The following is a 141643-nucleotide window of genomic DNA, read 5'->3' as shown; positions in this document are numbered from 1 at the left end:
TTTAGAGATAGTACGATATCATTGCTTAATTTTACTTAAAAGCTGTCTGCCCTCCCCACCCCCACTTTTCTGGACAGGAGGTGACATCTCTGGATTAGTTGGAAGCTCTGCAGGCTGCATTTATTTTGGGGAGCATACAGAATCCAAGCTGAAACTGGGTTTCTGCCTGAAGCAGTGTCCAAGTCTTATCCTCCTCCCCAGTTAAATCATCCCTGACCTTGTAAACTTGCCAAAACATTTAAGTGGCAGAATACTCTGGTTCCTGGCTCCTGACAGGGTGTTGATACCAACTGTCTGCCCAGTAGGACTGTCTAAGCATGGAAAGGAGTTAAAATTTAGTAACTGTAAGAATACATTTGTACTTGACTACTTCTTCAAGACAGTAGCAAATATAGTGTATGCTGTTTAGAGTTGTACAAGACTTTCACTTTATCAGCAAGCTAGAAAACAAAACCAGTCTAATCAGACTGGAATCAAAAAATGGATTATCCTAGTGTGTATCTGAAACTTTGAAAGGAGTTTACTAATTCTCCTGCTTATTCCATTGTCAATGTGCTGGATGTTCTGCACATTCCATTTCGGCCTTCTGTCAGTTTAGCTACAATTCCTATGGTGATCCATCATCCACTCCCCTAATTTAAAGGACTGCTGGATCACCGTGGATCATCATCAGCTGCGCCAGTCTGAATTCGCTGGTTAGTCAAGTATTTTGTAAACAGTAAGATTTATTATACAAAACACAATTTTAGGTTAACACAGTCTCAGCATTTTAAATATTTACAACTGCCACCAGTTTTCTGGAGTAACTTTCACATAGCAGCATATCACTGTAAGCAGGTCATTGATAAAAATATCTGTTAAAGAATCAGTACTAACCATGCAAGAAGCTGTGGCACTGGTACTTGTCAGAGCCAGTCTCTACTTCACAGAGGTTGGAGTCTAGTTTGATAACATATCATTAAGGCAACAGCCAGTCTGTGCATCCTTCAGAAGTGTATTTACCACATCGTAGAACTTGTTATCGTAAGCCAACCTGTAGTATGTGTAGATATCTTCACAGTAAGCAAGCAATTTCTTCAGATTTTTAAGAGCAGCATCAGTAGGTGGGTGTTGTTTAACTCTGAAAATAATTGTACATATAATTGAAATAGAAAGGCTTCACAGACTATGATTATAAGATTATCTTGCTATAGACCCATAAGAACTACATTTCTTAAAAAAAGATTGTGCTCAACATGTACATTTGATTATCTTGGTTGTTTATTTTCCTCTGATTAATTTTAAAAAAGATTCGATCTGACCAGCCCTAAGGCACCCTATTTATCCAGCTCAATAAAAATGGTAGATCCAGTGCTATTTCCACAATAAGCTTAAGAAACTGAACATAGATCTTGAGTCCCTTTATACTACACTTTATCACAGAAAAGGTTTTAACAGTACTAAGACTTGCATGCTATTAAATATGCAGTTGCTCCTATAAAGTAGCCTGTAGAAAAGTTCCATTTTGATCGTAGAACTACTTACTTTTTAGCAATCTCCTCAAATATGCTAGGCTTCAGTGGTCTTTGTTGTTTAAATTCTTCTAAGTAAGTGAAGTCTCCCTTGGTGATCACTTGTTGATACAGAACTTCAGCCCAATCTGGAACAAACTCGTAAGCCTCAGCCACAATAGCCGCCTGCAGAGAGAACACATGCTGGAATTACTGAGCAGGGAAGAGTTTATTCTTGCACAGAAACATTCCTACACTTAGAATACTTATTCTAGGTCTTCTGTTTGGCCCATCTCTTGATGCTGTTCTTGAGAGCAGCTGTATTACAGAGAAATAAAAGGCTAACAAAGCACTGCAAATAATCTTCCTTAACCCCTAAACAAGATGTCAGGGGTGGGTGGGTGCGGTTTGTTCTCTTTAAAAAGCCCTCTTCTTACTTAGTTCCAAATTTACAAAATGATGGATGCCAATGTAGACTAGATTTCAGGGCTCCAGTGTAGATCCACAGCAGCATGAGAGCCACTGGATAGCCAAGGTCCTGGCTGTACGATGGCAGCAAGCCAGCAACGACTGCTAAAAGCATTGGCCCACACCAGGACTGCGCTTACATTTCCAAGCTTGGTAGCGTCTGCAGCAATATGATGGGTTAATAGTCACAGGACTTGGTGGCCACGAGGAAGAGCTGAGCATTATGCTCACCAGAGCAGAGTGCTTAGGTACCTGCTGTTTAAAACAATCATTTTCAGAAAAAATAACAGATGAGGAAGCCAAGCCTACCTGATAGAATCTAGGCAAGGACATGATGGTGTCCATCAGGTTCTGTCTGTTCAGGTTGATCAGCATAGTGCTCTGACCAGTGTTGAGAAAATGCAGCTGGAGGGTTATCAGCTTTGTTAGCCGACTGCAGCGCAACGACTGGCGGACACAGGAGTCCTATTTAATAAAGCAAAGACAAATGCAAGCTTCTGAAGCATGTTTCCAGAGGAAAGTAATAAATATTCCTGAGAGCAACAGTGAGTTCAGAGTTGTCTACTATTTCATCTTTCAGATCACTGCAGTTGATCATTGATCATATTCCATTAGTTTTAAATGAAGCTGCACTCACCACAAATACTTCTATCATAATCAAACCAGTTTTTAAACACTCTTTATATTGTTCTATTCTTGCTAGTTAAGCTCATGGTCACTCCGCTAAAACTGGGGAACCTAATTGTAACCCTAGCTGTTAAAGCCTGAACAGTGTACTGCTCTCGGATACAGCAGTGTTACTGAGACTGCTGCGATACTGCTGAGCTGACAGAGCAGGAGATTCCTTTGCTCCTTGTCCACTGGGAGAGGATTCTGCACACCCTCCCTAGAGCAGCTTGCTTTTTTCTCCCAGTTCAGCTCACTCCTTATGTGCTCCCAATGCTGTACAGAAGTCATACAATTCCACCTCATTTTACCTTAGAATAACTTTCTGCTGCATCAATGAAGAGAGTCAGAGCTTTCATCAGCAGTTTCTTTAAATTTGCAACATCCTGAAGAGACTCCTCTGAAATGGGGGGGGGGAAGAGTAACCAATTATTTATAAAGGTGACAAAGTAAGTTCCAAAAATACCTCCTGGTACCAAGTCTGTCCCTAGTGTTGTTTCAGAAAGCAACAAAAGACTAAAAAAAAATAAAATTGTATTACAAAAATGCGAAGAAACAGTGATGCCTATTCAGTTAATGAGCCAAAGCTATTGCTGGAACCTAGACTGAAGAACTGAAAAGAAATCCAAGTCATACATTTGTGGTAGATCTGAGCACTGACTATTACCAGATAAACCATTTGGCATAGCTTCTGTTCTAGTTGCCGTTACAGTACTGGCTAACTGCTCCACAGTGAGATCTCTGTGTGCTCCCCAGCATTCTCCCAGCTGTATAGAACTGGCCAAGTTTAGATGTTAGAAGTTACCTTGCACAAACATAAAGACCCCAACACTTTATATATATACTTTATATAAAAACCACTGTATCACATCCAATTAAAGTGAAGAAAACATGCATGTGTCTTTACCTCCTCCCACACATGGTACCACAGGAACACTACATTATGGTAAGAGCCAAAAATCTCAATTCTTTGAAAAATACCAGAGCAGCCAGATAAACTGTTAAGTACAAGAATACCCCAAGCCTGGCAAATAGGACCCTCCTTCCAGAGAGTGGAACTTTGATGGATGTTACCAGGACAACACAGGCAATCAAAGCTACAGTTACCCATAATGTCTTCCTTCTTAAACAAACTTGCTTGTATTTCTTGGTTTTGCTGTTTCCACTCACCCCATGGCTGTGATTCAATGAGTTTAAGCTGTATGCAAGCAGCAGCCTCATGATTCTCTCCAATTTCTCGACACATACTAAAGCAAAGGGCTATCATGTTGTGCTTTTCACTGTCCCCTGGACGGCAACGCTTGATGTAATCCAGCAGAGCTGTCTTCAATGTCCCGCTCTGGTCAGATGAAGGAGTATCAGATTAAAATTTGATGAGCTTTTTTTTCATTCACATTTTGGTACCCAAAAGCAAATCTGTTCTGCTACAATTTTCCAAAAAGTGATCATTCAACTTTTCGAGGTTTCTCCATACTATTATTTTAAAAAATAATGGCAATATTATACTTGGGCTTAACTACATTATGTCACATAAGAAAATCCAGCATCTATGCATTTATTTACATACAAATGTCCAAACTGACATATGTTTATGACTTTACGTTACAAGAAAGCTATAAATATTTATGTTTTTTAAAAACCCATGAAACATTAACTGGAAGTAAAACCAAAGCAGACATGAAAACTTTAAGTGATATTCCCAAGCTTGAACTTTCAGTGCTGCTCTCATTGCAGCACTGAACTAATTAGAACAAACTTGTTAAACTAAAAAACATAATAAAACCCAGAATTAATTTATTACTATGAAAGTTGACTAACACTTCCTATACTGCAGTAATTACAATCCCCAGATAATTCCACATTGTTGTGTAAATATCAGTTTCTGATGTACCCACACAATTCTCTGAAAGTTTTCTCCCCTTTATCCCCCTCCACCTACTGGGTCTAATTTCTTTCTCATGAGCACTTCAAAGTAGTGTTTCTCATGCAGCAGTTCAAATATGTAGGTCATTTCATTGTATCTGCCAATTCCAGTGAGAAGACGAACCTGTAGAAATAACAGTGTTAAGTATGAAGCTCAAAGTAAGCAGAAAAATCCTCTCTCTCAAAGCAGTCAGTGCTGTGGTAGGGAGAAGGCTGCGTGAGGCCAGAGTGTTTTGCTAGCTGATACAGCTACACGGCACAGTGAGTCGCATTAGGCAGGCTGATGTTCCCTTAGAGCCACGGAGGTTTTATTTTTAAACCAAGCTACTGCATCTTTTTTACTGTGAGGTGAAAGGACATAATTTTATCAAACAAAATTTGCAGTGAACCTTTTAGCAATGACACCATTATACTGGGCATGTCTCAGACTCCAGGAGTCCTTTCAAGGCAGGACTTAAAGATGCATGACAGCCCAGTAATACAAATCATCCCACTTCACCAGTAGTTGAATTACTTTGACATTCCCATTCTGATTTACTACACTGTTGCAACCTCACCATTCCACTATCTCTACCTCTGTTTTTCCAGAGAAGTCTTCTAAGAGCTTCTGTGACATAAAAATCATCACCTGCACATATCAGACCAAACCCCCACTTTTAGCTTGTAGGTACAGGCAGGACAAGACCAGTCAGCCAGAGGTGGAAGACTGGACTCCATTCCATCACCCACCTACACCCCCTGCACTGCTCATGAGCAAAGTTATTTCCTAAAGTGTACATGGAACCCTTCATACAGCATATGGATAAACAAACACATATGGCATCAAAGACACATACCACAAGTCCGTACTCTTCATTAGGTGCCAAATGTTCATCTGTGAGAAGTCGTGCTGCTTGGAGGACTCTAGTGATTCCTTCCATGTGGCAAGTCAAACTAAAGCAATTATGGGCCAAAATCAGCAGTTCTATAACTGAAGAATAGAACAACTCAGGTATTTCAGTTAACAAGCTGAGGAAGTTAATTATTATGCATCTCTCCAGAAGTGATGCCATCTCTGCAGAAGATACACAACCCTTTCAGTTAAATTTGTAGCAGAATTGGATTAGAAAGTTGAGCTATTATGGTTCTGTCCTATGCAATTTTAAGAAGTAACAGTTTCTGTAACAGTATGCATTCAGTCTGGCTTCTCAATCTGTGGGAAAGTCTGGGTTTTTTGGATCATTTTCTGAAATGTTATTTTATTCTGCACACAAAACTTCCAACCTCCTCCACCAAAAGCTGATTGACAAACATATAATAATACATCAGCACTCCACTATGACCAGTCAGCTCCGCATTTGAAAAAGGAAGGCCACAAGTTTTGCATCTTGGTTTGAAAAATCATTCGTAAATTCTATACACTAAATAAATGAGTTAAAACAGCACATCTTAGCATATTCCATTTTCTGTGGAAGGCCCGATCTAATACAGTAAAGCAATCATGACACAGTGGAGTCCCAGACCTTACTCTCAGCACCATGCAATTCACTTCAGAAAAGTAGTAGTATTATACAAACTGGTACACAACATATTTAAAAATGCAGATTTTTAAAAGAACACAGTTAATGTCATAAACCTATAAAACATATTTTGAAACAAACCAATTACACCTCTACCTGTAAAAAGGTACTCTAGCAGAGACTCCATTCAAAGAGAGGTAGAGTCCTCCAGCACAATTTGGTAATTCCCAACATTGTTTCCTCGGAGTCTTTTCCTTACTTTAGTCAGCCATACACGAAAATACTAATATTCACCCTTACATTAATTAACCAGACAAAATAAGGGGTGAGTTAAGATCTGACAACAGGACAAATGTGTTAGGGACATAAAAATTACACAGAACATGATAGTTTACTTATTTTCTCACAAAGGTTTTCCAGATTTACAGTGTTATAGCTGGATTCCAATGGAACAGTTTCAACATTAACTTCAGCCATCCTTTTGCTTCTACAGAACATGTTCTAGAAGATGCTCTTTCCTCACCACTCTGAACAAAATAGCACTGGAAGTTCTGCCCACATTAATATGAGACAACTCACACTAAAATCTTACCCTCATTCATTTTCCTCAGAGATGAGCTACCCATAATAAATCTTTTTATAAAAACAGTCTAAACTAGCAGTTTGGCACTACTGGTTAGCAGTGGCAAAATGGTAGCAAAGTACCGTGGCTATGTTCTGTAAACTTAGTGACAACATCTCCATGGTATGTAAAGCTGCAAAGTGTAAAATGGACTTTGTTAACAAAAGATCCAGAAACTTAGTTTAACAATGGGTAAAGAAAGCAATTTCTAATTGTGATTAATATGAAGATAGTCACAATACCCTCCATTCTGTAACATATAACTACAAAAGTTCAGGTAACTCACTGACTGCATTTCCCAGCTGTTGGCACAAAAAAAAAAATAAAAAAATCTGTACTTTGTTCATAAAGTAAACTGCTGCCACACTTAAGCAACAAGTTTATTTACTGTGCATTTACTTGGATCTATTAATTTAATATCAAATTTGAGATCAGTAATAGATGCTTCCATCAGCATTGCTTTTATTCTTTGTGATGTTATTTTAAACCAAGTAATGCCATGTTAGTAATGCACTAGTTACATCAAGTATTGTTTGCCATTTACTTACTGCAAGACAGTTCCCCACGTGGTACAGAGGAAATTTTATCCAGTAACTTCATGCCAACCAATGTATGATCCTGGCACAGCTTAGCAAGCTGTAGGAATGCCTGACTCTCAGCTGCAGGGTTCAAAACCTGTTTCTGTCCTGTGTCCACAGAGAGAGAGAGTTATGTCACAAGTGCTAATTGTTCAGGAGAGATTAGCTACCTTAACAGAAAAAAAAAACCCAAAGAAACCAATATAACTTCATCCAGACTGACTTAGGACTTGGAACTACAATTCTAAAGACAATTTTGATCTTACTGCTTAAATTTAAGAATCAGATATTACTTCTTTGCCAGTTCAATCCAATGAAATCCTACTGAACAACTGTATTGCTACTGTAATTACACCTGTAACTTCACAAATCCAGTAGGTTGCTGCTGCTGAGAAAAAGAACATTTTCCTCTTCCTTACACAACACCATTCTAATCCATCCCTTGCAGAGCACACCTGGACTCATAAATCTCCATCTGATGGCTCATTGTTTCTCACGGAACTTTGTTGTTAAAGTTGTAGCAAAGTAGAAGTGACTCAAATAGAAAAGTCCCCCAGAAAGTTGTTTTGAGGAACATCCCTCATTTCACAAAGTAAAAAAAAAAAAAAAGGGGGGGGGGGGATATTTTGGCCATGCTTTACACAAAGAAATGAACACGAGTCTTTCCAAGTCAGATGATGTGGGGCTGCAAAGGTCATGATTAACAAACCCAAACAACCCTCTTTTTTAAAACCATTAATTTTACGTACATAAAAAATAAAACCTTAACTACTGCAACACCACACTGGACACAAAAATAACTAAAAATAAACATTTGTATAAAACCTTATATAAAGTATACAAGGTTTACAAAACTCATACAAGAACTGCCCAAACATTACTGACTATAATTAGCACTCAAGTATCCCTAGAGCAAGGACTGTTTTTCAGATACACAAATACCACACCTAGAAACCAAAACCGCTAAAATACAAGATCAAGCTTCTTTACTACCTTTCCCTTCTGAAGATGCCTGTAATTCCTGCATGATTTCTTCAGCCACTAGTTCTGCCACAGTTTCAGGCTGGAGACCCTGTGTGGTAATGAATGCCTGAGCTTTCCTGCATCTGTCTGGCTGATGGGACGACAGAATTGCTCGAAGCACTTTTTCAGGGTCGTGGGCTGACATTTCACTGTAGGAGCAGTTCAATTCCTAAGAAATACACATACACTTAAAGGATTCTACACAGCAAAAATTCCAGTCCAGAACATATACTGACCTGCAGTACATCTTAATGATGAGCTGATGCAAGAGGGGAGTGCTGGAGAAGCAGACAAAACTGTTTCAAAAAATGCAAACATAATCTGTCTTTCTATCAGTTAACAGTAGCTTCATCTGTATATCTTCAGTATTAATGTTCTCCAGATCAGGATGGCATGTAAATACTTTGTATTTGAAGTTTAATACTCACAGACAGAGTATTGCCACGGACAGAGATACTTTCCTGAACCAAATATAAACCTTAACACTTAAAATACCTAGAAGAAAGACAGGAATATTTCCTCCCAAACAAAGAATTGTGTTTTACTGCATTGAGTTTTACTTATGAGGTTCCTTTTCCTCTTCTCTACATACCACAAACTCTCAGCAAAAAAGATATACTAGTTTTTACATTTGCTACATTTGGAAGAGGAGTTGGTGAGGCTCTGTACATACTCTGCTGTAACACATTACAACTTTACACATTCACAAATTAATAAAAAAAGTACGTCATAAACTCAATGATCAATTCTTAATTAAAAAATATGGACATCCAGCTTCAGGCAAGAAGTATATGGACAGTATAAAAGGGAACAAGCCAATCATATGAATACTTTTTAGTAGCTCAAATCTCAAGTACTCACTCCGAATATTCGAGGCATGAAAAATTCTGTAGGAAAATCTAAGAACCTCTGTAATAAAGAAGAGTCTAATATTTTCAGCACATGCACTGCTTGTTTTTATTCAGAAAAAAACTAATGCTACCTTCCAAAAATATGACATGGAAAGGGGTTCTGTACCCTGAACGAAGTGTTCAGCAGCACCCTCTGGAGAAGAAGCAGAGGTGGGCTGCTGGCAATCATGAAGGTCAAAGAGCAGAGAGGCAGCAAAGGACAATCTGCTACTTCTCCTATTGCTGTCTGGGTCAAACCACTTGGAACTTATTAGCCATTCCTCTGAGCAGCCTCTGGGTAAAGAGCTGACACTGTGTGGAGCCTGCAGAGCCCTTCTGTGCTAAAACTTCTAAGGCAGCTGCTATCTCTTTGTCTGCTTCTGGGTCGGTGTTGATTATGAAGGCATCCCACAACAAAGGCCTAAAGCAAAGTGCTAGATGAACAACATATGCTTTAAAGATTATAAAAAATGCACATCAAAGAGACACAGGCTGAAATCTGGCTTAGTGGAGTCAGAGGTAGGGGCCTGGGGAGTCTGGAAGTTGAGTCATTTCAACACTTCATGCCTAGGAAGCATCTGGCCATTTTTCCACACAAAAGCTTGGTAATTTCACCCTCTGAAGCTTGTTTCAGGCACTTGATGAGTACTTTCACCACTCTTTATTCCTTTCTCCACAAACTTCCACAGCACAGCTTGATACAAACCACTTGTTTCTTCAATCATGTTATTAGACACATACCTTAGAAAGTTCATATAAACAGAGAACCTGTCTGCAGTAGTTTCTCCCATGGACACATTCATCTATGAGAGCCTTCAGACTGATAACAACTTGGTCATCTAGAGGTGGAGCCACAATGTGTGTCCAGTCTTCTAAGCTTGATGCTGGAAACAAAAATTTATATATAAATTCCTTTCTCATAAAGACAGGTAACATCAACAAGCCTTATACTTGGAGCAAGACTCCAGATAACTGTAGCAAATACATAATAGTTTCTCAGTCTTTGAAAACTGAACTCTTGATACCTGTGATTTTTTTTTTTTTTTAATAAGTTTTAGGGTACAAACAATATGACAGAACACAAATGAGCCAAAATATCCACAATAATATCTCAGATGTAAAAATCCTAAGCATGAGAGAGTGTAAGGGTTCGGCAGTCTTTCTGATGGCTTAGGCTTCATTTATTCTCTTCTATTTCTATTAAGTGTTATACAAGTTAGTATTAGAAAGTATTGTTCCAGCTGACAGCTTTCTCATTCAGACTTCATAAACATGCACAGAGTACTTTATATATAAACATTATCAGCCTTAGCCTTGCTATTAAGAACCACTAAACCCTTTATAATAACAAAGAATTCAGAAAAATATGTTAGTTAAAGCATTTCCTTGTTTCAGCTCCAGAAACACACTCAATATTTACTAGAGTGTGTATTCAAAAAGCAGGAACATAGATGAAGTTCAGTGCTACTTTACCAGAACAGAATTGTGAACTATAAAAAATGAATGGTTAAGAGACTATAGAAACTGTATACAGAAACGCCCTCCCTGAAGCACATACAGACAACGTATATTACAAGGCTTCAAATTCCTTTCACCAGAGGATTTACAAATCAAGGAGATAACCCACTGTCCCGAAGACCTTATTTTCTGCAGGAATTTTGGGGGAAATTAACACTGTAACAAAAGAGGAAGAATCCAGTGGAACCGCAACTATGGTATCACTTGTCAAGTGGCTGAATTGGTTAGTGTTACTTACCGCTTGGGACTCTGCTTTGCTGAGACGCACTGCTTTCAGATGTCTTCTCCCTTGTTATGAGGAGAGTCTGAATATCTGTGTGTAATTTGTCTAGCTCAGTCTCCCCTGAGGCCAGAGCTCTGCAATGCAATACCAGTGAAACATCTCTGTTGTAGAAATGGAAATACTGACAAACACGGCTGGCTTCATGGACACTTCCTTCATCAAGAAGGCATCCGATCAGAAACTTGAGTGATTCCTCCTCCTCGTTAGTCAAGGTCCGTTGAGAATCTCTGAACAAAAGACCCTCCAGTTTTAAGTACTTTGATGTGTTCAGAGCAGGTAGCTTTGAAAAAGAAAACTCCTTAGCTAAGTTATCAAAGGTAAGATCCCTGTTCGCTGCAACACGGGAGGAAAATCTCAACTTGCCTGACCCCTCATCCGTGGATAAAGTTTGTTGTGCGATGCGACAAATCCAGATCTGCTTCTCTATTTCTTCTATTTTGTGCAGTGGTACCGAGTCGTCCTTGGCTAGCCAATGACCAGCTAGGGTAAGCAACAAATGTCTCTCCATAAAGCTGTTTATCTTCTCATGAGCTAAAGATTCAAATACTGTGTTTGCCTGATCAAAAAAAAAATCAGATGCAGCTTTGCTGGAGATTGAATTTTTCATGAAGTTCTCATTACATTTTTTCCAGAATTCAATTCTTGTCTGGTTTTGATGCCACTGTCCAATGTCTCTTAAATGATGTAGATCTCTTAGAACCTGCAAAATTCAGAGAGGTTTTTAACAAATTTCTTTCCAAAAAAGAAAAATCACACTGGATGGCCAGCATACTGAAAAACTGAATTTAGATTAAGTGTCTCAATATGCAACAAATCCATCTATTTTTCTCACCAAATAAAACTGATTGCATAGCCAGTAAAAAGAGTAAAAGAATAAGGAAAGCTATACTGTCCTTTTCAGCTCAGCACTTGTTTGGTGTACACGCATTGAAAATAAAAATGACTTGAATAAAAGTTTGTGTTTCAGGAAGGCTGAGAAGCAGCAGTCTCAACACTGTCGGTAATAGGAGTATTAAGAGGTGAATATCATTATCTAACTATACTAGTTACCTCTTGCATAACTACGGTGTCCACAGGCAATTCAGCTAGTGCTGCTACCTCCCGAGCCAGTGAGAACATTCCTTTCTCTTGTAGCTGCTCCAGAATTGATCTGCACTCACTCTGAAATGTCTCCATATTGTGACTGGTTAGGATGGAGCGATTAATTGATATGAAGGAATCTTTCAGGGTCTCACTGAGCGCACAGAGTTTCTTCATGTAAGGACCTGTTTTAAAAGAGTATAAACAACTAAAGGCAGCTGTTTTTTAAATCTGAAGAAATTCTGCTACTTATTTCAGGATGCAACCCTGCCAGAGGAAGGCAGATTTTACACTTTAAAGCTTTCATGGGACTGAAAATAAGGTCTAAATCCATAACTAAAATACTTCTGCAGATAATCTGTGCACTCGTCATTAACACTTGCACATAATCATTCTCCCAGACAGAGTTACACACAGTTACATTTTCACCAACTGCAATTCACCATAAGGACCAAGTCTGGCTATATATATTCTTATACAAAAATAAAACAGTATGAATACACTTAAAAGTAAACATTTTCAGTCACTCCAAAAACATTGCATGTGGCATTTAGATTAAAGCAGTAATATCATCTAACAGAGGAAGCTGTATTTACCATTGAGTAGATTATCTGCTGCAGCAAACAGCTGTAAGAGCTTTCCTAATTCATATTCCGTTCTACATTGCTGCATCATCAATTCAAGAAGAAACAATGCTTGTGATTCCAACCATTGCACAGGTAATTCTGAAGCTGCTGCTTCATCTTCAGTTTTAAGCTGTGTAGATAAAGATTTTTAAATGTTGGGGGTTCTTTTGCAAATATATTCTGCATTTTGGTGGGAATCACACTGGAAATGGAAGGTGTACCAGAACTACCTCCTTCTTTAAGAAACGAACTGTCATTTGCAAGGGGGCACTGATCCATTACTGATGTATGTTTGACTTTGATCTGGAAGTAGTAAATTTTACGGCAGGGTGACCACCAATTACTCCTGATAATCATGGAAGAGGTAAAAGATGCAAGAAGGATCAGAAATGGATAGATAAAATAAATTGCTAGATTAATGGCTCTTGTCATACTGCTGTATACTTTAGAAGCATATCCACTATCTGAGTGGCACACAGGGAAAGGAAACTTATCTAGTTATTCCATGACATGGAATGTTAATTCCCAAGATATTCAGGGAACTAGAAAATTGTGGTGGAAATGAAAGAACTGAAATAATTTGTGAAAATGTCTGTATGTGACAAACAAGGAATGCGAGATGAAAACACTTTGGTCCTCTTAAAACCAACTGCTAAATCAGTGTTTTAATCAAACTGTAATTCGGTTGACTAAGTCATTGTCAAAGAAAAGTCTACGCAACTACCAGAACTAAAGCAATATCACAGACTTTCTCAGAAACTCTGAAACATATTCAAAAAAATTGTCTTTCTTAAATAGATATTCCCTGTAAGTCACTGGTTTATCAGGTCACTATTGACTTGCCCTGGTCAATATAGAATAGAGAATACCCCACACTTACTCACCACAAATAATTCAGTTTACCAACAGTGGTCCTACCTGAGTCAATGCCAACCTTCAAACTGTAAACTGCTCACACAAGGAGGATGACATTGTATTTCAAACTGTAAACTGCTCACACGAGGAGGATGACATTGTATTTCAATCTGCCCATATCAACTTAAAACAAAATGATTTAGAAAAATGCACTGCGGGTTTTGAATTGTCAAAAATATTTTTCCATCAAGTGCCAGCAATAAAAAGAATCTGCTGAAACCTACTGCTTCATAAATCAGCTGCTAGATCATTCTAAGCATGCCCTTTTTCATTATTTTCATATATGACATGTGATGCCTATCACATTCTAATAAGGGAAGACCTAGGCAATGACATTTAGAGAAAATGAATTTGCTTACTTTTGTGAGACTTTCCTGAAACTTGTCCAGTTTTGTTTTAGCTTCATTGTATTTTTTACAGTTCATACATAGTTCATACATCTCCAGTATATACAGTAAAGGGGAATCCTTTAAGACACAAAAATAGGTTATAATTCTTTCCTAAAAGTACCTAATAAATGTAGAATTTTCCTTCCTCAGTACCAGAACAATAAAGTTCTATTTTATTAAAATTGCATGCAAGGTTGATATATAATCTGCGAATTTGTAATAATTGGAAGAATTTCCATTAAAAAATTTTCTTACTTGACTGGGATTTTCAGTGGATTACACCCAGGTTATCTAGGCCACAAAGAGCAAGACAGAGGGGGAACCTATAGGACATCTCCTCTCCAAGATGACTTGAGATACACTCAAGTATACCACTAAAAAGACCTTTAAATTTATTACCTTACCTTTAAAAAGAGCTGGAAGCCATTCAGAAGTGTTTTACTTTTTTGCTTTCTTAAAAAGACTTTCCAAATAACTGATAGGTCATGAAGATCCCATTCATGATTTTCTGCTGAACTTTGAATATGGCTTGTTGCTTCAGCTCTGGTAGTATCATCCACAGCAGTAATTATCCAAACACAGAGACAATGAATAATGTTCGCATCCTGTAAAATGACAAAAATGATTGTTTTATAACCACCAGAGACAAAGATCACCTTATTATACATCACTTGGGGAAATGTGTCATACTATTCACAATTACTACAAACACTGAGAAAAAAACTCTATGAATGCAACCTACATATCTACCATTAACATAATTATGCACAACCATCACTTTTTTATTATTTATTCCTCAAAAAGATAAATAACTTCATCAATACTCACTTGGAAACATGCTGCTAAAACACTCAGAATGGGAGCATGCTCTCTCAATCCTTCAGTCAAAAGGTAACATGAAGGGTTCGAGTTTCCCTGACATTGAAAAAGGATTTGAAAGAGACTATCTGCATATTTGCTCTTGAACACACTGGCAGCACTCTTTTCAGGACTCTCTGCATCAGGACACAAAAATGGTAACTTCTCCAATGCCAGCATCAAGTGATCTTGCAAAATGGGAGTGAAATCTTGAAGGATAGAAATGACCTAGGAAAAGAGAACCCAAAGCATCTATACAGAGTGAGATCCAAAGAGAACAAAGGGGAAGAAGGACTGAACCATTAAATACACAGAAAAGACAAATAAAACATTCTTTAAATTTTATTTTTTAGACCATTTTTTGGCAACCTAGGGAGGAAAAAGTGTTCTGTAGGTGTGAATTATTCTAATAAAATATTGAAGCTCATCCTTTCATGTGAAGCTGAAACGCTTCTTGGAGACACTCATTTTTGGCACATCTCTCATATTACTAACAGCATATCATGAAAAGTATCTAGTTAGTTGCTCTTGTGTAATTACAGATTTTTCTTTTCAAGACAGCAACAAAGGAATCCAAGCTAAAATCCTAGGCTTTCTAAGTATCATCTTACCTGGAATTCTCCATTTAGCTTCCTCACATTACTTTTCCCAAATTGCATTTAATTTTTCCATATTGGTAATATTTTCTTAATTTTTAAATTACATTTAAAACAAAAAATGGAAGATTTAGATTCTCAAAAGCTTAAATATCTTTACACAAAAATCAATGTAAGTTTTGAAAGGAAAGATGAGTGACTTTATTAAACTTACATTGAACATATGGCAACTCTCCAATAAAAAAACCCGTAACTAAATGATTTTAAAAACCAAATTAAACTTACAAACAGTATGTCACAATTTTAACTAAATTTAAAATTAAAATTAAGTTTCTTCTTAGCAATTACTTTTGTATCCAATTCAGTTCAAAGAGACACTCAAATCACTGCTCTCTGAAAATTGTTTTCTCCACTACTGATTAATAACATCACATAAGATTTTTCAAACACGGAATTTTTTTCCTAATCTTCTCCTTTAATAGTTAGCTCTAGTGCTTTTAGAGGCATAATATATCTGCTGAACAGTCAACTCCCTCTGGAGTCAATTTCCTTTGTCATGTGTTAGCTTTTCACATGCCAAGAGGCAGAGAAAAGTAGAAAAGTTGGGAAATCTGGCTGTAAGAGCAGGTCTATCATAACCAGAGGATATTGAGCATCCTGAAACTTCTAACTTCCTGGAAAGTGATGAAGCTTCAATTTTATGTTGTCTCCACAATGTGACAGTCTCTTGTTAAAAATCTATTTTTTCCTTCCCTTTTTTTTTTTTTTTTGAACATCACAGACAAAGAACATTTGTGATAAACTCTATCTTCTTTAAAATCATACACAGATAGCTTACCTCATCTGGCTGGTAGCTATACAGCTGGGTTTGGATGATGAACTGCAGCCAGTCGTTGGATTTGGCACATTCCTTTAGGTAAGATGTACTCAGTCTGATATTATGGAGTTTACAGAACTGCATTACCAAAGACCACTGCCTTCTAGAGTCACTAGATGTCCTGCAAGGAATTTAAAGAGCTTCAGCTGTAATAAACTGGTATTTACACCAGATGTTAACAATGCATAAACTCATTACGTGGCCTGCGATCCATTGCCTGCAAATGGCAACACCAGCACTTCCACTGACTTCACTACAGGTAAGGTCACATTCCACTGGGGAAGCTTCCATACTACACCCTGTGGATGTTCCCACCCACCAAGGCAGGTACATTGTCCTATCTTGACAATGCAGGCTTTGAAAAGAAGTCAACAATCTTCACTTCAAGTGTGCTGCAAGAACTCTGTGCAACAGTGAGTCTCACATGCTGACTGCATTTCCTTATTCTTGGCAATATACATCTATTACCTCTATTATTTGAAATACCAAGACTATATTCTAAATTCAATTATATTCAGTTTACTGCAATAAAACACACATGGATCTCTTTAATATTATCTGAATATATAAATTGTAAAATTCAGTGCTCAATCTCAATTTGCCAGCATAATCCTTTAAATCATGTTTTACTCACTTCTTTATTCCTTGATGCTCAACTGCATCCCAAAAGGCTTCTTCTAAGGAGATAAGAACTTCTTCTACTGCTGCTTTTTCACCATCAGCCAATTTTGTTACCTTTTCAACTGTTTAAAAGAACGTATTACTATTTCTGAGATGGTATTTGGGATTAGAGTAAGGGTAATATTTTCAGAAGTACCAGAATCAACAAGCAGAACAAATCATATTAATGTAAATGTTCCAATAACTATGCCAAGTCTGGCAAAAATTAGTAAGAAGCAGGAATAAAGGAAGAGCAAAATTCTTAGCTCTTCAACGGACAGGGTGCTTTTACTGCATTCCTGAGAAGTTAGGCACCATCTTTCAATCCATCCCTGCTTCCCTTCCAAATAAATACATAGTACCCTATTTTAAAACAAGCAAAAGACACCCTTACCCAAAGATTCTCTTATTTGATTGTGCTGAGAATCTTCATTTCTGGTTCTGTAACTGAAAATTATGTTTGCAACTTTAATATCGACCCTGAGTTTGAGGCTGTCGAGACCGAGTAATTCTAGAAAACACACACAGGCTGCTCCTACTGAAGGTACACTGAAGAAAGAAAGAGCTAAAATATAGGCTTCATTTCCTGCTTGCTGAATCCTGAAACAAAAAGAACACCAGTTAACACATACGATTTTTAACCAATTTTCAAACATGAATATTCCCCATGTTTAGAAGTACCTACAAGGTTTACTAAACTCACAGACTTTATTAGCATCAAAGATATGTAGAACCCAAAGTTTCCTATTTATAAAAAAGTGTAGGTACAAGAATAAAGCCTCACACATGATAAGCACAGAGTTTACAATTTAATAAACTTTAACAAAAAATAAAGCCAATGCATTTGATATTATAATTAATAAAAAACACCTGTCAGCAGTTTTAGTGCAAAAAGTCCCATTGCAGAAATTACAATCCAAGCACTGCAGCATCAAGAACCTGAAACTGATTTGCAGATTGTGTTAAGGGAAAACGTACCCTAAAGGGTTCTACAGTGGCTGGTTCATTGGCTATCTGAAATTTTTCCACAGTAGTAACTGAAAAAACGATGCATGCTTTACCACCTTTTAAACTATTAAGTGCTTCAGTTTACGTTAACATATGTTTCCTTTTTGCCCAAATCTTAGCTGCTTACACAAGAGAAACTGTTTTGTATAGAAATGATGAAAAGAAACAAATAGTGACTAATACACAAGATATTCTAGAAAAAAAGTGATTTGTTCTGATGTAACTCCTACTAATTTTGAGTATACTTAGTAGTAAATTTACTATATTCAAGCAAGATGTGTAATTTGACAGTATCCTTTTGAACACATGATTTTGAAGCTTCAGCCAGAAAATCTAATTCCTTCAATCTCCAGTACATTATTTGTCTTATTAATTTAACTAAAGAAGTGTCATCCTTAGGAAATGTCAAAGAAAAGGGGCATCTTTTTTCTGCGCAGTGATCTAGAGGCTCAGGTCCCTAGAAGAAAAGCCTACCCGTGTTTGATACGACTGGAACATTTTTCATTCCTTGCTTTCATTGTGCAGATTTTATTTAGGTAATTCAAAATAAAGCTCACCTTCTTTTAGGTGATGCTTGATTTCTATCCTACTTGATGCTAGACTGAACAGACCCCTAGGACACCTAGTATTTCAAGTGATGCAATAGTCACCACTTGTTGGCTGTTGGGGAGGATTAATGTTACTCCATGTGCTAGATTATAACTTCAAAAGAACTATCCGACCGTCATTTTTGAGACTTACAACTGTTTGGGGGATTTGCTCTTTACTAACTGCTGGACCAAAAATGTACCAAAAGCAAATGATGGACGTCCATGGTGCAAATAGTACAAAAAATCCAGTCGTTCCATTATAGCATACTTGTTCACCAGTTCAGGGGATGAAAAATGAGGAAAGTCACTTGATGCATCTAGAAAGAATATCATCATTATGAGCTGATGAACAGTTGAATTAAACACAGAAATGGCTTTCAGCTACAAAACATGAGATGACAATCAAATACCTCTCCTCTTGTTCTAATTCAAATCTCAGCATGCCCAAACCCCACTGAAATTTCAATTCTCATTGTAAAATCAGAACTCTAGATCACTTCTTAGGCCCTCAACTTGCTTTTAAAAGAAAATACTGCTTTTCTATCTCATAATACATTTAGGAAAAAATCTGCCTGTGAAAAGCTTAATGGAAAAAGGCAACCTATCTAGGATTTAATTTCAAAACAAAATTTTACTAAACTACACTATTTTTTGGTAAAAGAAATAGCCTTTTGAATAAGTTTATCTGCCAAATCATTCCACTGGTAGGTATTTTATCCTAGGTGCTCAGGCTAGAAAATCATATAAAACTTGAAAAGAAACATACCTGATACAGCAAGAGTATTTGTTGACTGCCAGCCAAATAATTTAGTGGGATCAAAGGGCACCAATGACTGAAAGATTAGAAACAAAATATATTGAGACAGCTTAAGATTTTCACATCAGAACAGACTATAGAACATTTTAGGGAGCTATAGTAGCAGACAATCAGGAATGGCCTGTGCTGCTATCAAGCAGTGATGTATCTTGTGCAGTTCTCTCTCAAAAGTACATATTTTTCTACTCTGTAGGATCAGAACGCAAACAAATGCAAGGAAAGGCTTAGACTTTGGTCTAAGGAAATAGGGAAAGAACATGCTTAAGTATTTTGCTAAACTGTGATCTTAGCAAAGTTAATACTTTCCTAATAATAATTTGTAGCATTTCTTCCAACTTTCAGTTTATCTCATACCACAGATCTGAAGTAAAAGGTATTTGCCCAGAAATGTGTCATGACATTCCATGAGACACCATTGTTTAATTCTAAATTTCAATTTCCCTTAGACAATTAAAAACATTTGAGTTTTCGTAATAGTAAACAACCTGCCCACTGAACACTACAAGAATATCACTTCTCTGACATTCCAGGACTGCTGAAGTTAAACACTGCAGATGTCTTTACATGTGTGGGGGAGCAGGGGGAAGCCAGACTCACAGTATTTAGATACCATTTTAAAAAACTGTTCATAATGAAGCTATAAACTTTAGCTCCAAATTAGGGATTCCAAGGAAACAACATATGGTGCCCACCCTCCAGGCTTTAGCTGAAAACAAACTTCTCTCAGTTTACTTTTGTTCTGCCAAAAAGCACTACTGAGAAGCATTCTGTGTACCTGAACAAGATGGTAGAGAGAGATGTCAGGTGGCAAAATTCCATGAGAAGTACATGGGGGAAAGAGAGCAGCTTTGAGTTTGGGGTAAGGAGTCAATGCCATTTTTAAGAGCTGTGGATCAACTTTCTTTAGAGGTTTTTCCATATCTTCATTCTGAAGAACCTACATTGCAAGGAAGCAAAATTCTTTCATTAGGAAGAAGAAACTGCATTAAGACATTAATAAAACAATCTTTGAATGCACCAAACAAACTACCCTCATGGGAATCTGACATATGGTGACAACACCAAAAGTATAATTTTTTCCTGCAAAATCCTTTTAAGTTATATTAGACATATCTTCAACTGCACCTGATGTTTTAGTTTACTGTGGTATTTATCAAAAAGCTATCAGTACTAATAAATTCTGTTCCAACATGTGGTTCACCAAGCACTTTTCTTCTCAAAGTATAATTGTTTATAATGTGCTTTTTGATCTCTATAGCACAATACAACTGATTAACACAATGTAACCCATAAGCTGAAGGTTTTGACATGTGTCCAGATTTTCAGCCTTTAAAAATAAAAATATGGAAGCTAAATAACACCTGTACAGATCCAAGCAGAAGAGCAGTCCACTCACCCATTGCTTCATTTACTTAAAAACTACAAATGACTATAAAAGGGGATGATTGTCTAACAAATACAGGCACACCATTTAAAAAGTTTACTGAAAATATTTTTCCAAACTAAAACTATTTGAGGAACACAAGTGCCTATAAACACTCTCAGCTGTCACTGTTATGAAGGAGTTAAATACTCCAACTCACAGCCACTGTGCCTTGCTATTTCTAAATCATGTAACCTCAAACTGCTCTACTCGCTTCATTTGGTCAACTAACACTGAAACATGGAACAATGAAAACAGATTTTCACATGAGAAGAAATTATATGATGGCATTAGCATATTTATTTTTATTAGCGTATTCCTTTGAGTTTTCAACACCATGTGAGAACTTCTCCAAAAGCCTATCAATAATTTGCTGCACACAGTACCTGATCAATACCTCCAGGTGCATACATTGTAGTAGCAAGCGCTAATAGTGTACGTCCTTCCAGTAGCATGCTACTCACGCTGGCTTGATTACTAGGAATCAAGATCTGAGCATTTGCTAGACTAGCTTGAAAAATCATCTTTGGATCTTAAAAGAAAAAAAAGTAAGATTTAATTTCATGCAAAAGCAATATTAAATTAAATCATGCACTAAAATTGTTCTATGACTACGAAAAATGCTGAATTTTCTATTTTTTGTTGTTAATAATGATTTTTCTAAATTTACTTATAAATACAGATAACCTGTTCTAAGTTTCACTAAGTTTTCCCTGATTTCAAACCAGTTTTACCTACACAGATTGATTTGGATTGAGTCCCACAGTTCAGCATTGTATTGGTTCAATTCTTTATCCTATACTGATCACACTTTCTGAAAAAGCTTCACTTGGGCTTATTTTTATCATTTGTTAACATGTGACTCTACAAAAGATGAAATCTTTTTTAAAAATTGAAATGAATTAAGGGCACAAAGTCGCTGATTTTCAATGACAATAACAAAAAAAAAGCAAACACATAATCCAAGGGGCAGAGAAGTCAAAATGCACCACAAGAACTAGAGGAAGCTTTAATTTTAATAGTATATGCATTTTCTTATGAATTCTCGTTCTGTTCAGCCTGTTGGTAATATAACAAAATTGGAGGTAATGATGATCATACACAAAAAAATTCTCACATATGTACAGCCTCCAAATCTTTATGTACAGTTTAAGTAGGAATTATAATCCACATTTTAGAGATGAGGAACTGATACACATGTAAATGATCTGCCACGGTGAAAAAAGTTTGCAGCAGAGCAGAGAATTAAACCTAGCTGTGCCAAATACTCGCCTAGCAGCATAAATATCGGACCACCTTTTGAGCAAGGCCAGACTCCTACCTCGTGGATTACTGGCAACCCCTCGACACTGCACAAGGAATTCAAACCAGGGATGCGCTTCATGCAATTCCTTGTTATCCAAAATAGAGCAATTTGAAGGAGTTAAACTGGAAATAAGATGAGTAGCAGCACCGTGAAAATACAGTATTTGTAGCCATCCTCTGTCCCAATATAACACTGCATTAAAAATTAAGAGCATCTGACTTGGTGTTACAGTGACTTATTTCATCCATTCTCATGAAAGAGTCAAATCACATCACCCTTCTCCACAAGATGTACAGGTTTAGCTGATATGGCATCTCTGACAGTTCCCTCCTTTAAGCACAGCTTGCTTGCTTCCATAAATCAAATAGTTTCCAGACCTGACAACCACAAACACTTCCCAAAGAAGGGACATGACTCACAGGTACCACTCTGCATAGTCTACATATTTTATGCAAACTATTACACTGTTAGATTGGAGTTACAGCTAAGAAATTTTAATTGCAAAGTATTCATTAAGTGGGAGGTATTCATGCAGTTCCAATACCTAATATTGCTTCCTCCTTCAAACCCCAACTAATCCTAATTTAGATGGAAATCAGCAATTTCCTTATTTGTGAACATATTGAGAATGAACTCATACTTGTGCTCAAGTGAGAGCGTTTCTGAGAAACAAGTTGTCCTGGCTCATTTAAGATTGTATTTCTTACAACATTATACTAATTACAACTATAATTGTTTCCTTTGATCACTGACACACAAATTAATATTGACAAGATAACCTGAATAAAGGTTCAAAATACAGCATGAAACCTAAAACACTGCCCCACAGTTTTTCATTGTATGACACTGTTGTGACCCAAGTAGTGTTTCTCGCCAAACAGGAAGGGTCGAGGAAAACTGTTACTGCCAACTATTAAAATTGTATTTCATTATTTAAATCTGCATGACATTTGAGGGACAAAAAGCATTCATACCTGTAATAATCTAAGTAAGTGTATAACAGATACTGCAAATTATGTTCTAAACAGTGAAGGACAAAACGAGCATGGAAGTCCAAACCACTTGCAGCATTGTATTTTGGAACAGGGTGAGGATTTTGCAGTACTCCCCCAAGGTAAGACAGTCTCTGGAGCAGAAGTTCAAAATCTTCCAACTCAGAACAGACAAAAATTCCATTTCTATCAGAAAAGAGAAAAAGCATACACACAGATTAGACAGTTATCTCTTTAACAAGTTCTGAAGGGTGTTTTCAGTTCACAATTGTAAAGCAGACCTTTCCTTCTAGGGGATGACTTCACTACTGAGGCAAACATGCCAAAATAAGTTTGATAGTGTTCAGACAATATTGTAGTTACCACAGTTCACTGCAGAGAACGAGGCATGAGGAGTGAAATGTTATGTGTTTAGAATTTTCTTCCTTGTATTAAAATGGGCATCAGGAATATAATCCCTATGAAAGATCAAAGGGCTGATAAGAGGATTTCTATTGCTCTCATGTTTCTTACTGTTTTCAGATAATGGAAAGTGCAAGTACAAGACTAAAATTAAATTTATTAATGGATTTGTGCTGTTTCAAAAAAGGGCACTAAATACAATATAAAAATTAATACATATCAAAGATTTTATTAACATGTACTTCTATAACTATCTAATTTTGGCTTCACATAAGATAGAAAGTTAGTATAATGCATTAAGGGCACATACCTAGCCAGCTTGTTTAATATATCATTTCTCATATAGCTACTACATAACATGTTCCGGTCAATAATGTCTGGAGTAAGAGAGGGCCAGTTAGCTTGTCCACACAAAGTCTGGTTGGGCCCAGATTCTTCAATCCATGAACAAATATTAAGCCAATCATGCTGGGCTGTCAAGTGCATCCAAAGAACCTCAGGATTACATGTCTTGAGTTCTGTATTTCAAAAAGGCAAACTGATGAAACCAGCACAAACAAACACTACTTAGGAAGATACTGACATTTCTTTACACATGTACATATTCTTAATGAACAGTTGCAAATACGATGCTGAGATTGAGTATACTGTTACAGCTTGTTAGAGCTTTATGTTGGAAAAGCTAAATGTAATACTACAGTATCATAAGCTTTACAGAACGTAGCAGTGTGACATTTACAACAAGTGGCCATGCATTAGACAAGTCACTTTCAGCTAGTTCCAAATTTCTCTCTACAGGAAAAACACAGATCCCTGCCAGAATGGAACAGGATGAAATCACATTGTTTACCGATTTTCACTGAAAAAAATAAGTGACCTACTGGGGTACCACAACTTCAGTTACATCAGTGCCACTCCTACACAATTGCAATATACTACGTCAAAGACAGACTTTTAATTCACAATTTCTTTTAAGTCCTTAGTACCAGAATACTTGCCTTGGCGTGGTTTTCTGGGGAGAAGAATCATTTCCTGAATAAGCTCATCCCACCACTGAGCCCAGTTAAACATCACTCTGACTCTCCTATTGTGAACCCGATGTCTATCACAATTCAATAACGAGTCTAGAACAGCTGTGTGTCTAGAAAAGTCTTGTTCCTTTCTCCAGTTCTTGAAACTGCAATGAAGTATTGCATTAGGACGTTTTCTAGTACTCTCTTAAAAAACAATCTGACAAATAGAAGATGATGAAAGGGTCAACACATTTTGCTAGTCCATTTTGAAGACAGTTCTGGAAGTGGTAGAGGGACTTACTTCAGCTAAAAGTTTGAGAATGCATATGAGAGCAATGGGCAAAGAATTACCTCATTTTTCCCAAACTGACATAGCAAATGATATGTATTGTAACATTTTTACAATTATTTAACTGTAAAATGATTTTTCTAGGTTACTTTAATTTGCTATATTATGGATATCATATATCAAAAATAGATTAAACATTGCATCTGAACATGTTTCATTGGATTAGTAATTCTAATAATATAATTTGTTATTAAAAATACTTCATTTATGGTGATGATGACATGAACAGAAGACCTCTGTTATACTGACAATAGTATGTCATGACTTAGTCTAGAAAGAACATGACAGCAATTGTTACATTAATGAAAAACGTAATCAGTTCCCACACTGACCTTTATTTTTGCAAATGAAGACCAGTGTGAAATTAATGAAATTACAGAAGACTGTATTTGTTAGTGCAGTAAATAATACAGAATGTAGAAGCCAGCATATTTTAAATCCTATTAACATTATTAATTAATAATTAAAACAGATAACCCACATTACCTGGAAAGAGATTGAATCTCTTTATTTTCTTGGAAGGATTCCGAGTAAAAGCTTTCAACCTGTTGCACAAAGTCTATCATTTTCTTCTCTTTTTCAGAAAAATAATTTTCTTCTTGTAAAACTTTCACCTTTAATTCAAATTAGAGTATTACCTCCAATTACAATTGTTATCTACTTTTAATATATTGAAGTTGTAAATGATCCTGCAAGTGTAAAGAGTTAACCAACTGTAGGAAAAAATGCTGGAAGCATTTAGGTCAATACACTTCAATTACAAGAGGTCCAGGACTTCATACTATGTGAAAGCAGATGAGGACTAGATCGGAGCCAGAACAAAGAAATGACTTTTTAACAAATTTTTACTTTAACTGCAAATACAAAAGAACATAGGCATGTCAATGACTTGTCTCAGCAACTACATTGCAAGGATGCAGGGACAAAACCTGTTTGTTCCCACTCTGAAAGTGTGTCCAATACAATGCTTTCTCTCAGCATAAATGCACATCAGACTTCAGACCTGAGAATATCAACTAGACAAAAAAAACCTTTTCTACACTTACCAACAGATCTCGTACATGTTTATCAACTGTGTAGAAACATATCTTATGCAATTCCTCCTTCACATCAAAGCCCTAACAAAAAAGAAGATACTCATTGTATGCAAAATGTACAAATGCAGCAGTACGTTGACAGAATAAATATACCTGCTTTCTTTCCAAAGCACACAACCTTTTACAAACGTGCTTGTGATATTCACTTCAACAGTTACTAAAGATGTCATAATAACCCAGTGATCTGTGTGATATCTTCAGCATGTCTGGATACAAAATGTGTACCCTTTAATACCCGACTTACCAGAATCACCTTTACACTTTGCTGATCATGACATCAGTCAATACACATTTATAAACAGACTCCCTCAGCATTCTGAAGGCATTAGTGATCACAGCAGTTTTTTAAAACAAGTTAATTTTCACTGTAACACATGTACGTGGCAGAATCAATACATCCATAGGACACCTAAATGCTCCCCATACTCTTAGCATTCATTTATTTTGTTAGTCATAAAGAAGTGTTAAGAACATGCTTACTGAACACCTCTCACCATATTTCTTAAAAGTTCTGAGGCCTCTCTGGTATTGTCCTTCAGAAGGCGGTCATAGACCAGATTCAAACCTGTCTGAATAAATTCTTGAAGACTTTGAGCAGGATGCTGATGCATTCGGAAGAAGGTCTGGGCTTCTGGCATTTTGTTGCTTAAGATGGCCTCAGCAATGACTTCCTAAAAGGGAAAAAAAAAAGGAACAAACTTATTAATCTTCAGTGTTACTATATTTATAATCTCTATACTGATTTTTTCCCCCAATAGTTTAAAGACATTTCCATGTTAATAATTTCCTTAAATATATCTAGTAAGAATAGTAAAAAAAGGATTACTCATTTTTACCTCTGGTGTCAGTTTTTCCCACATGTGGCTTTCTTCTAATACAGGTAGGTCTTCATCAAGATCACTTCCTGTGTGTACCATATTTATCTGTGGTCGAGGATATTTTCTCAGAAATTTTCTAAGTTTAATAATGTAATCAGTTAAAATATCCGCACCCTTCTGCAGGTATTCATCAGGTTCTGTAAAGAGCATCCAAGATATCAGTTAAACAGAAATGAACAATACAGCACTTTTAATGCTTATCAATGTTGAATGCATTCTCCTGACTAATAAACAGAACACACCTCAGAGGAAAGAGCACATCAGCTCTGTATTGCAATTTGACCTGTACAAGTACCAATACTGTCCACCACCATCAGCATACTGTCAGGATACAGCCACAATCCTACCAGTGCTCCAGAGAGGTCCCCCTGTCCTCATTGATGTGTTTTCCCCTTCAGGGACAAGTAAATGAGAACTGAGATTTTTTATTAATCCAACCAATTAGCCAGATAAGTCCCACTTAAAATGCAGGGACTTTTAAACATAACATTCATGTAGTAAGAAACAAAAACTACTAAAAATCATGTAGCAAAAAAAATATTAAGAATAACAGTTAATGGTCTGCACCTTTTACTATCAAAGAAAATCAGTTCTGCTTTAACATGTATAGCCTGTTGGTCCACAGACTAAAAAGCATCACTGAGACAGCAATTCAGACCCAAGCAGCAGGACAGCACACTGTACGTTGGGACATGTCACACCACTCTCCATAGTTTTCTCTAGCAAAGCAAAATTGTCCTCTGGAATTCTGTCATTTTAGTACTTCAGTAGTATACCAGCTGTTACTCTATTCTTGTACCTTTGGGGTTGTAGTTCAAAGAGCAACATTTCAGCAACTGTGCCAGTGTAAGGAGACATGCACTCCCACATCCAGTCTACAACCCCATCAGACACTGCGTCTTGCTTCTGTGCCACCCCTTGGGTTATAATGGGATGCGTGACTGTGTTGCCACACAGTAAATCAGACTGGGAAGTGCTCCAGATAAAAAATAACCTGGTAGGCTATTTTTTCAGCTGTATCAGTTTCTTAAACTAGTTTATTCCATTCCGCAGCCACATAAATATTTGTGCCAGAATATTTCAAGTGGTAGCATTGAGAAAAGAACAAGCAGCTGAGGGCTAAACTCAAGCCATTTAACTGCACTACCATCAAATATCCAGCAATAGCCTGAAAGTCCCATTCTGCCATTCTTACACATCCCAAAATGAACCTGTTGACAGGATCCTGTCTGATCATATAGTTGTTTGAGCTAACACAGATATTGTATTCAGATTAATTTCTCGTCTCCCCTTAAATAAAATCTTTCATTCACTTAACTAGCATTTTTTATTGTTGTTAATTCTAGGCAAATTTAGGCTTTTAATTAAAAAAATTAGGTTTTCTTCCTTACCTAAGCAACAACACATTACATTACTACATATGATTCAAAATGAGTAATCTTACCCTCTGTGTGCACAAAAATTTCTTCAAGTTGCTTGCTAAGGAAAGTTAACGTAAGGTTTAGCAGCTGCTCAGAAAAGTGTTTACTGTGAGGCTCCATATCGTTTTCTTTGACAGCTGAGCAAAGCAAGTTTAAAGCTGGCCTCAGCTCTTCCAAATCTGCAATATTTACATAAAAAGTTAAAACATCTGCATTCTACCATATGACTGATCACATAAATTTAAAATCTAAGTTAAAAGTCAGAGGCACGCTACAAAAATCTTCTAAAATGTGTCAAACGATATATGGAACATGCCATCAAAGTGCTTATAATACGTATGGCAGTATCAGAACACAACAAAAAACCCAACACATTATGCACCATTTCTCTCCTATTTTCCAGAAGCAGAGGAGTTGCAATACAGCATCATCCAAACATACATGAACACAGGCAATTCAATCTGTTTTTACAAACGCACAGCCATAAATACAAAGGCAATTAAATTTAAACCTCCGCATAGCTGAAAGTATTTTACTTACTTTTCAGGTAAGACTGGGATGCGCTATCAGTAGACTGTTCAGGTCCAGAGCAGGATGCAGACAGATTGAAAAGACTTTCTTTGCTTTTTAAAAATAAGTCTACTGTGTCTAGTTGACGATTTTCCAAACCTGCCTAGACAAACATGCAGCAGAACAAATATGCATGTATTCTAAAAATATATATTGTGCACTTAATGCTAGTATTTTTACTTCATACTCAGTGACAAAGTATACATGCAGAAAAAAAGAAGACATTTAAACTATGCATGCAACACCTGTAGCCTGAATTAACAAGGTGACCTGTTCAGTACCTGCCATGCTCCTTTAATAGGCTTTGCAGAAACCTTGCCCTGTATATTCAGAGGCAAAATGTTAATGCAGCAATTTATTATAGAGTTTGATTTGGGATATAAAATAAGTACTGTGAGAATCAGGACTTGGAATAAGCTTACAGCAACCAAAAATTGCTGTGACACTCCCCCCCATCAATTCACTTTCCATCACACCCTCCAAATAAAAACAAAAGAACCCTACCAAATGTCTTCATCTAAGCTCCCTCCCTCCAAACACAACTGAAAACATAGACTGACAGTATACTGAATGATGGTGTGGACAGACTGTTGCAGAATCTCAGACTTATGGAACAGTATATTTTTTAAACAAGGATCTCTGTCATCTAAAAGTAGAACTAGATCACTGGAAAACTGCAGACACACAAGGAGATTTGTTCTGTGGTCTGGTACATTAAAAATATTTTATCAGCTACTGTTAAGGGATACCAAGCAACATTTAGTAGCTTTAAGTTCTCCTCTTGGCTTCACAAGAGTGGTATGATAAAAACAAAAATCTAGTTCCAAGGATTTATTTTAATATTTGACATTTTGCAAGAGGACAAAATCTGCTGCTGAAATTGGCAAAAATGCTTTGGGTCCAATTAAGAGGGATTTTTGAGCACTGCTTAGTTTTTTTTTTTAATGTGCGTTAAATTTGTTGCTGTGTTTCTTCTTTTGGGTTACTCACCTGGGTTACTTGGGGTTTTTATTTAGTAACTAAACCACTACTTTTTGCCCCTAGGTTACTGAGGCATACTTTGTGTCCAAAATCACCATTAACATCGTTAAACTGCAATCATTACTTTAAAGAAGTGTTTTTGTTATCTGTAAGACATGAAACAGATTTCTTTACCTCTAGCGCATGTATCGGAATTGAACATCGTTCCCATCCATTGAGATGACAAACAGAATCTACGACTCCAGCGCTGCCATAGATCATCAATCTATTCAAAAACTCTTCTTGAGTTAAACCAAACAGAACTAAGGAGAGACCACGCTCTAAATAAAAGAATCAAACCATAATTAGAAATATATAAGCAAGTTGCGACACAGCAACATTTGTATGTACTGCCTCTCTTCCAAAATAATGACACAAAGCTGCAGTGGCTCCATTTGGATTTCCTCTCAGCAAGAACGCATTAGAAATTAGCCAACAGCAGCCAGGCAGACAAGGAAGAACACTACCAAATAAATAAATAAATAAAGCTTTTATCAGAAGCCTACATCTGAACAATTATACAAAAAAAACCCTCACCTGTCAGAAGTAGACATAATGGCATGTCTTCACTGCAATCCACATAAACACTATTTTTGTCAAAGTGGTAATACGTCACATCTTGCGACTCAAAATCCCAGAGAGCAAGAGTCAAACCTTTGTGATTTGTTAATACTACAAACAGGGCTTTAACTCCAGTTACCAATTTACACTCCAGTTTCACCACTTCTTGTGGTGCTTCTATGGGAATTTGTTTCCATTGCTGTCCTGCATCGCTGAGGTTTGTACCACCGCTTTGTAATGGTTTGGAAGGGGCCCACGTAACAGCCCGTGGAATAAAAGCCACCATCTTCTCAGAATTTTCATAGATTTCAGGATCATGATTTTCAAGATGGGTAAAAAACTGATACCAAGGTAAATTCAAGTCATTCACCAAATCTGGAGAACCTGGTCGTCTTCTCCTTACTCTGTCAGATAGGGAGGATAAGTGTGCCTTCCAGGACCTGAGGGAAGAAAGAAGTTACCTATAATACCAGGTATTACTCCAAGAACAATGCAGATAAATAAATTTCCAAAGTTTCCTCAGTTAAATAATATGCATTTTAAGCTTATAGATTCTATCCAGCATGTTGCGTTTTAACCTGAACAGGTCCTGTTTATTTCTATTTAAATACTGTTTGCAGCCAATTTGAATGATCACACCTGCATTAGCTGACAACACCCATGAAGCTGAGCATTTAATTCCAGGACTGAGTATTTATTATTTACACCAAGTTATAATTAACATATTTTATTAGTATTAATACCGCTATTACTAATTGTCACAACATGGTTAAAATGTTTTACATGAACACAAAATATATTGAAGTCCACATGCACTCGTCTGCACTAAACACACAACAAATTGTAAAGTACTTGGAATACAAAAATCTCTCAATACTGGTTCAAACTAAAGGTAACACCCTAAACAGTAATTACTATTCGGAAGCTGTTCAATGACATACGTAAAGTTGTCTCAGCCCATTTCCTAACATCGTCCTAACATTCAAAACATTTAAAGCAAAATGAGCTGATTTTACTCGCCGCAACTACAATTAAAAAAAATGCATCAGTTTATTTAATCAATGATCTAAAGGAGGTAGAACCCAGCCTGTTTTAGAAAGTATTTTCATTATGTACCTGTCTGTGCGGAAAGGCAATGACAAAAGCTCCATGCTATAGTCAGAACTAGCAAGGTCATCCTCATCAAGTCCTTCAGGAGGCTTCACTGGAAGATTTTCAGCATCTCTCTTACAGAGCAAATGCCCCGGGAACTGTCTGTAAAGAAATAAATACTAAATTTCACCTCCTTCAGATGATTTAAGATTTTTTTTTTCCTTCATGTTTAACTCCTCCAGGAGCTATCAGCGAAGCGGTTTTCTCTCAGATTAACAGCATTCACAAAAACGTATCCAGGTAAGCCATCAAAACATGATGCTATTTCCTTTGAGGTAGACAACACCTCTAAATTACAACCTAGTCCTAATTTATCAAGCAAAATCAGTAAAACTGTATCAGAATAGTTTAACAATCCCATACCCTACAGTATTTCTAAAATGTGCTACCAACCACCACTGGCACTAATTGACAGCACGTATCCTAATCTTCCTAGAAAAAATACAAACTTCAGTACAAAGTTTTTCTATTTCTTAAAGTCACAAAGCATAAATTGGAGCAAATAATATGGACAATCTTTAAACATATATGAAACTTCCACCCTATCACAGAGCCAGAACTCAAAACAAAGCAACAAGCATCTCTTCTATTATAGGACCAAGATTAGGCACTTTTTAAAGTTAGTTGTACTCAAACCTTTCATTTAGGAATTCTGCTGCAAACGTACCTGAAGTACATGTTTAGATCCACTGAGACGGCATAGTTGGAAGAACTGATGATCACAGCAACACTGAGATCATGTGACACTTTCACCGCAGTGAGTGGCGATGTGATGGTTGGACTCCTGTCCTTATCCTGCACGTCTCCCTGGCAGAGTGCTATGTTGATGTTTGCTAGTTTTGCACCATCAAGAGAGTCAAATATGTCTTTAAACAGCATCAAAGAAAACACCAGGCCTCAGATTGTCCAACAAACAAAAATTACATAGAAGGGGAATTTCTCTTAACCTTGCGGTCCAAGCCAATCTTGGCCCAACAAAACATTTAGAACTGTTCGTTTTACAAGAGCATTCTAAGCTCAGCTAGGATCAGAAATGAATTGTGCTAGATGCTGTACAAATACACAACTTGTGCCATCTCAAAAGAGTTAACTTACACTTAGAAGTGAACTGAGACGAATATATATTGGCAGTTATATAATTAGGAGGAAAAAGTAACCTGACTTTATTGCACTTTTTTACATATGTGTCAGAAAAAATTGACAAAGAATAGGTTAAAGTTGAACACCTTGTGGAACAGTCTGGCAGGTTTGAGCTCCTGTTCTTTAGAATACAAAATACAGCTATCTGGTTTCCAAGCTGTGATTCCCCACATATCTGTAGATAATTTCTAAGGGATCTAATTAAGAAAAGAAAGGCTAGTGACAGTAGACTTAAGCCTGTTATACACAGAACCCTATATCAAAAACACTGAAAGCCATTATTCTAGTGTGAAACAGATTTCCAGTGGCATGTTGAGAAACTTCATTTGATACATAACTATGGCATTTTTTACTACATTAATAGCACTTTGCTACACAACCCCTTTATTGAAAGCATCTTCAAAACAGACACGAATTTCTTTCAAGAAATTTCTGCTTAACCCTGACAGAAAAGAAAAATGACTTTGTTCTTCCAGATCGTTTACACTGAGAGCTATTCTCTACTGCAAAGGATACAAATCCGGCCAGAACTATCTAACAGAAACAAGATCCCCCTGCAGAAGTGTGTATCTGTTATTCTTTCCAAAACTTGCGGAGGCAAATCAAGGGTAAAGCAGTCACATGTCTCTATGGGTGAGTCTTTTCCAGGAAAGGTAAGATGCACAACAATAAAATTATTGAGCAGAAGTATGCATTTGTTGTTTTCAAAAGACAGTATCCTCAAAGATAAAACTGCAGACAGACCTGTAAATTTAAAGATATTTTAGGATTATAAAAATCTGGTACTTTTGATTTGTGAAGATATCTCAAGAAAATTACAGCTCAAATTCATTGCCTCTGCTGCCATCTTAACAAAAGTTGGGATGGGGAGGGGGGCTTGTTTTGTTTTAAATCTCACTTTCTATGTCAGAAGCACTATTTTTAGAACAGTTTCCTAAAACAGTGCAGGCTCTTTAAGTGGCAAATAGTACGAAAAATACAAAAAATAATTACAAAAATAATATTTCGGTCAGCACTGAAAATAAACACTACAAACTTTGGAAATAAAAATACTTTAGCAAGGGAGACTGTTTAAGAACATGTAAAACATCAAAGCTCTAGGTCCCTCAGACTGTGCATTCTAACTGTACACTACGTTTGCTAAGCACAGAACATAAGGTTAAAGGCATAACTAGTCCTTGCAGAATTAGTAAGGAGCCCCATCTGTTTTCTTCCCAACAGTTCCAATATTAAAGGGAAAATTGCAGATAGCAGGGTTGTATGAGTATGTTTTATTGAAGTTTATTTTTAACTTTGTATCACCCAAATACCTTACCCTACAACACTTTAACTCCCTCTATCAAAGTCATCTCTGAATACAGGAATGTCTCTATTATTTTTAAGTTCATTAATACTGCTACTGATCACTTTAAATCAGTGTGAAAGGATTTGACACTTCCCTAGTGTTCAGCCCTACTGCCTCAATTTGTTTCACCAGCTGAACCAGAATTAGACCTATAATAACTTCAAATACGGAATACACATTGAAATTTACTCACTAATGTTTTTAACTTCAAGGAGCTTTTTAAGTGTATCTTCCTTACAACTGTGCAGGGAAATCGGGTTGTATTTTCCATCTTCTGTAGTGAATTCATAAACAAACAGTTCATGACTTTTACTAAGAGCCAGTATTTTTGTCTTGCCTGCTTGCAGATCATCGTCTTCTGTATTCTCCCACATGAAGCTGAAGATACAACATTCAGTATGTTTACTGACCTTATTCTCTTTCCACATTTCATATGCTGAACAGCTCTGGAAGCGTACTAATGATGGGGAGTATAACTTTAACCTCTGGCAATAAAGATTCTGCCACTGCCCCGTCCCTCCCCAATAGAACATATTTCATCCCTAGCAGAGACTGCAACACAAGACAGTGCTTGAGGAATCCCTGCTTCTCTTCCTCTCAAGAACATAGGGATTTTCTATCCTTGTGTGTTTCTTTCCTTTAGTCATCCATGACATACGCCACATGAGTGATGCTCTGCTTCAGGACTTCTAGGAGGAGTAACACCAGCACTGCCAGCTAGGGAGAAGCAGAGCATATTGCCCATTTCCACACATTTTGCCTCCCCATTGCTCGGGCTGAGAAACTCTTCAGGTGTCTGTCTCCACACCTGCTCTCCTATGGAGAGGGGAGCCGGCAGAGACAAAACAGCTAGGAGGCCACTTAGGATGGTGCAGAGTGAAACACAAGACCAGAGCACCATAACTATGTTGGTATTGCTTGACACTGCAGATGTTTAGAACTGCAATGTGACTGTGGTTTTGACTCAGCTTTAAAAGCTACTACAGCAGATTAAAAACATCTTGTGATCGCTGAATGACACGCATAAGAGCTTGCCTCTGACCAGCAGACAAGAAGTCAAGCAGTCAGGGCACTATGAAATTTTAAGCCAGCAACTCGACAAAAACAGATTAATTTTCTTCTTGTTTTTGATCTACTGTAATGAATACATCCACAACTAAACAAATAAGCAGGTATAAACCAACGTCCCCTCCAGCAATTGTATTTTAAGTGGAGAGCATCCCATTTCAAGGCAAGGTTTGAAAGTCCCCCTCAGTCTCCTGCAGCTTTCAGGGCCCGCCCTTGCCTGGGCAGGACTGCTCCCTTTCGGGGAGCACCCTCAGCCCCTGGGGTCCACCCGGCGCCTCTCCCCAAAGCAGAGCGACGCCGGGGGACCCCTCCCGGCCTCCCCTTCCCCTGCTCGGCCCCTGCCACTTACTCAGCCCAGGCTCCCGGGAGGACGCTGCCCCGGGCCCGGCCGCCTCCGCTTGGCACCAGAGACTCCAGATAGATCCCACCAGGGACCAGGAGGCTGCCCAGAGCGTCCTGGCCCCTGCTCAGCCGGACCCAGGCTGCGTCCCGCAGGGAGCCCTGCGCCTCCCCCGAGAGGGACGCCAGCAGTACGCGCAGGTCCCGCTTCGCCCCCTCCATCCTCCTCAGGGAAGGCCGCCACCCCCGGCCTAACGACCACCCTCAACCCGACCTGCCGCCATCTTGGACGGGGCAGTCCTTCCTTCCGGTCAGCTGACAGGGCCGACCAGTGCTGTGGCGAGACTACAACTCCCAGGAGGCACCGCGGCCCAGGGCCGGGAGGCTCTGAGGGCAATGCACGCAGGGAGCTGTAGTCTCCGTGAGCGGCAGCGGGCGGTGACCGGGCTGCCGCCACCTTCGCTCCCTGCGGGCGGTGAGACCGAGGTAGGCAACTGCCTCCGGGGGTCTTTATGTTCATCATGGCACCCGAGGACACGGTTCTGCCCCCAGCTGTGCCGTCTGAAGAAGCTCGAGACCTGCAGCAAATCTACCCCTAATTACCATCATCGAACCCGCGCCTCATCCTGTTAAATCTTGCCGCTCTAGCTTGGAAAGTAAATCATTACGGCTCCCTCCCCCGTGCTCCTTTAGAAGCTTTGTTGCTAACTGTTATTTGGAAAGTGAGAGGGTTTTTTTTTTGGGGGGGGGGCAAAGCCCGGCAGACGGGGGGGTGTTTGTGCGTGTATGGACGGGCTGGCAGCGCCATGGCGGCTCCACAGAGCCCAGCTACAGCCGACAGCGCTGCTCGGGGCCCCTGAGCCTCCTCCGGCTACCAGAGGCAGCCGGAGGGGGCTCAGCGACCCTGCGCAGCGCAATGAGGCGACCCGCGCAGCAGCAAAACCCCGCCAACGCGGAGGTTGCGCCTAACCACGCCCACCCCCCGCCCCCTGGGCGGTGCCAGCCTCTAGAGACCCCGCCCTCAGGCCGGGCCTCCTGGCCCCGCCCCACGAGCAACTTCCCGCTGGCGGCGGCGACGGATGGTGGCCGCGAAGGTCCGGTTCGCGCTCTCCCATGGCGGAGCGGGAGGATGTCGCTGGTGTTGGGGTTGCTGTCGCACACGTTGAACAGGGTGCTGCGGTACTCCGGGCTGCGTAGGGGTTGCCATGCCCCCCGGAATCAAGCCATGGAGCAGGACAAGGCGCTCGAGGTTTACGGTGACTGTCGCGGGGCTGTTTGGGGGGGGTCCCTCGGAGAGGCCTGGGCTGAGGGGTCTGTGAGGGGCCGTGGGTGGTGAGCGGCCCTGGGGGCTGTTGGTGCCGTGCCCTTTTGGGGGGGGCTGGGGGGGTGAGGTGGGGGAAGCCAGGCCCTGCCCAGCCCTTTGCGGGGGGCCGAGAGCTGTGTCCCGGGGTTTTGTGTGGGAGCGCTCCTGAGGGGCTGGGGGAAGGTGGCCGCTCTCGCTGCGGGGCAGGAAGGAGGTACGTTTGGCTTGCTTGCGAACTGGAATCACTGCCAGGGATGTGGGGCGGGGAGGGGTTACCCTTGGGGTGCTGAAGAGTCAGGGAAGTGTTAAGGGAAGGGTGAGGGCCTGTCTCGGGTGCCTGCTAGCTTTCCCCAGCCACACGGCCAGCCCCAGGCTGTGTCTGGAGATGGGGTGGATGCTGTGACCTTGGCATGGTCACTGTTAGTTAGGATCCTGAGCAAGGAGCGTGCTGAGAGAGCTGCCTGAATGCACTGCTTGACTGGTGGGTGATCTGCTGCTTCCCAGCTCCCGAGCTGTGGGAGAGGGGCTGGAGTGCTGCCGGGCTTGCTCAGTCCCTGTGTTGGGGGGAGTTACCTTAGTGTTTCATCACCTTAGACAGAAGAGGAGCTGGACACACCTGGAAAGGCAAGTAATTCCAGAAAGGTCAGCCAGTTAGTCCAGCAAAATGGCGATTTCTGTTACTGAACGACTGAGGTTTTTGTAAAATATGGAAAGGTTTCACTTCTGGAAATGTTGCATGTAGGATCTTAGAGGATTCGAAAAACATTGTCAAGCTTCAAGGCGCTGTTATTTTGTAGGCAGTTAGGAGCAGTGTGAGGATTTTATGCAGCACTGTACATGTTTTTGTCTAAAAAGAATAAAAAAGGAAACAATGTCAAACTAACTCATTTTTAAAACTTGAGTGATGTTTAAATATAGGCATTTTGAAACATCAGTAGTTCTAGGTAATAACTTTGGTTATGAACCTTAACCATGTAAGTAGTCCTGTTGATTTCAGTTCATCCATAGGGTTATGCTTGTGCATGATCTTCGCAGAACTAAAGCATCTGTGTAAAATTTAGATTTAAAAGACCAGAGGCATCCATGAAGTACTGCTGAACTATATCGACTTCAGTGTTCCTCTCACTGTTTGGTGATGCAGTTGATTTCCTCTTGGGCCTTTTCACATAGAAAGAGGATAAAATTTAAAAATAGAGGAAGAAATGTATCGAAAACTACAAGGAAATGTGTATGTGAAGATACTTACGTTGTATGTATATGTGAAGTAATTTCTTATTTGGCTAAGACTTTAAGCAAAAAGTGATATTAGAGCCAGAACAATGGAAAAAAGGTGAAAATACTTTTTATTGGTCTGACAAATAAGGCTATTTGTCTGTTTGCTGGTAAACATTCTAACAAAGCCAAACGGTTTGTTTGCTTGTTACCATCATGATCCTTCATGTAATTGAGGGGACAGTTACCAGTTCTTTGGGAGCACAGAACAAATAGCCTTGTGACATCTACTGTGTCTTCTAGGTTTGTAATTCAGCAGCATAACATCCTTATGATGTAGACAGAGAAACAGAGGTTGGGGGCTTCAGAAAAATTCAAGCCATTGTCTGCTTCCCTGGAAGTCAGGGAATGGGGCTCAGTTCTCTCATTCATCCCAAGTTTTGTTTTATGGTATGAGTGATGACAGCTTACTTGGGAAAGCAAGTGTTTCCCAGCCCGGCTGAAAGGATTACCTGGGTCTTGAGAGTACTTTGAGTGCCCTTGCAGGAGGATGAGAGGTTCTGAGAAGGTGAGCTGAGTACCAGGAGTGAAAGCTTGTACAACTGTACAAATGTAAGTCTTTTCCTTGCTCACGGGTCAGAGACTTTAGGGCATATCTCTGACTTCAGGCATACCCTTCTCAGACGGACGGAGTCCAGACAGACATGAACTGCGGTTCCTGCCCACTGGCTGCCTGCTTCCTTCCTGCCTGGAAGTAATATAGCAATATTAGTGCCATGTTGTACTATGCCTGTGATCCCTGCTGAGAGGCTGGGCCTATCAGCTTAATGGCAGGAATGCACTGAATGCAGCTTTGCAGCTCTCAAGAGCTGGGTGGGTCTGTCTGTACCTGAAGATAGACTGAAGTAATTTGCCATAGTGGAGCCTGGTATCACATTTGCTTTAGCAATACAGTTAGCTATTGTAGTAGAGCTATTGGTAGGGCTACACTACAACTAAAATCACTATAGCTAGCTAAAAATACCTACCCATTCTTTTTTTTTAACCTGGTTTGTTTTTTTTAAACTGATCTTAACCTGTATCCCTTTAGTTACCTTATTTATACCAGAAATGCTTGTACTTGCACTTCTGAGGGACAAACAACTGCATACAAGGCAGAAGTGAGTGAGAGGTGATAGCTGGGAACTTCCTAGGTTTGGCCTTCACTGTCAAAATTGGTTTTTCTTCAAGTTATGCTGGGTACATGGCACAGATGTGAATAGGCTAGAGATCTCATTGCCTATCTTTCTGTTCTGCATTACTCAGCAAACACATTGAAATGCAGAGACTTATTTTTTCAGGTATTCATGTACTCTCTTGTGCATTATTTTTCAGTGTCCTATAATCAAATATTGTAGCTTTGGAATATTACTTTAAAACCTTTTGCTCTATGGAAAAGCAACAATAAATGTAATTCTGTTTCATTGTATGATGAAACCTCCTTAGGCTAATCCACATCACATTGCTTCTATAAAAGGCAATGCTGCTTATCATTTTCTATACAGGTATATTAAACCTAGTTGATCCCCACATTTTACAACCTAAGGAAGGGACCATTGATACAGATAAATATGGATTAGTGCATTATTTTTGTATTGGCTTTCCCTAAGATGGCTTCAAAATCTTATCTGTGAGGCCCAGGCTGGGAATTGGAGAGAAGATGATGAGAAGGAAATCTGGCTTTTCTTGTTAATAAGTTAGGTTTTGAAAAACCTGAAAGGCAAGCAAACCTATCTGAAATACTACATCCATGTGTATCTAGACTAATATTATATGACCTGTAGTTCCGAAGGTAATACATATCCTTTAATAGGCATGTTTTGATTTCTGTTTATTATAACAGGATTGTAAAAATAATAGCAAGTTTAGAGCTGGAACATGAAAAATACATGCACAGTGAACAACAAATGCCTCAATTTGCCCAGTTCCGAAGCAACTTGTGAGACAATGTATCACTGGTATTTACAGCTCTGTCTTTTCTGAAGTGGAACAAAATAAACAATGCTGGGAAGATGGTTTCTAATAAAAGTACCTTTTATTACATTCAGGAAAGCTACTTTATTGTTGGTCACTTGTCTTCTGCTTTAGATATAATTCGTACTATCCGGGACCCAGAGAAACCTAATACTTTAGAAGAACTGGAAGTGGTAACGGAAAGCTGTGTTGAAGTGCAAGAGATAGGTGAAGATGAGTATCTTGTTATCATCAGGTTTACACCAACAGTACCTCATTGCTCGTTGGCTACTCTCATTGGTAAGTTTTCTATTTCATTATAGCTGTAACAAGGAGCATAAAGTTAATTTTAGATTGTCTGAATAACATCAGTCTTAGTTAAAATTCAGTATGACTTTGCCAGCAGTTTGACCAGGAATTTAATCCTGAGAACCCTACTAGGAATGCAAACAAACAAAAACCAGAAGAAATGTTGGGACATCCATCTGTTTTTATCAAGTTGGGGAAACTTCAGCTTCAAAGCAAAGCTCTCAAACATCTACTGGGAAGTGGTACAGAATTCCTTCTTTATATTCTCCGAATTATTTTAGTAATGTTAAATTGAAAATTTATCAGGTCTTAAATTTAAAAAAAATGTTAAAACTTTATGATTGTCTCCCTTATCTTTCCCTTACCTTATGGGCTGTTCTCCATTCCCACACATTTATAAAAACCCCACATGCAATCCAAGAATACCAAAAAAAGTTCTGAACTGTTAGGAGTTTGAAAGCAGTTAAGTTGAATGAGAATCTACCCTGGCTTATTTTGTCTTTTTTTTTTTCTTTCCCTTATTATTTGTGGTGAGATTACGTCTGAAAAATCACATCTGAGTTCTCTGAAATGATTTGTTTAAATGTGCCAAGGTTAGCAACTCTTACCATTATATATCAATACTAAGATTTCTTAGTCTGTTTTAAAGATTTTAGGGAAAATAAGTCTTTAATTTAATGAAGAAGTACATGTATTTATGCCCAAATAAACCTTTGCAGCTTTATGTAGAAAGTGGACTATAGATAGCAAAGCATTGTCATGTCAAAGAGTAATAATTTATTTATAGTTTGACCCTGTTAGGAGCATCAGTGGGTTACGGCTCAGACCTGAGGATCAATGGTGTACATGTCAAATTTTAAACTTCATGCTAATCATGTTCTCAGCACTTAAATGTCAGCCAGGTCTTTGATGTCTGTTTGTGCAGTCGTTATCAGTATTGTGGACCTCTGAAGCGTAGTTCCTCATGCTGTTACAGGAAAGGGTTATGGTTACTGTTTTAAATAGCTGGGTAGTATATGTAAGAATGTAGTCAGTAAACAGGTGGGTTTTTTTCCAAACTTCCTTATCGGTACAGAGTACTCTTAAGCTGGTAGTTCTTCTGGGGAGTATTTTCTATGGCTGTTACCACTAGCTCAGCCTGAGGACAAACTGGGGCTACGGTATGGCTTTGTCTGTGTGTAGCTCATTGTAAAGCCAGGCCTTGTGGTGAAACTGCAATGGGCTAGTGGTAGGGGTGTCCCCAAACTTGGATCTTGCTCCCAAAGATGAACCACAACGCTCCTCTTTTCAGTCTGTACGTTAGACATCAAGTAGTGAAGTTATGAGCTTGATTTGCCCCCAAGTCATTGCAGGCTTGTGTTCTTCAAGCAATTTATGTTGGATTTTTTTAACAAATGTTAGAAAACAAAAAAAGCATTCTTCTCAGTATAGATGCAGCCACAGTGACAGCCCGGAAGCTCTATCAAAAATATAGAAGGTGGCTGGAAATGGAGGAATTTGTCTGTATTTAGTGTTTCCAGGAGGTGTTTAGAGACCAGAGACCTCCTAAGCTTGTAAGACATGTATGAGCTTAACTGAGAAACTACATCCAAAGGGTCAAACCACAAATTATTTAGTCTCCTCTGTGGCTTGTGCTGCTCAGAATACAAAAGGAGAAGGTTGTCAGTTATACTGGTGTTTTTTGATTGTTAAATATGGATTCTCTGAAAATGCACCTCAAACCTTGAATTTTACAAGAAAATCTCTTATCTGTTTTGCTTAACAGGCCTTTGTTTAAGAATAAAACTTCAGAGATGTTTGCCTTTTAGACATAAGGTAAAGTATCTGTTCTGGATCTTTAAATTACATGAATGTATGCCAAGTTCTCTGTAAAAGAATGTGTGCTGCAAGATCAAGTAATATGCAAGCTGTGATTAAGGATGGGGTCTTTTTAAAGTCATTTGCCTATGGAGGGAGAGAATGTTGTAGTACAGTGTAGCACCTGAAGGGATCTGTGAATAACTGTGGTTCTTCCTTTCCTTTACGAAAGACCATTTATTGCTGCACTTCTGAAATACACTGTGTTTCAAGAGATTTCCTCACCGGCTGTCATTTGAGTTCTTGCTTGGTGGAAGAGAAGCTGTTTTCAAATCCAGTGTTACAAAGAATTGAAGTAATATTCTTGCCTTGGGGAAAATTAATTTGGCCTTCTGCAATATTTCAATATATCTAAGCATCATAAATGTAAAATGTTAATAGTTACTGACTCTGCTGTACCATTTGGAATATCTGAGAGTTGTCTCCAGTGGACCAACTCTCTGTGAGCGAGCAGCCCTGAAAGCAAGAGAACTACCCTGTTGTCAGTTAGAAACTGATTAAGTGGAGTTCCACTACTTTATGTAGGCATCATCTATGAAGTAAAAACTTCAGAACAGATTCATTAGAGTTTAGAAGAACTGCAGAATTCAAAACTGGAACTGCGTTGAGGGAATCTCTTTATGATCTGTGTCTTAGGAACTGTTGTATAGATGGCATACGGGCCTGACCCTGGTCAGTATATTGTTCCTAACAGGGGCCAGCCCTGGCTATGCTGCTGGAGTGTAAGAAGCTATATAGGAAACAGGGGGTTAATACATCCTTAAAGAAAGCTGTTTGGGTCTTAGCAGGAACTAAGAGTAGACTTTTAATGACAAGCATAGTCTTTTGTAGGCCTTTAGAAACTTGCCCGAAATAATTTAAAGTATAAATTAATTAGCTGAGGATTTCTGCTGTTGATTTTGTTGTTGTTGTTTTGTTTTTATAGTTGATAGCTTCATCTTTCTAGTTGAACAGTGTAAAGTGAGACTTGCATTTCTAGAAAATTAGGTAGGTAGTGATTTGTTATGCTGGACACGTGGTAACAAATAGGTTTAGCTTCAGTGAGGTATGATAAAAGGCATAGGATTTGTTTACTTGGTTTTCCTTTGATACATCAGTTTTATGAGATCTCCTTGCAGTTCAGCATGTGTGAGGGTTTGGTTGTTGTTTTTCCCAGGCCTGTTAAATGCATGAAGGTGATTTACGTCTGTTTAGATTCTAGTCTTATAATCTGTTCCCATGCAGGAAATACATACTGCATTACACTACCATTTTCAAATAGAATACCTGTGATTCTCATTATTAAGCAAAACTTGTTAGGAATATCTAGGAATCTCTCCCTAAGGATGGCTTTTCAAGAGTGCTTAGCTTGTGAAAGTGACACTTGCAATTCTGGTGGCTTTTAAACAAACTGTTCCTGAAATGTGGCCCACAGAGAACATGTTGAGAAAGTAGTGCCAATTCTCCACTCGGTTTCCAAATAGCCTAACTGCTATTACTTTTTCACAAGAGCAGTTGATATTAGTGAGGAATGAATTCCTCCACAATTTTGAAGAAAGATTATTGGGGCCTCTCTGAAATGGGGGAGGAGATTGTCCTGTGACTGCATTGCAGTGAAGTCTAAGATCAGCTCTTGACATTGATCCCCTTTTGTTGTCTGTGAACATTTTTAGAAGTATGAATTACATGCATTCTATGTGTACTGTACAATTTTTTTCTTCCAGTAATGAATATATTCAACTGTTGGTATGTGCATCTAACATTATTGTTCTCTCCTCTAGCTGGAAATCTACATATCTGAAGGTACACATTCCACTGAAGAAGACAGTAAGTAAAGCTTATGAATGAGTGCTGCTTTAGACTGTATGTTTGTGTTCTTTTGAGAAGTGCTTTTCTTCCCCTACCTTACTATCCTTTTCAGAAAGGAATACACTGTTAAAGCTTTAAAATGAAACATGTAGTTGAGGCTGTTTCAAAAGCTGCATTGGTAGTGTGAACATATGCTGCTTGTTGTTGTTGGTTTGGTTTTTTTTTAAGCAACCAGAAAAACCCCCTGCAGTTCTTGCAGGTGTTGAGTGTTGAGAAGTTGCTACTGTGCTGCTGAATAATTAACATGAAGAACTACCTGACTGGTTGATCTCTCTGTCTTAACATCATCATAACAAAAACATAAGTTTCTCAGTCAATATTTGAAATAAAACTTACAGGACATCGAAGTTCTTTCAAAGCTATAGCCAATCACTGTCTTAAACAGCTGTTGAAGCCTTTGTCCAAGCAATGTCCCAGGCTTTTTTGTTCTTAAGCATTTAGGTATCTTTGTATGGCAAAAATTGGTTCTTTTGATTAAGTGACTAGAAATTGAACCTGGAGAACTAGGACTACTAATTTATCACGAATTTCACACTTGATTTTAAGACATGTCATTAGAGCATCTTACATTCTTTTCCTGAACTAGAAAAGTAACAAAAATATTTGGTTTCTGATAGTTGTTTTTATGTGACTGAGCTTTCATTTGCTTTGTTCCCAATTTCCTGTTAATCCTCTGTCCTTTGACTACTGGCTCTTGAGCACCCTCATATTCTTCTTGTCTTGCCATCCTTCCATTGTGTGTGCAACAACCTTCTTATTCTAGGCCATCCAACTTAAATGTCTGCCTGTACAGTGCTTTATTGGCTATTGTACGAATTTCAGTTTTGGATATTATGCAAATAATATCTTCCACCTAAAGAGAAAATTGAAAAGAAAGTTGATACAATGTACTGTTACTGTACATTTTCTCAGTCTTTGAGCTGGCCATTCACTAGGTTTGGAAAATCTTCACCGCACTATGGTACCTTGCGTTTGTCACGTTACTGATGCAGTATGTGTGAAGTACCACTGAAAACTGCTTCTGACTTTACTTCTTGTGATGTTTTGCAGTCAACAAGCAAATCAATGACAAAGAGAGAGTAGCAGCTGCGATGGAAAATCCAAACTTGCGTGAAATTGTGGAGCAGTGTGTTACAGAGCCTGACTAATAGCTACAATACCCACAGAGTTATCATTTTGATACATTTCTTAAAATATCTTTGTTTAAAAAAAAAGAAAATAATAATAATAATCAAGGCCTTGAGTTTAATACTTGAGTTCTTTTTATCTTCCACATGTTTTTTAAAAGAAATTGTTTATAAGATAGATTTAAATTATGATGAATTAGTCTCTAAAATAAAGTGAAGCGTATAGTGTTAAGAGTTTGTAATTTCTGGTGTCCAGAGAAATATTTTATGATTAAAAACAAACCAACACATATGTATTGCCTTCTGATTGTGATATAAATTCAGTTTTGCAAGTTAAATTTCTACATTGTTTCAATCACTGCACTGTAAAAATAAAACAGATTCTTGTACTGAAATGCTGCTTTATGAGTTCAGAAAGTTTCTTTTTTTTTTTTTTCTTTAAGCTTAGGTTTAGATTTCTGTTAGAGAAGGAAACATTTCATTCAAGTTCTTTGTTGTTGATAAACACATTAAAGCTGAAATCAACTCAGAAAAATAATTTGGAACCAAGGGACTGAACTAGAATAAGGTAGATTTTTACTGGGACGCTATTCCTGCTAAATATTTGCACCTTTTTTCCCTGTTAAGTACATGTTTCTGATTCTGGAGGCTTTGCTTTATTATTATATATTTATAATTATCCTGAGGGTAAAGTTTTCCTACGGACAAGATCTTGCCAGTTTGATCCTGCTTTTTCTTATGACTTGCCTGCAATCTGGACAGTGAGAGAATCCCACATCCCTTCGTTCCTCTGGTTCCTGCTGTCCTGTTTCTTTTTGCTGCTCCCTCACTAATCTTATCCGGGGTGCCTGTAATGTTGCCAGCTGTCAGATGTTTTCCCTCTGGAGAAGTTCCCTAGGGTTTAGTTTCTGCTGCAGCTGTGGATTTGACCATGGATTTACCTTTTCCTGAAGAATTAGGCAGATGTTCCTAGCTCAGCTGTCCTCCCAGTTGAAGTGATGTTCAGGATCTGCCATACAGCCACAGGAGGGCCTCAGTGGTAAACGTATGTGCAGGGGGAGAGAGGCTGCTGCCGCCCATCTCATGCCCCACGGCACTGACAAACTATTTGGGTATCCCAGGGGTGTGTTACCTGGTCTATACATAGTAGTTATCCTCTGCAGTGGTTCGTGAGAGATTCAGGGAGCCGTTCCTCCGTGAAAGAGTGATTACTCTAGTGGGCTTAAATGGTGAGAAATCCTTGGAGTTCAGTGCAAACATCTGTTGAGATTTCAGGGGTTTGTAACCATTTTAATAATCGGCCACATAAAGCTTTCCTGAAGGCTTGAAATGATTGAATGGACTCCAGCTAGGCTATGCTTTATAAACAGTGGGGGAAATTTTTCCCTTTGTAAAACAGTATACTGACACATGTCACAGCTGCGCCAACAAGAGCTTGTAATCTCCCTACTTTCAGTGCCAAAGTTATCTTATTAAAAAAAAAGGGGTGGGGGGAACAGTCCCCTTTTTCCATAAGTTACTGCACATCTGCAGAACTGTCAGTTCTAGTGTATGTGTGGAAAATTACTTTTCTTAACTTCAATTACTCAGGCAATTAAATTTACTTACATTTCAAAAGCCTTTGTACCTTCATTGCGCACCCCGAATTTAGCTTGAAGGAAGTATGTATGTCCTTAAGTAGCACTTTCTACAGATGCTTCTGTAAAGTGTAATTAGATATAAGCTTAAATGTAGGACACTGCTATATCCACTACCTCAGGTGTTCAGCAGAATGCGAAGGGAATTAGCTACTTGATGTTTGCATGAGAAATAAAAAACTTGGTACTGTTTCCAAAATAAATAAAAAACCCATGGACCAATTTTTTTTTTTTAAAACCCTGCTTTGGGCAAAACCTGAAATCTGTGTATATAGACTCCTGCTGGAATGGTCCATCGTGAAGTATCCTAAAAGATGCATTTTGCAAGGTTTCCTGTCGGGTTTTTGTGTTTCTGTGGTTGAGGCTTTTTTTTTCAGCTGGGAAGGCTTATTAAATGGTAACTACTTCTGTAAAATAATTTCTTTTCTATGCAAAGCAGGTGGAGGTGTTTTCCTATGATAAGGTTCCCAGTTTTGCTGTGCCATGCCATTAAAAAAAAAAAAGTATAGAACAAGAGTGATGTTTTTCTTCCCCACTGTTTACACTTCAATAAACTAGTTAGATGGTAACCCTTGCAAATTGTAGTTTCAGTAAATGCAACTAGCAGTTCAGTTCAATATAAAGGATTTATTCTGTGTAGTTACTTGTCATAATCAGCCCAGCACTTCTAACACAACTCTTCCAAAAATTTTTGAATTGCTAAACCATGATGTACTGTGACACTTGCACTATTCCTTGCCACTTCTGTTTTTGCTTATTGCTCCGTAAGACTTGCTGTCGTGTGTCATATCCCAAATGGCTTCAAGGCAGTGTCTGCAAGTCTGGGCAAAGGCAGTTTAAAAGAGAATAATACTTCATATAAAAGAGTCTCTATTTTAATTTTAAAATTAAATCTAAACTGACTTTGTTTCTATTAAGTAGAAGCAATCTCTCTCTTTTTTTTTTTTTTTCCTTTTCAAAAGGAAAAAAAAAGCAAAGGATTTTTTAACTATTAATGATTTCTGGATAGAAGGAAATGAGCAGAGCTGGAAGTGTTTTGAAAGTGTTTTCCCACGAGGGGGAGCACTGAGAAAAGAACATAGAATCACAGAATGGTTTGGGTTGAAAGGGACCTTTAAAGATCGTCTAGTCCAACTCCCCTGCCAGGGACAACTTCCACTAGACCAGGTTGCTCCAAGCTCCATCCAAACTGCCCTTGAACACTTCCAGGGATGGAGCATCCACAACCTCTCTGGGGAACCTCTTCCAGTGTCTCACCACCTTCAGAGTGAAGAATTTCTTCCTTATAGCTAAACTAAATCTACCCTCTCTTAGTTTAAAACTGTTACCCCTGGTCCTATCACTTCAGACCCTGGTAAAATGTCTCTCTCCATCTTTCTTACAAGCCCTCTTTAAGTATTGAAAGGCTTCTCTGGAGCCTTCTCTTCTCCAGGCTGAACAACCCCAACTCTCAGCCTCTCTCCACAGGAGAGGTGTTCCAGCCCTCGGATCGTTTTCATGGCCCTCGTCTGGACCCGCTCTCTGCATTCGGGAGCTTTCAAAAAACCTGTGCTCATGTTCCTTCTTTTTATTCTCCCCTTTTACTTCCTTAGAATCCATTCTTTTCACCTCAAAGGGAAGCCTAGCACACGCACCAGCAGCCAAACCCAGGGCTGTATCCCAGGTTGCGGCGCGGTGCCGGCACAGAGGATGCCTAAGAGCTCACGGGCTCCTGGCAAGTGTCAGGGCAACCACAGCTCAAAAGCTGTTATTATTTGCTATTTGTCTTTGCTTTTTGTGGGCTGTTTAATAACGGTCCGAGATGGAAATATATGGGGCAAAGATAATTTTCTTTATCAGAATTCCAGGTTACACTGGTTTAAAGCTGCCATTAGAGACTGGGAGTTGTCCCTCAGAACTGTCTCTTTATCTTCTAATTCCACATTTTACATTTTTTTGCCTTTAAGCAGAAACTTTTTCAGAAAAGTTTCATCCCTTGAGAAAACTTGTTTGTTACTGCCAGACATCCCAAAATAGCACTTACATGCCTTTTTTCTCTTTGTCTCCTGCCATACCAAAACTCCTGGGTTTGATCTTTCATGCTGATACTCTGGGAACTAGATGGGAGAGGTCAGTTTTCACGTCCGAGACTCAAGCAAAGAAGCAAAACCGTAAACCCTCTTATGTGTTTGTAGTAAAAGAGATGTATTCAAGAATACCAATTTTGTAGACGGATCTGGATTTGTATCATCACCCACATTTTAGAGTGGTTCTGTCTGCAGTTCAGTGTGCTGCAGGTGTAAATTGTACTCCAGAAGTACATTTTAAGTATATAAGTAAAATGCCTCTGATGTTGGGAGTTATTCGGATGCGAAGGTCTCCTTCTACCACTGCTCTTTGGGTGGGTTTGCTGAAATCTCTGTGGCAAAGCTTCTCGCATCAAAGTGCTGGTAATTTACAAGACAAATTTTGATTAGTTACTCTAACCAAGCCTTTTTTTTATCTTTCTGATATTTTAAAGCATTATTTTAAAATGTTATTAGGACAAGAAATGTAAACATAACTGTTTGCTTCAGTTAGTAGTCATTAGATGAGAATATTTCTTGTCCTGGGTGGATTTTCATGAAAATACTTCCTTAAGCATTGTATGAGGATGTCATTTAAAACTGTCTGAATAATCAAATAATGTCCTGCTGTAGTAGGTCTATAAACTGAATGAATTTTCTTTTCCACTTGATAACAACTTATTTTTTTAAAAAGCAAGAAAGTTAATAGTTGCGTAGCATAATACAGCATTTTCCTGACATTTCCATGAGCTGTTGCAGCTTCTTTCCGATGGATCTACTCCCACATAGAAAGCATCAAGAGAAAAATAAGACAATCTTGTTTTGATTAAACGTTCCTTGTGCCAGGCAAGTATGTGCTCATGCCGTTGCTGTGTAAGGAGAGACACTGCTCGTCAGGATTCATAAAAGGAAGGAAACAGGCAACAGTTTCAGCCACTTTACACTGAAATGAACTCAGAGCTTTAATTGCAATGTATCTGGGGTTGTCCACTTCCCCTACTGACCCCAGAAAACAGTTACAGGAGGGAAATACCTCTAAAATAATGGTTTTACACAGAGTAGGAGGGTGAAGAGAGGTTTTGCATTTCCCCACCAGTGCTGAATCGTGTGGCACCTGCTTCTGCATCACCCGGTGTGCCCGTGTGGCTGGGCAGCATCTGTCCATTCCTCCCAATGGGGGCTGTGTGCTCCTCGAAATGCACCGTGTGAGCTTATTCTCCCATTGGGAATGAGCCCTGACAGCTCCTCACAGGGAGCTCGCCGTGATGCAGGACAGCAGCGCTGCACACAGCGGTCCACACGTGCACTGGGCTTTGCCGGCAGTGGGCATGGGGGCTGAATCCCATCCCATCCCATCCCAGCTTTGCCCTAGGGTCATCGTGCTGATGTCCATAAAGATCCACCTTAGGACTTTCCTGCAAAATCAGCAGCAGATCCCTGACTAGTCCCTTGAGTACCTAAATCATAGAACAGAGGGAAATGGTGTCTCAGTGTCGGAGGGAAAGCCATAAAGGTATTGCTTGATGGCGGAGGCTGTCATCGCTGTGTCTGGGAAGGGATTAATGGCAGCCCTGGAAGGTGCAACTGCTTTTCCTGTTCCTTACTTGATTTTGCCACAGTTCAGAGAGAGCTGTTTGATAGATTAGTTTTCATTTGAATGATATGTCCCAGAGGAAGCTTCTGCTAAACTAGTTTTCAAAGGATGAAAGTCCGTGTGCAGGAGGGAGGGCTTTGTCCATACCCATGCAGTTTGCATTGCAGAATTGCTAGTGCCTGTTGTGTGCTTAAAGCCTACTGACCACGAGCAAAGCCTCCCTCAAAATTCGGCAGGCTTTGGGAGGGTAATTTCTGCTCAAATTACACTAGCTCTGTTCCAATTTAAATGTAAGTGTATCCTTCAAAACACCATGAGAAATACCCTGGGAAAAGGAAAAGGCTTTTCTGGGGGAGGGAAATGGCAATGATTCACTGTATTTCTCTAGAAATTAAATCCCAAGGGGGTTATCTTATTCCATTTCCTGATCTGACACAAAAATGCTCCAAGTCGTGCTTTCAGAGTCTCAACCCATTTCAAATAACCTTTAATTTAAATAAACAGCTTCTGGATTGTAATAAGATAAGTGAGTGTGAGATTTGCACATAAAAGCCTGAGGGCAGCAGGTGACTGCTGGTCTGTGTCTCTGCCCATAGGCACTTGGAACCCCTCTGTAGCCCCCAGCCTCCACACTGCTAATAGTATCAGGCCAAAGATGGCTAAAATATTTTTAAATGCCAATATGGAACTTCAAAGCTTTATTTCTCCAGTGGCAGTGCTGGTTTCAGCTGCTTCGGACATCCCTAAAGCTGCTGGCCCCGTAGGCTATTTGCCTCGGGATGAGTCTGGCAAAGCCTTACAGCTTCCTTGAGGGATGGATTTGGTTGCATAAAAGCAGGAACCGGCTTGTGTTTCAGCTGCGATCGCTAACTCCTGCTTCGGCACAGTGATTAACAGAGTTTGTGAGGTGAGTTTTTAAAAACTTTACTTTTGTAGGAGGACAAAACTGCTGCCTGGAGGAGGTCTTCAGCTCTGTAGAGCCAGTTGTTTTCGAAGCGTTATGCAAGGGAGTTTGTTGGTGTTAGTGACACCCAGATAAAATGACAAGGGAGATGTCTGCTGCTTGTTTAGCTTCTTGAGAAGCGCAGGACTATTTCAAATTACTAAAATGACTAAAATGGATTTTTCCAGATTATGTTTTGCTTGACAGATGATCAAAAGATGCAATTTTCTAGAAATACTATATAGCTGAGGTCTAACCAGGCCAGCAAATGTAGCTGTGGCAAAACATAATTTCAGTGATATAATGTCATTTTTGGTAACAGCTTTGCTGTATGCCCACAGGGTTTCACTGCTCCCCAGCACAGACTTGTGTTATAGAAAGTGTATCAGGCAGCTGCCTAGAGGTACCAGGGACGGGCTGTCTTAAGCAAGGTATGTGAGCAAGACCTCCTGGTGCTGGCAGAAGATGAAGCAATGAGTTATTCTAGCGAAGGCCTTAGGAAACATTTGATTAAGCAATGAATTCGCAGTGGACCAAAAGTGAGAAAACCCCGTATAAAGAGAATTGGAGAGGATGCAGGCAGGGATTGCGCCTGTGCCTATCAGACCTGGAAAACTGCCAGGGAAGGACTTTTATCAAAAAAGAACCGTATCCTTGGGTCAGAAAAAAAGCAATTCAGGAAAAGCAAACTTGTTTTTTAACTTACAATTAGATTTAAGGCCCCTCCTTCCACTTCCTTCTCTGACAGGAGAAAAAAGTATCCCTGCACAGAGTGTATTTTAATGCTCAGGCAGCTTGTCTGACTTTCTGAAATCTGAGGGAAGGAACAAGTGTGCATCACTTGTGTGTATCGGCACAATGGGGGCACACATCCTGCATTATAACCTTACTGTTATGAAGAGGTTACTATAGGCAGACAATTAAATGAACCTGCAAGCTTGAGCTGGCATTATCTGTCAGCTGTTTCCCTGGAACTTGCTTTTTTTGCTTTCCAGTGAGGCAGTTGATATTTTCTTTTCAGAATGAAGATATCTGCTAGGAGCAATGAGGTTTTGTAAAATACTGCAACCACGAGATACGCAGCTGCTCTTCTCAGATGAGTTGCCTGGTAACTTGCTGGGTGCCTGTGTACAGCCTCAGGTTGCAACACCGAAATGGCATTCCCATCTCAGACAAAAGCTTTGCCCTTGGTGGGCAGGGAATAGGATGCTTCGATGACCATGAGAGGACTTTTTCTGTTTCTGCAGGGCCTTGAGATCATTAGCACTGACGGCTTTGCGCTGGAGCATGGAGGCTAACCTTCTTCAGAGCAGCAATTCAGTAAAATGGAGCTGACCTCAAAAGCAGGTCTCTGAAACCAGGAATATTCCCAGTTCCTCAGGGAGCGGGTCATTCCTGGGGGGGCTGGGAGGTGGCTCCCCAGGGCTGAGCTCCAGCAGCTCAGGAGGCAGCTCCAGAGCTGCTGCACTTGTCGGCATTTCCATTTAAATTGGGGTGAGGAGCTTTGTCCCTGTTGCTGCTGCCCTGCAGACAGGGGTGAGCAGAGGCTTTGCTGCCCTCGCACCACAGCCACAGGGTTTTGGGGTCACCATGTCGATGAAGCCGTACCGCGTGGCGGCAGAGAAACAGCCAGCGAGCAGGCCACAGCGTCTGTGTGCAAGTGGAGGGTGGTATCAGGCAGGATTTTAGGTGCCTGAGGACCATCTGATGTTTCCCCAAACCTGGGAAGACAGGCATGTGTCACCTGTCCTCACTTGCTGTCATGAAGTAATAAAATTGCCCCTTCATATTATTAATATTTTGCATTTACAATAAGGAAAAACAACTGCAGAGGGCACCAGCAAGCCACAGAGCGATATTACAACCAGTAACTGTCATCTGCCGGGTGAGAAGCATCCCTGCCCTGCGCTCCCTGGGCCTGGGTCCGCACCTGGGCACCCTTTAAAAAGCTGCTCATCTCAGTCTGCACGCTCTCCCGAGTCCCCAGCCGGGCTGCCCAGGTCCCAGGCAGCAATCTGGCACCAGGCTAGTGTCTCGTGGTTGGAGAGCAGGTGAAGTGTTTGTTGGAGAAGCTGTGGACAAGCTGGGAAGCAGAGGAGCCAACGCTGGCAGTGTCTCATCTGAGCTGCAATGGTTTCTGTAGGGTTTCGGCTCTCCCCGCTCATGGTCATCACAGGGGAGCCACGTTTCACGGCAGGAGTGCGGGCACCTGGGGTTAAACCTCTGCCAGAGGCTCAGGGGGAATCTGGGAAACATCTGCAGGGATGTGAAAGAAAGCAGAGCACAGCAGCCCCCCGCAACGCATGGAGCCGTGGGGAACTCAGCCAGGGGGATATTAGTGCAGCACCTTCATCTCTCATGTGGCACCTTCATCCCTAGTGCAGCACCTTCATCCCTACTGTGGAACCTACATCCCTCGTGCGGCACCTTCATCCCAGTCAGATCACCCACCTGGCAGGACAGGAGCTTCCCACAGCCCAGGTTTAGCTCCTGCCCCGTGGCTCTGCCTTGCCCAGGACAGCCTCAAAGCGCAGCGTAAGCCCGGAGGCAGGCCATTCCCCACCTCCAGTTCCTCCAGAACAAGCCAGCATCGTCCTTTTGCCCTTTTGCCAGGCTCCTGTTGCATGCAAAGGGATTTATAGCAGCTTCTGTTTTTCCAGGCAGGGCACAGCAGACTTGAAATCATGTTTCCAATCCCAGATCACCGGGCTGTAAGTCCTTGCAAGTGAGGTGTAAGCCATGAGGTAAAGGGACTGTTTGCTTCCTCTCTTACTGCTTACACCCGGGAGGTCTTGCCCAGCTTTGATGGCAGCAGGGCTGTATAAATGGATCATGGGGCTTGTTTGCAAAAACTTTACATGGAAGTGTAACTAGTAGTCACTACAGATGGCAACAGAACAGTTGCATATAGAGGCAGAGCTATTTTTAGCATATAGATATTTCTAAATATTTACCTCCAGTCATGCTGAGCTTTCCTTAAAGCACAAATGCAGGTCAAGAGCTAATCCAGCCACTGACTTGGGCTGTACGGCTCCTCCCCCTCTTTCTCCCTGCTTTCAACACACATGCAAAACAGCTTTATTTAATTTCTCAACAAAATTGTTTGGTCTGGGTGAGCAAAGCATGCCATACCTTGGTACCAGCTATGCGGCCAAGGAACGAGGCGGCTTACTTCTCTCCCCTTGCTTTCCTCCTCCTGTTCTCTGCTGCTTTACTTCCCACTAGGAATGTCCCTCTGCCTGCCCACTGCCTGCAATGGGCAGCGCCGGGATGGCCATGACCTACTGGAGCACTTGCTGGGGCGTTCAGCACCCCAAAGCGGTCGGACGATGGCTGTTCCCCTGCTTAAGCTTCCCACCCTGAGCAGCTGACAGTGACCAGCTGCCATATAAAAGCCACAAAAAGATAAAACAGCTAAATTCTTCAAATCCTTTTCTTGCTGTCCTGCCTTTGCTTTTCTGACTCTTGAGGCTGTGCTTGTGAAGCCTTTGTGTACCACAAGAGCTAGAGGTTTTAAGAACAAGAGAAAATAAAACCATCTCTTATTCTTAGCTGAAGAGGCACAGACGGGTGTTGTGAGCTATTCCTGGTCCGTCTGGACTTTGCTGCGTAGTTGCGTGCTCAGGTCACCAGCAGGACCACATCCCTCACTGGTCATTGCAGCTGATGAAGGTCTGATGACCCCTCTGGCTCTTTGGGGATTAAAATACTCCAGCTGAGATCATCTGGTCCGGACAGAAGCACTTGGGTAAGATTTGAGAGCCTGCAAAACACAGGTGCTCTGACAGGGTGACCCAACTGCTTCTTGAGGTGCGGAAGCGTTTTAAGTGTTATTGTTAATAAGGGACACAAACAACCTCCTCCATAAAATGCCTGCTGCTTCCCAATTAACGAGCTCTCAGTTCCTTCCTGTCTCCAGCTCTGGAAATGTCTGGAGGTGACCAGGGGAGGCACAAAGTCTGATTTCTAATCTGAAGCCAAAAGCCTCTGGCTCCTCTCAGAGAGGCTTTCAGGAGATCCCAATGAATAAATAGAAGCAACAGCAAAACACAAGCTACAGGTTACTGCCCCAACACCTTCCTTGTGCAGGTTCTCCTGCAACGCTGCAATCAGGAGGGGTCTCAAAGTGTTTGCGAACACCATCCTTCTGCTGCTTACCAGGATGCTGCTGCCTGTCACCCATCTCCCAGTCACCCATCTCCTAGTCACCCATCTCCCAGTCACCTGTCTCCCTGTCACCCATCCGAGGTGGCTGTTTAAAATGTTCCCTTTCCTAATTTTCCCCTGGAAAAAGAAACCCTGCAGGGCAGCCCTACCCATCCTCAGGCAATTGCAGCCCAGCACTGGCTGTGGGGCTGGGGAGTGCCCCAAAGTTCTTCCCATCATTGGCAATGCCGATGCCCGCGCTGAGCGCCTGCTGTGCCCCCACAGCCTCTCCCCGCTCCCCAGGCTGAAGCCACCAGGCTTGCCGGCATGTCCCCAGCTTCAGCACGTCCATGTCTCATTTGGTTTTCCAGGTCTTCCCTCACATGGGGAATCCTCCCCAGGGGAGCTGGCTGAGCTCAAGTTTCCACTGGTGAGCATCTGCGAGCTGCTTCCTTCGATTAAGCTGTGCTGACAGACAAGACCTTGGGCTCACCTTTTAGAAGGTTATTTTAGTTACATCTAATAGTTCTGCTTGGCATTACCTTTCCAAATCTCTCCTGTCCCCTGTCCCACCATCACCACATGGGGACAAGCCTTGCCCAAACCCTGGAGCCAGTAATGACACAGACTTTGCAGCTGCAGGGCAGAGTGTTCCGTCTGACCACCCTTCTTTCCTCTTCCCCTGGTTTAACCACCCTTCTTTCCTCTTCCCCTGGTTTAACACTACCGGCCTTGGTCTCCTTTTATAGTCAGGAGCCTTCTTCACAAATTTCGCACTGGATCGTAGCCCAGTTCTTTCCCACGTTGTTTGTTGCCCACTAAAAGGGAGCTCTCACACCTTGCAAAATTTTTTCTTAAATCACACCTGCCGCCTGTCTCCAGAAACTGGGCTGGATCCAGCTGCCCTGACAGACACAGTGCAGAGATGGGTGATTTAATCCTACCTCTGATAAGGATGGGGGTGAGAAGAGGCTATTAAAGATTCTGGACAGAGGTGGGAACCCTGAGCATGGGCAGCCTTGACTGGCATCTTAATGTCAATGGTTTGCATGGGTGACCTGTAGCAAAATCAGATGTTTATAAATAAAAGCACAAACTGAAAGCCCACAGAGAAATAGAAAATATTTCAGGGAGGTTTTATATTTACAATTGGTCCTGAAAAAAAACAGGCAAAGTCCTTTGGAAGTTCAGTTTCATGGATATCAGGACAGCTTGAACAGGAGCCGCAGCTGCAGGCTGGAAAACAGCAAAATCTGGGAGGAAAGGTCTTTCATTTAAGTCAATATTTCTGTAATGAAAATAGTCAACTCACCAGGTTTAAATATTACTCTGAAGGAGCAGGTGACCTGCCTAAGGGGGTGAGTTCACCCTGTGTTTTCACTAAACTTAAATTGTGTTCTGGTTTGGTCCAAGCCACCCGTATAGCCCCTGTGCGTCCAGAGCTGCTCAAACAGCCTCCAGCTACCAAACCACATTCTAGCAAAATTAAAACCTGCACTTTAGGGTTGATTGGCTCCAGAATCAAATTATTTTTTAAATTAACTTCATTAGCAATTTCTCAAGAATGAAGCCTGCACAATGTGAGGGTTTTCCCTTGTTCCAAATCCACCTTCTATGGATTTATCTTGTGCTGGTCCAAAAAACGGCAAGTGAAACCTGTGAGCAATTCTTTCCCTGTTTGGTAACTACCATCTGGCGATTACAATAGATTTCAGGAAACTTAGCTGAAATCCTCTTTAAAAAACATTTTGTTTGTTCTATTTCCTCTGTGGAAAATATAGGAAAAAACTACTTAGGGGTGTCTGTCAGAGTTTGGTGCTGGGCTTACAGAGGGGTCTGGGGTCAGCAGGGGGGTCTGGGGGCACGGGGAAAGGAGTGGGCGAAGGAGGCTTGGACAGACCACGGCTGCATTTGTTTACTAAAGCAACTCCACCTGACTTCCAAGGCAGCTTGGGCATTGGATTGCTTTGGGAACAGGTGGAGTGGATAAATCTGAAATCTAGAAGCTGAGTGGCACCTCTCAGGAAATTTTTGGGAAGGCAGTTCCTAGTCATTGTGAAGCTCTGCTTGCCAAAAATACAAACTTTTCTGTTTTTAACTTTCTATATTTGGGTTGTGTTGGGTTTTATCTTTTTCCATTACTCAGAATTTTGTCTTCCATTTCCCCTCAGCTCTTCCCTCCTTCAGGACCTGCTGAAACACTTGGGTTTTGGTTTTTAAAGTAGCACAGAAGGCAGCTGCCCTGGGATCAACAGCCAGCCTGGAGATCCCTGTGGAGGGATGCTCTCAGATCTTCCTCGAGCACTGACAGTGCGCTTGAGCTCCGGATCCCTGTAGTATCTGCACCTGAGATTTGCCAGTGCTGCGGGAACCATTTTAAAATAGAGCTTCACAACTTTTGGCCAAAACCCCACGTCTGCTGGGGGGACCAGAATCTGTCCAGCTCCCTCCTGCCTCTCCCTTCCAAAGTCCCTGGGGATGAAGCCATTTGAATGGGAAGGGACAGTCATTTTCAAACCGCAGCGCAGTCAGACACTTACCAAAGATTTGGCTCACAGGGAGCTGGTTCAGCCACTTACTTTCTTGCATATGTTCTTGAATATATAAATATGTCTGTCTTCTATCAAATAAAAGGAAATATTCCTACTGACAAATCATCATGACGACTCCCAGACTGGGGCTAGTAAACCCCTGACTGTGGGACGAACAGCAGCTGGGTCACAACATTGCCCAAAGCCGTTAGTTTCTTTCTCCATCCTCAATGTCCCTGTGATTTCTCCTTTTTTTCGGCTGCAGCCCCTGGTCACCCCCTCCAGTGTTGTGGCAAGTGGAGCCCAGGGACCCTCCAGCTGCTCAAGCTGAGCCGCGAGCTCACCTTGTGAAACACCATGCATGTGCTTTCCCAATTTGCTATCCTAGCAGTGCCACCAAGGGCTCTTGCTGAATATATACTTATATATGTGTATATATATGTACCTATATATGTGTATGTGCAGAGACGGGCCAGCAGGTCTCTGTCAGCCTGAGCTGCCTGCTGAGGAAGGCACGGTCTATGCCACGCACCCAAAAAAAGTCTTGAATGGTACCAAATTTTAAGAACAACTCATCTGAAAGAGGAGACATAGCTCTGGTATCAGTTGCTGTTGTAATTAAACTTGCCTAGATTTGTATAAACGTACTTTCCTGCCTTAAAAACCAGCTCTCAGCTCCAGTTAACCAGTGCAGATGTCCAGCTAGTGCTGGGAGGTGACAAGGCTGCAAGAACAAATTTCCCTGTAGCTTCCGACAGCTTAGCAGAGAAACTAAATGTTTTTCAAATGGGCCAAGTAAAACCGAGCAGCCAAAGGTCGGAAAGACTTTGACCCCCCCCCATTGCTACGGTTCACAATGAGTGGGAATCCCCCCCTTTACTGTGTGCCAAATGAAGCATGCAAGTTCTGCAGCACTGGTCTTCAATGGGGTCTTTCTGAAGTAATGAACCAAAAGTATCTTAGAATGACAAAGTGAATGCATCCTGGTCACCATGCATCCTGTATCTCTAATGAAAAGCATGATTTAGGGCTTTTCTTCTGTGTGTGTTGTTCATAGCCACAGCTCTTTGGGACGCTCGGAGGGGAAGGCTCTGCTGGGGTCTCCGGTCAAACACATGTGTGTTCTCGGTATGAATGGTGCATCACTAGCAGGAACGCCGGCACTGGTGGGCTTCCTTCTGCTCTGCCAGGGCCTGGCTGAAGGGTGCCAGCCATGGAGCTTGGGGACCTCTGTGATGGGGGGCTGACATATTCTTGCTTTTCTCTTTCATAGCCTGCTCTAATTAACCTAGCAAAAAGGATAAACTTGCTTTCCTGGCAAACCATCCTTAGATACCCCTGGGAAAAGCATCTTTCTATTTCAAACATCTTTTGATTCATAATTGCTTTCCTGCTTTCCTTTGCACACCACTGCAGCAGTTATTTCTGAATAACATCATTCTTGTGTCAACACGTTAATAAAAACGTCTTTAAAAAAGGAAAAAAAGGCATTTCTAGTCAGTTCCTTGGTTACAAGGAGCAAGTGAAAACACGGATACTAACAAAGCCAAGCAAGTAAATATCCAGATCTGCTCCTGGGAAAGGTCTGGCTTTGCTGCGACAGGAGGAGAGGAGCTCTGCACGCACGTGCTTCTGCGTCCCTGTGGCTTAAAGCAGATTCTGCCGTCAGACGTGTCAGAGGTAGCGATGGCAGGGCCAGGGAGTCGGAACTGCACCAGTTCTGGAGAGTTTTCCATTTACAGTTACAGCCCATTTTGCAAGCTGTAGGTGTCTCATTGAAGGAAAATATTGCAAGTATTTAGGCAAGATGTGGTTATTACTTAAAATGCAATTTATGTGCTTGTAGGAGGCCTGGCTTATTATGTGGCTAAAAATCAGATGAAATGCCCTTCTACTAGAGATTCCCACGCTGCAATGCAAACTTCTCTAGCCTCAGCACCCACCAGAAACCTCCGCAGTTTGGGAGCCATTGGGCTGAGGGGCTGGCTGGCTATGCTTTTGGTTTAGATGAATTCCTGCTGCTCCCGGTCTGAGCACCAGGGATCTGGCTCTGCTCAGCCCTTCCCAGACAGCCACTGTGCTGTGTCATCACAGAGCTGGGGCACCCACTCTGCTCTGCAAACCCCGAGGCTTCAGACGCGTCGGGGTTGGCCCATCTTGAAACAGAAAGGTTTCAGGGTTGAAACAGCAAGTTTTTCCCTGGCTGCTGTGGTTCCCTGTGCCGCCGAGACCCATGCCGATCAGGGCTGCAGGGACATGAAGGTGCTGGTGGGGATCGTGCTCTGGCCGTCAACCAGCAGCCATGGCTGTGCCGGCTGGGGACGCCCAGGCACCGGCTCCACTCGAGGGTGCCGGGTTAACAAGAAAACCTGCTTGCCACACAGCACACGACGCACAGACCTCTCACAGAAGCTCAGTGCCTTTGATTTAGGGCCCGTTTCATCAGCGTATTCCCAAAGGTTTGTTTGGCCACGCTGAAGCATTTATGAAACAGCAGCTGCTGTATGAAACAGCAGTACTCCCCTCGGCTGCAATCGCTTCTCCGGCATTCCTGACACCGATGCCCAGATGGTGCAATGGGTTTGTCTGGGTCTCCTGTGGGAGGAATTATCCTGTGCCCTCGTCCCGGCCATGGATGTGACCCTGTGCACGGACAGGTACTGCAGGAGAGGCTCACTAGGTCAGGTTACCGCTGAAATGAATCGATTTGCAGTGGCTGAAGGCAGAGGCTGGAGCCTTTTGATTTGTGAGTCACCAGTGGGCTGCCAGCAGTTACCCCATCAACCCAGCTCACATTTTAATCACACAAAACCCAGTTGCAAACAGCAGCCTTAAATGATTTTCAGATGCAAACTGATTGCCCCCTTTCGCTGCAGCTAACAGTGATCACACCCCCGCTGTTGCCAGTACCTAAACTGTCTCCACTTAACTGCATTTTCAGTGAAAAATCCCTCAAAATTTCCCAAGGGGAAGAGAAAATATGAAACCCAACCAATTTTCTTCAGTAACTGTTTAATTTAACACACTCATGAGCTATAGCCATTAAACCCCAACACATTCAGTTGCTATCCCTTAGCAAAACCTGGGAGCACGACAGAAGCATGGGACAGATGGTGCCAGTGAGAAGGAAAACAGGACTGAACACAGGCTCTTGAAACATAAAAATTTACACCACGTTGGAAAGGAATAAAACACAAATGGTGAAGTCATGGCTTCTGTTTTACATACAAATTACACACAGGAATTTCCCCTGTTATGGGACTGAATGTTGCTCCCAACAGCACAGGGGAAGAAGAAACACACCCTGGGCTGTGTGACCGCATTGCACACACGGTGCAGCCAATGCTGTGCTTGAGCCCTTCTTTGTTCAATGCAGGTAGGATTGCCTTCATGGTCTCCCAGTTTTGGGGTGTCCTCCATAGCCTGAAGAGTCATACGGAAGGGAATTTCTACCGAAATGCTCCTGACCCTCCACTGGGGACCGACCTAACAGCAAATCCTCCCTAAGACGGGGAGGGATTAACACACGACACCCCCAGACCGGGCGGTAAGGGCTGTGCCAGCGAAGTGCCGCTCCTTGTACAATATTGGATATTCTAGTTAAAAGAATCAGCTAAGCTTAACAGAGTAGAATCTATATAAGCAGGAAAAAAGGTTTTTAGCTTGTAAGAACACAGAAAAACACCTTAACCAACCATTAAACTGCTACGCCATAACGGCATACAGAAACCCAGGTGTGTAAGTACTTTTTGCTGCTCACGAGGAAGGATGCAGCGAAGAGGATGCACTGCTCACCACCGGGGCCACAGCAGCTTTCCCTCTCCTTCACAAATACATGCAAGGGAATGCGCTGTTGGACTCCAAAACCAATGTGCCATTTCACTTGTGCCTTGGTGTCCCTGACCATCCCTTCTGCTCCAGAGTGATATGGGCAATGGCTTTGGCACACAAAGCCAGCAGTGGAAAGATGAGGGTATGGAGTCTTCGCACACACCATGAGCCCTGGACTCGTGGGGGTAACTAAAGCCGATACTTTATCCCGCTGCCCTGACTCCACTTCTCAAATTATGGCTATTTAGCTTCAGTGCGTAAACATTTTAATGAAAATTACAGAAATGGGTTGCCAGCTTCAAGTTCCTTAAGGAAAAAAAAAAACCTAACCCAAATGGTCGGCTGTACTGGTGGAATGCTAGATGCTCACTTCATATATATAAAAATAATAATAAAGGTCAAGAGTTTTGTGCTGGCCTGCCAACACCATCAAAAGGCTGAAAATGTCAAATGATAGCACCATAAGCATTTCTGAGAGGTCTCCCCCGAATCATCACTGCTTTCGGTTTCCCTTTCCCAAAACATTTCCCCGCTGGTCGCCCAGCGGCAGCGAGACCCTGACGGAGGGTCCCGGCTGCCCCAGCATCTCCCGCAGGACCAGTGGGACCTGCACACCCAGCCCACGCCAGACCTTATTTTTCAGACCGATGGTTTGAGCACCGTTATAGTGTAGCACAAATAAAAGAAATCAAGCCTTCCCCGTGTTTTGAAAGAGCACCGCGCAGCTTGCTGGCAGCACCGTCCGGCGCTGCCATGGGACGAGGCAGAGCCGCAAGTCCTGGCTGTGACCCGGCTCCCTCCTCCGCCGTCGCCACGCTGCTCTGGGAGCTGCCGTGGGTCCTGGCGCTTCTTGCCCTCGGGGACGGTCCTGTCACCTCCTGGAGGCCCGCTCGTCCCCGCGGTCCCGGTCGGGTGCTGCGCGGTGCTGGTGCTGGCGGCAGGTTCGGCAGCACTGGAGGTGGACCGTCGGGAGGTGGCACCTTCCCAGGACCCGCAGGGTCTGGCAGAAGCCGAATGTCAAGCGGTCACGCTCGCAGACGAAGCCTGGAGGGAAGGCGAGAGGGCAAGGACAGCGTTATTGCCGGTGCTGCCGGTGCGGTTATCAGGCGTTTGTTGTGAAAATTGGCGTGCAGTTGGCAGAGACAAAGACAGACCTCAGCAAAAGCAGAGCCCACCCTCATCTGGGTACCAAGCATCCTTGCTATTTCTAATTGCCAGCAGAAAGAACACCTCTGCTGTTGTCTACAGTTCTGCAGCATCTGCCCAGGGTAGAGAAACCATATGGGGGAGCGGGGTTGAGCCCAGGCTCGCTCCCTGAGGAGGAGGGTCTGTGCTGGAGGCCTGGGAGAGGCGACAAACCTCCCTGCAATGATATCTCCTCCCAGCCCCCAGACCTTCCCTGCAATGCCAACAGAAGGCAGCAGAAAGGCGATAATTCATTTGCATTTGCATTGTGTTTAGATTATTCCGAGAACCCGCATCATCTGGTTTGTTTCCTGCAGGTGTCTTGCAAACCTCAAAACAACATCGTCGCTGCTTCGAGGATGGGCTTTGTCTGGGAACCGCTGCTCCAGTGCCAGCACCCGGCCTTGCTGGGGGGGCAGCACCCAGCCCCGCTGCGGGGGCAGCACCGGGGCCAGCTGCAGCAGCGGCTGTGGTGGCCATGGGTCGCAGCCCAGCTGTCCCAGCTGAGTCACCCGCAGGCTGAGCAAACTGTTTGCAGAAACTGTTTCCTCTCTGCAAACAGTCTGGAAATCACAAATCCCTCTCCAGGGCCGGGAGCGCCACGTCGGGACGTTTGGTTCAGCGCTCGGGTTCACAGCACGGGGAGACGTGAGCGGTGCCCCAAACAGACCTTGCCCTTGGGGTGCGATAAGGCAGGACATCCCACCACCCCAAAACACCCTCACGCCTGCCACCGCATGCTAACCATGGCGCCGTGCAAACCATGGTGCCGGGCATCCCGTGGGATGGTGCAGGATGTAGTGAGAAGGGGTCAGCCCTCCCCTGTGCCATCAGCAGAGGCTGCAGAAATCAGCCCCAGCAGCTCCCAGCTCCGTCGCCAGCCAGACTGGGCTCAAACAGGCTGCCTCTCAGCTCAGTTAGGGCTGCAGAGACCCATCACTAAATATGCATTGCTTATAAGAATATATAGTTGGGTTGCTTTAATTTTTAATTTCTTCCTTTTCTACTTTATATCAAAACAAACATGCACTGCCTTGAGCCTCCAGCATCTCACCCAGTTGTATAAGACTTGTTGAAATTATATCAGCTCTGTCTAATTTTACCTCCTGTACAAATGATTAAAACAAATGACAGCTCTTCTCTGAAGAAGGGCAGAGTTGATACTCCGTGGGGCAGACGCCTGGAACCAGCACCCCATGGTCCCCCCGCACTGCCTCTCCCCAGGCACCCTCTGCCCAGGGCCATGCTGAGCAGATGCAGAAAAAGGGCAAGAAAATGGGTTTTTCTCTTTCTCAGGACCCTTTTCTGCTGGGGAAACGCTGGGACTGAGCCAGGCGAGCTCTCACTGACCATTGCCCCTTGCCGTCTCCCCTCTGTGAATAAAAGGCTTTGCTCAGGAAAAGGCTGCTGCCCCGATTCTCACAGGGATGAGCCGACCCACAGCAGTTAATGCAAAGGACTCAGCAGATGCAGAGCAGAGACTTTTCCCCCCATTTGGGATTTCAACCACAGCTCTCACCCCCCCGGCCCCAGCCCATCAGCAAGGAGGTCACTATACTGGTCTAAAATTAATTTTCTATTTCAGTAGAGGTACCTCCTCTCTTCCTCTTGAGCAACAGCTCTTTCTGCCCAGCAATAGTGTCTCTGTGCCCTGAAGAAACCGTTTAACACAGAAGCTGCTGCCGGCCGGCAGTGTCAGATCCAACAGCTGCCGACAGACTGGGACTGAGCGCCGGATCCCAGCCACACATCACACTCGCGGGCTGGGGGTTTGGTCCAACCCCCTGGGTGCTGGGGGATAACGCAGAGTTTTCCTGCTGGTTGAGCAGAGTAGACAAGGAATTGCTGTGAAGTCCAGAGAGGTCCGGGCCGGGAGCAGCGCACATCCCCAGACCTGCCATGAGAGCAGCCACGCTGCGCAAGAGCACCAGAGCCGGTCAGGAAAAGGGAAGCGTTTACTCGTGCGATGCTCCATTGGGGTCTCATGGATGGTATTCCCGAGGAGCATCCCTGTGGCTCTGGCACGGCATCCCCTGAACCCCCAGACCCCTTTCACATGGGGACATTCACGCACACGAATATATGTATTCCCGTTTGCATGTGCTGCAGGACTGGGATGCCTCAAGCAGGGATCCTAAAACACCTCTGGGGTGTCTGACGAGAGAGAAAAGCCTGAGGGCATGTCAGCCTGGAGAACTGCCCCATCCTGTCCCCTACGGCTGGCGACGACGATACCGGGGTGCACCAGCTGAGCTGTGCCTTAAAAAGCACTGGTGCCCAGTTCCGGCTTGGCACACCAATCTCAGCCATCTCTCCCCTCATGCAGGATTCGGTAATCATTTACTCTTCACTGGGGCACAACCGCTGGGTAACCCCAACCTGCCCAACCTGTACTTCCCACGGGTTTTATGAATTTGTGGTGTTTCGAGTTGCTGGGTTTGGAAGCGATACTGAGTAGGAGAGATGGAGGACACAGCGACAGCTCCCAGCAGGCACAGACAGGGGCTGGTGTGCTCTAGGGGGGTTAATTAATCACTGCATTGCACCGAGCAAGTGTAACAGCAGTAAAAACTCCACATTGTTTAGAAGAACTTAGTTTAAAATGCTGCATGGATGGGTGGGAACGTCACCGGCGTTTCGGACGGTCGGCCCTGCAGTCCCGGGGCGATGCTCCTGGGGGGATGCTGTGCTGAGGCAGACCCCTGCCAAGCACCTCGGTATTTTTAGCACACTGCCGCTGTGCCTTGCTGGGCTTGTTTCTGTTCATGAGCCCTCTGCTTATCGCAACAGTCTTCCTAGAAAGCTATTTATGGATCACAATCAAGTTGCCTCCTGTCTTCCCTTGAAAGAGCTGTAAAGGCTAGGCTTCTGGAGCCTCTCGCTGGAACGTTGCTTTCCAGGACCAGAGGTGATGGTTAAGCTGTTTTCTGATCCCTTTCCAACAGGTCAACACCCTGGGCGCTAGTAGGAAATTCCTGTACCTGCACTACCCAGAGCCGTACGCAGGCATAAATAAGCCCATCCATCTCCTGCCAGGAGTTATTTCTCTTTGTACACCATGTTATCTGCAAAGGTATGAGCCTACTGCGGAATAACAACCAGGATGGGCTTCGCGGAGGGTGGAGAAGAGCCACCACCCTTGGCTGGAGGCGTTGCTGCAACTATGCTGACCTGACATGAGACCCCGCAGCAGGACTCCGGGTTTCCAAAGCATTTTAATAAAATGAAGTCAATGGGAGTTGTTCAGTGCTCATCATTTTTCCAGATCGGGCTGTTTTGGTCTGATGTAGCGTCTCAGCGTGGATATGTGTGGGGTCAAGCTCAGGTCTGAAAAATCTTGGCTGAGCTTGTGATTCCTCCCTGGAATTGGTCTCGGGCAAGGGAAGCTGTAATAAGCACTTAATTTGTCAGCTCTTCAGAGAGGGTCCCTACAGAATTGACCCAATTTTCATTTAATCCTTTTACTGTTATTTTTTTCTATTAACTATTCTTTTTCATATAATCCTAACACTTCATTTGAACATACGCTCCAGTGTTCAAGTCTATGCCAAATTTTAGTCTAAAGAAATAGCTTAAAGCAGGGCTTTTAAAATCCAGGCTAAGTCAGCACATTAGAAACTGAAAACCCCCACTTTTTTTGGTTGTTTTTTTAAGTTGGCGTGGAAGTCGCTTTAAATTTCATTTAAGCTTCTGCCATACAGACCTAAGCATTTACTTTTATGCTCGGGAAAAATAAACTTCCTGGAACAGGTTTTGTAAAAACAAGGAAAGGTTGAGCTTAGAGCTGAGCTAGCAAAACCAGAGAATTAAGCTGCTGACCTCTGGCCTTCGGGATGCTCTCAGAGCCAGTGCCGAATTGAACAAGTATTATCCCAGGCTCCTGCTCCGGGGCCCACGGTGCCCTCCCTGGGAATGAGCACTGGCGAAAGCAGCACATTTCATTGCAGGCAGCACTAGAGCTGCGGCCACCGGTCAGCATGCATGCGATGCATACTCAGCTGCCAGGTTTGCCTGCACAGGCAGGCACTGATACAGCTGCAGCTTGGAAAAATGGGAGAAAAGCACAAAAACCCCACCAGTTTTCAGGTGCCAGCCCTGCTGCTCCCAGCACATCTCACTCAGCACTGTCACGGAGCTCCCATTGACACTCCCTGAGCATCCAGCCTGGGAATTACAGACCAGGGGGAGGAAAACGCTAGTGCTCTGTAAAAGGTTGAGGGGGATTATCCATTTTTTAGAGTCCTTGGATCTGGCAGAGAGAAATTCTCATTTCCAAAGAGCTGCGGCAGAGCCAGGACTCTCCCCACGCTCTGCGTTGTCTTCCCCTTCCTTCTCATGAGTGCAGGGAGGGGGAGAAAAAGCTAACTCTGCCGAAACGAGTTGCTGAACGTGACCCTGCCTTCCTTGCCAAAATCCAAAAGTGCTTTAAACACGCTGAATCCAGAGATTCCCACAGCCAACCCTGCAAGGAACAGTCGAGCTTGAGCAGACAGTCATGTCACATCTACGGAGTCTTTGCTTCCTTTGCCTTTTTTTTAACGTGAAGATTAGGCAGAGTAAGGATGCTTGCGAGCAGCCCTGAGCCCTCCTCTCTTTCAGGACTGAGGGAAACCGACGCCAGGCAGGACCCTCAGAGCGTGACTGCCGTGGCTGAGCACAGTTGTTCTTCCAGCCACGGGTAAAGCACCATTTCTTCATTTTTGTCCTTGCTTTCTCTGTTTTTAGCCCTTCAAGGCTAAGGCCCATATCCTCTCTGCCAAAGGTCGGTCTTCTGCATGGAAAAATATGCCTTTGATGTATTCTGGAGAGTTTTAAAAGAAGTTAAGTAAGGGTTAATCTTTTGTTGTTGGGATTAGGCTTTGCCTCCCATTATCGGAGGCTTGGAGCCCGGGAGCCCTCAGTGCCGCTGAGGTCCATTGCGATTTACACTTTCTAAAACTTAAATCTGCTCAGCAGTTGCCAAGGAGGGACGAGAAGCGTCTCCCACTGCCGCTGGTCAAACCAAGGTCATTTACATAAAAAGCATGCAGCACGGCAATAAGGAAACCCTACTGTTCTCGTCGGGGTGAGGAAACATGCCTTTCCTGCTCCATCCGCCTGATGGTTATGATGGTTTTTTCTTCCATTGCCCGAATTTTCATGGGAGCCACTGTGCAGACGTGGCGCAGGTGGATCGGCGTCCGGGCACATTACAGGGGACCTGCACAGCATCCTTACTGCTCAGAGCTGGCATTTGCATCAACCCCCTCGGTAGGAAGGGCTGCTATGGGGACAGACTCTGCCAGCCTGTGTCATTGAAAGCCTGTTTCTCTGTAAGTCTAAAACGTGTAACATTCATTTCTCCTACACTGAACAAAAATGGGAAATCCTTTCCCAAGCACCCATTTTTCCACTGACACCTGTTGTTAATTAGCAGTAAATAAAGGGCACTTAACTTGCTCAGCAGCAATTCCCTGTCTTGCCCCTTGGATACAGACTTACATGCTCAAATGACAGAGAAAATTGGAATTTGCTGCAATTATTTCTAGTATGTATCCCTTGCGGACAAACTCAGCTACATGCAGAACCATGAATAATTTCATTTCCCTGCACAAAGCAAGCAGGAATATAACTTTTAATTGCCAATTAATCTTGAGGCAACTAGAAATACAACCAGACCCTGGATAATGAGCCTGGAGCACCGCAAAAGGCAGCAGCTGAATTGGGCACCAGCTGTCTGGGATTTGCCCCAGCACGTCCCGGTGTGAGTGGGGGAGACTTCACCCCTCGCTCCCCCGGAGGCATCACCCCTCTCACAGCCCCACCAAACATGGTCCCACGTGCTGGCTGCTCCCAGGGCATAAGGCTGAACTCCATCCCACTCCATCCCTTCCCACTGGCTGGAAACCTCTGTCCCTTTCCCAGAGAAACTGTATCCACGGCCAGTTTATACATATTTGTTCTTGGGCCAGCCGAAGGCTTTACCTTAATTCCTTTGGTACTCAGAGCCTGAGACACTTGTGGGAAACAGCCGTGTTTGCTAAGGTGCCTTGGCTGGAGGGAAGAACCAGACCCATCACCTGCTTGGAGTGAATCTGGGGAACTTGCAGTGTCAGATCCAGAGAAATGGACACAAGGAAAATTATTAATTTTATGACATTTACCACAATGAGTGCCCCATGGGCTGCACACGTTTGGTCCCGAACAGGGTTGTTTCACCCATCACCGATGGGGTCTGGCCAAAAGCCCTCCTGCAGGCACAGCCACTACATCTGCAGCAGCGGGGCGACTGCAGCTCAGTTCACCCATTAGCATTCTCCTCCAATATAAAGCAATTGCTGCTTTTGCGTTTTAAAGCTGTTTGACCTGCTGGATAAACCAGCGCTGGTTTCTCCGAGCTCTCACATGGGACCTGCTGCTCAGCTCCTTTCCAAGATGGCCATAAAACAAAGCGTAATACTTAAACACAGAAATAAACATGTTGTGAGGGTTTTTTTCCAGCTTTCTGAGCTACAAGAAATGATCTGGTAACAGGAGTGGCTGGTGTGGTTTTGAGAGCACTGCCCGGGCTCGGAGCTAGGCACGGGTGGAAATCAGACAGCAACAGGCTTTCCTGAGCCAGAGGCTGCTCTTATCTCCCCGGCAGCCCTGCCCGAGGTCTGGCAAATCTGTTCCTGCTCCTATCGCCCAGGCTGTGCTGTCAGGAGGGGAGCGATGTCCTCCTTGCACCCTCGGACGCCAGCAAGGAGCCGCAGGGCTTTCCCGGCTGCCGCTAGCGTGGGCGAGAGCGATGGCTCTCAGCCCCCGTGCAGATTTTCCTGTGTTGGAGTCACACTTGTTTGAGTTCCTTGTCTTAGCATGGAGTAAGATAAACGTTCCCAGCCCTGCTGGGGCATGGCACAGAGGCATCTGTGTGCCCAATGGGCTCCGATGGTACCCAGGAGCCACCTAAGGACACGGCCAACCCTATCTTCTCCGCTCACAGCTGGATGCAGCTGTAAAACATTTAAAAATAACCTCTGTGTAATCAACAATTAATTTATAACCTGGTGACAGAACAGGATTCTGATTCTGATTAATTCCAAGCTCCTTTATTTGAAGCGAGCTGATTGCCTGTGAGATGTTTGTTTATGCTTAATCTGTTCCATCTCTGTTAAAATTCATCTGATAATGGTTTTAACATTTAAACTCTACTGGGGTTATTCGCATTTTTGTGTCCAGCAAGAACACGATTGCTCACAAAGACAAATACATGATTTTGCTGGTATCGGTGCACTTCATGTTAGAGGAGATAGAGGCTCCTTGTGCTTCTAACATAAACACATGAATCACTCCAGCCTGCATTAATCTTGTGCAGTAAAGATCCTTTAAAACACAGGAAAGGGCTGGAGTTTACGTTCATGCCTTTTCTGGGAGCCTCTGCCTGTGGATTTACACATCTGTGATTTCCTGCCATGTGAAAGTTTTGTTCCTCTTCATGGTTTGGCAGGAAATGTTTGTATTTCCAAGAGGCGTTTCCTGCCCTGGGCTACAGCCAGAGCATTTATGTCATTTTTTATCCAGGATTTTGACATTTATTTGTGTGCTTCCTACACATCTAAGTGGTTATTCTGGTACAACCTTGGCTACGCCGTGCGGCTCCACAGCTCTCATCACCAAACCCGGCACGGAAATTTTCCCGTGACAAAAATAGTCGGAACCGCACATTATTCCTTGAGCAAGCCTGACTAATTATTTCCTAAATGTTGAACTGCCAGACAGAGTTACAAAGGCAGGAGGGTCGCACAGCCGCTGAAAAGGAACGATTTAATGGCTAAAAGCATCCTAATGGCCAGCGGTCACAGCCTCCAAATCCCAGTTAACCAAAGCCAGTGCTTCTGCCCTCTCCAGAATAGGTGTTAGGAGAAGCACGGCTAGATACAGAACAAATACAAAGAGCTGAAAGGATAAGAACGGGTGACCCAGGCTGCAGAGGGGGACCTGCACGGAGGTATGCAGCAGCCCATGGGGCTGGCTCCTGCACCTTGGGCACCCGCTGCCCCCCTGCCCCGCTCCGGCTCTCAGCCCTCTTTGTTCAACAAACCTCCTGAGGGTCTAATGTTTCTTTCTGGGCAGTCAAAAAGCTTTTTTGTTTCCCCAGACACATTAAAAAGATAAGGTTGATTAATGATCAACATGCTAATATCAATGACATCTAATCCCCTCATTATATTGCTTTTCCTTCTAAGTGCTGTTAACCCTTGCAGCCCACAGATTTCTGGCTTACAGGGAACTGCCTGGTGCCATGGGAGGTATCTTTCCGAGTGAGGGCGAGAGGAGAAGCCTGTGGCATGGCTGAGCACTGCGGTTGCAGCCAGAGCCGGTAAACAAAGCTGGCAGACATGGCTCAGCTTAAAATGGGACTGACTCACTGCTCAGCCATACCCAAAGATGCTGGAGAACTGGTCTTTTATCTGACTTTCTCGTGGTGAGCCTAGGCTTGTTTCAAAAGTTTTGTGTTCTGGGACTTAACAGCCTTCTGTTTGTCAGAGAGCTTAAGCCCTTGATAATTCCTTCTGGCTTCCTTTTTCTGAATTACACATTGCTCCTGAACCAGGTCCTTTTGTCCCACGTCACCCCTGGCATGGTCACTCAGGTGGGCGCCGGCGGTCCCTTTGCTGGGTGATGCTGCTGCCTCCGACGAGCACATCCCAGCTCACATTCATGCCAGTAAAACCACACTTGGCCCCTTCACAGCCAAATGCTCCAGACATTTATAGGCAGTTATAACATTCCCACTTAATTATCAATTAGCCAAGCTAGCCTTACACACTTCATATATAAAACACCCCCTCCATCTCCCCACAGACACACTGCTTTTTAGTGGGCTGACTGGTTTTCCTTTCCTCCCCCATCACCCTCCTTGCTGCAGCCGGCATCAGCTCCCCGTTTAGCAGCACCGCGAGCACCAAGCACCCGTCGTCCTTCCCCGCGCCCGCTCCGCCGGCTCGCCCCTGGCACCCAGCCCGTCCCACCCCGGGTGCTGCTGCACCGGCACCGGCTGCACGGCCCTTCCTGGGGTCCCTTCCCAGGAGCAGGACGGCGTCATGCCGCCGGCGAGCTGGGAGAGCGCAGGGCATGAACTGCCCCTGCAAAATTAATTGAGTGTAGCTCCTCTTTCAACACAGCCAGTTATTGCTGGCGTCCTCCTCCAGACCGTCTGGGGGACCGAGAAGTGAAAGGTGGGGAGAAGAAAAATAAAGAATGAGTCTAAACTTGGCTAGAAAAAACATCTCCAGTTACCAGACCCAGAAACGGGTCATGTTCTTACAAGGACTTTAGGTTGTCTCACAGGGCGGCTTCGAAAAGACCAAGAGACCACCCAGTCTGTGTAGAACATGCCCGCCCAATGCCCACCACCACGGTGCCACTTAAACCTCCCTAGCACACAGCACCCCAGGTAACGCTGTGCTGTGCCTTGTCACATTGCTGTGCGACCCACAACGAGTGGCAAAACTGTGCACACCCGAGTTTCTAGCTGGGTGTCTCACTGCATCAGCCCTCACCAGTGCTGTATGGTGGAAAAGTGTCTCTGACCATGGCAGAGGATGGGGATGGAGGACGCTGCATCGCTCCTCCTTAAAGCTGATGAAGGAGGAGCTGCCTGCTCTGTAAGTAATATTCCTTAACTGAGAGCCTGGGTGGTTTTCACACCAATCTCTGCAATTATCACCATGTCCTCAAAAGGCAGCATTTATCCCAAACACCGCACACAAGCCCTTGGGGAACATAACCACACTAAAGACAAAACATACAGCTTTCAGGACAGGCAGAAGGGCCGTGGGATACTGCTCGCTTACCCGACTCGGAGCTCTCGCAGTCCTGCGGGTTACACTTCTGGGTGCTCTCGGGCCAGGGCTCGTGGTCGCAGAGGCTGCTGTCCTCCTCGGCCAGCCCCGTCTTGGTGTTGATGCACTTGACCTGGCGCCGCTGGATGCCCCCGCCGCAGGGAGCCGTGCACTGCGGGAGCGGGGCAGCCCCGTCAGCCCCGGGAAGTGGGGGGGACCCAGCCCCGGGAAGTGGGGGGGACCCAGCCCCAGACCCTGCAGAACCGCCGCCCCAACGCCGCGCTGTGCCGGCAGCATCAGACCCCGGGAGGTTTTTATTGCCGTGGCCCCCAGTTTGGTTTTGAGGGTTGGGTTTCCCCCCCCCCCATTCCTTGCATTTTGTGCAAAAGCCCTGTATGAGGGGAGCGGCGCGCTCCCGCCTGTGCCCGCTCACCTCTCCCCAGGAGCCCACCACCCAGGTGGTGCAGGGGTGCACGTTGCAGGGACGGGTGGCATTGGGCTTTAACGTCTCCTCACAGCGGCCCAGCTCCGGGCACGTCACCAGCCGCTCCTGCTCCCCGCCGCCGCACGACTCCGAGCACTGCCGAGACACGAGCCGTTGAAAGGGGAAGCCAGTGGCACAACAGAAAGGCAGACACGCTCCGTGCATTGGTGTCTTAAGAAAATACGCTGCAAACCCACCCTACAAATAGATAAGCACCCGCAAAACCTGCCTTCCAGGTGGAATACCCCCTTTGCAGCTACCCCTGCTGTTAGCGAGTGATCTCCTTTTTGTGCTTGAAACCGGCTGGGAGATTCCCAGAGGCAGGAGGATCCAGCAGACCCATGGCAAGTATCTGCTTAAATTTTGCAGGCGTGTGAAAAGGCAGGCTGAGCTCGCTGCCTCCCTGCCGGCAACGATCAGGGGGCTCCAGCAAAGGCAGCTCAGTCCCCTTGGCCCTGCACTTGCCCAGCTACTGAGCATTTGCTCTGGGCAAGCAAATGCCGAGTGTTGGCCGAACGTGCTTCCAGGGAGAGAGAGGAAAAATAACTGCGGGTGTGAAACACCCCGTCACAGGCACACATGCTGTGTGTGCCCAGCCAGGGATGAAGCCCCACTGTGACGCTCGGGGGTCAAGCGCTGCCCCCCCTCCCCGTCTCAGCCCCCTCCCCAACAGCCCCTACCTCTCTCCAGGAGGACGTGTACCAGTCCAGGCACGGTGTGCTCTGGCAGGGGAGCTGCGCCAGTGGTTTGTAGAGGACAGCCTGGCAGTGGAAGGGCCGTAGGAGCCTCTGGTCTCTGGTGTCAACGCAATGCACGTCCCGAACCTTCATTCCCCTGCCACAGCTCCTGGAGCACTGGGAAAGGACAGGGGCATCACACCGGGGAAGGATGACAAGGGCTGGTGCAGGGGGAATCCCTCTGGCAACGGGAGGTGACCCCAGAGACACGCTCTGCCTTGGGTTGGATTGAGTCGATACTCAACCTCTTTTCAGCTCTTTCTCTAGTCCAAGCTAGAGAAAAGTCTGTGCAGCTCTGAATCTGTCACTACTCTCCCTCTGAAAGCAATGGGTTTCCAGTTGTAATGGTAACAGTGTCTTTATGTATCAGACAACTGATGATCCCAAGAAATGGTGGCCACCCAGAGCAAGGAGGGTTGTTCCCCACCACTGAACCTACTGGATTCAGCCAACCCAACTGCAAACACCCCCTGGTAGCGCAGAGCGGCCAGAACATTTTCCAGAGACTTTCAAGCCACTCTTCGCTTAGCTTTTGCAAATTCCTGGCTTTTTAACGAGCCCAAGAGCAGGAAAAATGAAAAGATTATTGTGGGAGGAAGTAGTTTAAACTCCGTGGCAAGTCCAAACCTTTACCCGCTGCCTTTGTGAGCCATCGGGCATGCGCATGCCCCAAGAGCCAGTACTGCTCCAGCCACAGGGCAGGCATCACCTGCCTTCGTTCTTCTGTAAATTTTTCAGGACCCTCCCTACCGGCTACATGCCTGTTTACCTTACTCCAGTTCCCCACACGCCATGACGAACACGGTCTCAGGGAACACCTCCGGGCAGGGACGGGTTTGTTCGCCGCGGTGCAGCCGTCGTCACTGCCGGTGCTGCAGCGCACGGTCCTCCAGATCGCGCCCACGCCGCAGGTGGCCGAGCACTGCAACACAGGAGGCAGACGCCTGCTCCTCTGCCCTGCCGCCGGCCCCAGCGGGGCTGGCCCCTGATGCCCCTGATGCCCCATGGCTGGGTCTGGCCCAGGATGGAGCCTGGTAGCCCAGCAGAAAGGTCCCTGGGGACTCAGCTCATTGCCTCCTGCGTGGGCATCGGGAGGAGTGCCAGGAAAACTGGGGCGCGCAGAGGCAGGGCTGTGGGATGGTGCGGAGAGGGGAGCTTTCCCTGAGGCTGTGCCCTGCACTGGCAGAGGACCCAGGCCCACAGATCACTCCCCATAGTGAGAGGCTCCTCTTGAACCAGTCCCACATCAGGCAGCCCTCGGTTTGGGTGAAGGAAGAGCAAAACCCTCCTCCATAACCCATTTCAGTCATTTCTGGTCTGGCTAGGACTGTCCTTTCTCTCCTTGTTCAGCTTTTGGCTTCCAGAAGGATTCTCATGCCGCAGCCCCGGACCTCAGCAGCAATAGCCATCGCCCCACACCAGCCTCCCAGTCATGGCTGCCCACAGCTCGGTGGGAAACAGGGCAGCACTGGGGATCTCTGCAGCTGGGGTTGTTGCTAGGTCTCTCTTAATTATTATTAATGGCTTCAACCATTCAACAAGCTTCTCATAAAGCTCCGTTCCATGTCCTTCTTTCACAAGCATTGTCTGTCCCTTGCTCTTTCAGTGTTAAAAGCCCCAGTAGAGATTTCTCTCCACCTGAAAGGCAGTGCCTCCACCTCCTCTTTTGGATTCACCCCTCAGTGTCCAGACTGATCTGATTTATTTTGTAGCAGTCTTTGCCTCTTATAAAAGCCTTTGCAGGGCTTTCAAAACACACCCGTGTGCCTCCACGTCACAGCACTGCCACCAGTCCCATCCCTGCCGCAGAGCTTCCTCCAACGCCCCGGCTCAAGTGATGTTCAAAGCCCTTTTATAAAACCCACATGTGGGACTGTATTTTTGCTGATACCAAATATTTTCCTGACCCTTACTGGGTCCTTTGTACAGCCTTCTTAAAAGAGTCCCCCATCACGGAGTCTCTGGTTGCCCCACCACACCAAAGGCTTGTTATTTTTGTGCTTTCTGATAAAAGGCCATTACCGTGAATTGCTGCAGCAGTTTGTCTGTCAGTGCAAATGCTATGCAGAGAGCAGCCCCGGGACAGCTAGGCAGTACAACGATAGCTGATAATTGCTGATAATCCCCCATTCACTGCATTCAGCACAGCCCCTTCCCTTTGGTAACTTGCAGCCTTAATGCGCCTTACACTTGACATTTAAATTTCTGTCTTTTTGTGGCGTATTTTAAAATACTCTCTCCCATACAATGGCAGGAGAGCTTGGTCCCATGCCAGGGTCTGGCTTCCCTGGGTGCCCAGCGCCGGCGTGGGGGCTCTGTGCTTGCCTGTTCCTCCAGAGCAGGCAGGGCTTTAGGTGGGAAGTGCGTTTCTCTGCCCACCGTGTACTGCCACTACTGCCCGAGCACCCCCTGCCCGTGGACCCTCCCTGCAGAGCTGGGGAATGCCGTGCACGGGAGAACCAGCCCTCCTGGAGCAGGGAGGTGTGCCAGGGCTGCAAGCAGGGTGATCGCAAATGTGCCGGGCTGGGCTGAACCGAGCATTGCAGAGCGCAAGGAGCCGCTGCCGTGGCCAGTGCCCAAGGGAGCGGGACAGGACGGAGCGGCAGTTGGAGCGTGTGTGCCCCATGCGTGATTTGTTTGCATGCAAAGAGCAATGCCCTGGAGACCAGCCAGGAAAGGGACAGCTCTCTCACCTCCATACTGGCCATGTCGCACTTTTAATGGGACTCAACACGTACCTCACTCCAGTTCCCAACCTCCCAGCTGGGCATCACAGTGGCTGCCATGGTGGTCAATGGTGGAAGCAAAGCCTCCTCCTCCTCCTCCATCTTTTTCTTCTCCCAGAGCGGTGAGGGTGCTGGGGTGGGCTGGGATAACTCGTGCTCCCCATCACTGAAAGCAAATGTCCCTGAGGTTGTCCTCGGCGAGCGCTCCCCTGGGACGGTGCTGCTGAGCGGGGCCCCACGGGAGGTCTGCTCTGCACGGGGTGATGCTGGCTCTGGGTGGTGGGACACCCCCATGGTCCACCACGCTGGGGGGGACTCAGAGGGCGATGCTCCCACTGGGTGCATGGGAGGGCTGTGAGCTGGGGCCGTGGGCATCGCTGGTGCCAGGGCATCTTGCTGGGTGAGACCACTGGAGGTGAGCTGGGTGGCTGGCCCGGGCATGGCAGGGGACAAGGATACTGCTGCTGGAAAGGTTGTAGCGGCCACCAAGGGTGCCGAGGTCAGGAATGTGGGCGTGCGGAGCTCTGGCTGGTGCCCTGCCTGCCCCATGGGACCCCCATCAGCACCCACAGGATAGGGACTTGCAGCGGAATGGGTGCCGCCAGCACTCCTTCCCATCTCCTGCCCTGGTCCCTGAGGGGTGGGGAAGGAAAGACCTGCCCTATCTGTGCCTTGGGCTTGCTCGTTGGCCACCGACGCCGCATGTGTGCCCGCCGTCCCCTCCGGCATTTCTGCCCACCCTTCTGGTTCCTTGGTCTCGGGGGCAGCACCATTAGCATCACCGGTGATGACAAGACCCATTTCCCCTGAGTCTTCATGACCTCTCCCCGCAGATCCGGCCACACTGTGCTCCCCGCTGCTGGTGTTACCTGGCCCCTCTGCACTCGCATGCCCCTTGCCGCTGCTCCCCGGCTCTCCCAGACTGTTGGATGTGTCTGCATCAGCACTGCCCCTGCCAGTGGGCAGCGGCGGGGAGGGATCATCTGGGTAAGGAGCCCAGGGAGCAAGGCCACGGGCTGGAGCATCCTGCCCAGGACTGGTCCTCGCTGGCACAGTTCCCCAGGGTTCATCTGGGGGTGGGTAGTCATGGCTGTTGGCAGAGTTGTGACTTGTGGTGCTCTGGGTGGGCGGGTGGTCCTTGGAGCGGGACACAAACCTTGCATCTTCCTCCTCACCCATGAAGTCAAGGATAGCATATTTGGGAGTGGCTGTCCCCGCATCCTCAGGGATCACGCTCAGGAGGTCATTCATGGTTAAACCCCCAGGCTCTGTCTCTCCTTTGCTGTGCACGGCAGCAGAAGTGTTTGCTTCGCTGGTCACCAGATGGTCCTTGCTTGCTCCTCCTCCTGGCTTGACAGTGTGCAGGACATCAGCAGGCATCTCATGGGAGCCCTCCACGACGTTGGTGCTCAGCTCTGGCTTATGCCCCTCGCCTTTGGTCTCTTTCTCCGTGAAGGGATAGTAAGACAGATCCTCATGGAAGTTGATAAAATTATAATCATAGTAAAAATCATCAACAAAGACATTTCCCTTTCTGGCTGAGAAGTCCTCCTCAGTGATGATATTGACATCATTAGACTCCGGAATATTTGGAATTAAGGGGTTAAATTTAGCAATGTGGTTGCTGGGGATGTAATGGATTTCATTAAATATCTCTCTGCTGGAGGACCCACTGCCAGACCAGTCTGTGTTGGCATTGTCTAATTTCTTCTGGCACTGCGGCAAGGAGCAAATACTTTCCGAGCTGGGTCTTTCTGCAGGGTCACAAGCGGCTCCAGTGCTGTTGCTGCAGTAAACAGGACGCCTCTGTGTCCCATTTCCACACGTTGCGGAGCACTGGAAAAGGAAGAGAGATGGAAACATCAGGAACAGGAGCATGGGCGATGCAGGGTGCAGCAGAAGGAGCGGGGAAGGGGCCGGCAGTGGTGCCGCAGCAGAACCCACCATGCCCCTTGCTGGTGCTCCCCTCCAAGATACTGAAGTGGGTGCTCAACCGTCCCCTGTGCCGTGATGCTTTGGGCACAGGGAGAAGGGGCTCCATGTTGCTCTGCCACGCTCCCACCACCCACCTGGCTCCCAGGATGTCTCCTGTGCCAGTCCCACCTGTGGCATGGGGTCCCCTTTACCAGGAGTCAGGAGCAGGGGGGACTGGTCACACCAGTAAGCAGAGGTATTATTGGTCAAATCTACCTCCAGAGCTGTCTCCCCGTTAGAGACTGTCCCAGTGCAGGGTTGGTATTGCAGGGTTCTTTGCTCGGGGTGATCCTTGACCTGCACTCCAGCCAGAAACAATTTTCCTGGGAGATGGACATTGTGAAGGGCATTGCGTAAGATGATCTAATAGCTCTTTTCTATGACCTATTGCCATGAATTGCATCTCTTCTTCTAGAAGAGAATTTTTTGAAACAGGGGATAACAACATGGGTGTTGTCCTAGTACAGAAAAAGCAAGGGTCAATAAGGAGCTTTGTTGAGAACACCCCCTCCTCCACCATAACGGTCTCTTTGAGATTTTTCAGCACAAAAGAAACCCACAAGCTGGAGAGAAGGACAGCAAAATTTTCTGCTGGATAAGTAAATCATAGTGCTACTAATATCACATGTGGGCTGCAGAAGCCACAGGCTGCTGCAGTTTGTGGTGACAGACGCACAGAGCATTAGTCACATACATCAAAGCGCCTTACATGACCCAGCCAACAAGAACAAATGGTCAACAAGGCAAACAAACCCAACAGAGGGGATTTCTGCGGAAATCCCTGCTATTTGGATGAAAACAGACGGGCTGAGGTGAGGGTTTGATGCCCAGCCGCCAGCACGTTGAAATTCAGAGGTTAAGGTGGACAGGCAGGGCTGCTGGGCTGGGCTGGCAGGGAGATGCGCTCCTCAGACAATATATACTCCCGTACTTCGAGCCTTTCTTGTCTTTGCTCAGTCCTCGCGAGGGCCAGGTACCTGGTTGGGACCTGCCCCGCTCCCCACGCCGGTCCCGGTGGGCTCCCCACCCTGCAGGACATCTCCTCCCAGGCAGGGGCTGTCTGGAGGACATGCTGACCCAGCAGGCTGAGGACTGTGCCCGGCAGAAGGGACAGTCCATAACACTGCGTGGCCACCACCAGGCATTGCCACCAGCTATGCAGTGTTGCTGAAATAAAACATTACCTCGCATTAACATCTGTGGGAGGGGTGCAAGCAATCTGCTTCTCCCTGCTGGGATGGCCCTGCCAAATCAGGCAGAGGTTAACTCTTGTAGCATGCGCCTTAAGCTAAAATTTCTCAGCAAATGCCTCCAGCTCCATCCAGGAGACAAACTCCAGGTATTGCAGCTCTTGCAGGGGGAAGGAGGGGGTTTATTTGCCAAGGCTCAGTTATCAGGAAAGCCTCTGGGACCCAGATAAGAAATGATGGCTGTTAGGAGGCTCACGGAGGAACACCCAGAGCTTGCATGAAGGTTTAGCATCAAGCACACGGCTGCAGGAGGCATCACAGCAGGCTGCACGGTGGGATGTGCTCCAGCCAGCAACAGATAGATGCTCCTGTATGCAAACCCTTGTCTATTAGTAGACAACAAATAACGCTTCTGAGTGGACTTCTTTGGAAAGTCCATAGAACTGGATATACATTGCTTTAGGGTTCTTATGGAGGCACTAAGTCCCAGTGTTCAAGCATTTGGTTGGGCTACCCAAACTGCAAATAACCCCTTTGGCTTCATGAGCTGCCCCGGTGCTGCCAGGGCCAGACAGTCGTACGTGCTGCCCTGCCCCAGGGTCTGCAAATACAAAAAAAGCAACAACTGCCTATTATTATCGCTGGACAGAAGGACCACGTTTCTGGGAAGCTTCCAAGCCCCTCAAATTTCACTACTTACCGGTGGTGGTGGAAATGGAGAAGAAGGAGAGCTCTAGCTTTAAGTGAAAGAAGGACAGAAAAATTACGGACATCTCAAAATCTTGAGCACATTTTTGCTGGGCTCACAGGTCCGTTGATGTCAACACCACAGATGACTGTGACGGCTTGGGTTGGCTTCATGCACAGACCCACGGGCAATTCATGATTTTTTTTTAAACTGTTGCAGCCCTCTCTCTCAGCCCTGCAATTGTGGCTTTTGTGGGCCCCTAGAAAAATATTTCTAAATAGCTCTCATTTAGCCTTCAAATTTTCTGTTCACATTTTTATTCTGTTTGTTTCTTAGCAACAAGCTCAGTTCCCAGGCTCTCTCATTTCTCTCCTGATATTTGTCTTAATGCTGAACACTTTTTGAAACCACCGCTTAAATTACGAGTTACAATTTTCTGGTTAAAACCCTCAACTTGTGGTTAAGCTGATCCATAGAAATACAAAAATAAATAAAGGCTACACAGGGTGTCCACAGACCACGGCGTTTTACACATGGGGTTTTTTGGTCTCTCCCTCTCTTTTTAAAAAAATTGTTGAAAAATTTGTGACACTCCCAGGGAACATTACTGAGGGGGTCTCTGTCTCTGCCCACCCCAGCAGCAGAGACGAGACAGCTTCGCCCCAGCGCCAGGTCACGCTGCTGGGGAGCAGATGCCCGCTGGCTGGCACACATGTGCCTGGTGCACCCAAACCCTGGCTTGCCCCTAACACTTTGCTTCAGCAAGCAAGAATTATCTTTAAGGCTTCTGCCAAAACAAAGGGGAAGGCTTGTGGTGCTGGAAAATATGCTGAAGGGTTGAAAGCCTCTTGTTTCTGCCCTCCTTGCAATCAAGCAGTGCATCCCCTTCAGAGAGGATGGGGCAGAGTCAAAATGCCCGGTGCTCCTTCCTCACTCCGAGACCTCCCCATGCAATGAAATTCCCGTCCCCGTGAGCTGGTGTTACAACGTCAGCCACGGAAACACTTCCATGAATTTCTCCTGTAAACAGGAGCAGGGCCATCACTCCCGGGCAGGCTGAGGATGTCTGGGGGGCACTTTGTCCCCAGCTCCCCCCAGCATTGTGAGACACCGGGACCTCCCCGACGCTATTTCTCACCTCGGACCAGTTCCCCACGGCCCACTGGGAGGGACAGGGGACCTCCCGGTGACAGGGCGCGGTGGCATCTGGCTTGGAGAGGTGCTGGCAGTCTGCTTGCTGCAATGCCCTCTGCTCGTCCAGCCCCACGCTCTGGATGCAGAGCACCGTCCTCTTCATCAGCCCCGACTGGCCGCAGGTGGCCGAGCATTTCTGCCATTCACCGACCCACCACCTGGGGAAACGTGAACGGGGAAACGTCTCAGCTGGAGCAAGCGGCCATGAACCAGGCTCTGGCCCGTGCCCCACCGCGCCGAGCACTGCAGAGCGTGCACCGAGAGGTGTTTGGGGCTAGGAGACGTCCACGAGATGCACGTGGACTTCAGCAGCCTGTAAGGATCAGCGGGGCCTGGGGGAATTAGGATCCTAACTGCGGCTTGTGTTTCAGCCCAAGGTCAGGGTGCTCAGACCAAGGGTCAGGGATGGATTAGTCCCCATGTGGTGTTGGGGATGGTTATTTGCACAGAGGCAGAGAGGGGCTCTCGGCCCTGCCAGGATGCTGCCTTCCCGTACGGCTTGTGGTCTGCGGAGAAGCAACGCACTGCAGCCATTAGGCAACCACACGGATTTGCTCCCATGGACCGACGCAGGGTCTGGGACCCATTCTCAAACATGAGGGAGAGGAGAGGTGCAAAACCATGGGTGCAAATAGCTGCTTAGGGCAGTTTGGAGATTAAAGCTTTGCTGAGAAGGGGTGAGGAGGAATCAAGCGGACCTGGCTGGGCAGGGCTCCTCACTGCACGTCCTTTGCTGGTCATCGGGGCGCGTGAGCGCGTCGCAGTACCGCTCCTCCACGATGCCAGCCAGCTTCTCCACGCAGTGAACAATCTGCCGCTGCACCCCTGTGGACGCAGGCAAGGGCTTGGCTCGAGACAAAAATCAAACCAAACCAGCGAGCATCCTCTGCTGCAGGTGAGAGGAGGCCCTAAGGTAAGCCTGAGCCACCAAAATTAGGGGAAAGAAAATTAAACCGCCACTGAAATTGAAACTGGAAGTCGAGAGCCCACTCCAGCTGAGGTACTGATGCCCTCACAGAGCCCAATGCCACCAGTGCTCCCAGTGTACCCACGTGGGAAACACAGAGCTGGACACCTGGTCTTAATCTGACACGTGTGTGATGAGACCTACAGAGCTTAACTGGGCTGAAAAATGACCCTGGATATGCAGCTATAAAGCAGGAACACCTGGGACAGGATGGATGGGTGGATGGATGGATGAATGGATGTAAGCAACACCGGTCCAGCCAGGATATGGGGTTCTGAGCATTACAAGCAGCAGACCACAGCCAAAGCCCTCCATGGGGCTGGCAGGACAGGGTTTCTGTCTGTCCAGCACAAGGCAAACCTCAGCTCCTGTTCTGAGACCCAGTCCAGGGCTGCTCACATAGAAAGCTAAAAACAGACCACAGAAAGAGTTGACAAATCTTGTTCTCCCTTAGAAAAAAGCTGCTGGATCCTGCTCTTTCAGGGCTTAGGGATGTCAGGAAATACCTAAGGAATGGCAAGAGTTTCCACGGAAGGGAAGGCGAGGACAACCATGTTCAGAACCATCCGTAGACCCCAAACATGGAGAGACAGCTTGCTTCAACCTCGCAAACTTCACAGGACATCTCTGCTCGCCCTCTCAGTGCTTGGTCTCTGTACCAAGCGGGTCAGAGGGACAAGATGGGTCAAAAGCAGGAACATTGCCACCTTTCTGCTGGCTCCCACTCTCAGATTTCTGCAATGACCCTGTCTTGGTCCTGGTAGCCTCTGGCTGGATCCTTTGGTCACAGGCATCACAAGGGGCATCGCTGGGTGAGCTGCTGAGCAGAAATCTCTAGAGTAAAACCTTTACTACTCTACAGCTTTTATGGTCAGCAGTAAGATGAAAGAGATGCAGAAAAATGCCCTTCCACTAGCTGCCTAATGGGCTTTAACAGTAATGCAGCTGGCAGAGGCTCCGCAGAAAACACCCTGCTGCTGGATGGACACCTCAGCCAGAGGGAAAAGCCTTTCCCCATCTCTCCCCTTGCGAAAAGCCTCCGCAGCCATGTGTTTGGGGCTGCCAAAGCCACACAGAGGAGTACACATGGGGCAGGACGGCGAGCAGTGGAGATGCTGCAGCCCATGGGGGGAACACTGTCCTGGTACCACTGTCCAGAGCCACATCCAGCCATCAGAGCGCCTGTGTGCACGTGAGTGTGCATGCACACACACACACAGTGAGGCTTTCGGGGGGGCTGTGTCCAAAGGGGAGACAACTGGCAGCAGCACAGGTCTTTTTTGGCAGGCTCCTGCCCCGGCCGCAGCTCATGGATAAATCACCCGCCAAAGCCTCCTGCCCCTGGTCTGCCGTGCTCAGGGGACAATGTTTTTCAGGGTGACCTCACCCTCAACGCACGGCCTCACTGCCTGCTTTTGTCCTCCTTTTTGCAACATGTACTTGACCTGTGACTTGGGAGAGCTCTAAATATTAACAACTGCCATCAGCTGAGATTGATATGACTCTGCTGAAGCTGCTGAGTTGGGCTTTGGCTCAAGCACTCGGGAGCTTAAGGGGCCAGTGGGGCTGGGGCTGGCCCCCACAGAAAAAGCTCAGCCTGAGCTCTCCCAAGTCTATGTCCCAGCTCACACTGTTATCCAGCCAAGGGAGAGGGGCTCAGCCCTCCTCCAGCCAGACAGGGTGAGCATCCTCACCCAACTCCTGCCCAATTTGCTCCTGTATTTATTTCCCTTCTGTTCTGGAAGCCAAGCACTCAAACCTTACAAAGGAAAGCTGGTTTTAAACAAGATTAAGTGCTTTCAGCTCCCGCCCTCCCCAACTCCCCATGCTCCAGGGCCCATGCAAATCCACAGTGAATTGGTCTCAGTGTAAATGTACATGAAACACCCCGCCAGCTCCTGCCACACCACAATGCTCCCGCTCCAGGCAGGAATCCACACCTGTCTCCCAGGAACAGGCAGGAAACATCTCCTGGCACTCTGTGCTACCTAGAAAGTATGAGTGTCCTTGAATTCCCTTTTTTTTAGTGGCAGCTGCACTCGAGGAAGCACTCGCTGGTCCCAGACCATCCCCCTCCATCAGCCACCCCAAAAAAGCTGCCCCAGGATGCCTGGCCAGCAGTGCAGTGGGTCAGGAAGGGGGGGAAGCAAGTGTCTGACACCACGGGGCTGTGCAGGACCTCAGTGCTCTGCCTGTGCCAGGCACCCTCCCCTGTGCTCTCTGTAAAATCCTGGAAATCATACCCCCTGGAGAGGCCCAGCCAGGTGGGAGACCGGCCATTCCACACTCCCTGGATTTCTCTAAAGCTCTTTTGTCTCCATCACCCTGATGCCGAGGAACACCCAGCGCGGTAACAGGACACCGAGCAAAGAGCAAAGCGCTGATAAAGCATGGGGTCTGGCGGGTGAGCGTGCCAGGGGCACCCAAGAGTGGTGACCTCAACAGATGCTGCTTCCCCCTCACCCCCTCCCCGAGACCTCCTGAAACAAAAGACCCAGGAATTTCTAAGGCACACCCACAGTACAGGGATGCTCTGCCTGCTCTGCTCCTCCGCCGCGGGTGGCGGAGCCCAGGGGTCCCGCAGGAGCTGGACTCACCGGTCCCGCACGTGGCGGTGCACGTGGTCCAGGAGCCGAAGCGCCAGAGGAACTCTGCCTGCTCAATCTCGTTCTCGCTGTCGGCCGGGCGCTGGACGGTGTACTGGTACCGTACGCCGGGGTTGGTCTCCTGAAACAGCAGCTGTGGGGAGACAACGGACGGTCAGGGACGTGGCTAGTGCGGAGCAGTCGGGGCTTGCCATTGCACCCCAGGGGCTTTTCAGGAGATAACAACCTGCCCAGCACAGCCATAAGGATGTGATTCTCTGTCCTGCTTCATACCAGGGCTGCATTACCTGTAACCCAGCAGCAGCTCATGACCATTTTGACAAGGAGGTTAGCAAATGGCTGAAGCAGTGTAAGAGCAGAGGAGCTGCCGTTAATTCCCCTGCTAATCCTGTCCAGTTCCACTGCCAAATGCAACCCCATCCAAGGACTTCTCAAGGTTCGGCACAGTGAAGGGTCCGAGATGGCCAGACGTCCCCAGGAGGTTTTGCATGGGCTACCGCTGGCCCCAGCCCAGCCCTGGGTCTGCAGCATGTGGGGCAGAAATGACCCTCCCCACAAGGACAGACCCACTGCTTGCTCCTGCCAGTTGGGAGCGTGCTGAGCAACGTCTGCCTCTCTCCATCACTCTTCCTGAACTCTCAGCGAGGGATGTTATGGCTGGAGGGAGGCTCTGACTGCTCCCAGCCCTGTCTGCTGGACTGATGGTGGCTGGCCTGGGCGGACGGACACTCAGGTGAACATCAGTCACAGCGGCCTGTCCTTTGGGATGGTGGCAGAAGGAAGGGAAGGGGACAGCAGCAGAAGTCCAGCCCCACAAAGGAGGTATCAAATCCCCTTGCCTCTGCATGTCCTAGAGAGCTGCAACTGCTCTAGCAATCGCCCTGGGGAAGTACCGTAGCACATCTCAGCTCGAGATGCTGGCTGCCCATGTCAGTCCCCGTTTGCACCTCCAACCTGCCATCAGTGTGCCCTGGTCGGCACCAGGCGAGTGGCTCAACCGTGTTAGAGGGAGCTGCCGGCAGCAAATGCCAGCGACGGCTGATGGTGACATGGGCCTGAAGGAATTTCCTTAATTGCTCCCCACTTGAGACGGGTTCCTGCTGCTCTCAACATGCACAAAGTGGCTCCTGTGGTTGACACAAATCCTGCCCAAAGCACCTCCCGCACCAGCGCCTGGCAAAGGCTGGGAGTTTAACCTTGTTTTTCTTAGCCTAAGTGCTCCCATTATTGCCAAAGCTTTGTCGTTCTTGGAGCTTTGGCAGGAGCAAGGGCATCTTTCCAAAACCTCTTCATGAATATTGAAACATTTTTGTCAAAAGGTTTTAATTAGGTTACAAATCCCAGAAAATGATTAGCGGGTGCCAAGCACGTCAGCATTCCCATTAACAACAGCACTTGGTGGCAGACGAGCCCAGGATCTTGCTCACATTTCATCCCAAGCCTCTACTGAAAGAAATGCAAAAGGCAAAGACTTTGGCTGCTTGACATGGCCAGGCTCCAGGGCAAGCCTCTACAAAGGGGCTGATGGTCGGGAAGAGTGCATCAGGCTGAGCTGTGACTGCTGGGGCCAAGGAGGTCCTGGGGGTCTGTGGGAGGTACCTCTGTGGTGGTCACTCCCTTTGGGCCAAGAAAGGCAGCAAGGAAGGGAAGGCAAAACCAAGGGGAAATCAGCTGGAAATCTGGGCTCTGCAAACCCCAACCCCAAAGGAGTCCTCTCCCCTCCTGCCCCACAGCTGCAGCTCCCCCGGGAGTCTCTTATTCCCTCCTCTAGTTGTGCTAATGAAGGCAGCACACCGGGGAGGGGCAATCGCTTTCTGCAGTTATCAGGGGGTGGTTAAAAGGGAAAAAACAAGGTTCAAACATGACCACGAAGCAAACCTCCAGGGCTCAAGCATAATTCATTCATATGCCCTGTTTGCTTGATTTTGAAGAGCCATCTTCACGCTGCACGTGGTGGGACCCTTTGAGGCACTATTGTTCGGATTTCCAACTGCAGCAATCAAAACTGAGCACACTTCGCACCACGGGGAGTTTCAGCCCGGTGCTAGCTGTGCCATTGCCTGTGGGACGATTCCCACCGGCTTCTCCGGGGGAAAGCTTGGCCTCACAGGCACGAGGATGTTGCCTTCCGACAGCTTTGCATTAACTGGCAGATCCCTCGCTCCTGACTGTCCTGGTGGCCATTCCCAGGGGAAGGAATTGCAGAGCCAGGCAGGGAAGCAGCAGCAGTGAGCAGCTCCTGAGGGACCTGCCTGGCAAGGATGGCCCTGAGCTCCCCCCGCCACTGCCTTCCCACCACCCTCCCCACCAACAGTCATAACTCCTGCAAAGCTGTACAAAGCTCACTGAAATATAAAGCCATGCTGAAAAGTAATCCCCCAGGCAACCCCCTTCCATGGAAACAAGGTGAAAATGAATAGAGTGGGATTGGTTTGCAAAATAAGGCAATTTCCAGATAAGTGCTAGAGCTGCCACTGCTGCAGCGGAGGAGGGGATTAGCAATGGTCAAGTTGGGCTCATCTTAAAAGTGTTTGCAGAATATTTGAATTCAGGAAGGGGATTCCTGGGGAGCAGGGGCAGCGGCTGGGGGCTCGGAGCAGGACCAGTCCCTGGGCAGCCAAGCAGGCTTGGGGAAGCAACTTTGTGCTCCCATCATTGGAGCAAAGACCAAGACTTTCCTGCCAACCCGGAGGTAAAAGGACCACTAGGGTGAGCAGGTCATGTAGAAATAAATAACCCCTGCAGTTCATTATCTGCTAAGTCTGCTCCCCCACTGTCTGCTGGAGGCAATGCCTGACAGGAGCAGGAGATGGGCAGATACTGTCCTCCTGTCCGCAACTCTGCCATCCTGGAAACACACTGCTGCAATGCCATTTTTTTAAAATTTTTTTTTTTAATTTTTTTTTTTTTTTGGACTATGAGGCTCATTGTAACCTCTGCTGCCCAGACCCAGGCAGGCGGAGGAGCAGGTCCCAGGTGCCGTGACCTGCACCGCTCCCTGAGGGGGCTCACCTCCTCAAAGCCTCGGGAGTCTGATGAACAACAACAACTTATTCTGGGGAGGGAAGTAGCTTCATGGAAATTCCCACATGCAAAAAAAGAGTAAAACTTGAAATTTCTAGTTGCTTCAGAGGATTTCAAATGATCCTTTTAGATTTTTACCTTCCGCTTCAAGGGCTTTTGTGAGGAAGTGGAGCCTGACCTGCAGTGCCCTGGGCAGCACCACCCGGGTTTGGACCACGGAGCAGGACCCCTCGGGCCGAGCTCCTCACCACGGCGTCAGGCAGCGCAGAGGGGACTACGGCACCGGCGGGAGCGCAGCACTGCCGAGGGAGTGCCGGTGGGCCACCCTTTGCCACCACGACGGTTCCCAGCTCCCACTGCATTCGCCGGCTGCTCCAGCCCTGCCAGAAGCACCACGGGCTCTTCCCCTGCTCTTGATAAGATATGGGAAAGGCCTCAGGAAACAGGCTCTTTCTCCTCATGCTCTCTCCGCTGTGTAAATATTTTGAGGAATGCTGCAAAAGGGACAAAGCTCAGCTGGAAGCAGCGTGGGCTAGAAACGCGGTCCTTCGGCCAGCAGTGCATGCTTGGCTGCTCCCGATGTTGGCTCCCAGAGAAACGTGGCCCCAATCCCCCAGATGGACCAGCAGCTCAGCCCTCACGGGACGGCAGGAAAGCCAGGGACTCTGTCCCCTCCATCCTCCCCGCCACACGCTCTGGCCACCAGCAGATCCCAAACCATACCTGGATCCACACGGGCTCCACAGTGGGCCCCGGCGAGGTGAGGTTCTCCCAGTTCCCTGTCCTCTTGTAGGTGAAGGTGGTCCCCGCCACCCTGTAGTCCCCGTTCCACTGGATGGTCCAGCCGCCGTTCAGGAAATACTTCTCCGGGTCCTCGCTCCGCAGCGCCAAAAAATTCCCGGCTTCTGCGACTTCTTCAATCCGGATCTCCCGTGCTCCCACGGGGATAATCCCAATATCAACGTAACCTGGGAACGGAACAGAGCATTGGTCTTGTGGGGGGGGGTGTCACAGATGTGGCAAAGACGATCTGCGCCCTCAGGCGGGTGCCAGCGCCCCTTGGGTGGGTGCTGGTGTCCCTGGGGTGCCAGCATCCTGCCAGCCCTCACACCTCTGCAAGGCACCAGCAGGCACCAAACGCCACCTTGCACTGAGCCCAGCTGCGTTCCCTGCTGGGAAAGCCCATCGCAGACCGAGACATTTCCCGCACGGGTGCTGGCAAAGCGTTTACCACACTTTCAATGTGTCCTTGTCAACACACAAAATCCCCTTAAACCTTTCCAAACCGGCTCCAGCTTGCGCAGATTTGTTTTCAGGCCTTTAGACGCAAAGAGCAGCAAGGGAATATTTTTCTTCAAGGAGCAAGAAGTGGAATGGCAACGCCATGTCTCCCCAGGCTGCCGCTCAGGTCTTATCCCATCCAAATTGACAAGTCGTGATTAAAAACCACACTCCAAATGAGCAGCAGCAGCGAGCCCGGCTCCGAGTGGAACAGGCACCTGGTGTTTTGGGGAGGGAGCCGAGCGCCCTTACCCAGCCCCTCGCTGTCCTCGAAGGTCTTCTTGACGGTGTGGCAGGTGGAGCCGTCCCCGTGGCAGACGCCGCACCGGTCCTCTACCGCGTTGGAGTCGATCTCGTAGTCGCAGCCCACGTTCTGCAAGGCAGCCCCGTCAGCCGCCCGCGCCCCCGCACGCCCCCAGCCTTGCACCGTGCCGTCGGCCGCTGACACGGAAGGAACGAGGGAGAGGAGGACCAGCCTTGGTCCTAAATGGTGGGAAATAAGGAACATGGATGGGAGAGAGGGACGAGCTGGAGTCCTTTTGCAGGATGGGTGGTGATACAGCCACATCGGCTGCAGTACGGGTTTCTCTAACATATCCTCACCATCTTGCTGTCCTGTTCAGACGCAGCGAGGATCATGACCCACATCTCGTTTTTACCTTTTCCTACCCGCATCCCTGGGCAGCAGAGCCTGTCGGCACACGTTACGTGTCAGGCTGAGCTGGGAAAACCCCCCAGTCCTCGGCCCTGCTAGTCCTGTTTCAAAACACTTCCCCAAAACCTTCTTTTATATTCTGCTGAAACTCTCTCTAGACCTCGTGCCAAATCACTCGACGGGTGCAGAGCAAGAGCTTCCCTGTGATTTTGTACCATAAAAGCTTCAGCCAAGACCCCAAAGGGTCCCGCTGGGTCCCGTGCCAGCGAGGAGCCTTCAGCCTTTGCTGCCCGAGGAGGTGCCCAGGCACCACTGGCACACACCTACAGCAGAAGCACCCACTGTTTTAACTACTGCGATGGTCTGTAGTGAGCCAGGTTTAACTCCAGTGTCGCAGCCAGCAGCAGGCTCAGTGGCGACGAGGGTTTTGTGTGCAGTGAGCTCTGGCTAAATGTGCTATCGTCTGCCGTGAGCTGCTGGATCGCACCCTGTTGTATGTGCCAAATAAAAATCATGAAGCCTGCACCCTCCCTCCAGCCCGTGCCTGTGTATCAGCACGCTGCAGCCTTTGAAGTAATTTACAGCCTATTACAGGAACAAATGGGACCTTCTCAAAGCCTCCAGTTGCCGTCCGGCCCCTGGCTGCTGCTGCTGGCAGCACGGCCAGTGAGAGGGAGAAGTTTCCACAAATGGTTTTTATATAAGAGGCTGCAAGGAAACTCATTGACTGATTATTTTCCCTCTTTCCTGCTGCTCTTTGTGCTGTCCAAAAAGCCTTTTTTTCCAAAAAGCCTTTCAGAGAGCTTCTTTATCCAACACTACGGCAGACCCGACCGTGTCCTGCCTGCTCGCGTGTGTCCCTGGTGACAGGTGGCCGTCAGCTTTGCGGCAGCGTGGCTTTGGTACGTCCCATGGTGGGAATCTGCACCACAGACCATGGTACCACAGCAGCTCAGATCGCCACCCATTCCCTAATTTAACAGAAATCCAATGTCCTCCAGGTGTGCTTATTCTATCCAAAACCTCAGGACCGCTTCCCTAGGGAAAAGGAAGGTATGAATGAAGGGACCGTCTTGTTGCCACCAAACGCAGCTGCAGGACGCAGGGCACAGCTCGGCAAAGCGTCCCCGGCCACGCCAGCACCTCCCACAGCACCAGCTGTGCCATCTCCACCAGATTCCTGTGTCTCCCATGCTGGGAGATGCCCTCCCTGGCCGGCAGCCAGAGCCATGCCACCGCATGTTGCAGCACATTTGTCAGGAGCTTCCAAGAAAGAAAAACAACTTCCCAGAAGGAAGGACAAATGCCAGTGCTGGGAGAGGCTGCCAAGCCAGGGGAAGCATCTCCATCACTGCAGGTCAGACCTGTGGCCACCAGCGCCAGCCGCACTCAGGGTGCAGGGCTGGTCTGGGCATCCTCTCTACACACCCTTTCATATCCTGACCTTATTTTCAAGGGAAACTTTTCTTGCTTCATTTCCTTGGGTTTGTGCTCTATTTCCTTGAGGCCCACACAGAGGCTGAAATATGTCCGTACCACACACCTCATGGAAATAAGGAAAGCTTTCTGAGTGGTGAATGACACAAGGAATAAGCTCAGACCGTCAGCGCGTGTGAGAGAGGGGACGGTGTTCACCTACGGGATGGGTCACAGCACCCGCCTGCATTTCCCCAGGCACGGGGGGTCCTTGGGCTCCCTCCCCAGAGGGCCCCGGCATGGGACCCACCTTGCAGATGCCGTTGATGCACATGTCGCGGCTGGCGTTCATCTCGTAGCATGGTGTCCCGTCAATGACGGCATCCCGCAGTTTTTCTGCAAAGTATTCATCCTCCGGCCGGCAGTGCAGCTCACAGGGGTTAACTGGGGAACCCAACAGGCAGAAACTAAACCCAAGTAACCATTTCTGAAAACATGTATTAACCCTGCAAGCCCAGCCATAATTTAAAATACAGCATAAACGTGCTGCAAGGCAAATCTTACAGACATGAACAGCAAAACCAAGCCATTAGCAAGACTGTGTTTCAGGTTTTTCATTGGGGCTGCAGGCAGAAATCCAGCAGTGGGCTTTGCCTTTGACTCACTGTTGTTGGGCACCGGTGTCCACCTGTAGAGTTTCCCTTTGTAGAGCATGGGGTTGAACTGGCTGCACTGGACCTGACGGAAGGAGGGCTTGTCGGGGGGACATGGCCTGACGTTGCAAATCCGGAACCGCTTCCGCTCCCCCAGGCAGTACCTGCCCCCATACTTTGGCCTGTCCGTGGGAGGGAAAAGGGAAAAATCAGAGAATCACGGAAGGGTTTGGGCTGGAAGGGACCTTAATGGTCATCTAGTTCAACCCCACTGCCATGGGCAGGGACACCTTCCATCAGACCAGGTTGCTCAAAGCCCCATCCAAACTGCCCTTGAACACTTCCAGGGATGGGGCATCCACAACCTTTCTGGGCAACCTGTTCCAGTGCCTCACCACCCTCACAGTGAAGAACTTCTTCTTTACATCTCATCTAAATCTACCCTCTTTTTGTTTAAAGCCATCACCCCTGTCCTATCAAATAAGGACCTACCACACAAAAGGGGAAATTCCCTTTTTATTTGCAGCTAAGGGAGGGTGGGTTTGTACCTGCTGCTAAGGTTGATCTCATGAGGTTGGGTCAAGCCTGAATCCACGTGGAGTCAACAGGGAGCTCTCCCAGTTATAACTCACACGTAGCACTGCTGCAACATTCACGTAAGGAAGCTGGCTACGAACCGAACATCCACCCCACTCCACAGAGCAAGCTTTTGAAATGCGTGGAGACCAGAGCCCACATCCTTCTCCAAGTCCCTCCTGGAGCAGTTCCCTGCTGCTGCTGCGGCTGCTGGGCTGTGCTACAGGACCGCGCAGGGTGAGACTGTGGAGCAAAGGCAGCTTTTGCTGAGTGACGGCTCTCAAGCCAGATTAGCTACATCTTGGGTCTTGTCTCTCGACAGTCCCTCCTTAATGTTGGAAATATGGCCAATTTTATAGTCTAGTGCACGATACTATAAAAGCAGTTATTAAAGTCAGGTGTCACTGGCAGTGTACACATCTGAAGCCCCCGCACCTCCTGCAGCTGCAGCCAGGCACCCTTCCCTTGGGGTAAAACATCTCCTTCACCATCCCGGGTACTGTGGCTGACGAGATGCCAGTGGTCCCAGGAGCCATGTTAGCCAGGTGCCCATTCTGCAGCTGCTCCGGAGGAGCTGCTCTCCATCCCGCCCAGGACACGCTTCCGACTCTGCTCCTCTACTGCCCAAGGGAACAGCAAAGCTGCTGCTGGACTTTTTAAAGTAAGAGGGACTTTAAAAGCAACGATAGGCTTTTCTCAGGTGCCAACAGACCCTCAAAATACTGCCACCATCTCTTGATGCTTGCCTTTTCCTTTGGTCACAGCACTCTCCATGGCCCACATCCCCACGACCTCACGAAAATTACTTTTTCCCTGATCAGTTAAGTCCGGGCACGCTTTGCTGAAGAGAATAAAGTTAATTATTATTTTAGAGTTGTGTTTACACACCCTGCCCCAAGGAAATGCCTGCGGGAGGAGGACTGCCCAGTGCTCACATTTGTTCACTCCATCCAAAAGGCAAAGCTGAAGATTTACCTACGGTGGCCAAAGCAAACAACTGCCCGGGGAAATTCTGCTGCTTTTCCAGTGTTTGCTCTCCTGCCCGCCCACAGCTGTGTTTAAAACACTCCATAAACTACAATTGCACTTCTGCCACAAAACTCATGTCAAACACAAACCCAGCTCTTGACCTGGAACCGAGATTACGCGGCGCTTCTTTAAACAGCTCAACAGCATGTGCTAAAAACAACGCGCCCAAGGAAGAAGCTGGGCAGAAAGCACATCTGGCCTCACTAGAGAGCCTGCTCCTGCAGCTTTCAGAGCTCCTCAAGCCTCTGAAAAGTGACTGCCACTGCAACATTGCTCACAAAGCCCTTTTCTCTCCCTGTCCCAGGACGCTCTGACACCTGGGCAAGCCAGGGGCTTTGGCTGAATCTAATACAACAGCAGTTGGGTGATGAAGGGGACATCTGGGGAGCAGATGGGTGAGCCCAGAAATCATGGGATGGACAAGGCTGCTCCTCTGCCAGTGCCCGGATGCTTCCCAACGAGAGCCAGCGCTGGCTGCAGCACCGGCAGGCTGGGAGGAAGCAGCCTCCGGCCGGGCGCAGATCAGAAATTGCTCATGGCAAGCAATGGGGTGATAAAGAGCAGCTGGATTTTTCAAAACGACTGACTCGGGCTCAAAGAACACCTATTTTTTCTTTTCCGTCATTAAAGGACACCGGATATGTTTTACATCTACAAGTGTGGGGGCTTTGCTCTTTGTTCGAGTCATATTGCAACTGCTCTCTGCCTGCACGGAGCAGGAGCGACTTATCTGTGGAAGGAGGCAGAGCAAACTCTGCCCTTCTAGAGGCTTCTGCTGCCCAGCCAGCTGGATAACCCCATGAAATGAATCTCTCGAGTGTTTGAAAAACACATTGTTCAGACTGATAACTGCATAATGGTACGGCTTTGCCGTGTGACGCAGACAGGGGTACGACCGCACTGGCCAGATGATGGTCCCCAGCTTTACAGGGTGATAAAGAAGCGCTGGGTTCCTCTCCTAAATAGGGTCCGGATGAGCTCCGGAGGAGCAAGCGCTCACTTACGTGGGGCTGCTGCACTGCCTCTCTGCGCTCTGCACGCCCGCACCGCAGCTGCGTGAGCAGGCAGCCCACGAGCTCCAGGAGCCCCAGCCACCGTCGATTGCGTCGGGACGGTAACCCACGGGCACGCACTCGCCGTTGAAGCACCACTGCAAAGTGACAGGCCAGAAGAAGAGAAAATGAGGTTTAAGGATGCAATAATTGATGGTGAGTCACACAGCCCGGCCGCAGGGAGCACTGAAGCCCAGCACCCATATTGCCCTGTGAAAATCCACGCGTCGCTCACACGGAGGTGCTTGGGGGTCAGCTGGGCTCTGCAACAGCCCGGTGCATCTCTAAGCAATGGGACATTGAGAGATGTTGGGTTGTTTGAGGATTTGCTTGAGGCAACATACCCAAACCTCCACCTGAGCAAGGGGATTCGTGGCCTGATCTCAGCCCAGAGGGAAGAGCCAGCGAGGCATAGCCACAGACAAAGGCACGGCGGGAAGTTTCGCAGGGAGTGGTGGCTAAGCCCAAGGTCATCCCCAGTGCTCTGGGGCCAGGACTTTGGGAGGGGACACTAAACCTAGCGAGGACAGATGTCTACAGGTATTTTTATAACTCTATATTATGCTACCTTGGACAGGAAAACCATGTTCTGGAAGAGCGATGCTGCGTCGCAGGGCTGCTGCGGTACAGGAGCCAGCATCACCCTTGCAAGGGTGACTGGAGCAGGCTGCAGATAGCTGGTGCCCTCCACACCCCATGCTTGGTGCAGCACCCACCAAGCTGCCGTGGGTGCTGCCAGACCCTCTCTGCCCCACAGCAAGGAGAGGTGCCTCCCCTGCAGGGGGGGCAGGTCCCGGAGACGAGCATCCGCCACCACAGAGGGAGAGCCTTGTGCTCTCCTGCCATGGTAATTAACTGCGTGTTTCACCTTCTTAAGGCATTTTCAGCTTCACTGAAGGCAGTCCCTCCCTGGCAGCAGCGGGTGTTCGGGCAGAGCAAGGGCAGCGAGGTGAGCCCATCCCGGTATGCAGGAGCCTGTGAAATTCCTCTGCGTGCAGGACAAGGAGTCTCTGCAGCCGCGGAGGGGACTGCTCCCCATTACCTTGTTCTCCCCGCAGGCAGTGCCGTCAACAGCAGCGTCCAGCTTGGAGTGGCACGTGTTCCCTACTGTGCACCACAGCGTGTGGCAGACACTCTGCAGAAAACACAGTTACACAGGACTCAGTTACTGGACCGGCCGACCCATCGGCACAAATTGGACTTGCAGGGAGAGGATCGCCCCGTGCAAACCCCCCCACCCCCAGACAGCCCCTCGGAGCCGCACAAGCCCGTGTAACATCAGGGGGGACCCCGGCTTACATCCATGTCGTCGCAGAAGGTGGAGTAGGCACCGTACTGCAGCCGGCACTGGTGGCCCACGTCGTAGAGGACACCCGGGGGCACCAAGGGGTAGTCCAGCACCTCCTGGGCAGGGGGGTCATCCAGGCACAGCCCCCAGCCTCGGCTGAAAAACAGAGGTCAGAGCGGCATCACCACCAGCCCAGCACACTATAACGCTCCAGCAGCTGCTAACGGAGGAGCAGAACAGCTCATTAGTGTCCCACCATGATGAGAAGCAATTAGCATCTCTAGCCAATAGGACCCTGGCTCTCCAGTCAACCCTGGAGCCGCCCCAGCAGGCGGACAGGCACATGTGGGTACCTGCTTTTCGGAATGGGTGCCCGCTCCCAGAGCAATCGCACCACAGACCCCCGGTACGGTGGGTTATGGGCAAGGCAGAGGGGCAAAGGCAGCAGCGGCTTCTCCATGCAGCTGTGGGACCGGTGCCTTGCACACTCCCCCTTTCACCCCCCGAGATGCCCCTCTCCCTCTTACGGAAAGCCAGAAATGTCATTTTCTCTGGGAATAATCCCTTGGATTTTTGCTTTGTGAACAGGTCATCAGCTCAGTCCTCAGCCGGGACCCGCTTTCACCATTCAAGGTGAAGGGTTTCATTGAACAAACATTTCATTGCCAAGAAACAGATGCTGTCCCCGCGTTTGTACATCATGCTGACCCCAGAAACGTCCCTGTGGACAGCACAACCCATGTGTCAATGCCCTGCTAATAAAGTAGACTGTCAGGAGCAAAACGCACTCACTCTCGTATTTGCTGCTACAAACAGTGCTCAAACTGTGCTGGACAGGCCGTCTTTAGAAAAGAGATATTAAAACTGAGCCATCAAGGCAGCCGGTGGCAGGCAGCCAGGCTGCGGGAGCCGCGAGGGACGTTCCTGGCCGCCTCTTGCCTCTGAGCGCTTTTGCTACGATACTTCACAAACACACAAGAAATTGTCACTAGTTAAGCTTTCAGTGTTGATTTAAACAAACTTGTTTCCAGCAAGGCAAAGTCTCTGGCGAGGGTTTCTCAGCAGATTAGATTACTTCGGCCTGCTGTGATTGGGAACAGGTCTAAATTAGCTTGAAACAAGATTCCTTTTTAACCCAAACCAGCAACACAGAAACAAGGGCCAGCAGCACGGGAGAGCTCCTGCTTTGGGGTGCCGGCAGAGCCACAGGGCGATGCCCGGCAGAACTGGCACGCTCTCCTCCCTTTTCCATCCCACCCCAGTGAGGTCCATACTGGACACCTGCAAACAGCTTACTTGGCTGAAGACAGCCCCTTAAAATACCATGTGTATATATTTTTATAAGCAGCTTTCCTATGGGAAAAAACAGTAAACAGGTTGCTTTCAGCAGCCCAGGGGCTTGAAAGTCTTTGTTCCCAAGTCCACAACAGCGGGAGCATCCTGTCTCTCCCAGCCTGGCGGGGAGGGAAGGATCGCTGTGAGTGATGCAGGGCTGAGCTGGGATGAATTAAACGTGGATTAGGCAGCTGGACACAGTATCACGGTGCAGCCTGTTTCAGGCGTAGAGAGGTCGCTGCATTGCACCTCCAGAGGTATTTTCTTTACCTGCTGGTAGAAAACACTTTAAAAGAGTATTTTCTTTAAAAATGGAAAGAATGATGTCTTTGCTGGGGAAAGTCCAGGCTTAAGCACTGGGCTCCTGCACGAGCTACATGCATGATACTGGTGCTCCTCTGGACTAGTTCACCACTGCTTGTTCAGGTACCAGCACCTGGGGCCCCGCACATCGCCCCAAAACCACTCCCAACCCTCCATGCCCTCTGATCTGCTCAAGGCCCTTTCTGCCTTGCCCCAGCTTACGGGAGAGGTCTCTGTCCCAGTATGGGAGGTGATTTAGATTTGCTGTCAGCTTTCCAGTGGTATGTTTAAAATATATTTCTTCATTAAATATTTTACAATTGTCCTAAATATGTTACAATCACCCTAATATTTTACAATCGTCTCTTCCATTGGCCAAAACACATTACTGAGCCAGCAAAAATTGGCACAAGTTTCCCTCTGGCTTTGCAGGGATATGCAATAAACCACACTCTGCAGTAAAAATGCACAGGGGTCTGCACTGCATCTGCCTGTTTCAGTTCATTCGTTAACGAGCTGGATGATGGAGTAGATGGTATGATGATCAAATCCCCGTATGGGAGCAGGCTGGGAGGATCTGCAGATACGTTCGAGAGCAGGATTAAAATTCCAAAAGCTCTCAGAGAACTGGAGGAAGGGTCCAAAAAGCCAGGATGGAATTCAATAAAAACAAAGGCAAGGATTGGAGCTTGGGAAGAATCAGCTGCACAAACAGGGGATCTGGCAGAACTGGCAGAGGAATGATGCAGCAGGCAGGGCTGCATGCTGCTGGTGGAGCAGGGCTGCAAAGGCAGGGGAAAACCAGCCGTCCCCAAGCTCCGGGAAGGAGATCGGCTGGAAGGAGCCCCTAGGAGGATGATGGAAGATGGCCTCCAGCACTGCGCAAAGAGGCTGAAAAACTGGTTGATCTAGAGAGAAGACTGAAGGGACACAAGACAACCTGCAGCTGTGCCGAGGCTGCTGCTGAGATGGAGGGAGGCTGCTCCATACCGTCACGTGCTCATGGTGCAGGCAGGGCATCCACGAGATACCAGACCCTGTTTTACAAGGGTATTCCACCAGCCAGGCTGGGAAAGAGCTCACGTCACGGTGAGGGGTGGAGAGCAAAGAGCCTTACAGCATCTTCCAACTCCTCCGAGGGTTAGAGGGGAAAAAATCACGGAACGCCAAAAAGGGCTTATCTGGGAAGCGCTGGCACGTCCCGGGGCTGACGAGATTCCCGGGTCGGGAGCAGTGCCTCCACCACGGAAGCATCACCACCCACCCTGTGCCAGCCTCCCTCATTGGCCTGCATGATGGATGCTTGTTCCTTGGGGGCCACCGCCACCACAGCAGGGAGGAGACCCCTTCCATCACCCCTGGGTGTCCGAGCAGACCCTGACCCACAGCCTCGCCAAGAGGGTCACCCAGCCCTGGCTGCACCCAGGGCCTGACCCACAGCACCGGGGCCGTGCCGCTGTCAGTGACGGGAATCATCTTCAGATGCTTAAATGGTCGGCAGTGCTTGTAAAATAAAAATCTTTTGTAAAATAATAATCGTCATCTGAGAGTGCTTTTTTTAACAAACGTGAGGTCTGTTCCAAGCACATCCAGCAGCCCCAGGTCAGCAGGGTCTTATTTTCTGGCTCATTCCTTCCTGTTCTCCTGCCAACATCTTATTATAACACACTCATGTCTGTGCTGGCAATGGGCCTCTCCCTCGCCGGGGGGATGTCGCAGTCAGTGAAAGACGCCTGCCGGGCTCTGCTCCACTCGTAAGGAAGAGTTGCCCCTTCTAGGGGGAGCAAGGAGACCAAAACCCAACTGGAGAAGCATCCAGCTGCTCTGTTTCTTCCCCATTGCAGCTCATAGCAGCCCAAGGTCATTGCAAGCAGGAAATTCTTAATCCAAAAGTGAAGGTTAAAAGCAGGAGGCCAAGAACACTGCAGATACGAGAAAGCTCCATTCCACCAAAAGCCGTATATCAACAATAATTCACCCTGCATGGAGGCCAAGCCCACATGTTCCAGGCTGGGATTTAGAAATGGGACCTCAGCCCCGGGCAGCCTTCCCACCATGTAAGTGCCAGTCCCTCGCCCAGCTCTCCCCATCGTGGTTTCTTGCCGATGCTCTCACTGTTTTCTAACCTTCCCCTAGCAAGGAAGAAAAATGTTTCTCCAGTGCAAGCCACTGGCTGACAATCGTAAATCTCTGGGCCGTGTTCCTAAGAACTTAATAACAACAGGCTGAAAAATCAGCCACGGGGTGCTAAAAATAAACAAATGCACGGAAGAATTTGGCTTGGTCTCATTTCCTCACGTGATGTCTCCTGCCTACAGGCAAACATCATCTGCCCTGTGCAGAGCACCGAAGAAAACTGCACAGAGCATCAAAGAAAACCACTTCAGCTTTATTTTTCAAGCCACAACCCCTGTGCCACCACCCAAACCTCGTGCTGCTTTTGTCTTCAACCCCTATCCTTCACAGCAAGGACCAAGGCAACCGAGTGAGATAAAAGCATCCCCACGTGCCCTGGGGCTGACTTCTGAGCGCAATCGCCTGGGTCAGTCCCCAGCTGCAGACCCAAGCCCCAAGCCACCCCCAGCACCCCACAAGCCAAGAAGAAGAGGAAAGGAGGACTTACTCGAGGAATCGTGTGATGTACTCCCGGCTGCAGCGGGACCAGGTGAGTGGGGACGTGTCATACAGGAGCTGTGGAGACATGATGAAAGGTCTTTTCCCAACTGGCTCACAGTCATTGCTGCTTCCATCATGCTGAATCCCAAAACTGTGTAAGAGCACAGTCCCACAAAGGAGAGGTGAGCCGCACGCCACTACAACCGCGCAGCCTCTCTGCTTTCCAGCACAATGACACGCAACGCTGGACATCATAAACCGTCCCAGCTCCGCGGGGACTCGGTCATTAACAGGACTGGGGGATCTGGCCATGTGGACATTTCAGTGATACCAAGGACACTGCCCCGAACTTTGTCCCATGCTTTTATTTCAGCTTTCTTACTGAAACCCAGCCAAGAAAAGAAGTAATGAGAGTATCGAACAAGATCGACTTAATTAAACTTGCTGGGTACACATTTTTACCATACAAAGATATCTCTTATGAACTATGATGTTCAAGTGATCTTGTCAAAATTTAACTGAAATTAGGGCAAGCAAAATTCTGTCACTGATTCTATACACAGAGCCTATTTTAAAACTTCTTAATGGGCAACCCTCTTCTCCAAAACTTTTAGCATCAGCAACACAGGATAATATACAAATGCAATTTGTCCAGGTTGCCTTGGATTATGGGATTTTCACTGAACCTGCGGCAACCAAAAACTTAACTCTGAAATGAAATTCCCAGGGTAAGTTCTCGCGGGTACAGAGGAAGGTTTGCACCAGTGCGGAACTGCTCGGCAATCTTCTCCCAACTTCCACCCGTGCCTTCTCAAGCCCTGACTGAGCGGCGCAGAGGACAGAGGTCAGAGGAGAGGAGGAGGAAGCCAGTGGTACCTGTGTCCAAGCTCATGGGCCACGGTGAAGGCCAGGGGCAGTCCTGTGTCCTCGTTAATGTTGCAGCTCCTGTGGGGCTGGCACATCCCCGCCACGTGGGACAGACCCAGGGTCTCGCAGGGTCTGTTCATCGCTGCGCAGATGTCCTTCCTTGGGTGATGGAGACAACGAACACACAGACACAGAGCAAAGAGGGGGGTTGAGAGCGGCAGGACCCAACACGACACGCAGGAAGGAGCACGGGACTTGCCCCAGCCCACGGAGAATGACACACGGACGCTGGCCAAACAGAAGTGAGAATGGAGATATCCAACGTCTTTCCGCAACGGAAAGATTTATGACCTTTCCTTTCCCCTTTACTCTCCCGGTATCCCTGGCTTATTATTAAGCCTGATTAATGGGAACTGCTAGCCAGCCTGGCTACGTTTATTCCATTGTATAAATAAAGCTGATGCTGAGAATAATTAAGTGATTACTACGTTGCTTGGGGAAGCACATCCCAGGAGTGCTGTGGTCCAGGGCAGAGGAGCACCAGCCACCCAGGAAGAACAACTCCATTGAAGTACACGGCCTTAAGTGCCTTATTTCTGCTACAAAGCAAACTTTCTAAAGAAGATGAAAACATTGTGGGTTGTGAATCATCACACAAACCACCACGATACTGCCAACAGACAAGCTGCTGCAGCATGAAACCATCAAACTACATTTTGACTGCAAGGTATATAAACTTGGCCAGAGGTGTGAATTCCTGCGAGCTTCATGGGAGGTCAGGGGCCTTCTCAGAGGCTCCTCTGCCAATCCTAGAGTTAGCCTCCAAGGGAAAAAGGAGAGTTAAGCCCTGTGTACATTTCCTGGGAGGATCCAGCCATCCTGGGGCTTGGCAACAGGGCCGTGGTGAAAATCTGGTTTGGAAACCTCAATTGCTAGTCAACTGGGAGCTGTCTCCAGGTTTAAACCTGAGATCTGAGACCAGTTCCAGGCACTAGGACCAGGTTATCTTTGGATTTCATGTTACATCTCTTATGTGCAGATGTCCAGGCAGGGCTCAGGCATGGAGAGTGAGATTTCAACAGTTCCCACTGAGATGTTCCTCTGGCTGCCTGTCTGCTTCCCTGCATGCAGCCAGCAGACATGTTTCTAGCTGCCAGCATGGCATCTACAGCATAGAATTAGCACACAGGCATAATACCTTGTGAGCAGGACTGCGACGTCGTGATGCAGGGGATGAGAATCTCCTTTAATGTTGATGCTCTTCTGCCATTTGCAAAAGCTTTTCAAGGTGTTGTCTGCATGGTGGGAGATCTTCAGGTCCTCCTGCCAGCATAAATAAAAGCCTGCTGTCATATTGCTGCCAGATCTGTTTGGTTTTCAGGATGCAGTGGGGAGAGGTCTGATCTCAGACACATCAGAGTGGAATCGAGAGTAACTACCACCCAGATGGAATTGCTCCATATTTACAGGTTATAGGCTGGGTGGGAATAGTCCTCTTCTGCTTTTTTTTCATCTGTGATTCAACTGAAACATTTAGTCATCTGATAATGGGGGTTAAGAAACACTGCGGGGAAAATACCGTCCTGGCTGATGGGAAAGGACGCAGCTGGGGAGCCTATCTGAGGGGTATCAGGCTCCCTGAGAGCCACCGCTGCAGCTGGGAGCACAACCAACCAGCGATTCACAGCCCTCTGCTACCGGCGTTGATGCTGAATTATCATAGATTAATATAAGAATCAGACTCTGCAGTCCCTCTGACCATGCCATCTGCCTGACTTCACCAGGGCTGCAGCCCACGCAGAAGACAAGGAAGCAAGGCACGGGCACCTGTGTTTATCTTATGCAAACTCATCCAGGCCATGAAGACAGCAGAAGAGAGAGCTTATGGGCTTTCAAGGCCAGCTCCCCATGTATCCCAGTCTCGCTGCCAGGATGGGAGGGTGAGTCACCATGTTTTCTTTTTACCTCTTCATCCTCCAGCAGGATGAGTCGCACTATTGCAATGTTGATGGGGTTCCCAATGCTGGCGTGGTGGAACAGACCGGCCACCTGCAACAAGCAAAAGCCAAAGAAATAAAGCCCAAAGGAAAGACCTTGCCCTGTGACACTGCTGCTGGTAAGTACATCTGCAGGGGAACGTGAGCTCAAGGGGAAGCTACTGAAGGTTGTTGACAACATCTCAGGGAATTCCCCAAAATGAAGGACAAGACCAGATGCAGACCTGGACTAAAGCGTTTGGAGTGTAATGATATCCATTTAAAATCGATATAATCTGTGTAGCACATTGAAACTCAACCAGAAACACCCGGAGGAACACTTCTGCTTTTGCTACTAGTGGATGCATTTAACATCTCAAAGGAAGCCTGTGCTCTCCGGGTGCCTTCACCAACGCCCAGAAACCCAGGGATGTTACCGTGAGGTCCTCTGCCCAATCCCACACTCTTTTCCGGCCATCAACCCTTTTCTAAAATGCAAATAGCTGCTACCACGGCAGCAGCAGAGTGAACAGACTAAACTAACTCACACTGACATATCTGCTTGTTTTATGGCACCAGCAAACCGCTCCCAGATTTCCAGTGGAGACCACCACAATCCGGTGCTCCTTCCCTCAACTGTCCTCAGTGCCACCTTTCCAGGAAAGCCGTTCACGTCCCTCCTACTAATCAGGCTAGTGCTGGCATTGGCTCCGATGGCAGCTGCCCCGGAGCGCTCCCTCTGCGAGCACGGCCACCCCTGAGTTCCAGGGAGTCTGAGCCAAAGCTCCCAGGTCCCCGCAGGTCTCTCCTCCTGCAAGGAGGTTTCCCTACCATGTGGAGGGCGGTGGGTGGCCCTTGCACAGGTTTCAGGATGGTTTCAGCTTCAGCTGCGTCCCCGTGCCCAAGCTGCCTGCACATCTGCCTGGGGAGAGCCGCAGTGGCACGACCCTGGGCAGTACCCACCACCTCCCTTCCCTGGAGCATCTCTGTCCTTGGGGTATCTCCCTGGGAGGCCAAGTTATCCATCCCCATGGAGGGAAGGAGAAGGGAACAGCCCTTGAGCTCATGGTGAAGGTGAAACTGCTGCAGGCTGAGCTGCTCCCGCCTGCATCCAAATTTTGGCCTCGGGCTTGCTGACACTGACCCATCCTCCCGCGGCGGATGGAACATGGAGCAGAAAAGCCAACATGTGGGTGGGAACAGCCTGCCCAGTGAGAGGTTTGCTGAGGTCCCACCAGGGACGAGTCCTGGCAAGCCCAGTGGTCTTTATGTCTCACAGCCGTGTCCCCAGGGACCTGGCGGCTCTGCCATTGAGAGGACCAGGACTCACCATGTTCATCACGGTCAGCACGTACTTCTCTATGTTCTCTCTCCCATGGTATTCTATCATCTTGGTGTCTGCCACCACCAGTGTTTCCACCCACTTCTCCTTGCTGATGGAGCGCTGCTTTATTCTTCTCTTCCTGTGCTGCTTCTGTTCCCATCTTTCCCGCCGTTTCTCAGACCTCTCCAGGTTTTCCTGAGATTCTGAGGGATTAAAGGGGGAAAAAAAGACTTTTTTTTTTTTGTAAAATATCTGCAGCTTTGGTAAAATATCATCAAGGGCTTTTTTTTTTTTTTTCAATTCAAAGAAACAACCTTTTGGTGTTGAGAAGGAGGCTCCACACACTTAGACCTACATGTATTTTGCTGTGCTGTATGTTCCAAAAAATTACTGTTACACAGCAGCATTAGCATGACAGAAAAAAAATATTAAAAAAGCATTCAAAGTAATTTTTTTACTGGAACAGGGTTTGCAATATTCCACGAGGAACATGGAGCCTCCCAGAGCAGAGTGCTTAGGGTTTGTATTGACATATGAATTTATAGGCAACCCTGCAGAGATGCTTGAGCATGTATTACCAAGAAACAACCCTGGTGGCTCAACATTTCTGATTATCATCATAAATCTGTATTTTGCAGGAGAGACAGTTCCCCAACACGATAAACTCTTTGGCCTCAAAGCTGGACTGATGTCTTGAGCCAAATCCCAAAGATCATCAGTGTCCAGGGCAAGACCGAGACATTGCAGGACTGCACAGAGATTTCCTCAGCCACATGGAGACTGAACTCTGCTCCTTCCCGGGGAGAAACAAGGGGAACATTCATTGGGCTGAAAAGAGATGGGAGGCGGAGGAGAGCTCGGATGCTCCTCACGCACACTAGCAACTGGGAATTCTCATGCAGAGACTTTTCCTGTGACGCTGCTCCAAGATCAAGGTCAGGGTCAGCCCCAAGCTGGGTAAAGGCTTTACAAACCGCATCCCACACAGGGGGAATTGCTTTTATGACCATTTTCTAAGGGTTCAGCCTTACTTAGTTAACAATGGACTTTTACATTTTATGGACTATACTGTACATTAGCTGTGAAAGAGTGTTTTATCCCCCAGCCTGAAAAATCCCAAGTATCTGGATAATTTGATGAATTGCCAATACCACTGTGACAGTTTAATCGCAACAGCTTCCTTGGAGCTTGTCTCCATTGTGTCCTTTGCTGCTAAGCTTCCAGCTGGGACGTGAAGGTACTGCAGAGAGGATGGGCGCAGAGGGCTCCCGGGACCCCAGGGAGGGCTCGTGTGGCATTTTCCCTTTCAGATCCCTCTTAAACACTCGCCCAGCTGTACACACAGGCTGCACTATGTATTGACAGAAGCTAAATAACACCTAACAGCCTAACACCATCTGGCTGTGTGGTGTTTTGCAAAAAAAACCAGCAATACATCAGTACAAAATGAAAGGCTTGCAGTAATTAAAATCCTACAGACTTTTGGTTTCGCTTCCAGGGCATACACATCACATCCACTTTTCTAGCTCAGATTGCAGTAGAGATCCATATGCATTACACACGGGCCATATTACACCCAACGAAATTCATTTAGAATGAATAGACTTCAAAGTCTAAAAGGAGCCATTATGATTACCATAGATTAAATAAGTAACTTAAATTAACAGAAGAATGCCTGAAGATAACCTGATGATAGCAAAAAAACCCCAGTTTCCAAAAGCACAGAGCTCTAGGAAATAAGCAAAACAAGACACACTGCCTGGAAGATGCAGCTTCACCGACGCAGACAAGGAGTAAAGCACCCGTGAGCTGCTGGGGATGCACTGAATCCCTCATTACTTGAAATCTTGGGTTTGGAAGTTTATCCAACCCATCTGCTCTAGACAGAGGAGAAGGAACCGGCATGCGGTCTCTGCCCCGCAGCAGAGAGACTCCTGGGGCAGTGACCAGGTTCCACTCTGAAAGTCCAATGCCCCGACAGGTCAGAAAACAATGTTTGCAAGGAAATGAAAATAAATACTCAGTCTCCACATCACAGAATGCTTGCAGCAGGGCTGGGAGGAAAGGATGAGAGCAAGAGGTCTGAGGTTCAGCACATCTTGAGTCGTACATGTGAGAAACGTAAGCAAATACAGAAAAATTGGCAGGAGAAAAAAAAAAAAACCAACCAACAACTCTGTGCTCTGCAGTGATTCCCGTGACTTGTGATTAATGCCACAAACCCACCGCCTGGCGCTCAGCAAGTGAGATCTCCTGACTAGCAGTGTGAAATGAGCCTTCCTGCAATAAAAATGCCTACGGGAATGCTTGTGTGGGCACCCCTGGGGCCATGGGGCTGGCCCTCAACCAGCAGCTCCAGGCTGTCGGACACCCACCCACCAGTGGCACCGCTGACTGTGCGCCTCCCACGCCAAATGCCACCCCGCAGCGGGACGCTGCACAGCCCACAGTCCATCCCCTCCCCGCTGTTGGTTCAGTTTTTTGGTCTGAGGGTTTTCTTCCTTGCCAGCCTACGTGGCAAGAGGGACCTCCAGCCCAGCTTGCAAAACTCAAACTATGAGCAATGGGTGTCATCGATGGATGCTGGGAGCTTAGGATGGGAGCCGAATGCCAGGGTTTAAGACTAACGAGTCTGCGGAGGCAATGCAGGGGGCTGAGGTTTGGACCTGCTCCCTTTATCTTTCTATAATGTGCTTCATGTGAATCCCAGGACCCAGCTGCTACCAGCTCATTGTAAAAATGCAAGAGGAAGGGGACAATACCTTGCACACCACAGGTTTCCCGTGGAGCTGGTGGCCTCCTGCCTTGCTCTGGCCTGTGCTCAGGCGCCTGGCGCTTGTATATCCTGTGGGGCTGCGCCGCTCCATCCTCCTGAAAGCTGGTGGATACCGGTTCGATGAAATAGTCCTCGTTCATGAGCTGAAACACACCTTTCTGGCAGGGAGAGACAAAGCTGTCACTGTGAAGCCACCTGCATCTAGCACAGACTCACACTGAAGAACCTGGGAACGGGAGAGGGTTTGCAAAATTTTCCAGCAGGAAACAGGTCTTCTCTAAAGAAACTGTTTTTATGGGTATTTTGAGCTCTAAACTCCCAGACAAAAGAGAACAAGCCAGCGTGGATTGATCATTAAGACAGTAAAAAGCTAAAGAGATCCCATCATAAAGTGCAGATGGGTGATGAACCCGATGGGCGTCTGATAGCGAGGAGCTCAGGGGCAGCAGAGATGCTGAGACAGAGAAACACCTTCTCCAGAGAACCAGAGCCCCCCAGGAATATGCACATATGGTCTGGGACTGTGCTCCTTCCACCTCTCTCTGACCTTCCTGGAGACGCTCTGGGGACTCCAGGCAGACAGCCCAAAGGACAGCTTGGACCATAGTGCAGCACCAGAGTTTTGAGTAAGCGTTGCACAAACGAAGGTCTTTTCCTAAGGACGTCCTAAGACACAGACAATTGCTTCTGGCCTTTTGCACTGCCTAAGCACCACCATTGTGAACCATCGGGTTACAGACTTCCCGCGGTCAAAGACCAGAAAACCTCCAGGGAAGAGGAAGAGGAACCTGCAGCAGCACTTGATCGTGGCAGGAACTCCAATCAAGGAAAGTCAGTCCCAGGACAAGAAGCACAGCCCCTCCACGCAACAACGGGAGGATGTGTTATTGACATCTCTCGTTTAGCAGGAAATGACACCCTAAAACTTTCCTTGGTTAATTATGACCCCCGTGACCCTGGCCCAGATGCAACACACCCTTACGGACTCACCCTGGACTCCCCAGCCTCCACGCATCTCAAGAACAAACAGCTGCAGTCGCTGCATGGGAAGCTTTTTGGATGGGTAGCTTCATCCCAAGGAATGGGAGCTCCCATGGGAGTCTGCAGCGTCAAGGGTGCTGCCTTGAGGAGTGTTTTGTAAATGTATTTTGTGCCATAAGACAACTCCATCTGTTCTTGTCTGCTTCAGAGCAGCCTCACGGTGTCTGGAGCAGGCTGAGGTGTCCTATGCTTACTCAGGAGCCCGTTCATGCTCAGTTTTACTTACCATGCTTTTGCTCTGACATGTTTGTTATTTTTCACACCCCAGGACAGGGCAGGGACAAAGACAGAAAATCAAAACACGCCACTCCAACTGTTTCCAAGATACAACAGGACTTGAGCCTACCAGTGATGCTTTGTCACTGCTCATGCGGTGCCAGGGAAGAGAAAATGGCTTCCTCCCTAATTAACTCCTTGCAAATGTAAAATAACAAGAAGGAAACACCATGGGGATGGGGAAGGAAGGGAAGGAGGCCACAGATATGATTTCTTCTCCATTTTCTGATGCAGGTTATTGTGAGCCAGGAAGGGAACAGAGACCTCTGCCCCAGCTGAAATCTGCCCAGGGTGCCCTGCAGAGGGGCCACGTTTCGTCACCGGTTGTTCTGTGGTAGCACTGAGTGGCATCTGCTGCCCACAGGAAGGTTCGTTTCTCTCTGTTTAAAACACACCTGGTTAACCTTTCTGCACCTTGCGTGTCCCAGTCCAGCCCGGTAAGCAGTGCCAGCATCCCTAACCTCTGCCTCCCTCATGCTTGCTCATCACAGCCTGTAACAAGAACAAGAAACCGCCTTGGAGAAGGTGAAACTGCACTGGCAAAACTACACAAGTGAGAGCAGAATCCAGCTCCTATGACTATATTTTATTTTAAAATCATTGACAGGAGAAGTTTGAAGTCTTACAGTAGTGTGGTAAGAAAGATGAAGCCTGGTCATGGGAACAGGGATTGCAGAGGCTGGCTGAGGATGTCAAACAAGGTACCATCACTGTGTGCCACACCAGTAGCTAATGCTGGAGCAGGCGCTGCACCAACGATGGTAGCGGGGAACTCGGCCCTTCCAGGCACTGATGAGATTTGGTTCAACGCATGAGGATGCCACAGGCAGGAATTTTGGGAGAGCCCATCTGTGCTTTACAACTGGGAATGGCAGAGCGCTTTCAATGCAGCAACACTGGGCTCGAAATGCAAGGTATCACCACCATATTACCTGTATCAATGTAATATGCTGCCCTAGCCTATAGCTCTATGCTTCCCCACACCTGAGTCACCTCCTTGTTTACATCCTGTAATACCGACCATGCTTACAAGTGGCATGTGAGTAATTCCCTGTAATGAAGCAGTAGCTCATTACTTTACTTTCCATAATAATTATGAGACATGCAGCACATCGCTAAGTACAGTTTTCCGTGATTTCATGTCTGACTGACAAAAAGCCATGGTTATTTTAAGACTGAGTAGAGAAGGTTTAAAGCAGCTTAAGGCTGCGGTTTGCTCACCACTCGCAGTTTATGGATGGCAGACTCTCTTGCAACATTGTGCTAATGCTTTTTGTGAGCTAACAACTTTTCCTGCTTCTTAAAAAATACTAATCTGTAGCATTTGCAGGATACTGTTCATTTTCAACACATTTCACAGACCGTAATGATGGGGTTCACCAAACACCACTATGAAATGGGTGTTTTCAAGTGACACATTATGTGGATGACAAATTATGTAACGAGTAACTTCCTTTTTGCTCTCCCATCTGTGGTTAATTCACAAAGATAAGTTTAATTCTCTTAACCAGCACGTGTTTCGAATGACCTCGTGAACATCCTTCAGCCCGTTCACTATTAGCAGCCTGGTTTTGCCTGACTCACGCTGCAAGACTGGACTTCTAAGTCTGACAGCAGATTTCAGCTCACTGGCAGGACGAGGCCACGCAAACATTTCCAGAACCATCACGTATTACCAGGGGTCTCCCCGTGCAAATACACATTCATGGGAGCGTTTGTGACACTTTCTACTTCTGTGTACATGGCAGCCATCAGTGTTTCTCTCATACAAACATTCACAGAAAAATGGATCAAAAGGTTGTAGGTTCCTCCCAGGTGCATCAGTCTATTTTTTAACTGAATGCTGGGCCTGGCTATTTTCTGCAGCCTTCATCCCCCTGGAGACAGGCGTGCTGCATGAAGTGCAAGGTGCTGAACACCTTCAACTGCTGTTAAATTTGGTAGGAAAAGAGCAACCAAAACCTTCCAGGACGTGCCCAGCTCCTGTCCTGCCAGTCCTGCCCCGCCATGCAGCGGGGAAGGGCTGAGCTTTCTTCTTGCAGCTTAGCAGCGATGCTCCCTGCCACATGCCTGTGCCCTGCACTCCGCTTTCCCCAAAATCCAGCAGTGCACTCTTGCACCTCCAGACAAAGCACAGTGATTTGGGTGGCCATTTAAAAGCCACCCTGCTCCACCAGGCTAACTCAGCGTACAGACACACTGCCTTTATTTAAACACAGGAAGCTTAAAATGCAAACACAGCCCCCAGCCAAACGAAGCCACCTGTGGCAGCCAGCAGATCGATGATGAGCCAAAGGAGTCATCATCCCTCCAACCCCAGGGACGCTGGGCGCAAGCACTGCCGGTGATCCCTCCCTCCGCAGTGGTGCCTCCCTTTGCTCCCAAAAGGAGAAACCCACCCCGCTACACCCACCACTTCCAGCGAACCCCAGCACCTCTGTCAATCCACAGCCCCTGCTCGGGAACGGGGGTCTGCGTGTCATGGGACCTACCAAGTTATACGGTAACACTTCTGCAAACCCCCAAGGGGCTTTAATCCCTGTGGGGATGCGGTACCTGCGCCAGCTGGATGCCAGCTCATGTGGATATGGACGTTTATGCTGAAGTCCTGAATTTGCCTTGCCAAGCACCGACACAACAGCCTTAATCCTGAAAGTTGCTTTGCCTTTCAGCAAATCTTACACTCTTACAGGTCACTGTCGCCTCTGAAAATATTTCCAGTGGAATAAGGCAGTGGAGGTGTTCACAAAACATAAAGTAGTTTAGCTATACATGAGCTGTGTTATCATAAATACCTCCAGGCTTCAAACACCTTGTTTTCAGATGGGTTTCTCATAATCCTACGTTTATGTCCTAGAAGGCAGAGGCGATATGAGAATTGCTCTCTTTGGGAATTTGGACACAAACAAGTAAACACAGTCCCGGAGAGTTCCCAAACCACTGGAATCCATGGGAAATTTACAGTCAGCTCATCCATGGCCACATCAAACCTATGCAGTGAGATCCTGACTCTGCTGCTGTCGGGAGGAGTTTTGCTACTGCTTTCAGCAGAAAAAAGGATTTCACACAGTTTCTGCTATTTCCTTATTGATTAAAGATCTCCGTACTTACCAGGCCATCACATGTGCTCAGCGCAGCCAGACCTCCCGTCAGCGCCCGGCTCCGAACCTCCCCGATCATATGGCAGGAGTTGTACGTGTGAGACTGGATCTTGGCATTGGCGATCCCCCCGTATCGCCTCTCACTGACAAACCCAGGCGCCAGGAGATTGTTGTTAAGGCTCAGGTTGAATTTCAGGGGTTGTCCTTTGTAATGCAGTTCATAGAAGGCGAGAAACTTGCTCCTGGAGGAAGGAGACCTTCGGTGAAGCGCTCGATGGGACAAATCGTAGGACAGGAACGATCCGCTCTCGTCAACCTTGATGGGATGAACAATGTCGCTGCTGGAGTAGGGCAGAGCAGGCTCTGGGAAGAAAGGGGGGTCAGTGGTTAGCTTCAGGGTTCATCACCTTTCCTCTCCTACCCCTTCAGCCGGATGCTGAGCTCCCAAAGGCAGCCCAGTGGGCTCAGGTACCCAAATACCAGTTGGATCCGGTAACCGGTGCATCCACTGCCGCTGCCGAAGGCACGGCATGGAGCAAGGAAGGGTAGGAACCCCACAGCCGTGGGGCCCCACGCTGCCTCTGCTGCCCTCGGGGGGCCAGGAACTAGGATTTTCCCTGGGGGAGGGCTACGGGCAGGGTCGGGGTGGGCTGGGGAGGGATGGAGGGGGGTACGGGGGGGGCCGTGCAGCTCCAGAGCCCTGCTCCGGCCGGGGCTGGTGCCCGTTTCCATGCGTGCGTTGCCGCCGTTCAATTACCTCTGCCGGGAAAAAAAACCCCAAACAAACAAAAGCCCCCCCAAATCTCAGTTTTGAAACGGTGTTTGGAAGCCGTCTCTGGGGGCAAAGCACCCCCCCGGGCACCGACGGCCCCGGCGCTTCCCCGGCTGGGTGCGCAGCGCTGCGGCCGCGGGGAGCCGGGGGGAGCCGGGGACGGGGCAGGGGGCAGCCGGGGGGGTGCAAGGGGCAGCCGGGGGGGAGCGGGGGGCAGCCGGGGAGTGCAGGGGGGAGCCGGGCAGCAGCCGGGGGGAGCCCAGCGCGGGGGCTGCAGCGGCGCTGGCCACCGGGCTGGCCGGCTCCGGCTCCCGCGGAGCGCCCCGTGCGGCTCCGCGCCCCGCCGACACCTCCGCACGCCGCGGACATCCCCGCCTGCACCTCCGCGCCCCGCGCCGTCCCGCACAGCCCCCCCCCCCAACCACCCCCGCCCCCCCTCTCCTCCGCCGACCTGTCCGCGCCGTCCCTCCGCCCGCCTGCCCGCCCGCGGCCAGCGCCAGCACGGCGGCGAGGCGCAGGAGGCCGGCCGGGACCGGCATGGGTGCGGGCAGCGGGGCGGCTCAGCGCGGCCGGCGGCGGGGCATGACCGGCGGGGGCGGCCGCGGCGGGCGGGGCTCCGCGCCTGCGGAGGGCGCGGGCAGGACCGGGCAGGGCCGGGTCGGGCAGCGCGCGCCTCCCGGCGCCGGTACGGCCCGATGGCGCCCCCTGGCGGGCGCGGTGGGCGGCTCCTCCGGGACCCTCGTGGCGGCGGGGGAGGGGGGGCTCCGCGAATTTCAGGGGTAAAAAAAAAAAAAACCAACCCAAACGGTGCTTTCCTTAGGCTGGCGTCTCCCGGGCAGAGCAGCAAGGCTGCGGCGTTCCCTTGTGGCATCGTCTTTTATGTTCTTTTCGGGATAAAATGAGCGGGAAATACGAAACTTGGATAATTTGATGCCGTTACCCGCTGCCCGCGTTAAGCCAGGAGGCAAAAATGTTGAAAAAAACCAGCAAACCGAGTGTTCCGTGTCCGGTGAGCCCGTCCTGGAAGGTGACCGGTGGGCGAGGACTGACAGAGCCAGGGAGGTGGGCTCCCAGCCGGACGGGGGGGCGCCGGGTGACACCGTCCGGGGCCTCCCCGGGCCGCGCCCGGGCAGATGGAGCAGAATGACGCTCAACACGCAAAATAAATGTATTTTCTCATCCCCGCAGGCAGCACACGGCGGGCGGGGCGGGGGGTGGACGACTGCTCGTGCTGCAGAGGACACTGACAAGCCCGCAGCTTTCCCAGGCCGTTACGGCTGCGGCGACTCCGCTTTTGCCGGCCTCGGCGGGGGCGGGGGGTATTTTATAATTGAAGTGATAATGTTAAATATGCAAATGAGCTGGGGCAGCGCGGGCGACGCTTGGCGGCTGGGCCGGGGAACGGGCGAGGCGCAGGCGCGGGGGGGGCGCTGCCGAGTACGGCAGAGTGAGAAGAGTGCGCGTGGTGCCCGGCTAGCTCAGTCGGTAGAGCATGGGACTCTTAATCCCAGGGTCGTGGGTTCGAGCCCCACGTTGGGCGCTTAGCTTTTACCTACTTCCTCCCTTTTTTCTTTGTATCTCCCCCACACACACTCGCTCCCGCACGGCCCTTAAGTCAACAATCGACAACCAACCGATACTTTATCTCCCCGGGACTTGGGGGGGCGGGGAGAGGCCTGGATGCGGGGTGCTCCGCCGCAGACCACAAGTCCCAGCATGCCACGGGGGATGCGGCGGGACGCAACGCGCCTGCGCGGCGCGGAGGGCGCTGGGGCCGGCCGCGCATGATGCGGCGGAGGTGGTGAGGCCCCCGCGGGGAGGGGGCGGGAGGAGGGAGAGTCACTTATAAATGGCGCCCAAGCAGGACCCCAAGCCCAAATTCCAGGAGGGTGAGTGCGGGGGGCTGGGGGGGCGGCCGCGGCCTGGGGGTTGCGGTGTGGGGAAGGGAGGGCCCCGAGGTGGGGGTGAAAGCTGAGGTGGGGAGGCGAGGCCTGGGCGGGGGGGGGGGGTCCGCCGGGGCCGGCTCCCAGCGGGGCGGCGGCGGTGGGTTCCCGCGTCCGCATCAGCCAGCGGTCGCTGGAAAGCCCGGCTTTCAACCCGCTGCTGCCGTTCGTTTCCTTGGTGGGTGGGCCAAAAAGAAACAAAGGAAACGCTTTAACGGCGGGGGCGGGGGGAAATCCCGCCGCCGTTTCTGAAGAGTCGCAGTCCGAGGAGATGGACTTGCGGCGGGGACGCTGCAGAGCGAAAGGGCCCGGGGCGGCCGTGGAGGAGGCTCCTGAGGGGCCGAGTCCTGGCCCTCTTCCGTCGGGGCTCAGGTGGGGCCGGCCCTGGCTGGAGGCAGCCTCTGCCCTCGGCCAGGTCTCTCCTTTGTAATAAAGCAGAGGGTAATTACAGTGCTCCGTCTCGCAGTGCTTGTGGCTCTGAGGCAAGCTTTCAATAAGGCCTTCGGCTAGGCCGGGTTTGGACTCCAATGTTTATGGTTCATCAGCACAGAGAATGGTTTGGTTTTTAGCTTTCACTGCTCAGCCCTAACAATGTAAGAATATGGGGAAGAAAATGAATTCCAATAGTCTTTGTCTCTCTTCCTCATCTTTCTTATCAAGAAGATGTGGGGCCTTCCTGTCCTCTTCTATTCTAAATATGCCTCATTTTCTTGCAGGCACGGACATTCATTGGCATTAAAACTGTTGGACTCTCTGAAGTCTGTCGGGATTTTTAACATGGTCGTTATTTGCTTTTCCTTGACAGGGAGCGCAGTTAGGGATCCTTATGCAGGAGGATTCACAGGGGCAGTGTTTGGACTACAGCTGACAGTTGTGGGGGAATCCATATTTACAACAAAGCACCAGATTATATTTTTTCTAGATGAATAAGGGTTAGGATGATGCTTTTCCGGAGACTTATTTTGCCTACATTTTGGTTTTTAGATAATGGTTGTGGTTGATACTAATATAGGTAAATGAAAATGCTAGACAATGGTAAATGAAAACTTACGTCACCCTTTCTTCTCTACCTGTCCCTCGCTTTGGCTTCTAAGCAGGACTTTCCACAGGATTGTGATTTATCTTTAAAAGTGCAGTTTGCAGCAGAATGACTGGAAGCTGGCCATTCTGGGTAGCTTAAACAACGGTGTAATTGTGTGTACTTTGTGGCTGCTTGTGTCAGAACGTTTTCAATCATGCATCAGCATTCCATGCCACGCGTTAATACCAATGGTATTATTAACCTGCAGAAATAATCAAGATTTTAATGTATGATTTACGTTATAGTAATTAATGTGAAATCAAGTGAACTACAAAAACTAAAACTTAAGTAGAATTCCAGGCTAAAATTACGTTCACAGCTGTAGGAATACGTGCAACCTAAATCTAGTATAGAAGTTAAAAATTTTAGGCTTTTCTCCACAACGTAAATATGTTTGTGATCTCAACTGTGACATTAAAAAGGGAGAAAAGTGCTGTGAATAAAGCTTCCTGCAGGCCTAGAACTTAAATGCTTTATTGTGTCCCTTCATAGCATGACAAATGAAAATTATTTTAATTGTAGATTTTCAAGCTAAGTGTATATTAAAGAGTGATAGGTAGACTTAGAAGTTATCCAGATTGGCATTTTTCACAAAGCAAAGGGTGAGGAGGAGGCTGAATTTTTTGTGAAAACCTATAAGAGCTAGGAAATAAAAATGTCAAGCTAGAAGTATGAGTACCCCTTAAACTGAAGGGGCTGATGTATTTATGCAGGCATGAGAAGTGAGATCAGCATTGGGGCAGCTATGAATTAAGGGTTGTAGGTACTTCAGGTGTTCTGCATTTTGACACTGATTTTTTTTTTTTAAGCAAATACAAAAGTGTCTCAGATATCAGATCCAACTTCTGAGTTGCTTAAGGCACGTTTTTCTTCTTCTGCTGATGAGACTGCTGTGTTTTCTGGTCTGTTCTGAAGATGCTAGTTAGCCTGCAGCTCTGACGTGGATGGGAAGGCTTCATTGGTAGTTGTATTGTTGATCCACAGATTGAGAACCTCTTGTTTCTATAAATACTCTACATGAAAAACACTCGAAGGAGTGGGCAGTTGAATTCTGACTTTCCCGAGCTTTTCCTCACATGAAGCTTTTTGATGGTGTGGTGAGACTAGAAGACATGCCTGTTCAGAGCCTAACTGGTGTTTGAGCCATGTGTGCTGGCCAGGTACCAGCGTGGAAGCCATTCGTATGCAACAGAAATGCTCTGTGTAGCTTGCCATCTAGGGGTGTTAACAGAGCATGCTAGCATGTTCCAATATTTTCTACCAGCTATTTCAGCTAAAGAGCTGTTCTCCTACAAATACTGTCTTTGGGATAAGGAATAGGTGTGGGTGTTCTGCTGCAGTGGTGGCAGTGTGTAGGAGAGAATGGTCTGTAGGCTCAGAGGAGAGGCCTTGTGCTGGGAAGGAGTGAGAGCCTGTTAGGCTATCATGAAAACAGAAGAACCCTTTCTGCAAAACTTGAGATTCATGTCCTGTTTTTTAAAAATAAATAAAATAATTATTGGTAACTGTGAACACCTTACCTAGAAAGACCTTGCACAATAATTGAAATAGAGATGTGTTTTCTAGTAGCACTAGTGAGCAGTATGACATATGAGGATAATAATGTAACTTCTGATTGTTAGCCCTGATTATAAAGACATTTTCTTTTTTTCAGTAAAAGTACTGCATGTACCAAAATGGGCACTTCTGTGAGAATCTTTCTAAGTCTTTTTCTTTCTTGATACATTTTACAAGTTGAAATACATTTTTGACCTAGTTGCGTTCTTAGACTTTACTGTGAATACTCGTTTCAGCTTTATGGAGAGCATGGGATCCTACAGATTGGATAATAATGAAATCTTAAAACATGAGCAGTTCTTTTCAGTCAACGTAGGAATGAATAGTAAATTTATAGTTGCATCTTGTTCAATCAGAGTCTGGATGTGTTAGATGAAATGTGATAGTAGCCATGCTGGTTGAAGAGGCTGTTGCTGTTTCAATTTGTCTCCCAGTCTTGGTGGTGAAATGGTGTGTCTGACTCCTCCCTCATCCACTTCAAGCAAAAACAGGTGGTTTGTCATCAGCCACCTGATAAACTGTGTAACTGCCCTGATCCTGCCAGCAGTTTGTTTTGGGAATGACTACAAGAACTGCTCTGCCCCCTCACCAAAAAAAAAAAAAAATTGAGCTGTGGGGATGTTCAATTTCTGTTTGCAGAGCGAGTGTCTGTTTAGAGCCCATCTGGTTAAAAGTTTCATCAATGTCATGTTATGTGTCTGTTGGATAAAGAGGAAAATAAAGCCAGAATTGAACAGGATTCAAGTTAATGGTACAATGTGCCACTGACTGTATTTATCACTTGAATATGCAGAAAGCGGTTTTGAAGAGCAGAGTAAAATTTACAATGGTGGGTACTTTTAAATGCATAGCCCATGAACTGGTCCTTCCCCACCCTAGTCATTCCTGAGCTGCTCGCAAGGAAGAAGACATCCGGAGTTCTATTAACTGGTGAGATGGCCTGCTTCTGCACACCTCATTCCCAGCGCAGTCAGAGGACTGAATAAGTACCTGCATATGTGTACTGCACAGCCTGCACATGGTGACTGTGAGAGCTCTCTTCTGTCCTGTGTGTCTTGGAAATAGTGGCAGAACTGGATGTGTGCTACACCCTGGAGTGTATTACACAGCTTGTCTCTCTGAAAATGTGAGGTACTGCAGCTTTCAAGAAGGAAACATCTGTACTCAGATATCCTGTGCTAAGTATGTTCAAATTCCCACAACATAACTGCACAATAAGACCTTGCCATTGAGGGTAAAAAAAAAAACCCAAAACCAAAAAAACCCCAACCAGACTGAAGAACAATCTCTTCCTACTTAAAAACCACAAAGTGAATGATTTTTCTTGCTGTTGCACAAACCTGGCATTCTTCTATCCCACAAGTAGGATGAGGAAACAATGTGGGGATCTCTCACTTCCTGACTTCATTGAACTAGAAATACCAGGTGGTGTACCTCCTGCAGGAAAAGGCGCACTAACAACACTTGCTTTCATTTGTGTCAGAAGCTTAAGATGCAGAGGTGACATCTCTTATGAGAGATAATTTCCTGCTCTGAATCAAAATGCAATGTCATGGGGACTAAAGAATCCCTTACACTAAGACAGTTTTACCTGCTTACTGCTTGAGTACTTAGGCTGAAGTAGTCCATTTGTATTGAGCCAGTGTGTTTTGGTGTCTGCATCTGAAATTCAAGGCTTTGAAGGAGTTCTCTGTTGCCAGCCTTGCAATAGGATGCAAGGGTGCCTATAATTTGAATTGACAGTGGCTGGAAGTATGAGCAGGAATGCAAGTTTCTGGTGCCAATTGTTTGCAGAAGTAATCAGCCATTCTGCAGAACTTTGGGCAGGCTTGGACATCGTTTGCATGCAGCTGTCCTTGCATGAGTGCTCTTCAGGGAGTCCTCAGGAATCTTTGCTTCATGGCCTAAATAATCAGAGCTCTGATCCTCTTTTGTACAAGAGTGAATTTGCTTGTCAAACACCAGCCTGCTTCTCAAATCAGTATTTGCTTTTGAATTTCTTCCTAGGTTGACACTAGGTTCATGCTGTCTTGTACTTGATGATATATTTTACAGAAATGGCACATTGGTGGTGTTCTAAGATGTTTATCTGCAACTTTCTTTCAGGTGAACGAGTGCTTTGTTTTCATGGACCTCTCCTTTATGAAGCAAAGGTATGTGTGGTTGCTTACTGCTGCAGATGGTTCTGACTGTTCCCCAAGAAAATAAGGAATTGTACTAGTTTACCTACTGTGCCTCACTAGGTGGGATTAAGGACTAAAACTAAAATGAACAAAAACCTGATAATGTATGAAAACAGTTTTAAATCCTGGAGCTCTATATTATAGAAAAATTGTAGAAAACCCAGTGGTACTATGCAGCTATTCTGGTTAACTACTAAAGCCTGGGTGGTCTTAGTGTTGAACATCTGATACACCTGTATTCCCAGAACACTGGAAAGCATTTGTGCCCATAGGACTTGGTGCTGGTGCTAATGCATGAGCTAGTAAGTTAGCTGCAGTTTGAGCTTCCTCAGAGATGTAGGTGGCTGAGTACAATCAGTGGTCTTCAAATGGAACAATGCTGCAGGAGATAATGCTGGATTAAAGTGACAAAGGAAGTGGCATTCTCAGTTCTGGGTTTTTAACTGCAGAAACCGTGCATTGCAAATTTGTGACTTGGAGGAGTATTCCTACTGCTTCAGTTGCAGACTTCTGCACGCTTTCAATGATGCGCATTTCTTGTGGGCCATAAGCAGATGTCACTGCCATGGCATCTGTTTTACTGAAGGTATAGCTCCTAACTTGACTGCCTGTTTCCACTTCCTCTGAAATTGAAAAAGAGGGCTTTTGTAGCTGTGTGGATTAGAAGACTTGCAGAAATGCCTGGGGCACCTTAAACAGATTTAGTTTAAATCCATCTGCTTTTAGTGTCAGTAAATATTAACTGATAGGACAACTTGAGAGGTGTTAGTAGGGAGGCAGCTAGCAATGCTTGATGTCTCTTTTCATGCTATCAGGAAATAGTCATTCTAATGTTAAAATAATGTCCAGAGCATTGACAGGGGACATACTTGTCTAAAACATTTTCTTGAGTGATTCTGCTCTGTTCTCTCCCTTGCTCTATAACTGGAGGACAAGTTCGTTGTGAATGTATGCTCAGAGTGTTGTCTTCTGCCAGTGCCTGTCCAGGTGCTAGTACAGAGAAGAGAGCAATCAAGGCTTCTGTTTCTGTGGAAACAAACTTCTGTTAGCAGCAATCTTAACTCTTTGGTCAGTTAACAGCCCGGAGCTGCTACAGTGGTGTGCTTCTTCATGTTGTGCTGTGCCCCTCTTCTCTTTTACACAGAGTGGAATGAATGTTGCAGGAACTGGCTCTGCCAGCTTGGTGCTGGAAGGGACTTCCCATTTGGCACAATTGCTTTTGGCTGACTATTTATATTGAGAGTCTGAATCCTTCTGGGCTCCTGAAATGGCAGAAGGAACTGGGTTTAATTTTACAAAGGTTCTTTGTAGGTAGTAATGAATAATAACCTTAGCTTTCCTCCTGTTCCTTTGATGTGTTTTTCTTCTGTGATTCTCAATACATAAGTTTTGTTCCTGATGACCGTATCCTTGGCTTCCTGTAGCAAGATGATGAGAGAAGCACTCATTTGTGTTAGAGTAGTATGAAAAATTATGGCAAACGCTTTGTACCTCTCTGTACAATGCAGAGTTAAATGAGGTTCACTTAAGGCACTTCTAACCTCCAGCTGGAAGAAAAAGATTTTGGTACAGAAATACATTTGAATCTTCTTTTACTTCATGCTCAGTTCTTACATTTTTCAGAATAAGTAGACACTTTTTAAGCACGCAGTCTGTATTTGGCTGGCTTTTAACTTCAGGTCTGTCAAAATGAGCCACTGGTGCAGTAGTATAGTAAACAGGACTAAGATATCCTTACTCCTAGTTGCAAGTCTGGGTGAGACTGCGTTTAAGTTCCGTATATGGCATTTTGGAGATTAGTACTGAAATATGATGTTCCTCTCGTTGACAATTTTTTTAATGGAAGAGGGTATACCACATTGAGGTCACCACAGTGGTCTTGAGAAAATGTTGTGTAGCAGAGGGCTCTGGCCTCTCAAATATTTAGGAGGTGACTCAATTAGCACGGCAAGAAAATAGCAATTATGACTTCTATGAGTAATTTTTTACTTCAGTGGAAAAAATCCTGAAAAAGGGACTAAAAGCTAGAGCCAAAGAGGGCGATTCTTCATGTTTTACAACATCCTCATTATTTCATTGTTAAAGTGGTACGGTAGCACCTACATCTCAACATCTCCAGAACAAGACTTGACGACTTTCTGGATGAAGTGCCAAAGCTGGTGGATTTAATTTGGTATAGCCAAGAAGTTCAGGGACATGTGCTGGGCACATAATTAAACTAACTAGGGTTATGTAGTTTCTGTTCTGGGCTGGTTTTGGTTTGGTTTGTTGGTGGTGGTGGTTGGTTTTTTTTGAGGAAGAGGCATGTCTCTGGCTGTGTTTTTTCTTTTACATAAACGTGGTAGCTTGAGCTCTTATGTGCCAGACTGTAGGGGCAGGAGGAAGTTGTGTTGTTACTGGGCAGCATGCACAGTTGTTCCAGCTCACCCAAACATATTCCTCTGAGCTGAGGCAGGGTCTTGCAGGCTGCGACCAGGTCTGTGCTAAACTGTAAGGCAGAAAAGTTTGTGAGGGACACTTCTGAATCTGAATGATACTGTGGAGTAGTTGGAGCAACCCTGTTATATATGTATTCTCTCTTCTAATCGTCTTGCCTTAATATCAGTGTATGAGGAAGTTACTGTATTCATAGGCCAGTCTTTTGATGGAAATAACTGTTTTTATTTACCTCATGTATACATTCTTAACCTAGAAAAAGCCCTTACTGCAAATCTTTTTACTGAATATAATGCTCTCTCTGTGGCTGTAGAGATCCATATTATTTATTTTACTTTTGAAGACTCCTCTACTTCAGCCAGCTTACCTGTCTGTGAGGTAGGGGCCTGCATGTGAACAAGCTCTCTAGTGAATGGCTTTTGGCTAACCTGGGGGTAGTGAAGTGACTGCTTGTTTACTCTTCTGGTCATCCTCAGGGGTTTCTGATCCTTCTTGTGAATGAAGGTGTCCCTTTGGATAGCTGAGTAGAGTCGCTTGTTTGCCTAGCCCTTCCAAATCTGTAAATAGGCAGTAACTTGTGTTAGAGAACTTACTTTCTGCTGTGAAATAGCTGCTGGTATTTCAGTCGCTTGCATGGAAATCTCTGCATGCTTAAACTCTGAAAGCTAAAAAAGCAAAGCTCATTCAGATCTCTTTGTTCTCATTGATACTGACTGAACTTTCTTCTCTGTTCCAGTGTGTAAAGGTTGCCATAAAGGACAAGCAAGTGAAATACTTTATCCATTACAGTGGTTGGAATAAAAAGTAAGTATTGCATAAAATGAAAGCAGTATTTCATTGTCCTTTACGGGGAAAACGCAGGCTTTGTCAGTTTGAATGTGAGCTTGATGGACTAGCACTACCATGTCCCTGTCCTTAGGAGATTTTTCTGAAATTGACCTAAATGATTTTTATACATAAGCCAATGATTTATAGTAACACAAAGAAAACATTGCCTAACTAACCCTTCAGAGCTTTGTATAGACAAACTGGCTTAGGGTGTCAGTAGACTAATGGTGATGCTTTATAGCATTGTTTGTTCAAGTTTGAAAATAGTTACTGTAATTCCTCCCTGGCAGCAGTAGCTAGTACAGAAACTTCCTTGTTACGTGTTGGTAGGAGAGGCAACCCCTACTGAGGTGGAGCAAAACTCTACTCAAATACACAGTGGACTTTACTTTTATACCACTTTTGGCAAAGAAGTTTGGTAGCAGAAATTTGGAGAAGCATGGCTTACTGAAGGCTGTGTTCAGAATGGGAAAGGCTGTCTATTTTAGTCCTTCACAGCAGCAGGCTTAGCCTGTATTTCAGCTCTTGCCTCTCATGCTGAGGTAAAGTTAGAAATACTTTTCCCTTCTGCAAAAATGGTAGGATTCTAGGTGAGAGAGGCTGAAGAATAAAGGCATCTCCATGAAATAAATGTTGAGCCCATTAAAGGTGAATACTTTCATTACATTATTGCATTTATGTACTTGTCTTTTTTCTTTCATTTGAATTCTGTTCTACCACTAGGTTTTGAACTTAGAAGTGGGTTTTTCTTAGCAATTAAAAGCTTCAGCTCTTCAGACTCCAGAATTCTTTTCAGAGAGCGCTTTCCTGTTTTGTTTCATTTTAATGCTGCAGACTCTAGAGTGAAGACTCTTAGTCACCAGTATCTTGATCTCACTGACATGACTAAAAGCTGAACTTCATGTTTTAGTATGTAACTTCTTAAATGCATCCGCACAGCCTCCCTGCTGAATGCACAGATAAATGTTTTATTGTAAACACTGACAGTTACAGGGAGTCTAATTGGTTCTTCTGGTGGCTCTTGTATATTAATGAGGCAGCATAAATTTGATACTTCCTCTCCTTGTTTATCTCTGATGAAGGGTGCCGTAAGTGATGTCGTGACTCCTGCTTTTCTTGCTTGCGCTGTTTGAGTTTTTTTTGCCTTCAAGCTTCCAATTAACTACATTAAAAGTGGCGTTGCTGCAAGATCTAGACAACTGGGGCAATATGACTCTTTAATCTTGGTTTCTATAATTATGGTCCTTTGTTACTTGTTAATTGCTTGACTTCTTAATTTTTTTGCAAATATCAACAGTTAGGATACTAAAAAAAGTTTCTTCGTCATACAGTATAATGTGCTGCACAGTTATATAGCACTTCTTTTGAAGGTCTCTTGCAGCTATACAGGCAGGAGTAAGACAAGTGGCTTAAATATCTGACCAAAGCACTAACCTAAAAACATAGTCTTAGAATGTGTACAGCTGAAAATATGTTTCTCTAACTTTTGGATGCTAAGCTTGCCTTTGCCTTGTCTTAACACTCTTGAAGACCTTGTACTTCTTGTACACCTCCATGTTCTAAGACTGGCAGCTATTGCCATGAAATGAAAATGACACAGAACTCTCTATATAAAGAGTTTTACCTTGCATACTTCAGAATAACTTGGCCACTTTTAATGTGTTTTATTTGAAATAAATTGTCAGATTGCTCAGATTATCCACTCTTTGTCAAAGTGGAATTCTTGCTCGTAATGGCAATTTCCCCAACACCTGTTCTCTTAAATCGTTCACTTCAGATTCTTCAAATATTCATGCCATCTTGGTTTCCTTCACAGACAGAAATCAGAGCTCTTCTTCTTACAGTAAGATCTTATTGCTGAATTTGTTAACCTATAAAATGTTGGAATAGATAAAGGAAACTTGCTTCATAATATAGTTATGGCTACAGGTGTCCCATAATTTAGCAAGTGTAGAAAATTTTTATTTTCCTGAGATGCTTCTTTTAAATTAAAGACAGTCCCCTCCCTCCTAAATTGCCCATCCTTCAAGTTTGGGAAACTCTTTGGAAATGACTGAGGGTTACATTTCCCTAGAAAAATCATTACAGCTTCAGTAAGTGGGGAATGCGTTTGGTAATTTACACTTTCAGTTGTGCCAGTCCATGACTTGATACGAAAGCAGAGTTCAGTCTCAAATTCTGTGAAGCTTTTAATTGACTGTTGCGTGTAGAATGCAATTATGTAATGTTTTGAATGATCATTTGACTTTTTAAAATTTTTTTTCAGCTGGGATGAATGGGTTCCAGAAAGCAGAGTGCTCAAATACGTGGATACCAATTTGCAGAAACAAAAAGAACTTCAAAAGGCCAATCAGTAAGTATTTTTGTTAGAAATTGTTGTCAGTAAATTTTTTTTATAGAGCTTCCATCCAACAACTATATATCAAGGGAAGTTAGTGAGTTTCAAACAAAAAATAAAACCTTCAAGGGGTGTTCATATGTTTGTTTATTCTTGAGATGCTTTGGCTTACAGAGGTGTTCTGATCTTCATCCTCTAGCAGTTTAGAAAGAGCAAGCTGCTACTTAATTTTAAAATGGTGACTTGAGATTTTAAGGAAGAGCGGGTTGATGAGACAGAGAGGCAGCCTGACTAACTGCAAGTATATCCTGTAATGTGGAAATTAGGTGGCTAAAAATGACCCTTGTGCAGTATCCTTAAAATGTATTGTTAAGTGGTAAGGATCTTCTCAGACAGCTTCAGGATGCCTACAAATACCTTGATTTTTATGAATGCTAATATTGTATTTCTTTAATAGAAATGCTTTTATTGAGAAGCTGGTTTATATTTTTCAGAAGCAGTGTGCTGCTTCTGCATGAGTCAGCATAACAAGGATGGTGGGAGGGGGAGGAAATGGGTGTTCATACTGCTAAGTGTTGTATGAAGAAGACTAAATTTTCTTGGTATTGAGTTGAATTTGTTCCTGCTTGTGACGCATACTGATTCGCAAAGCCATTTACTAGACATTATCTAAATGTTTTGCATAACCTGTTACCCTTTAAGGGGAAAAAAGCTTCTTTTTCCATTAAAGTCTTTCTTACGAATTTACTCTTATTTTAAAGGGAACAATATGCAGAGGGGAAGATGAGAGGTGCTGCTCCGGGCAAGAAGACTTCTGGTCTGCAGCAGAAAAATGTTGAAGTGTAAGAAGCTTTTTAGTTAAAAACAAACTAACAAAAACAACCACAAAACAAAAAAACCCTGAAAACAAAACAACCCACCCAAAAAACCTCCCAAACTTTTGCTTGTCAGTTGTACTATTGATCTTTAAATAGTATTTTTCTTAGAATGGTTCTGCAGGCTAAACTACATTACTTCTGACACAACCCATACAAAAGTTGTTTCGCTTTTGTCATATCAAAAAGGGCTTTGTTGAAGTATTTTATTAAAACTGCCTTCTTAGATTGTGCAGTGTTTAATACTGAATCAAGGTACTGAGTAGACACACTCTGTGCTTTTTTGCACTTTATTCCTCTTAAGTTAGTGAACTGACATTCAAAAAGTGGTGAGTCTTCTTAAGGCTTGTGTGTCTCATTGAAATCAGTTTCTATATAGAATTTTACAGTTCGTGCAAGCACTTTTGAATAAAATCCTTAAAATACCTTGCCTTCTTACTGTACAATTGTTAAAACTGCATTTAAAGAGTCTTTGTTTTGCTGTTTTTGACAAAACTAAACTCATATGCTATTAAAAATGGTTTTGCATCTTAAGAGACCAGAAGCAAGCTCAGACATTTATTAGAAAAAATAATTTCAGGATGTAACTGTCAGTTTTCTTTCATTCCATCATTTTTGTTTTTCAGAATAGCCTTGCATGGTGTTACGTTTAGATTTCATGCAATCAGTACAGCTCTACTGCTCTTTGCTCATGTGCCATGAAACTCTTCTGGTGGGGATAGTACTACACTTAATTATGAAGATGGTCATTACTAATGTGATATTTTGAACTCCTAACTTCATTTAGGATTCTAGTCTTCATGAGGAAGCTGCTGAAATGACATCAATTCCTACAAAGAGCATTTGGCAGCAGCCTCAGATTTCATGTCTCATTTATGGGCAATTTTATGTTACAAAATATGTATCATTGATTTGAGAAGTGCAGCAGTAGTGGAAACAGCTGGGTTTTTGGCGGTGTGGTGTGTTTTGGGTTTTTTGGTGTTTTTTTTTTTTTTTTTTTTTTTCCCCCCCTCTAGATCCTGAATGCAGATTTCACTTTGGGATTAGTCAAAGCCTAGCCAAGGCTGTAAATTGGTCTCTGGGATGGGGAGTCCAACGGATCTGGCCATAATGCTGCATGCATGCTCCATTGTGGTCTTGTCGCTGTAGGTTCTGAGGTGCTTTAACACCACTGGTTTGGTGTGCTCTGTCAGCTCAGGATGGACCTCTGACAGGGACCTAGACACCTGTTTGTCTTCATTTGGGGGTGGCAAAAAAACCCAAACCAAATGTCTGTTTAGACAGTTCCTAATGAATGTCATTAAAATCTAATTAAGCAGATCTAAATTATGACCATTACTAATTTGACTGCTTAAGTGGTTGTTGCACCTGAGTCTTCTTGCATTTTAGTCAGTGGGAGTAGAATTAATTTCATGTGTAACTTTGACACAGGTAGTGATGACTCAATTGTAAATGTCTACAATTTGCATTACAGAGAACATCCCAATAGTAACTTCAGGATTAGGGTTCCCCGTACTGTCAGCTTTAGTCATCTTGGTAGTTCAGACTGATTGCAGTGGGATGAGTTGTTCTCTCTGGCTGAGTAAATGGTAAATGTTAACCTGTGCTTGAAATCAAAGTTGGCTTAATCCTCTCAATAACACCTAATAATGTTGCATCCAAGGGAGACCCACACAGTAGAAATGACTTCTTCTTAAGCCTCTGTGTAACTCTAAAGCTTGAAAGCATATTACCAGGTCTGTCTTTACTTTCTGGTTGAAACCAGTTGGGGAAAGGGAGTGGCTTTGCTTTTTGCTGTCATCACTAGGTTGTTTCCAGCATAGCAAAACAGATGATAACCTAATTCTCTAAAACTTCTGTTTCAAGTTGATTGGAAAAATTAATTCCTTGATGGTGGATTTTCAGAGTTGTAAAGGGGAGGAAGTAAAACCTGTCATTAGAATAGCAGTCTTGCATTGTGAAAGTTATTTATAACAGGGTCCCATATGCTTGTTGCACTGATCTTGCTCCTAGTCTCTAGCCATTATCAGCATCCAATGCATCCTTCTAAATTAGACCTGTGCTTCTTTTCAACAAAGTCTCCCTATTTTTCTTCCCTATTTGGAGGCCGAGGGAGAGGAAATACTTTGACTTATCCTAGCAGTGATGCAGGGTTGTGATACTGATGTATTATTGACCAAACTACTGCTTCTCACATCCTGCTTACCATTAAAGGCAAGATGGCTTCTGAAAAATCTCAAACAACAGTTCCAAAATAAAACTTCTGGATTGTTCTCTTGTTGTAAATCTAAGGTCATTGTAGATACATAAAGTACTGATGGTGGGGAGGGGGAGAAACTGATCACGCAACTATTCTAAAAGGGTAACACTGTCAACCTATTTGGGCCTCAAAATTTACCTTTTGTAGCATTCTTGGAGGATCAGACAAAGGGAAAGGTAACTTATATTTTGAAACTTATTCTTCAGATAGCCAAACAATAATGGAAAGGAAATAACAATCTAAGCACAGCTTATCCTCCACGAATGTTCAGTTCAGTAAGACTATAATATGCTGCTAAAAAAGGTAAATTTTTGAATCTTAAATAGATTCTCTTTAAGGCTAAACACTAGGTCTGACATTCTTTCCTTAACTCAACCCCCATTGTGCCTAGATTTTTCAGACGAGATGGAGCGCATACTGTTTGCTGTTTGGAGACCCCTACAATATCGACGCGGTGAGTTAAGGATGGATTGTCAAACCAGGATTTTCATCCTGAAATCCAAGTCTCCGTGCTTTCATAGATTTCTCTTTCAGAGACTCTTAAAGTCCTCAGCTGTAATAATGTAAGCTTTGGTAGCAGTTCAGTTAACAATTATAAGTACTGCAGTATATCATTTTGGTTTTTTTTAAAGCCAGTATGGACCACCTCTTTTTAGTTTCTCTGAAATGTATACCTTTTCAGTTGGGTTAGGGTACAGTATGAGTAGTCAAATGCATTCAGTGTGTCCGCTGTTTAAAAAGAAGTGGAGGACAACTGACTTCAGATTTTTGAAACTGGATAGTTCTAGAGGGTTACAGTTGGTCTGCATGTTTACTGCAGCCTGGAGTTCTGCTTTTCTGGAAATAAGTAACAAACAGCACTGTCTTCTGTAAGTCTTAGGAGCAAGGCTGCTATGTTAGATAGTGTTAGAAATGTGAGGTTTGAACTTGGTCCTTAATGTGCTTATATTTTTATTGTTGGCTTGAGTCTGTTCAGAATAACTGTTTCTGTAAACTGCAGCAACTGGTTCAAAAAGCTTTTGGGGCTATTTGTAAGCAATATTTGATGAAATAGAAATATGCATGAAATGCAGGTTGTATACATTTGTTTTTAAAATAATTATTTTAGCTAGAAGCTATCATAGAAAAAAATTTTTGTATGGGTATAGCAGTTGCCAAAAATGAAATAGAACACTACAGATACTGGCTTCTGCAGACTGTTTTATATGTCGCTCTGCTGAACTTCAACTTCTAAGAGTTTACGCTACCTTTCATGGGCCTAATATGATTAATTTTCAAAAAATCAGTAAACAATCAGACTTAACAGATGCTTGGAAAATAAGAAGGGCAACTGAGAGTGTTCTGGAGGGAAGATACGGCACTGAATAATAAATTTGAGAATAGCATCTGTTTTTAAATGATACTATATGCAAGCAGTCTCATCAGAGATGCTCTCAAAACACTATCTCAACTTGGGAGTTACTGTTTTTTCTTCTAATAGAAGTCTTGTTCTTCATCTGAACATATTACTCAGAAGCATATGCTCCTGCTGCTTGTCTCCTGTGGCATCCTCTGCTATCTTTGGCACAGCTAGTAGCTCTCACAAGCTACTTCCAAGTCCTCTAAATGTCAAGCAGCATATGAATATGTCTACATGCCAGTTGTCTAGGCCTGTAACAACATTGGAATGGCTACACCGGCCCAAGCTGGAGATTTTCCTAACCTGTTCGGCTCTCTAATGGTCACCAGTAACATATGCTTAGGGATAATCAACTGAGTCAAGCCTAGAATGATGCTCTTCCCCAAATACCCTTTTTGCTTCTAGCAGTCTGCCGTTAAGAGACTTCAGAGCTGGAGGCTGTATCCATGTGATGGGTTTAATAACCCTTTGTAGGACTCTCTTGTATTTATGTAATAACGTCTGAACTGTTTGGACTTCTGGCATCCCCGTCATCTTGTGGCAGCGTGTTCTCATTTTAATTCAGTACTGTCTGTGTTGAAGAGGGGAGGAAAGAGGATGACTCCTTCTGTCTTTTTAATGTCTGCTGCTTTGGGTTTTTGGTCTTTTCCATCTGTCTTGAGGAAAGATTGATTAGTTCTTCAAGCTTTACCTTTTATTGCTAGTGATACCTCTACCACATTTCCCCTCCTCTTCCTGTCCAGTTGTCAACTTGAGAAAGCCCTTGTCTGCCTGGTTACTCGTGATACAGAAGTTGTTGTACACTACCAACTGTTCTTTTTACCTCTTCTAGTTCTATTGTGTGCCTTCTAAGGTTGGGTTGCCTGACCAGGCACAGGAGTCATATATGTATATAATCCTGACTTTTCTTTCTCTCCTTTTGCTAATAATGTTTGATTTAATTGAATCTTCATAGGAATGCTTCTTCTCACAGCTAAGTTAGTGACCAAGCTGCATGAGCAATAGTGGCTAATTTCACGCTTTTTTCCAACATTCTTACTTTTCACACTTGAATCTTTTAATTTTTTATTATTATACAGCTTGTATTAGGAGACACTTTGATTTCATATAGCTTAGTTGCAAGTGTTGTTTTATCAGTAAACTGGCACCTGATCTCCTTTTTCTGGCATTTACAAATGTATTGAACTCAAATGCCTGAGACCAAGTCGTAACTACCTTCATTCTCTGCTGCTCATATCTTAACCAGCTATAGTAGGGAGGTTCTGACAGACCTCTAAGTTCCTTTAAAAGGCACATGGATTTGGGGAAAGTAAAATACTTGTTATTGTCCACAACATTTTTATCTACCAGGTCATGGGCTAACTGTTGTGGAGTAAGTAAACCATCCAAAGTCTTGTTTTTTTCCTGATGTCATTTGTCTGTGTTGAATTCTATTTTCTAAGCTATTTTTACTTTCTACTGACAGTTTTCTAGATATGTCCAGAAGACGCTCCAGTTTAGAGCTCTGAGCATTAACACCAACTCTTGTGCAAAGATTGCTGGCTGCTTGAGGTGGTATCCAAGGTTCTGTGACAGATACTTAAGATTATCTTTCTTCTGATGAATCTCTGTGGAAAGGTGAAGTGTAATCTTTCAGTATGTTGTCTTCTATGGCATCCTCTTTAGTCTTACCATTTGATCGTGTACACGCTCCTGTTTTGGATACTGAGATTGGGAGTTCAGTATTGGAAGTCCATGCTTTTGTGGCATGAACTGCTTATTTTCCTTCCAAGTCTGTCACTTTTGATATATAGCATTTCATTGTTGTGAGCTGTTCTGTAAGCTGTAATACTGTTTGTTTTCTACTGATTATCTTGTTTCTACACAATTTCAGATGGTTATGTCAGTAGTTCATTTATTTTTGGCTTTCTAATTCAGTCTCACATTTTGATCCCCAATAGTTGAATATTCTTGTTATAGCTCTGTGTTCCTGTTCTGCTAAAATAGAACCCTGCAACAAGGGCTGGATTAGCTTCTTACCAGAACTGGTTGCTGGCCCTGCTGCTTTGAGGAGGTAATGTCTGACTACAGTGGGATGCATCCTTTAAGTTTGTACTGCAAGGTCTTCAGCACCTTGCACTTCTGTTCAGTCTTTTAATTAACTCTTTCAACAGCAGCTTCCTTGAAACCTCCATGCTGCTTTTTAGTTTTGTTGTCAGTTTTCAGTGAAAAATGCTAGTCAATAGAGAAATACGTGAATGAAGAATAGCAGCTGAGCTGTACTTGCTATATAAAGAGAAGTCAATTTAAGTTTTTGTACTGCTTCTATACAGCAGTATAGGGCTTGCAGTTCGTAATGTAGTTGTGAAGTGGCACAAATGGACATGTTTTAACCCATCCTAGATATGTTTCGCCTTTTTGTGTCACTTCAGGACTTGTGTTCCATTTGTCCTTGCAGGAAGACATTATCTGCCATCATGAGGAACGCACATGGTGTTCTTCAGCTGTATGTCTCAAAATGAGTCTGCTTGGTCTGATTAATGGAATCTAGTTATCTAAGAAGTGCTGCTCATCTTGGGCTACAACTTCTGTCAGTAGGGCTGTCCATAACCTCTGTGATACAGATGCTGCGTCTTTCTTCTGGATATCAAGTGCACTGCATGCTTCAGTGACTGTACACAACAGCAGCACTTCACCTTGCACAGCTGTCTTCACCTCATGAAGAGTGTTACTTTAGACAGTCTGCTGTACAGGCTATCAAAAGTCTGCCAAATGCTAATGTTTTGTCTCTAACCTTAGCTCTTTCTGTTTGTTCTCTAACTCAGATTTGTCTTTTAGACTTTGCAAACAGATGGCTGCTTTGACTTGAAGCAGAGGCATATGACTTGAAATATAAGGAATGAGGTGGGAGAGCACAAGCAACTGCCTACAATGGTTCTTGCTAGACTTTGTGCGTCAGTAACATAGATGTGGTTTACTGTCCTAGTTGTGGTAGTTTAAGTACTTTATATTCCCTGTCCCGATTTTTTAAGACTCTGGTCCTAGACTAATGCTTAACATTATTTTTATTTTGTGACTTTAATTCTGGAAAGGACTCCCTGTTCCTCCGTGTTGACTCTAGGTTTGGAAGAAAAGACTTTCTCTTCAATACAGAAGTCCATTTTCAGTGACTCAGCTTGGCAATTGTTCAATTGTTCCTTCTTCCTGGAGAGAGATGGTCTTTATTCTGCCCAGTTTAAGCCTAATGGTTGTTTGACTTGAAGCTTGAAAAAAGCCTTACTCTTCTTATCTTCAGACCTTCCTAGAAACCCTACTTCCTGATTCAGATAAACCCAGTTCAAAGCCTGAATACAAGAGTCACTTGAGATAGTGGTGAATTTCCAAGGAAATAATCTTGTACTGGTAAAGAGTTTTATCTACAAAATCTGCCATTTTTTTTGAGAGGTTTAACTGGACTCCTATTAATAGTGAGCAAATTGAAACATGACTAGTAGTATTCTTAACCATTTTCAGAAAATATTAATTAGTAAATATACAAAGTTCAGATAATAACAAAAATACCTGTTAGGACAGTTTAATTTTGTCATTGTTACTCTTGACCTATCTGAATATTTATGTATCGTGTGCATTGTATTTCAGGTTTCTTTTAAAATTTTTGGAAGTACAGCTCTTCATTTGGAATAAAAATAAAGGCTAAGGATAGAGACGTTAGAGAAGTGTGAAGTGTGTAAATTAGAACAGTAAGTGTTGAGAGAAGCATTTGGAAGAAGATAAATATTAGGGACAATGCTATTTAGTACTGTTCCAAATATTTCTAATAAGTGGCAAGTGTAATCGCGATCTCCCCTAAAAGTTGATGATGGAATTGTAGGCAGTCCATGCAGCTTCATGCATATAATTCTGATAGTGCTATGTAAAATTTCCTCTACTGCTGTAGTGGTAAACCTGTGTGAGTTTTTTCAATACTTTACTGGAAGATAATTCAACTGGAAGTTGACTGAGATTTATCTCATAATTCCCAGCACTTCTGTTTCCTTGTCCCATATTCTGTCTCAAAGTGATCCCTGAAATACAGAAATAAACCACTTAAAACCTAGTGTAGTTTTCCAAGAGCTCTTGGAAAGTATGAAACGTGTAGATGTTACTTGCGTAAGTGTCAGTCAGTACTGTTTTTAAATACTTGTGTTCTTGGCATGCCTTCTGGGGTTTTGTAGGTTTAAATTTAGTGACTCCCCCCTGCCCCCCCCCAAAATGGTGAATTCTAACCAGTTACATGAAAAATCTTGTAGTGTCGTAACTGTGATGCTAAGTCATATCTGACATTTCTTTCATGTGCTTTTATCTAAATACTCCATAGGCTACTGAGTATTCATTCATTGTTCTGAACTTGGTGGACAATTTTGCTGGCTTTCTACTTTCGATTCTTTAAATACTGCTGTCTTTATATTTGCAATAATTTATGTTCTTCTTGCAGGAAAACAAAAAAGAACAAACAGAAAAGTAAGTATTCCTTTATTTTGTATATAAGTGGATATCCTTAGTGAAGGATTCTTAGCTGGAATAAGACCTTAAATCTGCCTCAGTTAAGTTTACCTACTATCACCTTGTGTTGTTCATCTTGGACTTCAGATGCCTCTTCCTCTTGGTCAGGAGGAATGCATACTTTTCTGGTTTGTACATGAACTACTTGTTTAAGTCTGACAAGATTTTGTCCTCTTGCAAATTAAAAGCAAAGTGTATCTCCATGGATCTGTTGAAATAATTTCATAAGTGAAACTTATGTTTCCTTATTGAGATGGAGATGTGGCATATCTGCAAAGCTGAGCTGCTGGTTCCAAAAATTTTTCCGAAGAACATTACAGATACTGACATATTGGTTTGGTTTTAGTGCAGAAACCTCCATCTTCAGATAAGTGTAAATACAGCAGTTTGTCACAAATATGTGGGACTTCCAGAATACAAGTAATATTTAAAACAAAAACACAAGTGAAAAGGTGGCCTGAGAGAAGTCTGAGTCTTACTTTTAAATCTTTCTTTTAAATCTTTCTTTACTGGTATTTCTTACTGACTTATTAGACTTCTTAAGCAGCATAATGTCTGTCTTCTGTACAGCTCCAGGAATTGGAGAAGGGAGCAGTACCAGTGAGACTCCTCAGCCTCCTAGGAAGAAGAGGGCTCGAGTAGATCCAACGGTTGAAAGTGTATGTACTTCTGATTCCCTCGCAGGATTTTGGATAGAAAACAGGAAGGTTACTTTGCTCAGAAGTACAGGCACCAATATTTTTTTCCTGCAGTATAGCAGTGTGAAATGCTACAACTTGCAAAACTACGGTTCCCAAGTGGCCTTGAAAAATCTAAGCTATTTCCTTATTCCTTGTGGAGCCTACAGAAATTACTGTAGTAATTCTTCAGTCCAGTGGTGTATGTCAGTTGTGAAAACAAGGAATATGGGTGACTCTTAGCTTGGACAGTTATCTGAAAGTAATTAGTCTGGCTTCACTTTTTTCAGGAAGAAACATTTATGAACAGAGTTGAAGTAAAGGTGAAAATCCCAGAAGAGCTGAAACCATGGCTGGTAGATGACTGGGACTTGATCACCAGGCAAAAGCAGGTAATTTTGTCAAAGGAACAATCTGGCCATATATAGGTGAGGACACTAAAACTAGAATTTCATACCCTCTTCAAGTGCAGTGTAGTGAAATCTCTTGTGGAGTTTGACAGCAGCCTGACAGCTTACTTGACAGTTCTTATTCCAGTTGGATTTTAACCAAAGGTCACCTGTGAGTAGGACTGTGGCTCAGCAGAGTTGCATGTAAATTTGTAGAATAGACTTGGTCTACTCAAGCATAAGCTAGAAAGGCAAATAATTTTAAATACTTAAAGCTTAAGTGTGATGTTAACTCTATGCATTCTTGGCCTGCTGGTAGGTTTTGAACAGTTTACTTAGTTGGCAGAGAATTGGTCTGTAGGAACATCACATGTGATGCCTCTTTTAACCTCGGCTTCTTCCTGCCTTGTTTATGTGTTACTGCCAAGTTCAGCAAGTATCTTAAGTTGTTCTACAGCTCTGACAGAAAGCTGCCACGTAAGATAGTGATTCTTAACTTCTGCCAGGCTGGATCCATATAAAGCTTCCTGATACAGTAAATTAAGCTTTGCTTTCAATTTTGAAAGTATAAAAAACCTTTCATGAACTTAAAAAGTATTAATGAATCATTACTTGTTTCTTGTATGAAACCACTACTACAATTGGCAAGAAGCATAGAAAATACTGTTGAAAACTGGTTGTTATTGTTTGATAGGCTGCAATTGCATGCTCTAACTTACTGCTGCTCTGAGGTACTGTCTCTGTTCTTGCAATCCCAGACATGTAAAAATCTTGTTCAAGTCCTATGTGGATAAGGCTAATTTTCTTGGTGAATACAAATCTTAGACTTGCATCAGCAGTAAAGGTGCTTAAGCACTGCTGTGTGTTACGCTGACTCCAGTTCTGGAGATTTAGGGGTTTTTTTTTTCCCATTGAATGTCTTCAGACTGTAGTGCTCTTGTGAAAGGAAATGGATAAGTGAACAGGGTCCCATGCTTAAAAAAACCTCCCAAGTATGTGAATTTGCTGTACTACTGAGCCTTGCCATATACAACTGAACTAGTGTCTGTGGGTACAGATGGTCTGTGTATGGTGTTAAAGATGAAAGTTAATCCTTCGTGAATCATGGCTGGGAATATTTTTTCTTCAATTCTGTAAGCTCTAATGTAGCTCTAATATTCTTCAGACTGTGCAGGCAAGAAAACTTTCTGGCAGGTGCTTGGCAGGCTTATTTGCTTTGCAGTAATAGTAGTGCCAGGTGCTGAACTGTGGATGCAAGAAGAGGAGCAGACAGAAGAATAGGCAAAAATTATCACCATTGCTTTTGTAACTGCTGTGTGGCCTGGTGTAAGCAGGTCTGTAGGGGCATGTGTGTGCTTTGCTGCGTACCTTTGACTCTTGGGGTGACTTCAGTAGTTCATCATCAGGTTGCTGTTGAGCAGTGTGAGTGTTAAATGGAAACATGGATATAGTCACTGTTACAGGATTTTTTTTTTGTACGCACCATTAAAACAGTTGGGTGTTCTTTAATATCTGAACCTGTAAGTTTTATTCTAGAAATGTCCTTATGTATGTTGATTTAAAGTTAGCATGCAGATATAAATGTCTGCGTAAATTAGAAAACTCGTATTTGCTCGGTTTCGCTTCTTGTGTAGCTCTTCTATCTTCCGGCCAAGAAGAACGTTGACTCCATTTTAGAGGATTATGCAAACTACAAAAAATCACGAGGAAATACTGATAACAAGTAAGTGGTGGCCATTTCAAACCTTCAATATTTCTCTTGCTGTTGTTCGACCTGTATTTCATGGAGAATTTAGTAAGGTTCTTAAACATGTCCCAGCCCTATGTCCAGCTTCATGTTCCAAGACCAAGGTGATAGAGGAGTTTAGAAACCGTTGAGGAGGTAATTCAAGAATGCAGTTCTGTTTTCTGGATATTATTTCTGCTTCCCCCATGTTCCTTAGGCCTTTTCCTAAAGGAAGCTGATAAAAGTCAAGTGAATAGTTCTCCACCCCTTCGTTCTAGCTCAGGCTTCCTACTTTGGGTGAATAAAGTTATTGGTACTTGCTATGTACAAGCTGAACAAACTATCAAAAAAGCTACCTAGCAGATGAGCAAAGTGTTACTGTATGGGTGGACTCTCTCACGGAGGTAGAGGGGTGGGGGACAGAGAGGTAGATGATGACTTGTTAAAAGAATCAGATGGGCAAAGCTAATTACTTTGAGGTGATAGCTTTGAAGATTCTTACTTGTAATTACACCAGCTGTCCAGCCCTGACAGCAAACAAGGTGTGTTTTTATTCTTGAATGAAGCTTCCCTGTTTTAAAGGGAGACAAACTAGAAATGTGAAGTTATTTTCTTCCATTCAAGAGGAAGCATATTATTGACTTGTCAGGGTGTTTTAACATTCTTTTATGTAATTGTCCTAATGTCTGTCCTAAATTTGTTTGCAGGGTGGAGTGAGGGTTGTACTTCTCAGATGTGCAGTGTCACTGCTAATTCCTATACAGTTATTCTTCAATTAGTTGTGAAGTTGGAGGCCTGCAGGAGTTTGAGAGGCCTAGTTGGAAAGGGTCAGTTGCCTGAAATATTTGGTGGCTGTCCCTTTCCATTAAGGAGGAGTTCAGTCTGATTATTTAAAGTAGCATTGCACTTTTAAACTGGTGTGAGTTGGGATTAACTTTGGTTGAAAACAGAAGAGTGGGTAAGTGTTCTTAAAAATATTTACTGTTGCTTGAAAGGACTCTCTAAGAGTTAATTTCTTTGAGTAGATGACTAAAAGCAAGGCTTTTCTCGGTTTGCCTACATTCTTACTGAGTTCGGAACAGTCCATTTTTAAAGGAGGTCTTGAAAAGCGTTGCTCCCTGTGCTGCACATTTTAAGGTCTCCAGACAAATTTCCTTGAAAAATCTGAAGGCTTGTGAAAGATCTTTATGATTTTGGTGGACTGACTGAGCCAAGTCTCATCTTGTGTCCATCCAGTCACTAGAACAAGACTTGCAGCGTTTTCTCTGTTTACCAGGGAGTATGCAGTCAATGAAGTTGTGGCTGGAATTAAAGAATACTTCAACGTCATGCTGGGAACTCAACTGCTGTACAAGTTTGAGAGGCCCCAATATGCTGAAATTTTAGCAGATCACCCAGATGCTCCAATGTCTCAGGTCTATGGTGCTCCACACCTACTGAGGTTATTTGGTGAGTATGATCTCCAGAGATTGAAGAAGAGCAGTTAGAAGTATTTGAATGCTTCCTTTTCTTGTCTTGAGATTCAGTGGATGTGAAACTGCAGAAATTTGACAAGCAACTATGAAAAATGTGGTTTCATTCTTTCCTTACTCTGTGTACCTAAAATGTTCAGAGCCACTCAGGGATTTAGAATGGAAATGGATTTTCAGTAGTCTAGTTAATTTAGGTGAGCTTCTATATTTTGGAATAGGCTCCCGGGCTGCTTTTATATGCTAACTGTAAGGTTCTAGACTGTACTTAAATACTTGTTAAAGCTGTTGTTTATAACTAACAAGTACTACTTCTTTTGAAACAGTACGAATTGGAGCTATGCTTGCTTACACTCCTCTTGATGAGAAGAGCCTGGCTTTGCTGTTAAACTATTTGCATGACTTCTTAAAGTGAGTACTTTTTAAGTCTTTCAGCAAGAAAGGAAAAGTTCAGTAAGCACAGGCTTTTGTAATGTGGCCTGTTTTCAGTGAACAATTGTTAAATAACACACAGAGATATAGATAGATATATAGATAAAATATCTATATCTTGAGCCTGTGTGTGGTATCTTCACCAAAGATTGCGGTGAAGCTTTCTCAAACTCTGCTGTACAGAACATGAGTAAGACTGGTTTTAATTTCTCTCCAGTTAATAGTGAGGTTATTGCTAGTTAGATGTGTGTTTATGTATCTGTTAGTCTGCACTTTTAAACTGTCTTGAGTCTACTACTGGTTTCAAAATAAATATTGAAGCATTTATTTGTAGTTGCTATAAAAAGCAGATGACAATTACAGCAAACTAGTAAATTACACAACAGTTACTCAACAACAATTGAGCAAATGTTAAAAACAGATGAACCTTACTAATGTTATTTATGGGACAGACTGTCATTGTAGCTTTAGTGCACTGGAGTACCCTGTGGTGCTGTAGACATGTTACATCCCCGAGTCCATTCGATGAGGGGTGATGGCATTTAATGCTTATCTTCTGCTATTGCGCTTAGTTGACTGTTGCTTGTTTTGCTCTAGCCATCATTCAAGTACCATATTTATGCAGACAGAACTTCATAGTCTCCTACTCCTTGTCTCTACCCCTTTGAGTACCATCAGTAGTAAATGGATTCTTGGTACAGCAGCTGACTGAACCTCAAATGTGAACTGTTTCATCCTGTTAATCTTAACCTCCCTGTGCTCGCTTGGAGCCAGAGTTGCATGACAACTTGTCTGGAATTGATGATTATTTTTTTTTTTGGTGTGAGCTGTCAAATCTTTAATTGCTTTACACAGCTGACTTTTTAGTAGATACATGTTGGTTTTCTACTCTTGAAATCATGTTTTATGGTCTCGGCAAACACCTAGTAATTAGCTTATGTGATGCTAAACAATGGAGACTTTAGGCAAGAAGGTAATTTAATGTTTTCGTTATTTTTTATAGGTATTTAGCAAAGAATTCCTCTGCATTGTTTAGCGCCAGTGACTATGAAGTAGCCCCTCCTGAGTATCATCGGAAAGCAGTATAATACCATGCTGCTTGACAGTGAAGTGATAATTGGATCCTTGTAATACTGTCCACTTCTACATCTTGTTCTTCACCTTTCTATTGCACATGTCTCTATTGCACAAATTATGTAAACATAAAGTGAATAAAGTTGTGTGTTTAAAATGGAACTGGCATTTGTAAGTTCTGAAAATTTCTTGTCCTGAAATGGAAGCTTGGAGTTTAACGGGAACTCTTTGGTGTTTCTGGCTTGCTACTGTTGTTTGCATCAATGGAATGTAAAAAATGCATTATGATATTTCATTGTACGAACTCTTCAGTGCTTGTAGGTCTGTTTTGACATTAAGATTTGCTTCACTAACCTGCTTTATTGTGTAGTAATGACAAATGCAGACTCTCAGACCCATGGGGCTTGTGATCATCTAGTGTTGGTGCTATTGATTAGTCTGACTTTCAAACCCATTTACTTTCTTGGTGTTGGAAGTAAAATGTTTGGTCCATAAATGTATGCTTTTATTTAGGTGGTCGAAGGACTGTGACTTTTTTATATTCTAACAATAGGAAAATGCTTTATCATATTGTAGTGTCTTGGAAATGTTGGTCTTTCAAAGAGCTGTTTTACAAATCTTCAAATAAACTTTTTTAATTTCAAATGTTGTTTCTAATATTTGTATTTGCATCAGTCACTACCTTTTGACAGTGTCCTGTCAAGTATGACATAAGTGTATTAAGTGTAGTATAAAGTTCTGCAGTACTAACTTGGGAGATGCTGTGTTTCTTTTTAATCCTAAGGACTAGTAAAGCCCATGCATCCAGTTCCAGTGGGGAAAGTGGATTCTTTTTCTCTGGGATCATTATATAGTCTGTAAGTAGTGATAATGCAGTTTTACTACATTTGTTGCAGAATTCTTAAAAGGCTGCTTCTTAAAAGCCTGAACCCTGAGAGCACTCTTTGCCTGGCTTCTGTCAATCACTTTCCCATTCTAATTCAATTTTCCATGTATAGTAGTATCTTAAATGGTAAACTGGAGGGCAAGTGAAGTGTGCTGTGACTTGTACTGCTCTGGCTGCTGTTTTTAATGTCCTTCTGGAAGCTGTTACTCTTGCTCCTGATTCTTGACTAAGTACCATTGCAAAAAAAGCTGTGGCAAAAGCTGAAATAGGTAGTAAGAGAAATTTTAACTAATGCTGATATGAGAGGGTCTGACACTTCAAGGTGCCTTGTGTATATTATTTTCATGGGCAGATTTGTGTTGTACTTGGCTTTGAACTCTCAGTATCAGGCGTGTAAAACTTTACTCTTGATGTTGCAAGTTCCCTGCAAGCTTCCACACTTTTTCTGGGAAGGTTGCTAATGGAATTTGCTCTGAGCTGCACAATACATGGCTTAGACTATTGTGTAAGTCTGTCTAGTCTAGCTTTTGTTTCTCTTCCTTGCCTCCCTGTGTATTTCCCAAGGCAGCTTGTCTGTGCTCGGGCATCATGAAGTTACAAACTTGCTATTCCAGCCCTCTCAGCCAAATTCTGTCTGGGAGCCATCTCCTGTTCAGGTCTTCTGTCTACATCTCCTTCTGCCCCTAGGCCTATTAAGAAACTCTCCTGTAACAGCTCATTTAGGTCAATTTTATGGTAACTCCTTTCTGTTTGTAAACTGTGCCTACACCCTTTGTTACTTAGAAGCTCAGAATTCCCCAACCCAGTAAGAAGGGAAGTCAGCT

General features: G+C 45.3%; 4 protein-coding genes and 1 non-coding gene across 10 annotated transcripts; 3 read left to right on the top strand and 2 right to left on the bottom strand.

The window, feature by feature from the left end:
• Positions 1–499: 499 nt before the first annotated feature.
• Positions 500–35761, bottom strand: SPG11 (SPG11 vesicle trafficking associated, spatacsin). The gene is made up of 40 exons (XM_075044720.1): positions 35463–35761; positions 34239–34423; positions 33217–33444; positions 32228–32426; positions 31525–31662; positions 30385–30848; positions 29983–30128; positions 28798–28930; positions 28281–28436; positions 26795–26973; positions 26453–26629; positions 25908–25979; positions 25348–25475; positions 24498–24676; positions 23810–24017; positions 23080–23283; positions 22121–22227; positions 21186–21331; positions 20152–20313; positions 19326–19392; positions 18711–18876; positions 17356–17561; positions 16936–17044; positions 16263–16422; positions 14799–15056; positions 14375–14575; positions 13941–14048; positions 12637–12796; positions 12011–12225; positions 10916–11660; positions 9901–10043; positions 8240–8438; positions 7217–7354; positions 5384–5517; positions 4564–4671; positions 3795–3963; positions 2936–3024; positions 2268–2423; positions 1525–1676; positions 500–1120 (listed from the first exon to the last, which is right to left on the bottom strand). Exons 1-40 carry the CDS (start codon positions 35672–35674, stop codon positions 940–942), a joined length of 7287 nt encoding a protein of 2428 aa, XP_074900821.1. The 5' UTR covers positions 35675–35761; the 3' UTR covers positions 500–939.
• Positions 35762–36457: 696 nt separating this feature from the next.
• Positions 36458–45495, top strand: CIAO2A (cytosolic iron-sulfur assembly component 2A). Of its 2 annotated transcripts, XM_075044718.1 has the most exons (5): positions 36458–36708; positions 40095–40259; positions 42034–42083; positions 43886–43931; positions 45024–45495. In XM_075044718.1, the coding sequence occupies exons 1-5, from the start codon at positions 36582–36584 to the stop codon at positions 45119–45121; spliced, it is 486 nt and encodes a 161-aa protein (XP_074900819.1). In that variant the 5' UTR covers positions 36458–36581; the 3' UTR covers positions 45122–45495. The 2 variants fall into 2 exon arrangements, with proteins under 2 accessions (XP_074900819.1, XP_074900820.1); XM_075044719.1 differs by lacking the exons at positions 42034–42083; positions 43886–43931; positions 45024–45495 and adding an exon at positions 40804–40829.
• Positions 45496–61001: 15506 nt separating this feature from the next.
• Positions 61002–113346, bottom strand: ADAMTS7 (ADAM metallopeptidase with thrombospondin type 1 motif 7). 2 transcript variants are annotated; one of them, XM_075044715.1, is made up of 24 exons: positions 113197–113346; positions 111984–112336; positions 107542–107713; positions 104786–104982; positions 103445–103528; positions 102678–102802; positions 101489–101638; positions 100620–100763; positions 96370–96514; positions 96113–96205; positions 95023–95168; positions 92426–92595; positions 92071–92204; positions 89942–90062; positions 89132–89376; positions 85376–85517; positions 82510–82636; positions 81756–81969; positions 76778–78601; positions 74809–74961; positions 73983–74156; positions 73252–73398; positions 72831–72990; positions 61002–62871 (listed from the first exon to the last, which is right to left on the bottom strand). In XM_075044715.1, exons 1-24 carry the CDS (start codon positions 113282–113284, stop codon positions 62699–62701), a joined length of 5481 nt encoding a protein of 1826 aa, XP_074900816.1. In that variant the 5' UTR covers positions 113285–113346; the 3' UTR covers positions 61002–62698. The 2 variants fall into 2 exon arrangements, with proteins under 2 accessions (XP_074900816.1, XP_074900817.1); XM_075044716.1 differs by lacking the exons at positions 107542–107713; positions 113197–113346 and having other exon boundaries at positions 111984–112062.
• An 866-nt stretch (positions 113347–114212) lies between these two features.
• On the top strand, positions 114213–114285 carry TRNAK-CUU (transfer RNA lysine (anticodon CUU)). The gene has a single exon. It is a non-coding gene; the product is annotated as a tRNA-Lys (tRNA).
• Positions 114286–114499: 214 nt separating this feature from the next.
• MORF4L1 (mortality factor 4 like 1) lies at positions 114500–140578 on the top strand. Of its 4 annotated transcripts, XM_075044711.1 has the most exons (13): positions 114500–114634; positions 119433–119479; positions 122682–122749; positions 125040–125126; positions 125873–125953; positions 128638–128700; positions 134099–134124; positions 134737–134825; positions 135134–135235; positions 136867–136955; positions 138235–138407; positions 138754–138838; positions 139863–140578. In XM_075044711.1, the coding sequence occupies exons 1-13, from the start codon at positions 114595–114597 to the stop codon at positions 139945–139947; spliced, it is 1035 nt and encodes a 344-aa protein (XP_074900812.1). In that variant the 5' UTR covers positions 114500–114594; the 3' UTR covers positions 139948–140578. The 4 variants fall into 4 exon arrangements, with proteins under 4 accessions (XP_074900812.1, XP_074900813.1, XP_074900814.1 ...); XM_075044712.1 differs by lacking the exon at positions 128638–128700; XM_075044714.1 differs by lacking the exons at positions 114500–114634; positions 119433–119479; positions 122682–122749 and adding an exon at positions 124573–124616.
• The last annotated feature ends 1065 nt before the right edge of the window (positions 140579–141643 follow it).

The sequence above is a fragment of the Buteo buteo genome, chromosome 13 (assembly GCF_964188355.1).
Source record: "Buteo buteo chromosome 13, bButBut1.hap1.1, whole genome shotgun sequence".
NCBI classification, from domain to species: domain Eukaryota; kingdom Metazoa; phylum Chordata; class Aves; order Accipitriformes; family Accipitridae; genus Buteo; species Buteo buteo.
Note: the sequence above shows the minus strand (reverse complement) of the source record. Positions and strands in the feature narration are given on the sequence as shown.

Bases quoted from the DNA above. Each gene is read 5' to 3' on its own strand.
- CIAO2A (XM_075044718.1), top strand. From the start codon at position 36,582: ATGTCGCTGGTGTTGGGGTTGCTGTCGCACACGTTGAACAGGGTGCTG. The intron at 40,260-42,033 runs GTAAGTTTTCTA...TTTGCTTAACAG, and splicing joins CTCGTTGGCTACTCTCATTG to GCCTTTGTTTAAGAATAAAA. The intron at 43,932-45,023 runs GTAAGTAAAGCT...GATGTTTTGCAG, and splicing joins ACATTCCACTGAAGAAGACA to TCAACAAGCAAATCAATGAC.
- ADAMTS7 (XM_075044715.1), bottom strand. From the start codon at position 113,284: ATGCCGGTCCCGGCCGGCCTCCTGCGCCTCGCCGCCGTGCTGGCGCTG. The intron at 74,157-74,808 runs GTAAACAGGCAT...GTCCTTTCCCAG, and splicing joins GTGTGGGGAACTGGAGTAAG to TGCTCCAGGAGCTGTGGCAG. The intron at 62,872-72,830 runs GTAAGCGAGCAG...CCTTCCCTCCAG, and splicing joins CTGCGAGAGCTCCGAGTCGG to GCTTCGTCTGCGAGCGTGAC.
- MORF4L1 (XM_075044711.1), top strand. From the start codon at position 114,595: ATGGCGCCCAAGCAGGACCCCAAGCCCAAATTCCAGGAGG. The intron at 125,127-125,872 runs GTAAGTATTTTT...CTTATTTTAAAG, and splicing joins GAACTTCAAAAGGCCAATCA to GGAACAATATGCAGAGGGGA. The intron at 134,826-135,133 runs GTATGTACTTCT...CACTTTTTTCAG, and splicing joins TAGATCCAACGGTTGAAAGT to GAAGAAACATTTATGAACAG.
- SPG11 (XM_075044720.1), bottom strand. From the start codon at position 35,674: ATGGAGGGGGCGAAGCGGGACCTGCGCGTACTGCTGGCGTCCCTCTCG. The intron at 26,974-28,280 runs GTAAGATTACTC...TGCTCTTTACAG, and splicing joins AATTTTTGTGCACACAGAGG to AACCTGATGAATACCTGCAG. The intron at 26,630-26,794 runs GTAAAAATGAGT...TTTCCCTTTTAG, and splicing joins GGGAAAAACTGACACCAGAG to GAAGTCATTGCTGAGGCCAT.